This window comes from Pseudopipra pipra, chromosome 3 (assembly GCF_036250125.1).
Source record: "Pseudopipra pipra isolate bDixPip1 chromosome 3, bDixPip1.hap1, whole genome shotgun sequence".
NCBI lineage: Eukaryota > Metazoa > Chordata > Aves > Passeriformes > Pipridae > Pseudopipra > Pseudopipra pipra.
In genome coordinates, this window is record NC_087551.1 from 82,141,091 (window position 1) to 82,285,269 (window position 144,179).

General features: G+C 39.0%; 2 protein-coding genes and 1 long non-coding RNA gene across 7 annotated transcripts in view; 1 reads left to right on the plus strand and 2 right to left on the minus strand.

Annotated features, from left to right (window-relative positions):
• TPBG (trophoblast glycoprotein) overlaps positions 1 to 3,941 on the minus strand; it is a 5,197-nt gene extending 1,256 nt beyond the window's left edge. Inside the window, exons 1-2 of one of the 2 annotated variants that reach the window (XM_064650059.1) lie at positions 3,842 to 3,941; positions 1 to 3,075 (exon numbers count right to left, since the gene is read on the minus strand). The exon at positions 1 to 3,075 is cut by the window's left edge and continues 1,256 nt beyond it. In XM_064650059.1, coding sequence (XP_064506129.1) covers positions 1,803 to 3,075; positions 3,842 to 3,867 — 1,299 coding nt within the window. In that variant the 5' untranslated portion in view covers positions 3,868 to 3,941 and the 3' untranslated portion in view covers positions 1 to 1,802. Of the gene's footprint in view, positions 3,076 to 3,501; positions 3,636 to 3,841 lie in introns of those variants that run through there. The other variant, XM_064650058.1, reaches the window with a different exon arrangement.
• A 17,957-nt stretch (positions 3,942 to 21,898) lies between these two features.
• LOC135411903 (uncharacterized) lies at positions 21,899 to 28,229 on the minus strand. Its single transcript, XR_010429377.1, has 2 exons — positions 27,018 to 28,229; positions 21,899 to 26,439 (listed from the first exon to the last, which is right to left on the minus strand). It is a non-coding gene; the product is annotated as an uncharacterized LOC135411903 (long non-coding RNA).
• Positions 28,230 to 28,472: 243 nt separating this feature from the next.
• IBTK (inhibitor of Bruton tyrosine kinase) lies at positions 28,473 to 84,122 on the plus strand. 4 transcript variants are annotated; one of them, XM_064650061.1, is made up of 29 exons: positions 28,473 to 28,722; positions 36,061 to 36,728; positions 40,232 to 40,328; positions 41,573 to 41,697; positions 42,232 to 42,342; positions 43,574 to 43,744; positions 44,894 to 45,011; positions 46,794 to 46,974; positions 48,218 to 48,341; positions 50,069 to 50,246; positions 51,920 to 52,094; positions 52,908 to 53,501; positions 54,857 to 54,943; positions 55,857 to 55,939; positions 56,041 to 56,078; positions 57,836 to 57,932; positions 58,300 to 58,401; positions 59,305 to 59,422; positions 61,018 to 61,078; positions 61,801 to 61,928; positions 63,083 to 63,195; positions 63,827 to 63,975; positions 64,170 to 64,333; positions 65,722 to 65,814; positions 66,938 to 67,096; positions 73,454 to 73,606; positions 80,069 to 80,137; positions 80,238 to 80,370; positions 82,739 to 84,122. In XM_064650061.1, the coding sequence occupies exons 2-29, from the start codon at positions 36,405 to 36,407 to the stop codon at positions 82,862 to 82,864; spliced, it is 4,071 nt and encodes a 1,356-aa protein (XP_064506131.1). In that variant the 5' UTR covers positions 28,473 to 28,722; positions 36,061 to 36,404; the 3' UTR covers positions 82,865 to 84,122. The 4 variants fall into 4 exon arrangements, with proteins under 4 accessions (XP_064506131.1, XP_064506133.1, XP_064506130.1 ...); XM_064650063.1 differs by having other exon boundaries at positions 28,488 to 28,722; positions 66,941 to 67,096; positions 82,739 to 83,854; XM_064650060.1 differs by having other exon boundaries at positions 28,488 to 28,722; positions 51,917 to 52,094; positions 82,739 to 82,983.
• Positions 84,123 to 144,179: the final 60,057 nt, after the last annotated feature.

Sequence of the window (144,179 nt, forward strand, 5' to 3'; positions counted from 1 at the left end):
GAACCAACTTGTGCTATTTGCCTTGTCTGAAGTTGCAGAGATGAAAAATATTTTTGAATAATACTGATAGCCTAAAGAGATTATATTTCTTCTGATGCTTTAAGGGCTATTTTATATTTATGAGTTCTTACCAAAAGCATACATCTGAGAAAATTGTCACTTTTGAAAGCAAAAGGAATTAGCCAGTAATTCATAAAATTTGAGAGATGCTCAAGAGCTTCAAGTAACAGTGACCATGGAAAAAGCTCCACAGATAAACTGATATATATCAAGTCACATCACTTTTACAGCTGGTGTATTTTTTTTTCATTAAGAAACTATAAATAGATCAGAAAAGTGCATTGATTATTGGCAGCCATTGGAAGATTCTTGCCAACCTTTTTATATGCCATCAGAGTTGCATATTAAATTTTGCATTTTTAAGGGTTTTTTTGCATGCCTTATCTATTTACAAGAAAATGCATTCCCGAGCAAGTAAGAAGCATGAGTACCATACCATACTGAAATGCACCTGTTAAATGCTTTAAGATAAAGTTCCATCAAGTTATTAGACGTAGATCACAACAGAACTTCACGAGAACAGAGACCTTAAAAAGGAACCAGTTAGCAATCTAATAAATGCTGCAGTGATTTATAAGCCTAAAGCTTGCCAACTGTACAACTGAGCTGCATTTAATTTACTTCAGGGCACCTAAGTATGGTTTTTTATAATAAATAATTCAATTCAGGTAAAATTTTCTCTAGCTAACAAACTCCACAACTTATTTTGATTATTTTTTTTAAATCTGGAGAATACCTTTTGAAAATTCTATTAGCTTGTACCTTCCCAGCAAGGTGGACCCTAGCATCTGTCTCAACGTTTTGCAGTTGCTTTGAGAGCAGACTGTGGGGTTTGTGCCAAACGAAACTGCTCCCATCATTGATCAGTGTAATTCTTCTAGCATATATCACAAAACTGCCAAACATTTATGTCTTTAAGCTACACATTCGTATAAAATTTTATTCATACTACTGTAAAGCTATTACTTCTTAGACTATAGCACTATTCACATTCCTAGATGTCCATACATTTCTCATTGAATAGCAAACACAACAGTTCTTGTAAGACCGTTTATTGAATTTAACAGTTCAGAAGGAAATGAGATGCAGTTTAGTTGCAGTTTGTATAAAAAAATCTCTCGATTCAGGTAAACTGCAATCAAAAATATCTACAAAATAGTAAGAGACTTACTGAGATCATAAATTTTCTAACATGTAAAACTATACAGTGTTTGTGCATGCTCACTATTTGATTTCCTCCTATGTAAATGAGGAGCTTTTAAAAGGAGTTATTTTCTTAAAATCTCAAGGTAGTCTATGAAATGTAATCATCGCATCATGATTCGGATATACAAGACCAAAACTGGCACAGAGGGACATAACATCTTTTTCCAAAAATGTTGAGGCAGCTTTTGTTGAACAACATCTGTGTTGGTAAATGTTTTATAAACTCTGGTGGCTTTGGAGCATCAGAGAAAGTTCTTTCGTTTCTTCTGACATCTTGAAAAAAATTTCCCACAAGTACAGACAGGCAAGGTGGAAAATAGGTAGCAGCTTGTTTCCTACGTACAGCTGAATGTTATGGTCAGCTGTCCAGCTTCTCAAAACAAAAATGAACTTGAAATCACAAGGAGGCATATCCCCCCCAGGTTACAAGCATGTCTGAGACTTCTCAGAAGAGAGGGAAGCAAGCATGAGGGTAAAGCATAAGTCTACTTTTCATGCATAGGTACTGTGCTCTGCCCTGCATCTGGGGCACTTTGTCAGACATCTGAGTTGGAGCTGAGGTTTGTCAGCCTGGGGTCTGCGTTGATCTCGTATCTGTAGTGATAGCCCTCCATGTGATCCCTACAGGCATCTCTGATGTTGTGCATCCACTTTTTGATTCCTTTTCGGTTTAAGTACAAAACCAGGAGGAATATGGCCCCAATGAGAGCCAAGACTATCCCCAGGAAGACGTACGAAGTCTGGAGCTGGGAAGGCAGGTCTATGGGCACAGAGCAGTTCAGGTCTAAGCTGTTGATCTTCAGCAGGGCTTTACCCAACATCTTGTCAGGATATGCACAAGTCAGAGCTTCTTTGCTCTCCACCTGGTCACTCTCCTTGAGCCAGGCCACCAGGTCCTCAACGGGGCAGTCGCAGACCCAGGTGTTGTGGTCCAGGTTGATGTGCCGGAGGGTCGGCAGGCTGCGGAACTGGGCCAGGGTGCTGTTCCACAGCACAGCCAGGGAGTTGTTGCTGAGGTTGAGGCTCTGCAGCTGGCCTAGCCCCTGGAAGGAGACGTTCTGCAGGCCCACCAGGGAGTTGTTGCTGAGGTCCAGCTGCCGCAGGGCGGGCAGGGCGGTGAACATGCCGGCGGGCAGCACCAGCAGTCCGTTGTCGGCCAGGTCCAGGCGGCTGAGGTTGCGCAGGGCCCCGGACTGCAGCAAGGCGGCCAGGCTGAAGAGGACGCCGTGGTCGCGCAGGGCCCCGCGGAGGGCCAGTTCCTCCAGGGGGCTGCCGCCCTCCCCGAAGGCCTGCGGGCTGAGCGAGACCAGCGCGTTGCCGCTGAGGTCCAGCTGCCGCAGGGCGGGCAGGGCGAGGGCGCCGGCCTCCACGGCCTGCAGGTGGTTGCCGCTGAGGTTGAGGGCGCTGAGGTCGGGCAGGCGCTGGGCGGAGAAGGCGCCGGCAGGCAGGTGGGTCAGGGGGTTGCCGGTGATGAAGAGGCTGCGGACGTAGGGCGGCAGGTCGAGGGGCACCGCCGTCAGGTTCCTATTCACGCACTTCACCGTCCTGGCCGGCTCCGAGCACTCGCAGAGGTCCGGGCAGCCGCCGGGCTGCTGCGCCGAGACGCAGCCCAGCAGGACGGGCAGCAGCAGCCCCAGGCAGAGCGCGCCGCGCCCCGGCATCGCGCCCGGCCCGGCCCCCCGCGCAACTTTCGCCCCCGGGCGCCTCCGGCTCCGGGCGGTGCGGCGAGGCGAGGGACGGCTTCGGGCAGCCCCTTCTTCGGGCGCGTCCCCTCCGGGACTGGCTCCGCTCCGCTTCCCGCAGCGAGACCTGTGGCAGGGGAGGAAAGCGAGACGGCAGCGGCGGGGCGGTGCGGCTCCGCTTGCCTGCGCCCACCCGCCTTTCCCCGGCCCGCGCCTCGCCCCCAAAACGCGGCTCGCCCGAGCGGCACCGACCCCGCGGCAGGGCGGGGGAACCCGCCAAGGAACAAGTTTTCGCCCACTTCCAGCTCACGCCGCCGCCTTCTCAGCCGGCCGTCGACTCCGCCGGCGTAGCACGGGAGGGAAGTGAACGGAGGGGAGGGAAAGACCTAACCCGCCGCCACCCATCGTGTCCCATGGCTCCCCACCTGCCGTCCCTACCCCGGGGCTCTTCCCCGCTGCTCCGCGCCACGACCGCTGCAAACTCCCGCCCACAAACCCTCCGCGGAGCACAGCGGAGCCAAGCCCAGTCCCGGTCCCGGACCCCGTCCCTCACCTCCCGCCTGGCCTGCGGAACAAACTCCGCCGGAGCACTCCGCCGCCACAAACTGCCCCCGGCCCCGCCGCCAACTCCGCGCCCACCCTCGCCGCGCCTGGCCCTGCCTCCGCTGCCAGGAGAAACCAAGCACCGCCGGCCCAGGGGGAGCTGCCGCCCGCGCCTGCCCGAGGGGCGGCCCCGCCGCCGTCCGCGCCCCGCCCGGCTCCCGCCCGCCGCCCCCGCGCTCCGGCTCTGCCGCCGCTGCCGGGAGGCCTTGTCTGGGAGCCCGTCGGGAGGATTTGCTCGGCCCCCCGTTCCTCTCGCCCCCCCGGCCCAGGTGGTGCTGCCGGAGACTCACCTTGCCGCCGAGCGGAGCCGCGGCATGTGGAGCCGCACCGTGCGGTGGTTCAGCCGCGGAGCGGCTCCCGGCCGCCGTGCGAAGGGAGAGCCGGCGGCGGTGAGCGCTGCCAGAGCCCCGCGCTCCGCTCCCCACCCTGGCAGCGCCGTACCTGTGCTTGTCCCGACGCGGCGGAGCCTGAATGCTGGGCGCCGCTTCCCGCGGATTCCACGATGAGCGCGCTCAGGCCGGCGGCAGGATGGGGAATCCCGAGGGGTTTCCAGGGCGGGGGCGCTGCGCCGCTGCTCGAGGCGCGGGACCGCGAGGCCGGCCGCTGCCCCCGCGCGTCTGTCCAGGGATCGCCTTTCGGGGGAGGGAGTACAGCAGCGGCCGTGAAATACACCAACCGAACTCCAAAACTAAAGCAAAAAAACCACAAAAAACCCAACCTGGAATTTTTAGAAGTCCTAAAATAAACAATAATAATTTTTAAAAAAGAAAAGGACCCGCATTGACAGCCCAAGCCTGAGATTTAAACTTTATTATGGTGAGGAAAAGCCTAAATACCTACGTGTATGTAAAATATTTACCAGTTTCATCCACTGACTGTCCCTGAACAATCCAGGTGGTACAAATATTGACTAACTCGGGATATTTGAGGAAAACATGAATGGTGTGAGCTATCGTGGGGGCTATATTGAGCCACTGGTCCTTAGGAAGTGATTGAGATCATTAAATAACATCTAATTAACACAGAAGACCTACCAGTGTATTCAAATAACCAGTTTCAGCAACGTGAAACAGAATGAGAGTCGGTAACTCTTTGCTGATAAACTAGGTTCCTTTTTTTGGTAAAGTCAGCAGGAATCTCAGAGCTGCCAAAAGCCATAGGGGAACAGATAAATCCAGAATGAAGACTTGATAAAATCGGCCCCAGAATCTGGAGAATAATGAGCTAAAACACTTGTTTCTGTAGGATTGTTCTCCTCCCTCTAGCCTGACAGTGGTATTACAGTGCAGAAAAGTCTGGGGTTGGGGTGACAGGCGAGGGCTGCCCAGCTGATAGACCAGTGTGCTCTTTACATGAAGATTATGGAGGAAAGGAAATAAGGGGTGGCTGAAGTAACAGTGATACAAGTGAGATCTTGGATTTGCCAGCTGTTCCAGATGTTGAGTTTAAAAAACGGTGGCACTACACTGCAGAAGATTTTAGTTTGTTAAAAGGTATATTTACAAAAATAAATAATGGAAAAAATTCTTAATCAGCATACCCATAACTATCATTTATAAAATGTTTAGATACAATGTCATTTTTAATTAAATAATACAATTAAGAGCAATTATGCTGGTCTGCTCATTAGCTGACCATAGTTTTCCTAGAAGTTCCTGACTCTTTATGGTTGACTGGATGGGATTGTGCCTCTTGCCCTGCACAGCAGGTTAGCTCTTTGGGCAGGGAATGTGTTTATGTTCCATGTCTATGGAGTGCTCACTGACAGGTGCTTGAATGTGCTGCAGTAATGCAAATAATGGATAACAAGTATTTTCCTATTCTCTCCTATTATTCCAGTGGTAAATTGTACCTGCTACACCTGCTTAAGCTTGCAAGAGGAAAAAAACCACTGCTCTCTTCTCTTCTTGTTTAAATAAAACATCTTTTCTCAGAGGCACACTCCAAAAAAACAAATGTTACTTTCTGGTGAATACACTTATACCGAGTGTATTTCTGTGTATGTTGAGTGATTTCCTAGATGTGTTTGTAATCTGCACTAGGAAAATGAAGAAAAAAACCCTGATATGTTTTCTGGTCAGTTTTGGCTATTACAATTGGTTGATTTGTGAATTTGCATTGCAAAGCCCATAGAATCTAATCTCATAGTTTTCTGCATAAAGGTTATGCAAAACTCCTGCCTGAGTTAAAGTATAGGATTTGAACATATATTGTCTTGGCTAAGGGGCTCCAACTGGAAGTTAATTTACCATAAGGAAACTGTTCCTGCTCCTGTGGCTGATATTCCTAGACATTAAATGAGAAGCTCATTTTCAGGGATAGGGGTGGTTGAGGTAATGCTTCAGTTTCTCAGTGGTTCTGCGGCTCCAGGCTGAGGCTGGATGATATGCTGGTCATCTGCAATCATGAAGTAAACCTCTGACCATCCTCCTCTAGACAGTTAAAGCTTGCTTCATGTGATAGTGATGAGAACTGCTTGCTTTTGAAAATCAGTACTCCAGTAATTCAGCTTCCACAGCGTGAAATTGTGACAACTACCTAAGGGGACTGCAGAGGGTCATAGACACAAATTGTGACAACTATACTGCTCAACCATTTCCGAGTTGCTATTCCTCTTTTAATCTTCTCACCTTACAAAGGAATAAAGTGGCATTTGTAGATGCTTATGCCTCTCCACTCTCCTTAGGAAAATCTGGAAGATTATTTTAGACACTCAAATTTAAGGCTGTTAATTAAGTTAATCGAGATGGATCCCATCCTAAATAATCTCAATGCCCCTTCGACAGATAGCAAACAATGCTGGATGCCCCTTTTGAGTGGCCTAATTGCAGCTGATGTCCAAGGAGTTGGAAGAATTTGGGGAAGAACTACATGCAATAGCAATTATATTTTTTTTATATTTTATTTTCTTTACCGACAGGGAAATTTATGTTTCTTCAGTGAAGTGTTTCTTCATTGCTTTAATATTGCATGAAGATGCTCAATACTTCTAGGAAGTGACCTTGGAAGGGCATTTATGATGCTCTAAAGATCATACACCAAGTGAGCAATTGCTCAGGCACCAGAAATCTTTTCTTTTACCAAAAATGTCTTCCCACAAAAGTGGAAGAACAAGCTGCAAGTTCCGTCTGCTACCTCACATAGAGAGATCCAGCAGGTCCTCCGACAGACACCTGTTTTTCTTGGGACTTGGCTTCCTTTGAAGAAACACCATCAGAATCCTTAAGATGGTGCCATAAAAATACTTAGGCAACCAAATGTTGCCTCGTATTCTTGTTTGAATTTTATTCAGCATTCACATGTTCACACCCATAAGCATTCAGGTTCCAGTTTTCTTTTAGGTGCCTTTAAACTTGCATAATAGTTTTTATTGAAGCAATATAGATGGCAATCTTCGAGGAATCTGTGTTTACATTTTCATGTATGTTATCCATTTTCATATTGAAATAATAAAAGTTAATCTACCACAGAGAATATTGATTTTTAATACTGTGAAAACATATTAAACTTTGCCAGAACTAACAGAAAAAATATTTTAACCAAAAGTAACATTTTGGGAGGGGAGTCTTTAAAATATGTTAACTTGGTGTCTGTATTAGGGCACTGTTGTAACTTCTGGAGTCTCCTGCATGCCTTAGGAGGGGATAGAAGGGATGACAGGAAATAAAGCACCTCCACCTAAATGTAAGCAACACTGAAAACTGGTGAAACTGTGAAGACAGACTCTACCTGCTCCCCATGTTTCCCTGTAATGTTTTATTGTTAAAAATAATAAAACAATGCGTGACTCAAATAAGAAGGAAACAATGGTGACTTCCTCCAGCAAAACTGGCTACCAGGGCTGGAGTCAAGAATACACTAGGAAAAAAGACTTGGGAAGAGGACTTGCTGTATTCTAGGTGCTGCCACCGTGTGCATATCCCTCTGTCTATACACCAGCTCTGCATGCTCTGACATGTAGAGTATCTGCAACAGGGACCAAGCTGAATAACCTCTTACAAGTTCATCACAAAATAACTGAGAACTTAACATGCTTAAACAGGTCAGGCTAAACTTTCAATCATGCTTTTATTCTTTCTTTGCTCAGGAAAAATGCATGTCCTACTTTCAAGCTATCTTTGATAGATTATTATGTGGATTTTAAAATGGTGATTCTTTTTTTATTATTCTAATTTTAATAATGCAAATTTGGTTCTATAACCTAGGCTATGTTCTATGTACTCAGAGTAAATCACTACAGCCAGTAAAACTCTTCCTTCCACAAAATAAGCCTTCTGATCTTAGTCCTTCTTGAAGGACCAAAATGACCTGCCTTCTGCTTACTCCTTATTACTCTGATTTGCACCACAGGGTGGATAATATGAGCTGGAAAGCTTGTATGTTGTTCATGTTCACTTGGGATGTCCTGTCAAGGAGCAGCAATCTAGAAATCTAATGGCGATGCTGGAAAATGGGCTGAGTGGATTATTTTTTGGATTAGTGTTGCTCTGTGCCATGGCAACCTGCCTTGCTGCACACAGTGCCTTCTAGCTGACACTGAACTCAAAATCCTGTTTTATGGGCCAACTTGCAATTTTGTTTTCATTACAGTGTGTGAAGAAGGCACCAGGTTGGACTGAGGTGCTGGGTTCCAGTTCACATTTGCCCATGGTTTGAGGGGACTCTTAAAAGATGGCATAGGCTAGGGCAATCACCTACCTGCAGTGAGGAAAAGAAGGGAGAGCTGAAATACGTTGCTTTCTCTCTTGGCTCTGAAAAGCAGAAACCCAGATCTGCAGGGAATTTGGGCCAATGTGTTCCTCACACTTCTGTCGACAGTCCCACTCGTTCCTCACTCTGCAGGCTGTGCTGTGCCGAGGTTTCGCAGCCGTTCACAGTGCCAAGGGTGTTTCCCGGTTTGCCCTGCTTCCCCAGCAAGTAAGGGTGGCTGATTTCAGCACACAGGGCTGCAGGAGCTCTAACAACAGAGGACTGCAACTCGGGAGTATTTCCATGTAAAGCCTTTTTCATGAAAACATGTTCATCTGTTGAAACTGAAAGTCTTCATAGGGGAGAGTTGACTTTGATGAATTCCCCATTAAAAAAAGAAAAAAGGCATATAAAAGGCTCAGCAGATTTGAGAACATATGGGGTTTGATTCTCCACTGTCTTACACGTTGTGCTGTTGTTTACAATCTGACAAAGCAGACGTAAAATGCAACTCACTGCCTGGTTAAGATTTGCCTCCACAAGTATGATTGAACACACAAGATTAAAAACCTTGGTGAATCAGTGTCCCGCATCTTTTCCTTCATGATCGATGATCATTTGTTACCCACTTTTGACTACCATGTCACATATTTGTTTATATAGTCCTCCTCTACTGAAAACTTCCTGTCTTGCTTTGCCTTCCCATCCTTCTGCTTTTATCCCAAGTCTTTGCATCTTTCTGGGTTACTACATCTGAAGTGTGTTGAAAGGAATGCATTCTTAGAGGTTGAAAGAGGGTGGGAGAAACAAAGGAAACGGTGATTTTTTTATGAGGGTCACACATTCTGTCAGCAAAGGTGGAAGATGATACATTCCCTCCTCTTTAGCACTGGTGACTACACCTGAAATACTGCATTCCATTCTGGCATCCTATGACTGGAAAAAAATTACAAGAAAGAAAGAAGAAAGAAAGAAAAGAGCAATAAAAGTGATTTGGAGGCTAGATGTACAAGGACTTAGTGGAAAGACTAAATTAACTTTTAAAAGTTTGAGCAAAGGCTTGCCCAAGCAAAAGGCTACAGGAAATACTTCTGTTTCAAAACAGACTGTAAAACTGAGTGAAGAGGTGAGCTAGTTATAGTACTTCCAGGTGGATAGGGATGATTGGATGAAATGCAGAAAAGAAAAATGTATCCTTGCTATGAGATATAAACTTGCCTATGCTATAGAACTGTGTCCTTAGTACACTGTATTAGTGGTATTTTATTGTACTTAGTTAAAGACAGTACTTCAGAATTCATAGTAGGTTCTCTGTCCTGTAGTCAGCTGAATGAGCTAGTGAACACATGACTCTAATAAATACTTATATTTCTGCTAGGCCTGAAAAGAGTCTCAAAGACTGCAATGGCAGGTGGGTGTATGTAAATCTGTACGTATGAAGGGCAAATCTTCATTTTTTCTTGACTTCTTGCAGCTTTGGAATTCTTGTTCCTTAGTTCATGGTTGTGAACACTTACAGGTTTTTGTAAAATTTCTCACTACTGCAGTAGTCCAAGAACCTCTAAGGTCCAATCTTTGTATCCCTTTGAAGTCCACTATCTATACGTAAGGCCACTATGGTGACAGACAAAAAGCTAAAGGGAACCGATGTAGTAATTGAGTGGTTTTAAGGAATACATGTCCTTAATTTTTTATTTCTCTGTTTCTGTGATGTCATGGCCAAGAATCACAGGGTCCTCTGCAAGTATATGTGGAACAAGTGTCTGTTCTGGTAGTCTCTTTCAAAAAAAAAAATAAAGTCAGGATCAAAATGCCACAGTGCTCTCTGTCCAACTTTGCATGCTAAAAATATGGTAGTTTTAAGGATTTAATGCAATAGTGAAGCATGATGTGTGTCATCACCAGCTAACCATTGAAAATTAATCTTAGTGGGCTTACTGAAATGTTTTGATATCTTTTATGGGTAATAGATGCATTTTACATTATAAAGACTAATTATCAGCTCGATGTTGTAAATGATTTGAGGTCTGCCCATTAGGTTTATTATTTCTGAATATAAACTGGGGAGAACTTCAGCACCAGAAAAAGGAAACAAAGTCTTGTTATGGCATTGGAGAAAAATCTGCCTAGTCCAGCATTTTGTCTCTTATGAGGGCCAACAGAGGTTGCTGAAGAAAGACATTAAATTCTATTCAAATACAGACTCCTCAATATTTTTTCCCAACCTCCATTGATTTGTAGCTGAGGCACTTCTTAAGTCAGAGGTCAAAAATCTTCAGTACTATGAACATGAGCACTGACATTGGCACTGGCTAATATTTTCACTTAAAAGATTTTACCATCAGAAGATTCTTCCTTTGGTGAAATATGCTTCTCTGTTAATCTGAAGTTTGAAAAATTAAGAATCCTTAATATCTTGAATGTTTTAAAAACAAAATAAAACTGTTACAAACTCACATCACCTCTTTTAACTTTCTAGCTCTAAAAAATTTCAGTTATAGAAGGAAAAAAGAATGGAAAAAATGGAAGTGAAGCAGAGGACCTGATTAATTCAGTTACATTCCTTGGCCAAACAGAGGTGGAGAGATGAAAATAAAGGGGACAAAATTCTAAAATTTGTAGTTTTTGAATATAAAGAGAAACAGAAAACATTTGATTTTTTTTTAGATCTATTTTTGATCTATCTTTCCCTACAATATAACTAACAGATGACATGAAAAAGTATTTGAACATTTTTCTGGGAGAAATTCAATTTTCAAGCAATTGTAGTTATGAATTTCTGTGATCGTCTGAATATATTTATTCACAAATATTTATTAAGGGATTAAAATATTTATTAAGGGATTCAAAACTTCCTGCCTTTAAAAATTAACAGTTGATCTAATGCTAACCACATTAATTCTGGATTTCTGTATGTTTGTAATACACTTCAGAACTATCATTTATGCTTGATGTTGTTGAATAAACTGTTAGAAAGACACTTGCAGAATATATGTCTTGCAAAGTCCCATAGAGAAAGTTGTTGGATTGTTTCTTTGTTTCATTGTGGCCTCCTTGTGCCATATTTACAGAGTAAAAATGCCTTGAAGTAGCTAAAATGGATTTCTGAAGCTCTTTCTCTTCTCTGTGTGCAGGTCTCTACAAAAATGCAGTATTGAAGTGACATTTTGAAGGGTCATGCTAGTTTCAGAACAAACCATATATACCTGCAATTTATTTAATGAGGACAGCAGAAACTACCTGAGACTGCTCTAGATCACATTTGGGACAGAACAGTCACAGCCTACAACACAGACTGACTCTGAGTGCCCATATCATTTTTCCTACAATTCCTACCCCCAAAACCACAAAAGCAAAAACAAGGTTAAAGAAGTAACTGAAAAAAAAGGCTTCCAGTTGTGGATAACCTCAATGCAATACAAACACAGAGATATAGAGGTTCCTCTAAGTGGAAGAGATGTATTGCTTGAAACATGGCAGAGTGGGCAAAGATGGCACCGTCGCAGCCTGTGATGGAGGTGATGCAAGGTAACATAACAAAGGTGTTCTTGCTGAGACTTTCCTGCTTGAAGAGATTCATGACATGAAATTAGATCCAGTCTGGAAAGATTGTTTCTTTTACAGCTAGGTTAAAATATTCTGAAGTTTGAGATGCTAATACTGAGTAAATAAACATGACACTTCAAAATTAATGTGGTGCTGGGGAAAATGTCCAGAAAGCAGTTGTTAAGATGGTTAAATCATCTAGGTCAAACTGGAAAAAAAAAAAATACCGCTGAAGTTTTCAGTGCTGGGTATGTTTTATTGCTTCTCACATATATTTGCTGCTGGTACTTATAATCATAACTGGATACTGATCACACTGGGCGTGGAGGTCTTGGCTGCATTTAAGTTCTAAATTATACTAGTCTGTGAGTCCTTCCTTGAGGGTAAATCAGTTTCAGTATTTAATAGTAATTTTAATGTGAAAAAGTCAATTTTTAGTAATTGCAAAAATACTAGGACATGCCCTGTTGCATTTATAGATTCCTATTCAAATGAGCAGAAACTGCATAGTATCTTGGAATTGTTGAGGCTGCAAGTAAAATTATTATTTTTTTTAATTTTATGATTCTACAGTGACAGAAGAGTAGTTTTCTCTCTTTTTTTGCACTGTTAGTATTCTATTTATTATTTCTTTCAGTCAACATGTTCTTTATCACATGCTTAGACAAACTGCAAATGCATGTACCTCTACAGAACTGCTGCAAGCCAGGAAGCAGAACCAGGCAAGATGATAGGAGAGAAAAAAAGGGTCAGGATGCATTCATTTGCTCTTCACTGTGTTTTCAACTGAAACTCAACAAGTATTAAAAAGGTAATAGTTTATTGCTTTACATAAAGTAGAGGTAGCTTTTCTATATGCCATGACAACTAAATCTCCAGTCAGCTGCCATTTTGTCCATGATTTAGTATCAGTTTGAGAAATGCATTCACTTTGCCAATCTTACGTGGCCAAGTCACAGTTCAGAGTCGCGTGAGAAGGCAAACTCAATAGCTGGAAAAATACAAGAGAAAAAAGACTGGCCTTGGACAAGATTTCATTTAATGCTGCTAGGAGATCTAGTGCTGGCTAGATCTGTTTCAAAACCCTGTATTTTTATGATCTTCCTTCAGGAAATAATATGTTACTGTACGTAATGCACACACTGCCAGCTGCTGTTCTTCATAGCTGTGGCTAGAGCTACAGGCATCTCAGTTAAGCTGCTCTGAGATAATTCAGGTATCTCTAGCCTTACAGTGAAACCTGCAGCAAAGATAAAAGCTCTTCTAAGTTTTATCTTCAGAAATGACTGATTTTATGGAGCCCAGGTTTCCCAGTTTCTAACCCTTTTTGATGTTTTTGAAAGTTGGACCAATATTCTAGCAAATGAACCAAAAAGCATTCCCGTTAGTTGGTATGTAATCTTTACAGAAGATATTGGCACTTGGGACCATTATGCACATGTTAACATTAGCAGACATTCTTAAATGCTCTGTCCCCTCTCTGGTCCTTACTTTTTGAGGGCAAACGTGATTGAAAGTTGATAAATTGCTTCAGAAGGTAAATGATGGGCTGATTTTTAGCTGATCTTTAAGCATGCATACAAGATATATGCTTTGGAAAATACTTAATATGCAATCATACACTGATACTTTGTAAGCACATCCATCACTCTCATGGGACATATCTTTCCAAAACTCTCCTTCATGAATATGTCTCTATGATTTTGCAGATACTTAACATTATTCAAAAAAATTCTTTCTTCTACTTAAAGTTAATAAAGGGCTTCAGAAGCAGACAGGAAATCAAACTTGGGTCTTCTGGAATCAATGATGTTAACATCTCTCATGATCAACAGAGCTAAATACCTTTCTTCTTTACAGCAAAGAGAAAAAAATGTTGACTGTGTCATCATGGACAATTCTGGCCAAGTCTTGTCTTAGTGATTTTGTGACAGTGATCAAATAGAGCTTGCAACCCTTTGTCAGCTCTGTTTACTAACTCTGAGGTTTCACATATTGCCTGAGAAGCAAGCAGCTCCTTGAGCAATTTGACAACTATAATGTGGCATCCATCACTTGCATCCTCCTAAAGCACTGAGTGCCTCTCAGCTTTGCACCAGGATGTTCAATTCTTTTGCTCCTTCACAGACACCTGCATGGCCATAACTGACACCTTGTGTCATCTGCCCTGTGAACATTTCTCAGATCATAGCTTGACTTGTCTTTTATGCTCACATGAAGGTATACTTTAATTACTTTTATGTTTCAGGCTGAACAAGTGGTTTGTTATTTTCAAGAATGCTCTTAAAATCATGCTCCTTTTCAGTGACAGAACATTACTGCCTTTCAGGAGCACAGGATGACTGCCAGGGCTATGGCCACAGTTTCATGAGCTAAAGAATTTAGTGACTTGCTAGGCAGTGACAGTTTCCCAAAATCTGATGGATCACTTAATCTTGTTCTTTGCTTTAACTCTCAGCACTTCATTATGGGTCTCCTACATGTCTTTGAAAAAGCCAAATAAACCCTGACTGTATGGTGCCCACTGATGGAACATTACTTATTTACATACTTGCCCTGGATGGGGTGTGATTATTTTTAAAAAGTGTTGGCTGGTGTAGAAAATAAGCCTGTGTAAGCAGAGAGGGAAAATATATTTGAAAAACTCTCACAAAAGGCTAGGACTGGCATTTTAACCACGATGTGCACGAGACAGACGATAATGTAAAGTCTTAAAGCCACAGGTAATGTGACACTCTGCAGATGTTTTTAATGGGAGCAGAAGCTCTATAGAAATGTTTTCATCTGGTTACACAATTACTTATGTTGCAGGCTCCGAATTAAATCGTTTCCCAATTCAGATAGGATGAAATAATTCCCAGGTTTTATAGTTGCCATTTACACTGGTAGAGATACTGAATGTGAAAGCTAGAACAATCATTTTGCTATCTCAAATCTTTTTCAGCATTCTCAAAAGCATGTTAATTCTTCTCATTATTTCTTCCTTGGTTTAAGGCTTTGTTTATTTTCTTCAGGTTAATGCTAATAGGCTAAGGAATAATCCAACAGCATATGAATTCAGACAACCCCCCACACTTTAGCAAAATAGCAAATTTAGAAAATTTAGCACACTTTAACTAACCTTGTTTAATTCATTCATTGTAAGTAACTAAATTCTCAAGTCAGGGCACTTTGTAGGGCTTCTAACTATTTCCTTGTTACAGAGATGTTCTTGTGCCCAATACTCACAGTTGGTGTCTCTAGAAGGTAAATTTATACTGTTTGTACACTGCTGATGAATAGAACAGCACTACTCAAAAAAAGGAAGGTTCTATGTATAATATCAAAATATGTCCCTTGGGAATAGGGAGAAAATGCAATTAGCATTTCTTGTTATTGACTAAATTTTGCTATTCAGTCTATAAGGCAAAAATGAGATATAAATTAGGCTATGCTTATTAAATCTCATGTCTTACCTTGCCAAATGTAATCTTAAAGAAGGTTTATTAAGTGTTCAGGCAATGTCTTTAGTAGTGAAACATGAATGGGGAGAACGCATCTCATAATTACTTTTTCATGCCACTTCTTGGAAAAAAAAAAAGTGTTGCAATTGTTTAATCTAAAAATAAAGATAATTTGTAGAAAGCAATACTGAGTGTGTGAAAAGGTCAAATGTCGAGCTTCAGAATAAATGAGAGCTAAATTTGTCTAGGCATGTATTAATTGTGTGTACCAGAGGTCTTTAGTTGGATGGAGAAGAGAAACTAGTTTTTCATTCAATTAATTAAAAAAAATAACCTTACATCAAAGCTTGGAGTAGATTTGAACAAATCATCTTTTCTTCATTTCAATTATGTGTGCTAAAGGCTGGAACTTTTTTTATGCAGAAATGTCAAGTGAATTTTGATAGGAGTATTTTTAGTTTGTTAAGCCTACAATTTACTTTCTGTATCTCAGTGGCTGACTTGTTTACCTGCAGTAATAAAACAATTCTGGTTCTGGAAATCTAACCTGTCTTATATACACTCAGGTTTGCTTCTATTTTTGGATTAGTATAAAACCACTTTCTTACAGATCTACGCCACTCCTCTGCAAATGAGCGTGGGATCACGTATATAACTCCATCCTATGGGGAAGAGAGGTGATCCATAGGAGAAAGCCTTTGCATGTGGGTTTCTTAGGCTGGAACCTCAGCCATGACATGGATTCCTTTTTTTTTTGTACTAACCATTTCCTCACTGGCAGCGACATGTGCCTGTCTGAAACTGGTCATGATGTGTAACATGGAAATGTTATTTCCTATCCATAAGTTATGTTGGACTGTACCATGCCCTGTCAGACAGCACTGGCAATCAATGATGCATTCACACTCTGTAAATTTTAAGTCAACCAGAACTTTTCATTTTATTAAAAGTTCATCACTTACGTTGGCTCCTTTTGTTTCTTATACTGGTTGTTCCTTATCAACCTGCTGTAGCTATTTTCATTTCTTTTGTGTACCAGATTGCTTTGACTGTGTTAATATGCTATTTTTATAGGAGTGGAATATAATTTTTTCTTTTTTTTGATATAAGCATGTTATATATAAAACAGCTGGCAGCCCGAGAATTCCAGAGATGCATTACGTGTAGCCGAAGTAAAAAGCATGCTTTTGTTGCAACGGCTAGAAATTATTTCAGGTGCAATGTTAAATGCAAATTATAGAATATATTATTTTGCTTACAAGATGGTCTTTGTATAAACACAATAATACGAAAATAGGGAAAGCATTATTTTGGCAGCTTACATGACTTATTTACTGTTTCTTTTTGAAAAGTTAATATCCTTGAACATTTTCTGGTTTTGATGAGGCATGTTCATTTTTGCTAAAGTGACATTTCTCCAGCCTCAGATATGGCTCCTATTACAGCGACGATAGACTTAATTATAGAAAGGGAATAACTCCGCTGGGTCAGAATGAATGTAAAATTACAGAAGCAGCTTGACTAAATTTCAATGTTAATTCTACAAACAGCTCCATATGTTACATTTCTGCTCCTAGCTGAGTCCCAGGAAGTAAGCTGCACTCCAAACTGGGCACTGCCTATACAGAAACAGAAAGAAAATCAGCCCTGTACTAGCATTGTTATCAACTGAAATGTTTCTATTTGCCTGTTATTTAGTGTAAGAGTAACAGAAATCTAGATCCTTGGGATAATGCAGTGCTTATTTCTCATTCCATGGGAAAATTTTACTTTATAAAAACAGGTAATGAATAAGGAAGGATTACAGGTACTGTTTTTTTAAAGAAACTATCCTGTGCTGTTCCTCTGGAAGGCACTGATTTCCATTCAAGCAGAGTTAGGGCTGAGCTCTTTTAACCCCTTCCTCTCCCTTACTAGTTTCTCTCTTCCATTTCTGGACTTTTCTGGGAGCCCGATTAAAGCTATTCACCAGATTGCATTGCTTAGGGCACAGCATTTTATTACTGATGATGTGCCTTTTTGGTACTTTGGTATCTGAAACGCATCTACAACTTTCATGGCTCTCTGATACTCCCCTTCTGGACAAAGTAGCCTTTCAGCTGTTAAAAAGCTTCTGCAATAATGTGTAGAGCATCCTGGAGATGTTCCATGCTTTTCTTTGACTTACCATAAAGAGCAGCCTCTAGACAGTATAACAGATGTATTAACTCTTAATGTTTGAAAGGAATCATCCGATTTATGAACTCAGCTGAATCAGTTTTTGTTGTTATCTGCATTTCTCACAGGATAGCTTCAAAACTTACATTTTGAACAAGCTGACTACAACTGGTTATACCCTTGTGCAGTTTTTGGTTTCCTTTTTTCATTTTTGTCTAAATCCTTCATAAGGAGTATTAGGATTCACGTGTTTATCTTACTTTAGAGAATTAAAATGCTGATACCATTTGGCACGGGGCATATATATAAAGACAAACAAAAAAAGTATTCTGAGGTAAAATGGCTTGTGAAAGGGGTCATAGTTGTAAAATTACTCAAAAGTAATTTTAGAAGTACTTATTTTAAAGTAAAAGTACTCAGAGTAAACCCTATTTGCTTAGCTGCATATATAAACTGTATGTATGTATGTCTGAGTGATGCACAAACACTATAGATATACTGGTAAAAAAGACCAGTTTGACACATTACAGAGTCACTGACCTGAGCTTTTACCAGCAGCTGCAGTTTTACAAGGAGGTTGTCATGTCCCCCAGGAGGAAAAGGACACCAAAGGAATGCTTTCCTCTCTCCTTGTGCAAGTGGCACAGGCAGCTCATGATCGCCTGGCTTCCTCATTGAGAGGCATTAATCTTTTCAGTATTCCTCTTTGCAGCACGAGAGATGCACTGGGAGTATTCTCTCTTGTGTTGAGAGAAGAAATTACCTCCCTACCATTTTTCAGGTGCATGAGCCAGATGCCTAGCATTTCAGCTGTATTGTTATAGGCATTGCTGTGCTTGCTGCCCATAGGTAAATACCGATAAGTGTCATGTAACTGTGCTATAGAATGAATCACTGCTGTTTGTTAGAGTGATCAAGCACTCTGTTGAAGGTAACAGGGTGACGTTGGTTCATAGGTTTTCAGGCAAAATTCCTTAAAACATTTTAATGGACTTTCATTACATACCTACATTTTAGAATCTGAGAAAAGCAATCCTAGATGAAGTGTATGAGGTCACTCCAGAATTTTTTTTCTGCTTCCTTACCTGATGGGAGAATAATGGTTTTGTTTATCTTCTGCTGTCTTAGCAGCTGGTAATTCCCATTCTCCTTTTTTCTCTAGATTTTTACCTTCTGCAGGACAGATTGGAACAACAGACATAATCTTCTGTTACTTTATATCCGATGCAGCCACTTACAGGTATGTGTGTAGTGTCACCTTACCAAAATGGCAATGTTTTAAAGAGATATAAATTAGAAGGTACAAGCAGTGCAAGCAGTATAAAGAGCATAGCTAGGAGATAATCAAGTGCCAAGGAGAGAGAGAAGCCAGGTTTAAGTCTTATACCATCTGGACATGACTTTTTTTGAGTGCTTATGAGTTTAAAATATATGTAGGTGCTGAGGCATCTGAAGGTTCAGCGACACATGCCATTTTTATGTGATCAGTAGCTGAGTCCCAGATCAGAGATTTACTAGCTCTTAAAGGGAGATACTCCTTAAAAGACTGGAGCAGACAGATTAAGTTTCTTACTTTTCAGAAGCTGCTTTTATAAAAGAAGTTTTCTGTTATCTTCTTCCCCTCCAGCCTGTCTTTTGCATAAAGCTACATTAACTTTGGTGTTTGACTATGTGAGGACATGGAAAATGCTCTTGTGCAACGATATTGCCTGTGCTGGTAATACAGACCTCTTTGTTGGACAGAGTTGAGAAAAAGCTGGCAATAATCTGTTCAGGCTGCAAAAGACTGAATGCAAGGCTTTAAGTCATATAAAAGCAGGCTGCAAAAAGAAAAGGATGCTGAGGAGGGCTTGTAACAGCAATGTCCGACAGAGTAGAGAGCGAATCATTACACTGACTACATGATATCATTAAACCCCATCTATTTGGACCTGTTTATTACAGAAATTGTGTTTTGTGTCTCATTCCTTTCACCACTATGCAACACCAGTCACTTAAAAATTCCTTACGGATCTCTTATTTCAATATCACCTCTGAGTATCTGTTCCCCAGCCTTGTTTTTCCATGCTTTGGTGGGAGGATAGCATAATGCCACTTAGTATAAAATGTACCTGCACTGGTTAGAACATCACAAAGGTTTTGTTGTGCTGCCATAGAGCCGAGTCAAGACATAAGACAATGTTGAGGTGAGACACTGCTGTGAATTCTTTACTAAGGCAACTAAAAGATAGACAAAAATAATTTCTCACAGGTCAGCTCTTTAAGGATGCTACTGAGTTACAGGGGAAAACAGGATTCTGAGTTGTTTTTTCCTTTCCTTTTCTTTTTGCTTGGGAGCTGAACCAAGTTTGCTTAATGAGCTTTGGCATGAAAAATGCTCTCTATTTCTTCCGTTCTATTATTATCTGTAAAAATAGAGCTGAGAGAGCAAGGAAGAGTACCTGGCAAACAAATGGGTATATTCAGAGAGAAATGACCACTTTCCTCAAAATAAAGCAAATGTCAGGGCATAGTGGGGCTGGAAGATGGAGTGGCAGGGGCTCCCCCAGGGCAGGCAGGGTCTCAAAGCCAGGGATCCCATCACCACAGCAGAGCGGGCTCCTGGGGTTTTCTTAACCATGTCATTAGTTGGTGAACTGATGCCCAGCACTTATAGCTGAGTTGCCTCTTGTCCTCCTTCTTTTTAAAAAACATTTTAATCTGTGAATATTTTTTCACATAATCTTTTCCCATACTATTTTGCAAGAAAAGGAGTCTGTACCCTTGGCAGTCTCTATTCCATTTAGACTGTCATTATGTGAATGGCTGAAATAGGACTGTATGGTGAGCCAACCTGGAGCTTCCTGGCTGTCACAGTGATTTTGAAGTATTTTACCACTTATCTTGAAAATGTTACATGTCTCTGCTAAAACATCCATTTGCAGTCTGGGCAGTCTTATGCTAGTATTCCAGTTTTATTGCTGATAAGAAAGACATTAGAAGGGTGCTGTGAGCTGTGTAACAGACTGTGGTGTATTCCACATTTTCTTTTTCTCGCATAGTTGGCCCACGAAATTCCTGCCTCTCCATCCTATCCTCTGTCCTACACATTCATTCCCATGTCTGTGCTGCAGTTGTTCTGTTGTGCTCAGGCATGTTTGTGAGGCTCTGCTGAAAACAAGATCTAGTCTGATTTGTATTAAAAAGAGGAGTATTTCTGAAATCCACATGACTTAAGGATATATTGTAGATCTAGTAATGTGGGTCTACAGTATCTTCATTGACCTGAGAAAATACTTACTGGCTTAGTAAAAACTTAATCCAATCCTGTATGTAATCTGCCTTAACAGGTTTATTCTATTCAAAAAAAAAAAAAAAAAAAGAACCAAGAACCTTAAAAGCAGCAAGCTGATAAGGCTGTTTTTCAAGAAGTAGCAGCCACATGTTCTGCAATTTACTAGTGACCAAACTCTCAAGCTGCAACAGCTAGGGAAGACGTATGCATAGTAAAAATTACTTTTAAAAATGAAAAATGAATGAATGTCTTTGCATTTTTAACAACATTTTGAATTTCAAATACTACAGGTTTTGATTCACTTTTCAAAATACTAAACATTCACTGAATTGCCACTTATAGATTCTGAGCACAAGTCCTTTTATTTCATTTCCAAATGATACCAAATTAAAATAGTCTCACATTTGCTCAAAACAGCATCAGAATTACAGCAGTGTGTCACTGTTTCTCAGCTGGAACTTCAGGTCAGTCTCCCTGTTGTGCCAGCCTACCTGAGCCTGGAAACGGTCCCACTGCCTGCAGGTACCTTGGCAGGAGCTGAGCAATATTTAGCACAAGGATAGCTGTTCAGGTAACCACTAGACCAAAGAAATGTGGGAGCGTGCGGACACATTCTGCGACAGAAGGAGAACTTCTCATGATTAAGGGATTATTTCAGTTTCTAGGGTCTAGAAATAGGATTGTAAATTTGCTTTAGTCCCAGTCAAATAGCTGGATGGAGTCCTCCACAATATACCTTCAGGGTAATGGGATACTTCTTATTTTCTTCACTATTGGAAAAAAGGAAGTGGAAGAATGGCCCAGCTTACAGGTTCCTTTCTTTTTGTCCTGGCTGTTGGTTATCAGCTGTCTTTCATGTGAGAAAGAATAGACGTTTTGCAGCTGAGCAAGGAAGGCATATATTCCCAGATAAGAGGACTTCGGCAAAACTAGGGAAGAACTAGTATTTTTTCCTGGTCTAATTAAATAGAAATCTCACAGGCCACTTTCGCTCCCTAATTTTGATTCTATAATATTTAAGTAGGATTGTGATTGGTGAAAGGACTTTATTCTGTCTCTAAATGGTACTGTAAGTATTTAGACAACTAAATAAAAAATGAACTTACTTGGAGTAGTCTGAAAAGATATTTCCCTGGTTCTACTTCAGGAAACTATACCATATTCGCTAGAAATTTTAGCTTCTTTGATTGTGTTTTCCTGTCATGTTTTCAGAATAAGACCACCCAAAACGCTACAAATAAACATATCTTGCCATTCTTTTAATGTGATTTTCCTGAATACCTTTGGAGAAGCCACATCAAAGAACAAATGTGTCTCGACAGTGGCATCTAGTGGCGCCATGTGTGATGTTCTTGAGAGAACCGCAGCGGCTGAGCTGGGTGGGACAACCAGCCCGCCACCTTCTTCTACATCCTGATTAATGTTTGATCCACAGATTTGTACTTCTCTGAGAAGCCTCCCTGCAGGTGATTTGAAGACTTCTTCCATCCAGAACAGACGAGAGAGTATTTCTAGCAGTTTGCACAGGAGATGATATTTTGCGGGAAGAGGTCCACGCTTTTAGTTCAGTGGCTGAGAAAGACTTGCCTTTTGCACACCTGAAAATATTTCCCGTGTAATGAAATCATAAAGGGAGACTGGTATCTTCTGACAAAGTAGTGTTCCTTAAGCTAGTCTGAAACAGCGAGTCAAACAGTGAGCATAAGGACTATGAATTTGAGTTTTGTGGGGAAATGGAGAAGAATATCTCAGTTAGTAGAGCTAATAGGAACTATTATGGATGGAGCCCTTAGCAACCTCGTCTAGTGGAAGATGTCCCTGCCCATGGCAGGGTGTTGAAACAAGATGATGTTTAAGGTCCCTTTCAACCCAAACCTATGACTCACACTCAAATTCTATGACTCTATATATTTGTTTTAAAAATTTCAGAAAAAGGAGACCCTACTCACTTCTTTTATCACTTCACTTGCACCTTCATTTGCCATTTCATCACACACTAAAACTGAATCTCAAATTTTAGCTATTGAAATATTTACCATTTCTTTTTCAGCCTTTTATTCATAGGTTTCAATGTACTATAGGTAGCCCTATTAGCCACCTCCCTCCATTTCCCTTCAGTACCTGAAGGGAGCCAACAGGAAAGAATGAGAGAGATTATTTGCAAGAGCATGTAGTGACAGGACAAGAGAATGGCTTCAGACTGAAAGAGGGCATGTTTAGATTAGACAATAGGAAGACATTATTTACTGTGAGGATGTGAGGCACTGGAATAGGTTGCCCAGAGAAGCTGTGGATGCCTCATCCCTGGAAGTGTTTAAGGCCAGGTTGGATGAAGCTCTGAGCAAAGCCGTCTCGTGAAAGGTATCCCTGCCCATGGAACTAAATTATATTTAAGGTCCTTTCCAACCCAGGCCATTGTATGATTCTATTTTGCTGGGGAGTCAGTGATCAGAAACAGCCTCCTACAAGGGACAATTTAAAGCAAAATAGTTAAGTTCCTGTTTCCTACAGTTCCAGTGGAGGAGCTTATTCTTACTGTGCATGGAGACAGACTACGGTGGAAGTGAGGAAGGATGAATATTCTCCCCACTGCCTAAAGCAATATTCAGTGAGCCACTGGCAATGCTGAGACTAGATAAGAGATCTGCCTTGAGTCCTGAGCCCACATTCAACAAGCTCGGCTTGCAAAGAAAACTGCAGTACTATAGTTTTTGTTGCAGAATTGCTCTGCTAAGCCTGCAAGCTGCTAACCAAACAATACTGCGGTGTCATCTGAGTGTCAGAAGAGTTTTTCAACTGTAGATGGCACTGCATGGTAAGTGCAAAGGTGTGCCTAGTAGCTGTGGAGATTTTATTTCCTTGAGGTTTTTTATCTTCCAAACACTCTCCCATCAAGAGGTTTTTAACACATGAGAAGACCTAGAAAGAAGTAAGGTAAGGCCAGAGGAGAATTATCTGGAGGTGATGTAAAGGGAATGCCATGCTATCTTTGCCAACATACTATTTAATGCAGGGCTATCCCATTTTGGGAACCAATACCTCCCACAACAGCGGTAAGTCACTGCAGATCAATGTGCAGGAGTGGTGACTGCAGGTGCTCCTGGCATTCCTGGTCATGCAGCTGGAGTAAGATAACCCAGTCTCCAGGCATGACTTCAGGTGGGCTGTGAACTCCTGCAGAGGTCACACTGGTACACTCAGAGATAGGGTGCATCCCGCTGTGCCCAGTGCTGTGCAGTGCATCCTGGCCATGGCACTTTGTGTGGCACACTGTGTGGCAGTAGGTGGGCACCCTCTGCCACCCTGACTGAGCACAGTGGGACCATACTGGCAGCAGCAACCCCAAAGCCACTATATCTAGCGCACAGGGCCAGAGAAGGTATCAGATGACTTGTTCAGGGATAGCACCAATATGGCCCAAATAGCTGCATCTGGGCACGAAATGGCCAGAAAAATATCAGCTGTACTGTAAACAGGACATTTACCTAGTCTTTAAAAAAGTTTTGAAAAATAACAATCTCTTTTTCCCAATCATTGGAACAGGGCAAGAAAGACAGTTCCTCTCTGTTCCCACCAGTTCAGAAGCTATAAACAGATCCTCCATTTCTCCTAACCACCATGATCTTGCCTCTCCCCTGTCTGTGAGGCTGTCTCATGACCAGCAGTGTTATTTGCTGTGATTAAGGAGTCTGAGATTTGCACTGGAAAGTCCTTATGAAGCCCAAGAGAATGTCTTTGATTCTCGCACATTTCCGTCTATCCTCTTGTCTCCATAGGAGGCTGATGCTCTGAAATAGTCTGCAGCTTTGCTCCTTCTATTTCGGAAGATCAGGGTGAAAGATGTGCAGGAAAGACAGACCAAAAATTGAATTTTCATGCTGCACTCTTACAATAAACTTCCCACAGAATAAAAGCCCCACTTTGTTTAGAAATCATGCTCTTCTGCAAAATATTTCACATCACAACAGAAAACATCCACTTTAAACATACTGCAGTTTCTGATTGTATTGAAGATTATATACCAATCACTGAGAGTGACTGTCCCTTTGCCAGTTTCCACAAAACTTCTTTTACTACTTACAGTATGTAAATGCAATTTTTGTTTCATGTACATTTGGCCCTTTAGCACAATTTTTTACAATTCTTTTAATTTTTTTTATTTTTTTTTTTTAAATATGGGAATTCTGAACAAATGTGGGACAACGCATTCTCATTGCACACACCTCGTATCACTGGTATCTGGACTACTACAATAACAGAAAATCTACCTTGAGCATTGGAGATGCTCCCAAGGTCTAATGAGATATGTTGGAAATCCTGCAAGTTAAAGAAGAGACATCAGAGTACCTGCCATGACAGAGCTACATGGAAGTGTTCCCAGTCATGCAAGATGAAGACCCTGCTCTGTTGACCATGGTTTGATGGGTGGAAGCTCCTGGGTGCTCACTGCATCTTGGTTTCCTACTTCACCCTCATGGGGGAACTCTCAAGTAGATTGATCAGAATTCCGCGAGTCCTCATCCATCACCATCCTCCTTTCCATGCTGTTCGATCCCCAGACTTCTTCTCCAAACTATTCTTAAACAGTATTGTCATATGGAATTTAATAACCCTGTCTGTTTCAGTAGGAGGATAGGTTTTCTTAAAGCAAGATGCACATACTTTTAATAAATTTGGAGATACTTTTTTGCAAGTCTTCCCTGCTAGGAGGTGTTACATTGAATCTTCCTCTATTAGTTCTGTAATACAAATTTTCCAGTATTTTATAATATTTTTTTCCAAGTTCATAAAAGAGAAAGATCATAAGGAACTTATTTAGTATCAGCAGAAGTTAAGCCTGGAGCTGATTAATTTTTTCTTAATCAGAGTATTACTGCTACCAATAAGAATTATTACTCAAGGTTTCGGAGGACACTGGTAATAATTAGGCCACTTATGGACCATAAATAGATATGTGAAGGGGGAAATCTGTCACTTGACATTTAGCATAGCTGAAAAGAAAAAAATTAATTATTTTAATTTTTGATATATAGACTGAACTTTTTGATTATTGGCTGATAAAAATGATTACCATTTTTTTTCAACATTCAGGGTCAATTTCAGATAGCACAGAGTGCAGAGTTCATTTGTTCCTTATGTCATTTACATCTTCTCCTCTAATTCCTCCAAGTAGCCTAAGTCTGGTCCAGACTACACTGGATGGATTGATAAAATTAATAGGTCACCAGAAATCTGCCTACTGGGGTACTGTCCTCCCTATAGCCTAGATTTGTCTCCCCTAACCTTAAATGAGTATACACATTTGGAGCACAGGCAACCCATAACCCTTCAACAGTCAATGAACTGAGATGCAAAACTAAGACAAACATACCCTCTGTACACTGGTTAAGTCACTCAAAACTGATGTTCCTCCTCAAATTCTGAAGATGGCCAAGTATACCTGTTTTCCTTTTTAAGTGCTGCTTTTTCCATTTTACCTTTTTTTGTTACGGATTATTGACTTAAAAGTCTAGAGCTGCTACAAAAAGTAACAATGGTGGTCAGAGGCTTATTATTTTCTTATAATTACATGTTTATTTGTGATAATTCAGACCTTTTCATCACAGACTGAAAAAAGCCAGATGAACAGTTCCTTATTGTCAACCAAGTAGTACACAAATCTGGCTGTTGAACTTTAAAAAGGACTCTTCAGTGACTTGTTCCTGGCTTTTCATCTCCACAGCCTGTAATTTCTTCAGAAAGTCTTAAAATAGGATATTTTTCTGTAACAATGTTGTAGCTTTCCAGGAGTAGAAAAAGCCAAACCAAAGAAATAGTTTAAACAGAGGCTCAGGTTAACCTGTTTGAGCTACTTTTGTTTTACAATGTTACTTTATCACCTCAGCATAGCACTAGCAAATCAAATTACAGCACCTGTGTTCTGTGAAAGGTGTTTATTAGCTTGCTGCAGCTTATGCAGAGGCAGCACAAGATAGCAGGAATTTCTGTTACTGACCTATAAGATGGGGTCGATTACAAAAACCTGAACAATAAACAACAGGCAAAGTAGTTAATATCTTAATTTTCCATGAAAATATTAAAAGTCCTGTAAACAAGATAAAAATCTTGCATAGAAACTTATTGCTAAAAGCCTTTGGTTATTATGTCACGGTTTTGGCTGACTCGGACTCCATTAGGTCCTATTCATGACTTATTTTCCAACTTTTCTTTGTTCTTTGCTGTAGTTTTCTATTCCTTACAATAGTATTTTTTTAAAGACTTGAGGGGCCGTCCATGTTCTAGAAATTATTTTTCTCATATAGAATCTTGGGCCTTATTCTACTTAAACCCTCTTCATTTTTCCACCGAGCTCTTTACCTCTCCAAAGGATGCCTGCCCCAGCTATTCACTTGAACTTGTTATTGTGCAATAAAGCATTTTTTATGACTGACTTCAGCTGCATTTGGACTTCCTTATCTCCCCAGATGGTCATCATTGTTCTTAGGCCAACTGGCAGCATACTTGGAGCAAGGCCACCTCTGAAGTACATTTGTGACTGGAGCTCAAAGAAGCTATCACTAGGAAAATAATGCATAAATAAATTTCATGCAGCGTGTGGGGTTATTTATAATGGTGAATGACTGCTGGCAAACTAAGCTTTCATACAGAGAAAATCAGAAAGCAGACTGTACTATTCACATTTACTTTGTCAGATGGCACAGATAAAAAAGATTGAGATTCACCTATATACAACTTCTACTCAATCTTTCCCAAACTGAACTTCTGTTGAAGCACACACATAACTTCTCTTTCAACTGTTTTGTGGTTTAAAAAATAGTTAGGTTCTTTTAAGGTCTTAATGCTCACACCACATGGCATAATACTGTGGCTTTAAAGAAACATGTAGAAACTTTGGCCACTGGCATTAAGGCATCATTCATGTTTTTCTTGGAAAAAATATATCATTAACGATTTTTTTGGAAAAAAAAAAGTGATGTGTGGTTTTTTTTTACTCTGTATTTTACAGTAGGCACTGTTTGTCTTGGTTCCAGCTTCCCACCCTAAAATGCTACGCCCTAATCCTGTTCCAGATTAAACTGTAATATGTAGCACCCATTGCATCATCTGAGACGTTAATCAAGAACTGAACCGAGCCCTCAGGGAGTTTACTTGAAGCACACATGAAGTGAACCATAGGTAATTACAAGAGCAGTTTTGCAAATTCCGCCCACAAGCCAAGTTTGCTTGTGAGACTGCCCCCAGGTGGTGTCAAAAGCCTCATAAAAAATCAAGCTGTGTCTCATAAATTAGACCACTTGCTCTGTCAGAGAGACAAACTGCAGTAGCATAACGCAGCCTAAATCAGCACAGCCTTCTCGATTATTATTTTGAGGAGACCTGCAGGCTTTTGAGCCCTGCTGGAGGGAGGCGTTGCCTCGCCAGAAACCCATCCCCTCTCTTTGCAGACACGCTGCTTCTCCCGTGAAGTCTGCCAGCGGGAGGCACCTCAGCTCCCTGCCTTTCCTTAATCCCCTTGTTAATTCCAGCCCCCTCCCTCGCCCACCACAAGACACGTATTACCCTCGTCCCTCCTCACCCGCAGCCGCCATTTTGATTTAACGCCTGCGCACCTCCGACACCCCGCCCACGGAACCGGCCCCGCCCACCACTGTGGCTCCGCCACGCCCAGACCACGCCCACCGACCAGCCTTCTCCCCCTCGCCCCCTCCCGCCCCCGCCTGTCAGTCAATCCGGGCTCGGCCGGGAGGGGCAGAGCCGAGGCGGCAGTCGCAGCCAATCAGCGTGCGAGGTGCGGCGGCACCGCGGCCAATCGGCCGCTCGCTTGTTGGTGGGTCCGGCGGTGGTTGTCGGTGTTCCCTGTTGAGAGTGCTGGCCCCGTCTGGCGCTGCCGCCGCCGGTGTCATCGTCGGTGTCACTGGCACTGTCGCCGGCTGAGGTGTCGCGGTAGCTTCTGCAGACACAGCCACAGCCTGGCCCTGCCCCACAGTCATTGAGGATGAGCACCCGCGCTGCCCAGCGCGCGTCCCGCCCTGCCCGCCCGAGCCCATTCATCTAGCGACTGGTGAGGGGCGGGGGTGGCCGGCGGGGGGACCGGCCGGAGAGGTCGGGGCGGGGGCGGTGGGGGGCTGTGGAGAGGGGAAGAGGGAGAGCCCTGAACAGGGTAGCCGGGCAGGGTAAAGGGCAGCCGGCCACGTAGGATGGGAGGGGAGCGGCTTCGTGGCTCGGCCGCCGGTGTGGAGGAGTCTCTTGTGTCCCTCGTCGGTCCCCGGCTATGTGAACGTGTGTAGTGGGAGTCAGAACGGCCCTCTGTCCCCCTGCTTTCCTCTGGCCTCTCTCCCGGCTCTGAAACACTTCAGACCTTCCCCCTCTTGACACTGGCTGCAGCCTCTTGCCAGATTTCCTTAGCTGGAGATTCCCGGGAAGCCTGCCGTGATCCTTGTCTGTGGCGTTTGGTAGAAGCTCACAGGGCTGCTGCTCCATTTGAGCAGCAGCGTAAGCACTAGAGAGCTGAGGTCTCGTAGTTAGCTTAAAAGGATACTTTCGTCCAGTCTTCTTAGGGAAAATCAACTTTTTTTTTTTTTTTTTTTTTTTTGGTGACGTGGTTAGTGTAGTTGTCTGTCTTCATGGAAACTGATCACAATTTGTGGTTTACAAAAAACCAGCAATCGCCCAACATCTGGTGTGGGTAGTCTATAATAACACTGTACCAAAAGTTCAGAGTTCATTCAAAAAAGTCAGCTTTTCCTAAGATGGAAAAAATCCTTGATGGATTTATCAAATACGGTTTAAAGTGTGATGAAATTCTAGAGCACACTTGTGGTTTGTTGTGCTTGACTTCTCTTCAGCATTATCTGTTTCAATAAAAAATCTATAGCAAGGTCCCAGTGTATTGTGGAAATGCCTATAGCTGCACTCACTGTGCTTTTGTCCGTGTCACTTTCTGTATGTTTTAATTGTTTTGGACAGTATTAAGTTATTAAATGTAAGTAGTCTTGACTATTTCTAGATAAGCCAAGCGCAATATTTCAGTTTACTGTTTATGTACTATGATTCCTGACTAATAGATGTCCTCTGACGTGTTGTAGCTGAAATTAGCTACCAATGGTACTTTGGTCTTTTTTTGACAGACGTTTCTGCCTTTAATTGGTAGTGCTTGTTAGCTCAGTTAAGAACACCTGAATTAGAGTTGCTGGGTTGCTGAACGTTTTAATTCTGATAAGGATTATACTGCTGTCACTGTGAAGGAGGAAGTTATAGAAACTCTGGAGAGAGCCTCTAAAGGCCACTTGTGCCAGAGTGTACCTGTGCCAAGCGGTGGCACAGAGGCCCCAGCCCAGTAAATGAAGCAGCTGGGATCTGCCATGGCCCGAGGGACACAGCGGGCATGGTGGAACGTGGTGTTTTTTAAAGCAACTCGGTCCTCCTCCATAGCTTTACTTATAGGCAGGTCACATTTATTTATAACCTGAGCAGTTTGCTTGTCGTCCAGCCTGTTTTGAGAGTGTTATTTTCATTCAATTTGTCATCTGAAAATCCTTCCTGTCTGAATCCTTTCTGGAATTTGAACAAATGACTACTTATCCCACTGTCAGGGGTAAAACAGACTGGAGTTTTGATTTTTCTTCTTTATGTAACAGATGCTGCATTCAGAGGCTCTGGGTGCTCTGCTGAAGCCACAGCTGAAGGAAAAAAGAGATCCAATTTGCTCAGCCTGTACTCACGGGTTGTTTCATAAACATTCTGAGTCCCAGACTCTTTCCAATGTTTTCCTCTACTGACATGCTTCTCTTAAAACTTGATAGCTGAGCTAGATTTTTGCATTGAGAAGAGCAGAACACTTTTTTTAAAGGTCTCTATGTGGGAATTTCAGACTGCCAAACCACTCTGAGCTGGTTTTCCTTGTATAATCAATCACTTTTCTCTCCATAAAATATACTTTGTATTCATATAATACCGTTCAAGGGGTTGAAAAGCTTAGATTTTTTCCTAGACTTCGACAATTGTACAGAGAATTTTTAAACAGATTAAACTATCTGTGGATATGTAATTTCAGTAGAAATTAATAGTCTAACTGTTCTTTTAAACCTAGGACAATATGTTGCCTATACCCTAAAGGTGTGTTCGCTTTGTTTATCTAGGAATTCATCTGTGTTTCCTTAAGGATATGTTGCTTAATGCCAGTGCTAAGTTTATTATATTACTACCCAGCTTCAATTTTCTATTCACTTTTGTGAGATTCTAAACTATTACTTTAATATGTATTAGTGAAAGTTGCCTTTAGGTAAGAATATCAGTCAACAGAAAATCCTGAAAAATTAGTAGCATGATAGCAAATTCCTATGGCTTTAATTCTGTAAGCTTTAGATTTGCTTCTTTGATTAGCTTATTAGTCGAGTAGTTGGTGTGGTGAAGTTTGCTTTGGCAACAAATATTTTCAGGATTTTCATGCTGTTATGGTTACAGATCTTTTGTGATCTTATGAAACAAGTGCAAGTGGACCAACTTGGAGAACATTATGAAATGTCAGCATGTTTGTTTGAAAAACAACTCCCATTCCACAACGGAAATCTTTAGGATCTTTAGGATCCCTTATAAGGATGGACTTAGCCTTCCTGAAGTTTATGACGTTGCCAGTCATCCTTCACTTCATTTAGCAACTTATTATCAAAAGGAAAAGCAAGTGAATTTTACACCTTCAGAAAAGACATATTATTTACACTATTTTTGTAAAGGAAGGGTATTATGATTGACAAGGAAAGCTCTAGGCTTCTTTTATATGGAAAAGAGAAACCATTATTTAGTTCTGTTCTAGAAGAGTCAAATGCTAGGTAGGTTTTCACCAAGTGCATTTTAGATGCACATTTTAGTAAAATTAGTAACATCTTAAAAAACAAATAAAAAGTGAAGTGAATGGAAGGAAGTTATGCCAATTTTAAGGTCTTGAGAAATATCTTCTTAGTAAAGCAGCCTGAGGATGGATTTCAAGGCCATGTCACTCATTTGACAATTGAGTTACTTTAATGCAGTGGACGTGGAAGATGCAAACCCATCAATCTGTCTTCAAGTGGCACTGAATTCTGAGTAGTTGAATCTCTTCTGTATTCTCTTTCACTTCCATGTGAAACCATTGTCTATATTAAGATGAAAAAAGCTACAACAGCTACTAGCCACTGCCTTGGTACTGGTATCCACATTCATGTTAGTCAGATTTTGCTGGATCTAATACCTCAGTGTAGGCTTTCATCAGGAAGAAGTGGAAGGACCACAGATATGAGTTCCAGTATCAAATATGTGCCTCCCAGACTGGCTGCCAGAAACATACGCTGAAGCTGCCAACCATGAGGTGAGGGTTGGTTGTTCCCTTGTACCTTTGAGCCAAGAGCAGACAACCTCTGTGGAAATGCTTTCTAGGAAAAGAGAAAATTGGGGATGTGTTGATAGATAATGTGATACACAGATTTCTGGAACTTCACAGTAGAAAGCTTCTGCAATTCTGTTCATTTTGCTCAAATGTTGAGATTTCATGTCCACTGTCTGCTGTTTTCAGGAAATGAAATCTGCCACCATCATCCTTAGTCATGAAGTTATTTGTTAGTTTGGTCTTACAAATGTGTAGAATCTTTGTTCATTTCATACTCAAGAGAGGTGTGACAGCTGTGATTTTTGTAGTGACTTTTTCAAAGAAACAACCACAATAGGTAGAGAGCTACTTTTTTGACTGCAAGTGTTCTGACTCCATAAGGTCAGATGACACATCTGACACACACCTCCTTGGAGGGTGTCTGACATCTGTGGTGCTTTGCCTTATCTGAAGGGGAGAGCTGAGTGAGACAGCTCTACTTAATTCCAGGAGGCAACATACTAAAAACACTTTCTTAGTTCTAAGGAATTTCTTCCAAGTTGGTTGTAATCTTTTAAATTTTCCTTGACTTGAACATGTATAATAAGTAGCTCATGTCTCTAGGGCAAAAATTTAGAAACCCACTTGCTGCAGAAATAAAACATCTTTGTTATCCTCTGAATACTGCTCCAATTCCTCCATTTTTTGATGACTTTTTTCTATAATAAAATGTAATTAGGAATTTGTTTTTAAAAATACTTTGAATTCCAAATGATACTTATTTTATCATAAAAATGTTGAAAATGTTATAATCTTATTTATTTATGTCTTCTAATAATTACAGCGTTAGGAAGACACTGGTATTACAGCATGAATATGACTAGTGCTGAGAAGCCTACAGAAATATCTGCAAATAAAAGTAGAGACACGTAATCAAAAGGGCACTGTGTTCTAGACATTTCAATTCAGAGTTTGAAAAATGCTGTTGCTTTTCCTATTTTGTGCTTATTTTAGATGCTGATCATTCATTTGGGACTCCCTGTACTAGAAGTAAGCATTTGAACAGCAGAAAGGCTTTTACACAGACCTGAGCTTCAACTCACAATTTGAAAGTTTTAAGGTTTCACTTAAGGACTTCCTTTGTGTAACAGTCAGATCTGATTATTAACTTTTTTCAGATGCAGTATTAACATGATAATGTCTGTTACTGGTGTGCCAGTCTATTGTGGAGGGGTGAAAACTTGATCTACATCCTTCTGTCTTGAAACTCAAGGTGTATGTATGAATATACTATTATAGTATCTAGTTTTGTAATGTTTGGAGTAAAGGAGGGATGGGTTGGAATGACTTATAAAGAAATAATCCAGCAGAGTCAGGTTTCACATAGCTGTGGTAAATGTCACCATGATGGAGTTAGTGTGACCTAGGAGAAGACTTTTTATTCTTTTAGTGTTTGATTTGTTGTTCACATTTTGGTGTTTGGTGAGGCTAGACCTCAGGTGCCTTAAATAGGTTTTTCTTTGGCCTCTCTCTTCCTTTCTTGCAATGACACATGTTTCTTTGAAACTAGGATTTGATTTCTTCTGAATCATTTTCTCATGCAATTCAGTGTCTTAAATAGGTGTGTATCTATCTGCACAAGGGAAGGTATGGCACATGGCACAGCAGGACTGCTTTCTTGGGCAGTGGTGTCATTTCATACCAGTTTACCTAAGAGATTAGTCTACTTTGTTTTATGACTCTGAGTAATTTTTCTTGATGTTGTTTTTAGTTTTATTCTTTGTAGCACTAATAATAATGTCTAAACAATGAGCTATATTTAAGATGTGCTTTAAAAGGCATATGTAAAATTCATCCTTCTTCCACAGCATAATTTTTTTGCCTAGTGGCATATTGATGAAATCTGAAAAATTGACTTGAGGATAATGGCACTTCTGATGTTCTTCCTGTAGATCTCCAGATATTTTTTTTCAATTATTAGTGTTTAGAAAGGTGTTTGCACTGACAATCTGAGTCTGCTGATAGTCGCCTATCACACTTTGATTCCTTGGAGCAGCAAGTCAGGCTGCGTTCTTGAAATTAGAGCTTTTTTTTCAAGCCTGTGACAGTGATTCACTTCTCTTTATAGTCTCAGGCTTAGGCTTGAGAAGGTCAGAGGAGAAAAGTCAATGCACACGTATGTTTAATTTTTTGTGTTACTGCAGAAGTTTGTAAGTTGGTTGGAAAATGATCTGTAGGGTGACCTGAAGCTTGTTTTGCAAATAAAAGTTTTGGTCAATTCTGGTCTCGTAAAGCTTTCTGATTGTTACTCCTGGTCAGGGATGAGGGACTAAATTGTAGTAAATAAAGACTACTTTTTTTTTTTTCTTCTTCATTTGCCTCTCTGTGAAATTGTTTTGAAGGTACACACTGAAACAACTTCTGATCCGTATATTTGCATTCCGAGTATTTAATCCCTTGTGAATGAGGTGGAAAAATAATTGTTGAAGACTTTGTTGTGAAATGTTTAAAGGAATACTCTTGGATTAGACCTTTGTTTTCTTGGAAGTTTACATTCCATTACTAGTGTTTGCTCTAAACTGATTGCTTGCAGCTTTATGGAAATCTTGATGATAATTCTTGAAACAGGAGGAGGACTGGGATTTCTGTTTTCCGAACAAAATAAGTTTTTTTGTGACGTGTCTTTGCAGAGAGAGATGTTAACAAAATATGGTTATGCACTCAGTGCCTGAAAAGCAATGAAAGCTAAGCTCAACAGGCTTTTTGGACGGGGTGGGGGTCAAGGAGTAGGACCTGAACTTGCTAATGACTGCTGAGCTGGAAGTAGTAGTGTGTGTGTGTGTGGGTGTTTACTGTGTTGTGTCTTGTCCTATTTCACTCAGTTTGAAACTAAACTTATGCTTGGAAGATTGAAGCATATTGTTTTTTGGGGGCTTAATAGCAGTTCACAATTAATTCAGCAGTGTATCAGTGATGTCTGTAGTTTCTCTGTTTTCTGGGTTTGTCTGTGATTTTTATACTGCTGTGTGCACTTTGTGAATTGCGACGCTTTTGACTTTAACTGTACATGTTTCATATGCAAGGTGAGTGCTTCTGTCAGGCCTTTACTTTTGAGAAAGAGGATGCCAGAGAAAGATGGATGTGCTAAAGATAAGTATGCCAAGCTAAGCAGAAATGCTGTATGCCCCAGATTGTGAATATATTTTCATGAAGAAAAATTTGTATCTTTGGTTCCTTTTCCTTCTTTTTCCTCCCTTACCTCATCCAACCTAGACCTTCACTTCTTCCTGCCTGTTTCAGGAGCTTTAGACCTTAGCCCTGCCTGAATTCATGTCTCTTGTACAAGCTACTTTTATTTGCTCTGATACCATCCTTTCTCCCACCTGTGTTAGCAGCTATGGGAGTGGTGGAGAGGAACCTTCCTGTTGGTTCTGTGGAATAGAATTAGTAGGGACATGAGTATGCATTCAGGGCAGGGAAGAGAAAGTGGGGCATAATCCTATTTTTTGCAGTGGCTATGGAAACTGTGGTGGTCCCTCCCTCCCCCTGGGTGTTACTGACAAGTCTTCTGTTAGCCAAAGTGTGCTCAACAGCTGGGGGGGTTTTTTGGTGCGTTTGTTTTTGGTTTTGTTTGTATTTTGGTTTTTTTTCTTTCTTTCTCTCCCCCCCACCCCCAGTCAACCTTCTAGTTAAGTTCTTGCTTTCTGATAACAAAGTAACGATACAGTTAGACAATAAACAGTCAGGATACTGAGGACCCTAAGGTTGGGAAAGCATACTTTTTTTTTCTTCAGGTGACTTTTTTGGATCCAGTTCACGTTGTAGGCTACAAGATTTATGTCAAAGAAAGGTGGTTGGGGTGGGGAAGGGAGTAATGTTTTTTTTAAACTGAGTGAATACCTGAATATAAGCTCGGATGGCATGGGGCAGGTCAGTTAACCCTTGCACATTGTCTTGTCCTGTACTTGAAAGTGCTAGTTTGGTATGTGGTTAAATCAGTACAGTTGCTGGGGAAAAGAGTTTTTGATTGCTAATCTGTTCTGGTTTGTTCTCTTTCAGGTCTCCCTTGCAATTATGGAGTTGTAGAAGAATAAGGTTGTGTGGAGGGGGAATCCCCCTCTGCACACTAGAGGTAGTTCACTTTTGGAATTTTCTATGGACAAGAATATTTGTTATATAAGATGGTGAAATAAGACTTCTAAAAATATATATTTATAAATATTTATTTGAATCAAGTGCCAAACGTAATAGAACAAAGTTTTCTAATGGCAGCTCAATAAAACTGGATTTACATCCTTGGAATTACAATTTTTCTAGGGCACTGTGTTGTGTACTGAATTAGAGTGCCTTGATACACTTAAGGGTTGTTCCCCTTAAGGAGAGGAGCAGCTTTAGAAGTGAAGATGAGTTCTCACATGCCAGAGTGCACTTCAAAGTGTCGATCTCTACAGCATGCTTTGGATGTTATTTCTGTAGTAACCAGAGGAAGTGAAGGCCAGATCAAGGCCTTTCTCTCTTCTTACTGCTACAATGCTGCAACTATAAAGGACGCCTTTGGCAGAAATGTTATACATCTCGCTTCGTCCTGTGGCAAAAAAGGTGTGCTAGACTGGTTGGCTGAGACCAAAGGAGTAGATCTCTTGGCGAAAGACAAAGAGTCTGGATGGACGGCTTTGCACAGAAGTATATTTTATGGATACATTGATTGTGTTTTGTCATTACTGAAGGTGAGTAATTTGCAGCTGTAGTTTTCCTCAGCATCTACAATTTTTAGAGTTGTATTGGTTATGTAAAAGTGTGTTTTTAAATTTGACTGAAAGCCTCTTGAGGGTTTTCTCAATATATGTCTTAATAATGTTGTATTTAGATCGCAGAGCATTGATTTACTTGAAGGTTGTCTCTGTATTCATGAAAAATGACTGTCTGCCCATGCAGAAATCAGCACTGAGTAAAGATCCCTGATTAAGTGTGGACTTCCTTAAGTCCACAAGTTCTTGTTTGTGTGGGTGATATCAGGGTCAGGATCTTAAAGTGGAGAGTGATCAGACTAAAGATACTCTAAAAAAGGACTCTTCAGTAATTGTACCAATTGGTTTAATAGAACATAAAATAATGAAAGACTAAATGGCATTATAATTAGAAATGAATCTTATATTTGAGAGAGAGAGGTACTTCAAGATATGGCATATTTTATTAAGTGGCTTTTGCTCAGTCCCCCTTATTCCTTTCTTACAATTGCTGTTTCTTCCCATCCACTTAGCGAGTTGTATGTATTTTTAATTGATCTTCCTTGTGTTCCTCCTGTCCCAAGTACAGCAAAGGGAAGAGCTACATTTGTTTGAGGTGTTCCGATATCCTTTTAACCATGTGAGAAAAGGAAATTTTTGTGGTTCAGGGTTGCTTAAAAACCTCTTAAGGCAGAGAATTTTCCATTTTGAGTTCAGCCTTTTTAGATTAGAGTGGCTAGCCATTTGTAGACATAGAACTCTCTGCTTTTAACAAGACTTGAAGCAAAAAGATTGTGGATCCAGTGTTTTATATTTCTTGAAGGTCTGATAATTGTTAAATATGTGCTGTACCCTTACATAGTGAGGAGATTTCCGTTAAACTTCACAAAAGTAGGTGTTTTTATAAGAATTGTACATGATTCTGTTCTCTAGAAAATTAGTAACTCTGTGCTTGATATATGAAAAAGTTTTCAATCCTCTAGTGTATGTGCGTATATCTGTATCTTTGATATTTGCTTACGGGAGGCCTCTACAGGTTTTCCCAGATGTATTTTACTTTTCTGTCAGTTGCATAAGCAAATGAGATTTTTGTGATAGCCAGCTCTGCTGATACTCTTCTAAGAAGCAGAAAAAACCAGCTCATGGAGAGTGTTCTGTCTCCCAGTTCCTTAACTGAATCCTCTGCTGTACCGTGTTATTTAAAGGATATGTTCTTAAGGTATTATAGCAACAACAGGAACAGATTATAGAATAGAATTACGAAATAGCTGAGCTAGAAGGATATCTCTAAAGGTTGTCTAGTCCAACCCTCATATTCAGGCAAGGTAACTAGACCAGATTGCCCAGGGCTGTGTCCAGCTGGATTTTGAACAGAGCATCAGACATCTCTGTTCCGATATTTTAATACCGGTGCAGTAAAAGTGGGGTTTAGATTTAAACAGAATTTCTTATATTTCAGTTTGTGCCTGTTGCCACTTTTTCTGTCACTGAGTATCGCTACGATCCCACCTCTCACCTCCAAGCAGTTGTTTATTATGCATATTGATAAAGCATGCTGTCTTTCTCCCCTGCCCCAAACCTTCTCTAGGCTAAGCATCCCAGCTCTCTCAGCTTCTCTTTGTATGTCAGATGCCTCAGTCATTGTTTTCATGGTCTTTTGCTGGACTTGATCCTGTATATCCATGTCTGGGAGTCCAGACCTGAAGCCAGCACTCCAGCTGTGGCTTGCCAGTGCTGAGTAATGCTTACTGGCAACGGTCCCACAGGCAGCCCTGGGTGCTTTCACCATTTCTAGCTGTGAGGACACATTGCTGGCTTACAGTCAACTGGTTGTCTATGAGAAGCCCCAAATCCTTTTCTACTGAGGTGCTTTCCAGCCATTTGGCCTCCAGCTGTATCGGTACGCTGGGTTGTTCCTCTCCAGGGCCAGGATTTGCATTTCCATTTGTTGAACTTCATGAGTTTCCTCTCGGACCATTGCTCCAGCCTGTCAAGGTCCTTCCTTCTGAATGTCAGCACAATCCTCTGAATTATCAGCCACTCCTCCTGGATCATCACCTTTGCTGAGGGAGCACTCTGGCCCGTTGTCTGAAGATATTAAGCAGTACTGTTTGCAACACCAGTATAGTTTGGTCAAAGAATATTTGGGTTTGAAGGGACCCACCAGGATCATTGAATCCAGCTCCTAAGTGAATGGGTTGTATGGGGATTGAACCTGTGACCTTGGCATTATTAGCGAGCACCATGCTCTAACCAACTTCCTGTACTGGCCCCAGAATCAGGCCCTGGTGCCCTAAAGTAATGGGGATGACAGAATTCTGCTGTGGGCTGGAGGCAGTCATGCCTGTTTCTCAGACTGTATCTTACTACAAGATTTGCCACTCAGCGATCGGGGTTTGTTTTCACAAATTCAGGCCATGTGAATATCACTGCAGCCTCTGTCTGCTTGTGAATGACTTAAATGACTTCCAAAGTGAAGAATATCCAACAACCAGTTAAGTCAAAGAAATAAGTCAGTCTTTCTGTCGTGAGTTAATACCAGCACTGTAGCTAATAGGGTTGCCTTTATAATTTGGAGAATGTATATTGTTGTTCTTCTAGCTAGTGGTTTTCCAAGGAAAATTATGGGTTAAGATCCCTATTTCAGATACAGCTGGCTGTCCTTCTGTCATGCTTGAAGGAATTGTGAACAGTGCTCCTTCCATTTTTGTATTTCATGTATTTATCTCTTAAGTGTGAGGTTCTATAAGGTTTTCCTTCGTGTTAGCAAGGTACAGCTGTTTTATCCATTAGGTTCTATTGGGAACATCTGCAGTTCTTCCCTTTAGGGAAGTGGCTGATGACACTTGACTTCCTTAAAACCAAGGCTGGTGTAGCAACACTCTTTTGTATTGAGCAAGTGGTATTTACAGAGATTGTCTATGTCTCTCTGAGTTCTAAAGGAATGAACTGTTCATGTTTTCTGCCTCTGAACCTTTCCCACTGTCTCTTGTCTGGCTGTTTGTGTCCTCTTGCCTTTTCTCAGTAGCTGTGAACCACTGTTCCTTGCTTGTTTTCAAAGTCATATTAGGTTTTTTTTATTTTTTACTTCTCTGGATTGTCAAAACTGATTCTATAAACATGCCAATTTAAGAAAATATGTTCTTCGAAGCTGGTAAATGCATTTTTGATGAATACTTGTCATTCTTAGATGTCAGTGCTTTATCTTCAAATCTGTTTACTTTGTATTTCACTGATTACATCCTATTACACAGTCAGCATTCAGACAATAAAATCCCAGTTAATAAGTCAACACGATGTATATGAGGCTGAACAGAATTGCACTGTTTATTTTTTTTAGATTTGCTCACAGTTTATTTGAATCTGAAGAGTTTCTTTTTTTTCAGTATTAAACTTCAATTAAAGATTTGTATAGATTCTTAAACATTTACCTGGTTTACTTCAAGCTGTGCAGTTAAAATGAACTTCAGTTCTTCTCTTCCCCTTCTCTCCTTCACTTTCAGCATGGCGTTAGTCTGTATGTTCAGGATAAAGAAGGCTTATCAGCCCTGGATCTCGTGATGAAAGATAGGCCTATCCATGTGGTGTTCAAGAAAACCGGTAGGAGATTAAATAGCTTAATTCCTGTTTTCTAAGAAGATATGTGTCACCAGTGTATTAATGTATGTACCAGTGTAGACAATATTTTGTGTTTTTAGTTAGGACTTTGTAAATTATGAGATACCTGAAGGTATGGGGTTGCTAATATCAGAAGAAAGCAAGAACAGAATCTTGGTGGTAGGCATAGGATGCACATATGTGCACAGGAATAATGACTGGCTCAGAGGTTAAAGAAATAAGAAAAAAGGCAAGTGATATAATAGGTAACCCAGAGAGGTTGTGCAGACTCCGTCCTTGGAAATACTCAAAACATGAGAGAAAATAGTCTTGGGCAACTTGCTCTGGATGACTCAGCTTCAGCACAGGCGTTGGACTAGATGATCTCCAGAGGTGTTTTTTGACCTCAGTTATTCTGCTGTTTTTCGCAGTTAAAATTATCGGAGATGGTTTGGATTGGAAAGGGTCTTAAAAGTCATCTAGTTCCAACCCCGCTGCTGTGTGCAGGGACACCTTCCACTACACCAGGTTGCTCAAAGTGCCATCCAACCTGGCCTTGAACACATCCGGGGATAAGGCATCCACAACTTCTCTGGGCAATCTGTTCCAGTGCCTCACCACCCTCACTGTAAATATTTTCTTCCTATTGTCTATCCTAAACGTACCCTCTTTCCATCTGAAACCATTCCCGCTTGTCTTATCAATACATGCCCTTATAAAAAAATCCCTCTCCAGCCTTCTTGATAGGTCCCCTTCAGGTACTGGAAGGCTGCTGTAAGGTCTCCCTGGACAGTGGTGCAGCTTGGCGAAATACACATTCATTTCAGTTTTTTACTCATCAGAAAATGGTGTTCAGATGTCACTGAAAGGTTATTTAAAAAATATAAATCTCATTTTTGGCCACCTCTGATTTGAATTTGGGAAAGGCTTTTTACTAAATTGAAGCAAAGCACATAGAACTTAAGGTGGTTAATAGTTGTCTTCTGAAAACGATGTGTAAATCTGCTGCTGCAGAATGTTTGCATTTTCTGCAAATATAACTAATGTTGATCATCTGCACAATATTGTTAAAATGTTTCGTCGTAGCACCTTACTTCTCATAGGATTAAATGTTTGTAAAGTTTAGTTTTAGGTAAGAAACAGCTTTCCTCTTCAAATTTTAGATAGAAACAGGAGTTGTTTTTTGGAGTCAGTATGCCCAAGACTGGTAAATTTAGAAGCTGCAGAGAGAATGTTTTTCATTACAGATCCCACAGAAGTCTACACCTGGGGAAACAATATAAATTTCACTTTGGGTCATGGTGGTCAACAGGGTAAACATCATCCTGAGCTGGTGGATCTTTTTCCTCGGAATGGCGTGTATATCAAACAGGTATTCTTAATGTATTACATAGGCACCTTTCTTGATGAACTTGGACGGGTGCGTGAGGGGGAAGAAGTATCAAAGAAGTTATCAATTATTGAGAACTCTAATAAGTTCTTGGGACTTCAGTTTGAGAATGTTTGGAAGTTTAAAGTAGAACATGAGCAAACATTCAGGGCATACAATCTGCTGCAGTCTTAGCATGTTTTCTTCAGCTATTCTGAGACAGTATTGTGGCCCTTAAAACTCAGTCTTTGAGCTTCTGTTAGCCTGGGGGCTATTAAAGTGAAACTGTCCATCTCTTCAAGTATGTTAAAGCAGTACATAATATACTTAAAGCAAATATTTTGTGTTCCTTGTACCTTGATTTGGCAGTCCTATGCTTTAATACTAATATCTTACTTTTATTTTCATGAACATATCTTTATTAAAGAAGAACTTCTTCACAAAGTACTTTTGACAGATGTTCTCAGATTATCCAGGAAAATTAATTTGCCCTGTATTGCCTCCTCCCCTCCCCTTTTTTGCCTTTGTTTTTTTCAGGTGGTACTCTGCAAATTCCACTCTGTATTCCTTTCCCACAAAGGTCAAGTTTATACATGTGGACATGGACAAGGAGGGCGCTTGGGTCATGGTGATGAACAAACGTGCCTGGTATGCTGCTTTGTGTTAATGTAGTCTAGCATAATGTTTCTTTTATTTCAAACAGCAAGTTTAAAAAGTGAATTGGAGTTTCTGTCAGTGTACTTTCAAAATGAATTTGCTGTTGATTTCAAACCAGCCCCCTTGCTCCCCACCAAATAACAAAAACCTCTCCAGTGCTAGTAGTGAGGTGACAGAGAGTAAAGGAATGTGCATTTAAATATAGTTTAATTTAAGATAGCTAGACAGAGCAGTCAGACTTTTGTGTTATGGCTGAGTTGTTTTAAAGGTTAGCTGATGCCAGATAAGTGGAAGCAAATGTCTTTTGTGTGGGCTGGCTTCTTAAGTAGGTTTGTGATGCCTTCTGATGTTTGCAAGGCTGTCACAAAGGAAACAGCAGTACTGTGGAGCTGTTGTGGCATGAAGAGCGATGGTAAGGTTGCTTCTTACTGGACTTACACAGCTATTAAGTGCAAACTCACTGATCACTTCCATTTGAATAGTACATTGTTGCAATATGAAAACTAAGATTCGACAAGACTAAGATATGATGACAATGCAATTCTTAGACTTAAACATCTTATCCTGTGCACATTACCTCGTAGTGTGCATCTAGCTTGCAGCACAGTCATTTTTAAAAATTTCTAATACCCAGTGTCTGGTAGAACTGGATATTCTGTTGGTGAATGCTATAGTGAAGACTGGAGCTCTTTGAAGAAGAGAACTTTTTAAAGCAATTCTATGAAATTAGAATTTTTTTTCCAAATTGCTCTTTCAAAATTAGGATGTTACCTAGTTGAATAAAGGAGAACTCATGTTAGAGGGCATGAATAGTCAAGGATACAGAACTGCTTCCTTATTCTGTGGAATTTTCTTAGAATTATCCTGTATTGGAGGGAGAAATCTTTACTGTTCATGGTAATTTAAAAAGAAAAACAAAAGACGTGATAGCTAATATCTCTTCAGCTGTTCTAAAGATATAGTTTCCAATCTAATTTTGGAACAGGTGGTTTAAAAGTCATCTCACTTCATAGCAGAGGATGCATTTCAAATGAAAGTAGTTCATCTTACTGCATTGGATGTGGTAATTATGTTAATGAGTGTATTGTGTGTCAAATGCATTTTTATCTGTATTTCAGTATTTGGTCATGACTTTCTCTTGGTGTTACTCTGGTGTCATAGATGGCCACCAGTTAATATCAAACCAGTATATTTTTATATCAGTATTTCTTTTCTTGTTCAGGTTCCAAGACTTGTGGAAGGCTTAGCTGGTCATCAGTGCTCCCAGATAGCTGCAGCTAAGGATCATACTGTTGTTTTAACAGAAGATGGATATGTTTACACATTTGGTTTGAATACTTTCCATCAATTGGGTATTCTTCCTCCTCCTCCTAACTGTAGTGTTCCTAGACAGGTAAAAATAACATCAGTCAAAGTTTAATTGTTTAGTTTTTGTTGGTTTTGGTTTTTTTAACAGAAAGTAAAATGTGAAGGTTATGGAAATAACTTTTAAACCTTTTCAGGACAACTAAGTTTAATGTGAGTTCAGATAAATCTTGTTTCTATCTTATACATCTCAGCTCTTAAATGCTTAACTCTGTCCTGAAAAATGTCTTAGTTTGTAACCTGAACACTACTAAAGTTTGTAGTGCGAAGTATGATACAGGGTACAATTGCCAAAACCCTTTTCTTCCTCAAATTGTTATGTAGCTGAAGTGATGTAACATTAATAGGTGTGTATTATTTGACATTCTTACTCCTTTTGAATCCTTGAATGATGGCTCTCAGGGTTTGATTGTTATATCCTTTGCTGGAAGCACTGTTGATTCTGGAGTTAGTGCTTTGGGAAGAACAATTACAGGGAAGAGAGGGTATAGGCATCAACAATTTAACTATGTTTCTATACTTAATCTCTTAAATTTTATTTTTTTGTAAGTAAAGAAGTGTTACATTACCTTTCATTGAAAGGAAGGTTCATCTGAAGTAGAGCAACGCTGCACTACCAGTGTTATAAAAGTAGAAAAGAATTATTGGCCAAAATGCAACAGGATAGTGTTTTGGGTTACCATGGGATGCTCTTCATTAGTGTAATGACAGCTCTGTATCCACAGGATTTGTTTTGAGTTTTTCATCTTAATCTGGAAAATCAAGTTAAATTTGAAGTGTGGAATTAGTAGTGTAGTGTTCTGCAGTATGTTTAGGGCATTAGGACTTACAAGTTGAAACTTTTAGCTGACATTTTGCAGCACCTGAGTCTTCTTTGGCTGTCTTATAACATGTTCTGTGCAGTCTTGTTCAAAATCTTACATTTGAAGACAGCGTAAAGAGACTTGATTCCATTTCTGATTAGATAATGAAAAAAGTTTATTTCTTTTTGTCACTAGTGCAATAGTGCCCCACCTGACAAACTTCTGAAATAATCCTGATTTATTAGACTGTATGTGGATTGATGTCAGTGCTTCATGCTTAACGACTTCAGGAGTTAAATGTTGTCACAAGTTTGTACGTGTGAAATTCACCTGTTGCTACTTGATATTAAGATGTACTTTGGATTTGTGCTTAGGTTCAGGCAAAAAACCTGAAAGGTAGAATGGTGATTGGAGTGGCTGCAGGCAGATTCCATACAGTGCTATGGACTAAGGAAGCAGTGTATACCATGGGGCTGAATGGCGGCCAACTAGGTAAGGTAGAAGTGTTCTGAAAGTAAAACCTAAAATCCAGCCCTTTAAAGATGTCGTTCATGCTTAACCTGTCATCTGCTTCTTAGAACAGAAGCCTGGTTGAAGCTTTCTTTTCCCTCTTTTTTTTTTTTTTTTTAAACCAATCTGGTGACATCATCCCTTCACACTTCTTTTGAAGAATATTTTTCATTACTACCAGTTTCACATTTTGAGATGATAGGAGCTAGTCAGACTTAACTGACTTACTTGAACTCTTTATAATTCTGCCTTACGTATTTCAAGTATGGTCCTGCTGCTGAATACTTTGGGGAAACAGAATGTTGCTGTTTGTGTTGGAAATTACCCCAAGGCATGCTTTTCTCCTTCCAACAGTCTGACTTGTACTGCCCTTAATAAATTATAAACCAGCCTTCAGCTCTCCTACCTATGTCCTTCTTTCATCATGCACTGTAAACATGATACTGATAACTTTTTCCATACTAACTTTTTAAAGTTAGATACTTGCCTATATCTAGATTTTTTCCAAGAATGCCATTACCAGAAGCTTCACTTAACTCTGTATTATTCTGAAGTCAAGAAAGAACCTACTAAAAACGTATTACCAATTGGTGAACTTCTTGATTTGTTGTATGAATGGTATATTTTAATTGCTTTTGTCTTTTTTGATATTGCAGTATTGGTTTGGATTTGCATTTTTGCAGTTCTGTGTCTCAGTGCAAACAAAACTGTTTAGCTAGCTCTGGTGCTTATAGTTAATCTGCATCAGCTCTGGCCTCAGGTTCCAACACTTTTTGTGTTTCTATTTAAGTTTGAAGAGGTATGTGCAAAAGCTTGTCTTTGTCAGAGAAGTATTTTACAGTGAATATCTCTTTGTTTTTGCCATTTTTTTTCATATGCACCCGTCATATAAGTTGTTTTTGTGGTTGCTTGTGTTGTTGGGATTATTCTGGTTAGCACACGTCCCAGTGCAGTACCATAGAGACACTAAGTGAATTGTAAACGGTAGAGTTGTGTCAGCTGGGCGCCATGATAGACCTGTGGTGGTAAACCTTGCCTGTTTAAAATGTTTGAGCATGGCCCTACACTGTCATAAGGCAGCGTTGCTTCCAGCTGTAGAGGTAGCTCTGCTGCCTGTTCCTGGATATCTGTACCCCGCTCTGTTCGGTGGTGCAGACCTAAGTGCCCTGCAATTATGCCCTGCACACAAAGCAGGGTTATATTATACATGAGATTCTTGTTGTTAGGTTTCTTGTCCCAGCAGAGCAGCAATGGCCTGTTTTTATTTTTATTTTTTAATGTTTTCAGAGATCTTGCATTACAGCTGCAACCTTCTCTATTTCATGTAACTGCTGCCTTCATGCTTATGTGCACTTACGGTAGTTTTCCTGACAAACTTTTTTGGTGTCTTCCAGTGGCTGAAATAAGCTGTAGTTTATGCCAGTGTTACAGTATTTTATTGTATTGAACTGTAATACGATCAAATAAATATTCTTTTTTTTGGAATCAAAGCAGTACAACCGCATTAAATAGCTTCCTAGTGGAATATCCCTTACTTCATTTTTATGAATCAAATCTTGAGTGTTTTCTGGTGTTTGTGGTGAACTAACAAGTATGTGTGGTGTGTTTCTTATCTGCCTTAATTATTTTGAAGATGAATTATCCAGCTACCTAAAAAATCTTTTAGAGTTTAAGGATTGTTCAAAGTAGTGTAGCAAAGTATCCTTTAAATGTACGATGTGTAGAATAGCAAATAATGTTTTTGGGGTGTGTTGTATTTTTTAGGTTATCTGCTGGATCCTAATGGAGAAAAATGTGTAACTGCACCTCGCCAAGTTTCTGCTCTACACCATAAAGACATCTCTGTGTCCTTGGTCTCTGCAAGTGATGGTGCTACAGTATGTGTTACTGAAAGAGGAGATATTTATTTACTTGCAGACTATCAGTGCAAAAAGATAGCTTCAAAGTATGTGTTACTTTTCTAATTTGCTGTGAAAAAGAATAGGTGAAGATTACACTGTAGTTGTATACTTAAAGGTCTTTAAAGATTTTTGTGCAGATAATACAATGGTCCCCCATGTTTTCTTCATTTGCAGTTCTTTTATATGAACTAGGGCTATCGTTTTTGTTTGTTTCTTTATTTGTATTTGTTGGGACATGAGGCTAAGGTGCCACTTGCTGTTTACCAAAGATATTTAAAGAAAACACACTAAGAGGAAATATTTTGTGCTGATTTAAAAACATTGAAACTGGTGGTTTTTTCTTCCTCTGTTAGCCTGGTTTTGTATAAGTGCATTTTGGTAGAGGCATCGAAGATCTGCTATTCTATTTATTTACGTTGTTATGATTTTGAATCAGTAATTTAGGGTCTGATGTTCATAACTAATGTGTAGATAAAGTATGTTATGAAGAGTAATTTAAATTGCAAGAGGGCCCTTGTAACATCATCTGGTCCATATGCTAAAACCTGTATGTAAAACCTGTTGAAGAAGTTGGATCCTTGACTCATAAATTTAGGAAATTATTTGATCCTGTTCTCTGTTACTTAGTTTGCAATAAGAGATCAGAATTTATTAGATTTGTTTAGATTAGATTTTGCCTAGTTGACTCCCAACTAGGTTTTCAGCTTCATTTCAAATTCTGACTGTATTTATTGACGTATTAAAGATTATTTTATACTTCATTTCTACGTGGCTGTAAGTGAAGATGCTGGCACTTGTAGAAACTTAATACAACATGCTGTGCTCTTATACTAAGAAACTGAGAAGGGATAAGGAATATGGTTTTGATCAGCTAAAAGCCAAAATGTACCAAATCCCTGAGAAATAACCTACTGGATAAGATAGGTCTTTTAATACAAACAACTAAGTGAATTTTTGTAATTCTGAAATCAAAGATGTATCATCTACTGGTTTTCACTAATGGAATTTTGTGAAGAACCTGTAGATACAATGTGCTTACTTAAAAACAAAACAAATATTTTAGTCTGCTAATAGTAGTAGTAGAATACTATTATAGTAGCAATAGAATACTACTAGCAGTTGTGCTAATAGTACCAGAGGGGCAAAATTAAACATAAGTAATTTTTCAGTGTCACTGCCTCAACTATATTTTTTTTACTGCTTCTATAAACAAAAAAATTAACTGTCATAGAAGTAACATAAATACACAATAAAGAAATACGAATTTAACCTTTTGTGTTCTTTTAGGCAGCTGAACCTTAAAAAAGTTCTTGTCAGTGGGGGATATTTGGAATATAAGGTAGATACCCAACATCTTAAGGAAAATGGGGGTCAGAAGATTTGCATTCTGGCACTGGATGAAGCTGGAAGAGTAAGTTATTTATAGTTAAATGTATACACTGTGTTGTCTTAAAACTGGAATACTGTGATGGATTTATTGTTTTCTTCCCATAATAAAGTCCCATTTTACAGGACCTTTCAGAATCTCGGCCTTCTCTAAGATCTGCTCATTGGGAGAGTTAAGCCTTCAGTGCCATCTAGTGGTGTTTACAAAAAATTTTTCTTACTGAAATACCTTCTTAAAGAATGTTAAAAACTGATCTTGTATATCAAAATAAGGGAGCTATGTGGGTATTTCCTTTTCTTTCCTTGCCCTTGACTGAATTATGTTTTGAGATGACCTTATCTGTTCATTAGGTTGGTGTAGTATTTGTGCATGTGAGTTTTAGCCTCTAGCATCTGTAGTATTGGTAGTGCCCTTTTAACATCTCTGGGACACTGCTTTAGCAGTTAGAAACTAATTTATCTTCCTGCATCAGTGGAACTATGTCGATGTACATTTCATACTGACAAGTGCTGGGATCTTTAGTGCTTCTGGGCATTATAAATTATTGAGTAAGGAAAGGGATGTGATCTTAATACTTCTCTTTCCTAAATCAGTGCTTCCTGGTCTGGCTTGGTTGTACTTCCCTTGAGGAAGTACTGTTTAACCTAGAAAAGAGAAGGCTCAAGGGGGATCTTACCAATGTGTACCTGAAGGGAGATGTAAAGAAGACAGAGACAGGCTCTTTTCAATGGTGCCCAGTGACAGAATGAGAGGCAGTGGGCACAAACTGAAATAAAGGAGGCTCTGTCTGAATATCGGGAAGCACTTTTCTCATTATGAGGGTGGTCCAGCACTATCATAGGTTGCCCATGAATGTTGTGAAATCACCATCCTTGGAAATACTCAAAAGCTGTCTAGATGTGTTCCTTGACAGCTAGCTCTGGGTAGTTCTGTTTGAACTAGATAACCTCCAGAGATCTCTTTCAACCTCAACCATTCTGTGATTCTGTAGGGCTCGAGGGACGGGGAAGGAAATAGGTTGCTTGGGTTCTTTTGTCCTCTCCTTATGTAGGTGTTAACAGACCTGTGCAAGCCCTTCAGTGGGAGAAGATGAAAGTCTGACTTTTAGTGCTGTTAATGCCGTGTCTGGGCTTTACCTTGCTTGCGACTATTTCTTTATGTTCGCTTCCTTGACTTGTACAGTTTACCTTGTTGGGGACTTGCTGTGCATGCAGTGTTTCACATTCCTGTTGAATATTTTGAATGTGTTTGGTCATGGTCTCCATTTCAAAACCTTGACTAGTATAGAGAAATCTAAGATTTTTGTCAAACAATTAACAGGAAATGGTTTAAATTTTTGGTGTGCTAGCTTTGAATTTTGTCTGATTTATAAGCAAACCAGTTGGGCAAATCTGTAAATTAAGAACTAGATGAAACATGTTTCTTGACTTGATGACACCTTTTGCTGTGCTTGTTGACGTGTCAGTAAAACCTGTACTGTATATTACTGCCTTGAAGATATTTGAATATTCAGAGAAACTTTTCAAATGCCCTTCAAATGGATCTTGATATCATAGTAGATTTTCCCTGTTTTACTTGTAGGTTCTTTGATGCTCATAACACTTTATTCTAAAATTTTCAAGAATATCTTTCTCCTTTTCTATGCAACTTAGAGGTGGTATATTCTTGTGTTTAGAAAAGTAGTGTGTGATATGTGACAGCTTTTATAGGATATGAAGATTTCCCCTTTCTCTAAAATATTTATATTGTAGGTGTTCTGCTGGAAGTCGTCTAACAACTCCATGAAGCAGTGCCGTTGGGTATATGGCCGGCAAGTCTTCATGTCTGATGTTGCTTTAAATGGGAACGAAATAATGTTTGTCACACAGGATGGTGAAGCCTTTACAGGGAAGTGGCTGGAAGAAGGGAAAAAAATCTCAGAAAAGAAAGGTTAGCCATGACTTCTTAATGGCTTTTAAGTGCTTTAAATCAATATAAAAGTTTAATCGAATCTTTACAGTCTAACCATATTATGTAGTGAGTTTGTTCTTCCCTCTGTGACTGATGGTTGTTAGTATTGACTCCTACTCTACACTTTCCTCAGTAATACTAAGACTTACTTATTTTGCAGCCTTCAGTTAAACTTTAAGTGGAGATTTCTGGGAGGAAAAGTACTTCTGAAGAGTAATAGGAGCACGAGGGTCTAGTGCAATGATCTTGTCACATATTAGATAATGAGTCCTAAGAGAATTGGCATTAACCTGAAGAAGGAGCATATTCTTGCTTGTTCTGCTAAGTGTGTGAAACCTTATCGTGTTTCCTAGACCCTTACCTGGGCAGAATACAGGGTCCGCCTTACTAACTTGGCTCATATTGCTGAGAGTAGGTCCTGTTGGTTTGTTTTGATGCAAGGAAAATACCTATCTACTACAGGACAAGATTTTAATTGAAACTGTCAGCTCTTTTTCAGGAATGTATTTGAACTTTATAACTGTATGTTGCAGTTCGACTTCCTTTGATACTGAGATCCGTCTTTACTTTTCAGTCCATTTTTGTATTCTTTCATAGTAAAAATCTCTCCTCTGTTTTTAATTCAGAGTTGCACACTCAATTACTACTTTCTTTTGTTCTACACAGCACATAGTACAGAAGCACCAAATGCATCTCCTTTTTGCTGTTTGTCCTGGTGCTGATATGTGTCTGTAGGCACTCTTTTTTATGCTTATTGCTATTCTTTTTTGTAGTTTTTAATGTCTTCAGGGAAACTTCAGAATCCACACCTGCTGACTAGGTGAATGCCTAGTTGATCACACACAATGACACATACACAGAATCCTCAAGGTTGGAAGAGACCTTCAGGATCATCTAGTGCAACCGTCAGCCTGGCACCACCATAATCATCTCTAAACCATATCCTCAGGTGCCTTTTGAATATTTCCAGAGAGGATGAGTCCACCAACTCCCTGGGCAACTTTTTCCGATGCCTAACCACGCTTTCAGTGAATTTTTTGTTCTAATGTCTAATCTGAACCTGCCCTGGTGCAACTTCAGGCCATTTCCTCTCATATAGATGAACATCTATGATATTCATCAGTGATTTGTAATGAATAAGGGCTTCTGGTTTTTTGCAAGGTTTTAATGAATGTTGTGAATGGTGTGCATGTATTCAGTTACCAGGTAATGGAAAATTCTAGAGATGCATTCAGAGATGTATTCTTGTTATTTCAATAGTATTTGGTTAGTTTGGGTATAATTTAAACAGATATGAAATCCAAAGGCAATTGTGTTATTTGTGTTATAATAATTTGACAGGAAAAGGGAACAGTCTTGCACGGCTGTACGCTGATGCACAGCTTGTTTCATTCTGCAAGAGGTTGCACTGAATGTTAGGTGGAGTGTTTTCCCTTACATAAGAAGTGGCAAAACACTTCCTCAGGAAGTTCTGGGTAAGTTCTCCTTCTACATATACTGTATATAAGCTAGCTGAAATCTTCAGCATGATTTAGTCTTATTCAATGACTCCATCAGTGGACATACAAAAGTCAGTCTTGCCTTTTTGTTTTATTTGTTGCATTTTAATTATCAGGATCTTTCTATGATTTGTATTCACTTTTTTTTAGCAGAACTTGTATCGAGCCTTCAGAATTCTTCATACGATGTGTCTTGTGAACATGATGCAAACAGTGTGTATGAAAGAATTCGACTTCAGAAGCTAACTTTTGTCCACCGAGCTGTTAGTATTGCCACTGACCCTAGTGGCTGCAATTTTGCTGTATTACAGTCAGATCCTAAAACCAGGTATATTTAAAACACCAATGGTAATGCTTTGTGTTTTTGTGTGTGATTGCAATTACATCATTCTTTTCCAAACTATTTTTTGGCTCATACAGAAGTCACAGTAAATATGGTTACCCATCCTGCTAGAGGATAGCACTTGTTAGTAACTATGTTGAAGTTACCCAAAAGCCTCAGCTAGCATATTTGCATAATTTGTATAGACAGTGTTGTTTTATCTGAGGTGTTTAAGGCAAGCATTTGCCCTGCATTTCCTAACACACTCTGAGTTCTAAATACTGTAGACATTCACCTCTTCAGTAATCACCAATAATCAGCTTTTAAATAGAAGTGAAAAGTGAACTTTTACTTGTTTGAAAAAAATGTATAAAGTAAAATAAATAAGTAGAATACTGAACCATGTTTCTTATACTCTCACAATAGTTTCCAGTATATCTGATAAATAGCTAAGCGTTATTGGTTTGGTTTGTAATATGAAATACAGCAAACATTTTTGTGTTTTCTTGTTGGAAAAATGAGATGAAGATAAGATAGTTCTGATAATAAATATTTATTGGGTATATTATAAAGACAAAATACCATATTTGATATTCTGAAGCTAGAGAGGTCTTACATGTGTGGTGTAATTGCCTAAATACCATATTATTAGTTATTTTTGTAAAGAATAGGATAAGAAATGTTGAGTAGTGCAGCAATGTAAGAAAAAACCCAAACAAATCAAATGGAAGCAACCTCATCCTCCTCATCAAACATACTATGTAAAGTTTTATGAAGCTTGTAGATTTTGGTTTTTTAATGTATTTCATTTTATTCTAGTCTCTATGAAATTCCAAGTGTGTCATTATCAAGTTTTGGAATGGATTTTGGCAAACTGTTAGATGAAACAGATGAAATGGACAGCATCCACGATGTGACTTTTCAGATTGGCACAAGAACGTACCCCGTGCACAAATACATCTTGGCTGTACGCTCTGACTTCTTCAGGAAGCTGTTTGTTTCCAGTGACAACCAGCCAGACACTCCAGACATCTACCGTAAAGATGAAGATGCTGTTGGATGTGATCTTTATGTAATAGAGAAAGTTCATCCAGATCTGTTTGCATACCTCCTGCAGTTCATATACACTGATACTTGTGATCTTTTGACTCATGGTTATAAACCAAAAATCCCATATAAAGAAAAATCAGAAGAATATCAAAATACTTTAATTTCTAATCTGAGCAAAATGAGTTTTGATGAAAATGTTAATGGAAAGTCTGCATTTGAGATTTATAGAAATAACCAAGTACAAGTTATGAATGAAAAACAGAAGAGCAAATCTAAAAAAGGCAAAGCTGGTGAAGAAGCTAACCTCATTAAAATGTTGCAAAGTGCAGCAAAGAAATTTGGACTCAGCAATTTAAGTGGAAGGTGGGTGAAAGGAAATTATATATTTATATTATATATATATTAAATTTATATTATAACAAACTCTTCATGGAGTGTTTTTATGTCAGCTGATTTAACTTTAGTTGTTATGACAATAATGTAAATAAAGACACTTATGTTAGAATAAAAATTGGGAGGAAGTGGTGGGGGGATGCTGCTTAGGAAGTGGGCATCGGTTGGCAGATGGTGAGCTATTGCATCGTGTGTCAGCTGTTTTGTATGTGCTAAGTCCTTGACCATTATAATTAATATTTCCCATTGCTTTTATGCTTTATTAAACTGTGTATCTCAACCCACAAATTTTACTGGTTTTTCCCTGGTTCTCTCCCCCATCCCACTGGTGGGTGGGTGGGGGAGAGTGAGTGAGCAGCTGTGGCGCTTACCTGCCAGTCAGGTTAAACTGTGGCAGTATCTTTTAAGGCATGGGCTCTATGGGATTTGATATCTGATACAAATCATGTGACTTTCCAGAATGGCTGTTTTAAAACATCAGTACTTGTTTTGTTAGAGACACTGATCTAATTGAGTTTTAGATTAATTTCTATACTGTGGTCCATAGTCTAGCAGTTTTTCCATAGACAACAAACATATTTTGTGTAAAACAACACAAAGCCAAATTGAATTCTTGTTTAACTGTTGTTAATTTTATGTTACATGGTGAAACGAATGGAATTGAGACCAAATATCTCTGTAGAACAGTATTACACAGTTGTCTAGGGCTTCTTTTCTGCATTTGTCCTTTCAAAAGAGGGAATGAGATTTTTCAGGACAGTTTTCTTTACTGTAGTCTTTGCACACACAGCAAAGATGTGAAACTGCTGCTAAAACTGTGTTCCTGAGTAAAATTTCCATGGTAAAGTGCTTTGCCTTTGGAAGTGTGTTACTTTGTAATCTGCCAGCAGTACTCCTGTGTCTTTACCATCCCATTCATAAGCCTCTCTGATGAATTAGGATGCTAAAAATGCCTGTGCTGAAACATGCATCTCTTCTAAACTGCTGTCTTTGTTCAGATAACTGACTGGTAGCAGTATATATTATTTGTACATTTTTGACCTTGTGGTGTGGGACTTTGGCCTTAACTATATAATATAGCTTTCAGGTAAGATAATAAATAAGACAGCTAAGATGTGGAAGGAATGTCAGTTATATTTTACATCTGCAGTGAAGACTTTGAAATAAGAACTGACCCTTTCTAGTTTTCTGTGATGAATCATTTTGATTTTTTTTCATATTCACAATATGAGGCCACTGAAGTACTGTTACTTGGTGGAACTGTTCTTAATGGTTTGAACTGTATACTAATTGTATTGCTTATTACTAATGTTAATGACTTGCAGGTTGGATGGAGTCAGGTTAGAAAATGGAAAAATTACTGTTGTCAACAAGAAGAATGGGAACAAACCAAAATTAAATCAGAAGAAATGGTAATTTTTTTTAAATCAAGCTTCTTCTACCCCCATTATCTTCCTTTAATGTCATCTCTTTCTCTATTAAATGCAAGCTAAGGTTGATCAGCAGCATTTTAACTTCTGGTGTACACTTGTCTCTTTCAGAGTAATTCATGTTTGGATGTTCTTTGTAGATGCTTATAGACTGATCTCTAAATTAGTAATCTGGGATAGATTTTGTGTGGTGTATTTTTGTTTCTTTTTACTGTACCTCAATGTGTTCTCTGGGTTAACTGTGTCATAGAATGCTAATGTCAGGAGAAGTGTTGTGGGTAATTCAGTCAAAAGCAATTTGACTTCTGTAAATGTGCTTGCTGTGACAATAAGACTACACAGATTGGAAATAAACAAATGGATAATATTTTTTCTAATTTGCTTTTAGCAAAGTGATATTGGTTTTTTAATTCCATTGATGTGATTGAGTTATTTATACCCAAAGTCTTGAATAGTCTTATTTACGTAGTAAAAACAACATTGCATAAAAGTAACTTTTTAACAGAATTTGGATTATTGCACTCCTAAAATGCATCATGTAAGCCTATAGTAGCTACTGATATAAAAGAAATCTGTAACTTAACATAGACCATTTAAGATTGACTAAAATTAGCCATAATTAATTTATTTGATCATAGCGGTAATTGATCTTGTTTTGAAGGAAATACTTCAAAATACTAGAATTTTGAGAGCTCAAGTTTGGAAAAAAAAATTCTCTCTGAAAACTATTGTGCTTGTACTTTTGGGTTCATTTTCTGTGATATTATTAAAGTTCAGGTGTGTTTTATTTCAAAGAATAAATCGTAACTTGCTAAAGTTAGCATTCATTTGTAGAGTTTACAGCTTGTAGATCTTCTGAATAGTCACAGTTTTGATCCTATTAAATATCTTCTAGTTCATACCTCTGCGATGTGACCCTGAAATCTTTAGATGGAAAGGAATTCCCGTGTCATAAGTGTGTACTTTGTGCAAGACTTGGTATGTGTGTGTATTTTTATATATATTTATATAACATAAGTCATATTGTCTCTTTAACTGTCATTTTCTTGCATCTTGAACTGAAATGCCTTTCTTTACAGATTATTTTCACAGCATGTTAAGCAGCTCATGGATTGAGGTAAGCTTACCAAACACGTGTGGTGGTATGTTTTTTTCGCATCAAATAAGTGAGAGATTTTCAGCTTTTTCTTATAGTAACATAACCTAAATAATGGGGAAAAGGAAAGGCTGGATTCTTGGGTCTTGTTTGCAAGAAAAAAACCCACAAACCACATTTTTGGTTACTCTACATTTGTGCTATTTACATTGTGTATTAAATGAGAATAATAAATGTAATACTGTATATCAGGGGAAATTACAGTATTGCTTTTGTTTTAGAGGTTTAGTTTGAGCTAGTTCATGGATTTATAAAAAGTACTGGACTTACGGGATGCTGCTTTGAATGAATTTTCATTTTCTTTCTGTAAAAGATCATACAATTTTAATAATATGCAGTTTGGAATAGCTTGTCCTGTAGTGAGTACAAGATACAGCAGGATCAAGAGTCAATGTATAGAACCTCCAGTTGACTTCTGCTGTTTAATGAAATAGAGGATATCAAGGACTATTCTACTTAGTCATCAACTGGTGCTTCAAAAGGTGTAGATCTTTAATTTGTCATGGTTCCTATTTGCTAGCTGTGTGTCAATGCCCTGGTTGTTCCTGGGCATTGTAATTTCACTAAATACCTCTGTTTAAGTATCTGAATACTATTGAAAATGTTTATGGAAAGAGAGGAGAGGTGTAAGTGGAGAAGCATTTTTCTGAGACTGAAAGCTTAAAGCAGTGGCCGGAGTTTTTTCAGTTTCATAGCTTTCTGGCAATATGTAAATCTAAGAACCTGGTAAAGTACTGACAGTTCTCTTCTGCTGTGAAACAGAACTTCACCTCTAAGTTACTGTGTTGCCTTTTCCTCAGTCAGCCCTGAGGAAACAAATTGAAACACTGTGAGACAAATGATGGATTTAAGGCCTTTTTTTTTAAAGCATTTAATGTCCATTTGTATCATTGATTTCTATATCAATTGTATGTAGTTCATAAGTTATCTATTATTTCATAAGTAAATCTAAATCAACCTAAATTAATAAGTAAATATTTTGTGAATCGAGTGCTCTAGATGTCGTATAAAATCTTAATGTCTGTAAGAGGTTTTAAACTTTAGATGGAAAATATGTCATTACCAGTAGCATGTTCTAAAGCAAAAGAAATATTTTAGTATGAAGCTTTACTTCAGTACCACTTGAAATAAACCAAAGTTGTTAAGCAGTGATGCTACATAAAAAGTGAATGGGGATACATGATTTACTGGCTAATGTTTGCTCATACAAAAACTTTAATGGTTAGGATGGTCCTTCAAATGGAGGGTTTGATGAGGACTTTGTTTTCAGAGAGATTAACAGTAATGACTACTTAAATTTTGTTTTTCCTTGGGAACTTGTGATTTCACTAGATCTTTTGACCTTGAAAGGAAAACAGTTCAGTAGTTGCATAGGGGATTCCTGTAGTTCTACTTTTAGACAATTGTGGGTAAAGTAATATAATCAAAGAGGATTGTTAGAGAAGATGATCAAAGTGATAAAACACTGAATTGTTTCATATATATTTATTCAGAAGTTTGGGCAGATTTTAATTGCTCCGCTTCAGTCAATTCTTAATTGAAGGACTTGAACAGATTTTGTACAAATGCTTAAATAAATGTTTAACTTTGAAAATATGACCCTCAGTTTGAGTCATTTGCTAAATATAATTGCTGTCTTAATGTTGTATTTTATTCCAAGTACTCAGCTTCTCTTACTCTTTTTTTCTTTTCTTTTTTTTTTTTTTAAATACTTTTAGGCTACCTGTTGTTCAGCTCTGGAAATGCCAATCCATTCTGACATACTACAGATAATTGTGGATTACCTGTATACAGATGAAGCTCTTGCCATAAAAGGTGCAATTAACATATTTTCAACTGTAGTTGTTGCAATTTTTGTATTTTTAAAATAGAAATTCAGTACTTAACATGCTTGTGCTGAAGTTATATGTAAAAAAAATCCCAATTTTTATGCCTTCTGCTTAAGAGCGTGAGGTGATAGCTGTACCCTAGGCCTCTTTTCTTTTGCAATTTTCCTTTTCCCTCCTATTGCTTAAAAAAGTTGACTGTCGGTGCTCTTCTAAGCTATTCCTTGGGCTGTGAAAATCCCACGGAAATTTGCAAAGCCATTATATTTGTCCCTTGGTAAAATCTCATTGAAGCTGTATGTGTGATAATTGCTTTTGATTTACTCACAGCATTTACATGATGCTTTGTTTTCCAGATTCTCAAAACGTGGAATTCATGTGTAATGTTCTGGTGGTAGCAGACCAACTTCTTATATCCAGACTCAAAGAAATCTGTGAAGTAGCCATTGCAGAAAAACGTGAGTTCTTTCACTTGTATTATAAAGGGTTAGAGAATAAAAAATAGGGTTTTTAGAGGTTCTTGCCTTTTTCAGCACAGAATTATTTGCTTATATTCCTTTGCACTGAATATGTTTTGCTGTTCCTTGCACAGCTAACAGTTGTATCTCTAGTCTGAACAATGTTCTAGGTTAGCATAATCTTTCATTCCTTGTGCATCATTGTCCTCATCTCATGCTCTTTAATAAAAGAAAAAAAAAAGCAAAAAAAAAAAAGGCAAAAAGCTAACCGCCCCCCAAACCCCCTTATTTCATTGAATTCAAATTTCTTCTCTTTAAAATACGACAAAATTAGTTATATGTTTTTGTTTCTATCCTTGTATTTAGTTCTACTAATTCTTCTGTTGTTTGTTTGATACAGTGCTGTTTCTATATGTCTATGAAGACCTGTCTCTTCTAGAAAACACTGTGTTGTTGCATAACTTGATATTTTTGCTTGGCTTTCCTACTGACTTTCATTTCACTCCTCTCTCCTGGCCCCGATCCCTACCTCTTTCTCTCCCCCTCACCCCCCCCCCCTTATTTTTTCTTTGTCCCTACTAAATTAGAACATTTGGAACTTTAAGAACTATTTATGCTACATGTGAAACTTGCTATTTTTAGCTTCCTTTTCCCCCTTTATTTTGGACTGCTGTTGAAACTGATCTGTTTGCAGGTAGGACTTCCTGTTTCTGTGAATAAGCCATTACATTCAAACTGCTGCAAAGTTACATGGGGCTTGCTATAGTTTATGACCATTTTGAGCATTAGCATTTTTTCTAGGAATGTTTCAATTACTAGATTATGCTGTACAATAAGTCTTGAAAACTACTGGTTGATAGTGCAGCAGATTATCTAATTTAGTTTGTTGTTTCTTCTCTGCAGTTACTTTAAAGAATGCTGCTGAGCTGTTGGAGTTCTCAGCCATGTATAATGCTGAACAGCTAAAATTGTCCTGCTTGCAGTTCATAGGACTCAATATGGCAGCTTTGCTTGAAGCAAGGTTAGTAGGAATGCCTTTGTGTTCACATATTAGCTGTTGAATTTAAACATCTCAAAAAGGCAAAAAGATTGGAAGACCTAACACAAGCAGTTAAATGTTAAAATGCAACTAAATGCTGCTAGTTTAAAGGTAGGCTCATTTTTGCCAGAGAGGGAGAGAAAAACTAGTTAAATATCTGTACATACTGTACCAGTTCTGTAGTACAAAACCATATGTTACTGTCTACCACGAAGAGCCTGAATTAAGTGGAAAAACCTCTCTTGAATTCAGTGGGCTTTGACATTATGCATAGTCATTTTTGGGTTTTTAGAAGTGTTTTTGAAGATGCAATAAACTACTGTGGTTTTTTTTTTTTTGTTCTCTGTTTGGGGGTTGGTTTTTTGGGGGGAAGGGAGTTGTGTGGTTTATTTGGTTGTTTGCTTTGTTTTAGGACTATTTGGGGGTTTTTTAAACATGATTGTTACTATACATATTTAATTTATTTTAAATAGGTTAATTATATAGCTGCTGCATTTTCCAAGGAGGATGGGCCTGCCATTTGGTAGTCTTTTCGCTTTAACTGTCTGCAGTGAGAGCTGAACAAATTAATTTATTATCCTTGCTTTCCACAGTGATTCTTCTAAAGTTCTAAGAAGTTGAAGGTGTGCTCTGGCCTTCCTTCTCTTGGACAGGTCTTCAGGTTGCTTCCTAAGTACATCTTTTCAGAGCAAATCTTATCAGCACTGATTGAACTTCTTTTCTAGCAAAAACTGGAAAAAAAACGCCAAAAAAACCCAGCCAAAGAAAAAATCCGTCTCTGTTGTTAGTCCTCACTGTCCTTTTTGTTAGACTTCTTTTCACTTAAAGAAATTTTTAGACATCTGAAACAGTTCAGAACGCCAGCACTTCCTTACCATGTCACATAGCTGCTCCACTTGCATCACAGGAGTTTATTCATATTAGCCATTTTCCTTGTCACATCTGTATAAAGTATAAACATTTTAACCTTTGATTTTGGAGAGAAAAATCTAATAAAATTGCTTTAAATATTACTCTGAATTCAGATTTGTTTCACCTTAGGCCTGAAGGACATGCAGCATTCTGACTATGATTAAGACTGCATCTGTATTTTAGTGAAAATCTGAAAATGTTAGTTTTGGGTAGAAAAACTTTTAATTTGATACTTAAGACAGGTAGAACTCAGTCCTGACAGCTTTGTGTGAGGAGAACTGTTCACATGGACAAGACAGTTCTCTTGAGTCCAGTTTGTTGCTATAGAATTATTTTTTGGCATAAATGTGTAAGGATGTTGGGTTGAGTTTTATAGGAGAATTTACATAGACTTGGGGTGTTTAGATACATGTCAGGAAAACTTGAAAATATGCAGAAATGGAGAGAGTAATGACCAGTTCATGGTTACTTAACTATGTAGGTCTGTATTGGCTCTGACCTTAAAGTAAGTGGAAAGGTTGTGTGTTTAATCCTGCCTTACAGCAAAGGCATTGATTAGTTTATATTCTGTGTAGGTGAGATTCATCCAAAATGTTAATTTGAATTTTTCATTACTGGGATTTTTTTTTTTTAATAAGCTGCTAAGATAATTTTTTTTTCTTTAGGACTCTGGATGTCTTAAGTGATGATGTTGTGAAGGATCTTTCTGTTTATTACAGGAAAATGGTAAGTTGTACAACTTGAGTGTAAGCTGATTAGGTTTAAAATGAGAATAGATGAGTAATAAATACATACCTGCAGGGTCTGTAGATGACAGGCTAAATGTGAAACATCTGACTCAACAGATGAGGTTGGCTGCTACAATTATCACTCTTAAGGAGCTCATATTTCATTATTCACTAGCTGCTGCTGCGACAGTATTGTGTCTTTAGAATTAATGAATTATACACATTAAATGTATTAATATTCTGTAATTAACAATTGTTGCATGAAAAAGTGTAAGCAAAACCTGTGGAAAAGAGCATCTGCTACTTGGAAGAAAGGAGAAGAAAGAAAATGATATATCTCCAGTGAAAAGTTCAGGGTGATTCTATAGGTCTTAAAATCAGTAAGAAGAATAATGTGAAAGTTGAGCTTTAATGCAAAGGTGAAAACCAAGACACATTATCCAGTATTTTTTAATTGTGAAAGATAATTGTTTGCAAAATCTTGAAGCATATTTTGTCAGGAGTTATAGACAGATGAAACAGACATTTTGAGTCTGTCAAAATAGTTCTCTTGTTTTGCTTAAAGACATAGCTTAACTTTGTAAGCTTGTTAAATAATTAATTACTTGATCTGTGAAAGTGTTTTAAATTACAGTCAGTTTTGGTCCTTTTACAAGAGACCATATATTTGCTAGCATACAGCTTAAGAGAAATTTAATGTAATGGCTTTTACAACTATAGATTCCAGCTATGGTCAGGAGAGTAATTACCCCATATCCAGATGGGCCTGACATAAGTTCTTTTGAGCCTGAAGATGGAGAGAATTATGTCTTTTTAAGGGAAGAAATGAACACAGAACAAAATTCTCAGTAAGTATCTGTTTTTTATCAATATTTTTAACTAGATGAACTATGTGTATTAAATCCTCATTTTCATGGTGCCTGACTCCCTTTAGATTCAGAATTGAAATATTAAGAAATGGAGATTTCAAAGAAAATCCCTTCAGTATTTGAAAATATAACAAACCTGCAGCAGAGCACTTCTTTCAATTTATAAGTAGCATGTGAGTGAAGGTTGTAAAACAAGCATTCACAGTAATGTTTGGGAGTTGTGCATGTGAGGAGAGTATCTGTGTATGTGTGAGACCAAATGTGGAGTTCATTGAACTTCACTGAATTAGGAGAAACCAAAAGAGAAAAAAACAGACTTTAACATACTATATAGATCTCTTTGGAAAATTGTGATAATCTACGTTTCTTAATATTTACAGAATTGTCAAGTGAAATATGAAGTTTTGTAGCTGATAGGCTTCCAAATAGCGAAATACAATATCACTGTGCAGATGAAACCTCACCTACATTATTGTGTACGGTTCTGAGCATTTGTGTCTGAAATTCTAGTAGTTTTTCTAAAATGAAAGATGCCTTTTGTTTGTTCCACTCTTCCTAATAGCATATACAGGAACACATGACATTTACGTAGCATGGCCCTAGACCTGCTTTATTGTAAAGTTAGTATTATTATGATGGGAATGTTTGTGTTGGGGAAAAATGAGGCCAACTGTGGAGTTTATTGAACTTCACTAATTTAGGAGAAATCAAGAGAGAAAAAAGTGGAGACTTGTATGTCATTTGCTTTATGTCCATTACTGTGCTGTGTAGCAGGTTTAATCTGACCTAGGTGGCAGTGCCAGTCTGTGCAGCAGCTGTATCTTCCACTGTCTCATCAGAAGTCTTTGTGCAGTGTAATAGTCTGGAGACTAGATCTAGATTGAAAAGAATTTTTTCTTTTCCTCCTGGATTCTTTTTGTCTCCTCAAATCATTTATGAAATAGTTGTGCCAGTGCATAAACAGAGCAGGAACAAGCAGCTATTGCCAGCGGGTGGGACCAGGTACTACTGCTTGAAGTATAATGGCTGTTGCTGACTGAAAAACTTGACATTGACAGCGGTAGTTCTGAGCCTCAATTTCTGTGGCTTAAGGCATTTGGTGGTTTTTTTGTTTGTTTGTTTGTTTTTAATAGGGAAGCCCTTTTCAAAAGAGCAAAAAATAAGGCAAAAAAGAAGCCACGAAAACGGTCTGACAGCTCTGGAGGATATAATCTCTCAGATATTATTCAGAGTCCAGCCTCTACAGGTCAGTGGAAAAGAGATTCCTTTCAGGTATAAAACCAGAACATAAAGTGTAATATGCAATGCAATTTCTGTACTTCAGGAAGGAAATCTTAGAAAGATTATTTCTTTTGTAGTGAACACCATAGTTGAATGTGAATAGTGAATTCTTAAGATTAAGTTTTTTTTGAGAGGACTTTTGTCATTTTAAGCTTGTGCCCAAAGTTCAGATAAAAGCACATATTTTATCAAATAAAGATAATGGGCACTTTCTCATGTGGTTTTAATAAGTGGAACATTTCTACTAATGTGTTGTGGGTTGTTTGGTTTTTTTCTGGAATAAAAGATAAATTAGTCACTTTTTTTTGAAAAGATGGTAGAAAACTTCATTTTCAAAGAAAAAGTGTCAGTGTTACTTCATAAGACTTTATATTGTGAGACAGCGGAAGAAAACTGGGACCGATATTATTCTGAAAAAAAATATTTAAGGTAGTCTAAAATTTGCTTATGCTTATTACAGCCTAGTATTCTGGACTAGGTAAACTTCTGGTTATTTTGTATTCATCATATGGAGTGAATAATTTTGGGATTTTTTTAAGCATTGTTTAGTCTGGCTCTTATGACTTAATAGTTCTACTATCTTTTCTTATTTCTAGGCTCAGTAAAACTGGATAAAACTAACTCTGTAGAATCACTTCCAGAACTCTTAACATCTGACTCTGAAGGTAGTTATGCAGGAGTGGGTAGTCCCAGAGACTTGCAGTCACCTGACTTCACAAAAGGATTTCATCCAGAGAGGACTGAGGTTGGATTAACAATATATTTGTTTGTTTTTATCTCGTTCATCAAAGGCAGAGTTTGTATTTTGGAGTCTTTCTGCAAAGTTTTTATACTTAAAATGGAGTAGACAACTTTAAGTAGTTATTGTTTGTTTGATTAAGCAAATAAAAATTAAAGTGTTTGTAGCATTTATTCAACAATTTTCTCCCTGGTTTTTAGATGAAAGACAAAGCATGTGCTCAGGGAATGAAAGCCTCTCAAGCTAATAAGGAGATGAAGTCATACAAGGGAGCATCAGCATTGAAACAGTCTGTTCCACAGTCCATTCCCAGTGCCAGACACAACTCTGCAAGCTCTCCCAATTGGGTAGCAACCACTTTCAGGTGGAGTAATACTTACAGTCACTATTCTACACTTGGTAGTGAATGCTAATAATATTCTCTTCAGATGGAGAAGCTGTCTGCTCTTCAAAACGGTCATATGTTACTTGAAATGTGAACTCAAGATTTTGGTAGTTTAATAAAAGTCGTACATTTTTTAATTATTCTTTGAAAAAAGCAGTGCCACTTTTCTAAAATGCTAATTTCTGACACTTTTCCCAGGCTTTGTGGGTTTGTGGCTGATGGGCTTTGTTAATACAGGTGATAAAGCTGTAGAAATTAAAGTTGCAACTCTGAAGTGTATCATGAGCAGGGTGAATCTATGTTTGTCTCACTATGTCTACTTAATGCAGAGAGGGAAACACACCCCTCAACCAACTCTTTGGTCTTCAGACTAGTTGGAAGAAGCTTGACCCTCATCTTCTATCTTAGGGTTCTTTGTGATCATTTTCTAGAGGGTTGTATGGAATGGGAGCAAATAAAACCATAAGACTTTGTTGTAATGTCACTGTGCCTTTATGTGTTTCTCTTGTGCTATTTCTTAACTTTTTGTAATATCGCTGGCATGATGTCAAGAGAAAAGCAGGCAGCACTGCTGCGTAGATTGTTTAAAGGGTTCATACTGTAGTGTATTTTGTTGAAATACTTTGGAGGAGCAGTGACCTTCCAGTGGTTAATACACTAGTTAGACTGTGGCAGTTGGGTTTACGTAGGGAGAGATGGAGAAAGTGCTGCTTATATTTCATTTCAAAGCCCGTCCTCAGATCTGGTTGTAACACATCTTGATTTATGGATGCTTTTAAGTACACGGGTCTCAATTTATAGTTTTATGTAAAACTTGAAATGTCTAGGTTTAATTCATGCTCATTTCTTTGGAAGTTGAAAATTAGGTCATTTATGAAAAAAAGACTGATTCCTAAAGATTGAGAATGTTACTGATGTTTGTACAGACCTCTGACTGCGAAGACTGTTCTGTTTATCATGTGAAAGAGTTTTAATCCTGTTCTTCAAAGAAAGATCAAATTCAGCCTTCATGAAAGAGCTGTGACCAGTGCCTCCCTATTACTTAGCATGAGCATTTGACTACTAAATAAGTATCTTGGATTTAGGTATCTAATTTTTTTAGAGTAATCATAGTTCACATCTTTTTGTTTCATAGTATAATGAGTGTTGAAAGTATTTTTATAGTGTGTTCTTAAATATGTATATATTTATAAAAGTTTTGTTAGAAACATTTTATTTGAGGTTTGCCATAATTGAGGAAACAGACATAAATTATACAACTGGTCACCAATCTCATGTATGATTTAGAGGATTTCAGTGAAGGTTGGAACTGTGGAATGTAAGTAAAAATCAGTGCCTTGTAAGGTAACTTTTTATTTTTCATTTAGCCCTGCCAGCCCTCCTGCTATGGATCTGAGAACCATCATGGAAATTGAAGAAAGTATGCAGAAATGTGGAACCATGCCAAAGGCAAATTCAGGGTTGGTAAAAAACCAAAATCTATAAAAAAAAAGTGTGATAGGCTGGGTTATTATGAATTTACTTAGTGGTTTAGGCAGTTCAAAGTTTAAAATAAGCAGGAGAAAAGCTTCCTATTTGGTTTTGAACAGCTTTGTTTACTTCAGTTCATTATGTTGTTTTTCTGTAGGCATGCAAAATTTATCCCTTTATTTTACTCTAGTCTTGTTTTGTCAGCTACTGCGAAAGAGCTAATAAACTAGTATCTTAAATAAGTGGCCTGCTCTGCTGAGCCTTTCTGTTTCCAACCAAAAAGAATTAATTCTTCTCCCTAGAACTTTGGAAATTACTTGTGGATGAGTACTATATTTGTTTCTTGTCTTTCATCCTCTGACCTCCTCCAGCACTCATGTCTTGATATTGACAGTTCTTCCTCAGACAGAAGCAATGGTAGTTCTTGCTTGGAGAAGCATCCAAAAAGATACAGGGAGATAAATGTACTTTTTTTTTACAAGGCAGTGTATTAAACCTAGTGTTTTTTAACTAGAAACATATGGAAGAGAACTGGAGATGACTCTTAGGATCTTTTGAGGTGTGGCATTCTTATAAAAGAGAGTTAGGACAGTAGTAATGGAGCCTGGTAAAGGGTTGCTTGCTAAGTAGATTCAGAAGCTGCAAACAAAACAGCCAAGACTGAAGAATCCAAATAACTTAGAAAATTATTACAAATAGAAAAAATGGCTATATGCTGTTATATACTTTTTTTTATCTCTGAATATTTTTGGTTTAAGGGAGCTAAGCTTAACAGTCTCTAAAAAAATCATAAAATTAGAAAATAGTATTTTTCATCTAGTGGTAGTCCATCTCTTTTGGGCACTTGATTCCTACTCTGCATGTTTTCGTTTACAGACATCTATGTGAAGAATAGTTTTATGATGCTTTTCTTTCTGTCACTCTTGATATTAATTGATCCTCCTTTTGCTTCCCAGCCTTCTGAGCCCCCCCTTCCTTGCCTCTTGGCACTCTAAACAAAGTATTTTGGTCCAGGAAAGAAGTATTTCTCAGTTTAATTTTGCAGGGTTAAAGGTGAGTCATCTCAAAGGACCTTGATCTTACGTCTTCTCTCCTTGCAATATCCATTCACAGCAGAATGGTGTCTCATGGAACCAAACTTTCTCAGAAGCAAAGGAAGATGATTGCCCTGGCAGCAAAAGATAATGGATCAATCAGTAGCAGCACGGAGCCTACCACTATAGTAACTACACCCCCCCCCCCTACAAAAGTTGCAAAACTAGGGAATGCATGGTATGTTATAAATCTATCAATTCTTTCTCTTTGGAGGGTTTTGATGTTGAAATAGCCCCTTAAAACCAGACTGAACTGTTTGTGTCTACATTTGGTAGTAATCTAGAAATTCAAAGTGGGTAGAGAAATGCAGTGGTTGCAGTTTAACAGTTCTTTGAAATACTTCTATATGAGTCAGAAGACTGCATCCCATCTGGTGCTTTCCTATGTATGATGTGGTATTCGCAGATGGTATCCAAGTAAAGCATAGATGAAGGCTGAGCACAAGCTCTGAAACTTAGGAAGGAAGGAGTTACTGAAAAACATTACGAATGGTGGTTTTTTTCTGTCAAAAACATAACGAAAAATGCTAGCCCTTCCTGGGGGAAAGGTCTGCAGTGACTTTGAAGTAGAGCAAAATCAACTGAAATTAGAGATAACAAAGTGATCCAGAGTCTTGGAGCTGGGGGGGGGTGTTGGATGCTTCTAAAAATTTTTATGGTGGAAGGATGCATAATGGGTTTAAAATGACTTTTAATGCTGATTGCACACAATTTAGGTGTTCAAGTTAATATCACAGAATATGAAGAATAGAAAAATAGTATATCATCTGTTCAATGACCGAGGTTTATAACTGTTGAGGTGCTAGCCCAACTCATGCTTTGTTCTTCCTATTTACTGTTGGTATTGGATAAAAGCACAAATGCAAAATGTAAAAGTTGCAAACTATGTAAATTTAATGTGTTTAATTCTTACAGGATAAATACCTATTTGCACCTTAGCTTGAAGTAAATGTTGGGCGGTTCTCCAGTTTTCCCTGTTCAAGAAGGTCTAGACTTTTATTGCAAGTTACTTCTGTTACCCTAGAAGAACTGTTATTCTCCTCTCTCTATAGCTTACTTTTTTGTAACTCAGTGGGAACAAAGGTAGCTGCATACCTCCCACAGTCACTCTTTTAAATGAAGTCTTTTTTTATACAATTTAGCCGTTTTAAATGCTATTATAGTAGTTTGTTTTTTTGTATTGGATGGATTTCAAAGTAAAATAGCATTCTGTCTTTTAAAGGGTATGTTTAGTTTCCACAGTCATCTCCCTCTTGTGTCTTTTGGCTCTCTTTCCTTTGATCTTTTATATGAATTGGGTGCTCCTTTCAGAAATAACAGTAGTAAGCATCTGCTGGACTCTTTGCCTTTCTGCTATGCTCCTGCAAGTTCAAAACAGACAAGTAACTTGTTAGCTATTTAATGATTGTATGAAGAGGAAAAAAAAAGTCACATGACTAGCTGGCTGAGGAAAAGGTAGGCTGCTTCTTGGTGATAGGTCCCTTCTTGAAAGGCGTTCTGTGTCAAAAGGTTTAGGGCAATATCTAGAACTGCTTGCTTCTCTGCTTCATTTCATGTTTCTGTTACCTCATTTCTCTATTTTGGGTGGATGCTAGTACAATCAGCACGTTGAGTCTTAAGTGCCTTTAGATTTATTTGAGATTCCACAGAGGTCTGTTGGTATGCTATTATCTTAAGACCATAGTAATAACAGTAATATCCTGGAAAACAACAACGGCAATGTAGAACTGGTGTTCAATATATTAGTCAGTACTGTATGGGAAAAATGTGATTCTAAAATGATATTCTGGTTATGACACCAGAACAAACTTTGCTTGTCTACTGGACAGTATGCAGTACATTCAGCCTTATGGTTAAAAGGCTTTAGTATCTTAAAGGATCTGTCAAGGAATCATGTCAGTCTGATCTGAAATGGACAGCTGTGTGGTAAATTCAAGGTAGTGTGGCATGATGTTTCCTTCAAGTAGTGATTCTGGTTGTGATGACAAGGATTCCTCCAAGAACCAGTGAAAACAGGGACAAGGAGTCTTCTCTGGCCATCTGTATGTCATGGATTGATTATAACTAAAAAAAAATAGTTATATCTATGTTTTTCTAGTGTCCAGCTTACAAGCTATAGAGGTATGTTACTACAGTAGCTACTTACAAAAATAAATTGCCTAAGATGACCTGGTTTTAAAAATACCTTGCACTCAGTATTTCAAGTGATTCTAAGAAAAGTTGAATTCGGGTGTTTTGATTTCTCCCAGGCAGCCAGCAGTAGGACAAGAGGGCACGATCTTAAGCTCTGCCAGGGGAAGTTTAGGTTGGATATTCGGAAGAAAGTTTTTATGGAGAGAGTAGTCAGGCATTGGAATGGGCTGCCCAGGAAGGTGGTGGATTCACCATGCCTGGAGGTTTTTAAGGTGAGACTGGATGTGGCACTTAGTGCCATGGTCTGGTAACCACGGCAGTGTTGGATCAAGGGTTGGACTTGATCTCAGAGGTCTTTTCCAACCCGGTTGATTCTATGATTTATACAAGCAAGACTTAGATATTTGTCTTCTCAATTTATTTTCATCCATGAATGCTTAATACTAAAATTTAGGGTTTCATTTGCTCCCTCGGTCCCCAAAAGTTATTCTGAAATAATATTGGTAAAAATCCACAGTTTTGTCTTAAGAGGAAAGAGAATGAGTTGCTTTGCACCTAACAATTCAGACTCTTCCTGATCTCTGAACAGTAATTGAAGACCTTCACAGTAGAAGAAACAAGGTTTGCAAGATTCATCTTCTGAAGTCTATTGAGCCAGATGAATTTTAGTCCTTAAAACTGGTCCTCTCAAATGCCCCGAAGAACAGGCTACCTGCTTTACACAGGTGATTCTGCAGATAAAGCAGCACCCTGGTTATTTGCCTTAGCTAATGGAGGTGTCACAGGGCAGTTATAGCTCTGAGGCTTAAAATGTACTTGGAGAAACTGACAATTGAACCACATGTTGATGAACACAGGGAGTACTGAGTTATTCAATCCTTTATTATATTAAAATAATAATACTTCATCTGCATTTTCAATCTTATTACTAATGTAGTTATGCTTAAAGGCAATGAAATATAAAAGTTCTAAAAAATAAATACAATAAAATTGTTTCTAGAAATAAAAGGAGGGGAAAGGAGAATCTCTATCCTTTATCAGATGCAGATGGGAACACAGTGACAAAGGACGAAGAAAAGTCTGAGATACTTAATGCTTTCTTTACCTCACTCTTTAATAGTAAGGTAAATTCTCCAGGTGCCCAACCCCCTGAGCTGGAAGATGGGCATGGGGGGAGCAGAATGAAGCTCCTCATAATCCAAGGGTAAATGGTCAGTGATGTGCTACACCGCTTAGACACACTCAAGTCCATGGGGCTGGATGGGGTCCAGCTGAGTGAGCTGATGGAGGTGATCACTGAGCCACTTCCCATCATTTACCAGCAGCCCTGACTAACCGGGGAGGTCCCAGACAACTGGAGTTTAGCCAATGTGACGCCCATCTACAAGAAGGGCGGAAGGAGAATGTGGGAAACTACAGGCCTGTCAGCCTGACTTCAGCTCCAGGGAAGGTCATGGAGCAGATCATCCTGGTTAATGAAGGGCAGTCCTGCCTGAATAGTTTGTTTTATTCATGCTGCCCATCTACTCTCTGACAGATAATTCTTTACGTATTCAGTGTTATTTAATTTTAAACTACCAACTGCCTATAAACTGTTCCTTGCATTTAAAAAGCAAATATGGACTGATTTTGGAATACCCATAGATAACTGTGTCCAAAAAATATATTGTGCTCTTAAGGTTCTGATTAAAGAGTTTTTGAAAAGAGCTGGGCTCTACTGTGTTACACAAACATCTTAAGTGGAAAGGCTAGGGTATATTTCAGGAGGATGGAATCCAATCTAATGCTCATGTGGTCTCCATGCATGATTCCGTACGTTCCTCTCCTGTGTTGCTCTGGCTGCTGTTCTGGAAAATGCCAATAGCTCAAGAATTCAAGCAAAGAACAGTGAGAGCTAGATGAATATTTAAAATTAGCTCTAGCTGCTGGAATAAACTTTAAGCTGCTTTAGGCGAGCAGTAAATTATTTGATTGCCCTTGCTAGTTTCTCAAAGTATTTTGTATGTATGAATAAGTGTTACTCATCTGCTCTAGTATTATATTTGCAAAGTTATAGTCTGTAAATTCACAGTGGATTATGAGAGTGCATTTGTCAATAGATTGAGCTTTCCACACATGCAATATAGTAAGAGCCATAGAACTTGTGTTCCAGTGAAATCAGATAATCTTGGATGTGCAGTGAGTGCACTTGCCAGAAGGGTGTGGGACCTTCTGGCTCTTTTTTGGTTGACTGAAAGTCAGAGTCTGTCATACACAATACCTTTTCCACCGAAAGAAACCTCCAGTTTCATAGTTTTTGTGGAAACTGAACCTATGTTTCTTCCCTTGAAGAAAAGTGAAAATTAGAAGGAAAAAAAAAATTAAAAAAATCAAATACTTTGAAAGAATCTCTAAAGTTAACTAGATGTTGACTTTATTAGTTCTCGAAACCTACTTTGATCGAGGGAGGGGCGGTATTACTTATTTGTTTTGGGGCTTTTTTAAGATCAAGAGAACCTGTGGCTTTTCGAGACTGGAGGCATAAAGAAATTTGAAGTCTCTCTTGAGAATTAACAATTGTATATTTTAATGTCTAGGTTGTCAGTTTGACAGTATTCCATCTTATACTGAAACATCAACAGCTGTTTTGAAACTTCATGCTTTGATGTTTTGCAGTTACAGCTTAGAGAAACTTAGTCATATTTCACTTTTTTAAAAAAAATGTATAAATTAGTTTTTCTAATTTTACAAAGTAGATTGAAATGACAATATATCAGACAGGACAGGCTGAAATTTAGAGTTGTGACTGTTAGAAAAGTTTTATACCAGTTTAAGACAAACCATTTTAAGCCAAGATTAATTGTTTTGGGTAGGTTCACAAACTGGAAATGACACTGTTGATTTGGGGGGGGGGGAAGATTGTTTTGATGTTTGTTTGGGGTTTTTTTGTTTGTTCTCTGTTGCAATACATTTCTGATTGCAGTACAGAATTTTTGTGAAAATGGGTAGGCTACTTAAAATGTTAGTAGCAAAAGAAACTTCTATGGAAGCAGATCATATGGACCATCTGCCAACTTGGTATAATGAGGTGGTATAATAGGTTTGGGGAAGTTCAAACACTTGCCTTGACCTCTGTATGCCAACTGGTGGTAGGAATAGAGGATGTGCAAAATGACTCTGAGCCCCTGCATCTGGAGATTCCCATTCTGATTTCTATGTCTTCTGAGCTGCTCATCCAATATTTAACTTAAAGAAAAAGAAAAACCAAGAAAAAAGAAAAAGACCCAAACTTAAGCCAGGGTGGTCTAACATCAGACATCATATATAGCTTTCAGGTGCTTTTGTTGTAAGATTTCAGATACAATGTTGCAATGTTTTAATTCCTTTGTATTTCTTATCTTAAATTGTATACCACCTAGATATAGTTTGAAAGTCTTTGACTTCAGATGCGTCCCTTCTTATGGCAGCTGCACAAACAACTGGCATTGTATAAAGAGCTTGTTTTACTTCAGTAGTGTTTATAATTAGTCCTTTGTTTCTTTGAGTAGATAATGAGCAGAGCTGTTCTTCCAGAATGTATTTGATGTATTTAACAATGAATGGGACTGCTATGCTTAAAAAAGTTAAGTCTTAAGCAAATGTATGAAGAATTAATTCCAAAGCCTTGATGGGTAAGGGAAGGACTAATGGTAATTGCCTTGAATTCTGTAAACAAAAAGGCTTTGGGATCAGGAAGAGTTCGTAATACCCAAGGTGCTAAATTGCTATATTTTCATAATGGTTTATTTTTGGAAGATAATATGCAGGCTCTAGTTCAGTAACTTATGCTTGGTCAAGTTAAAGAAAATCAAGGATATCAGTTGAGCTTCACTGTGGATAAAGTGGTTTATAGAGCATCTAAAAGGTACGAGTAACTCATTCAATATCTCAGGGAAAAAAGATCAGCTATACTTGACTTTCATGGTAGTAAACTGCCAGTATTAGATCAACAGTACTAGGGCATCATGTGGTTTGTGAAAATAATTTTCATGGTCTGGTACTGTTAGACAGCTTGTCTAAGACAAGCTGTCTGTGGAAAAAAAAATGATTTTTAAGAGGATGTGTTAGGGGGAATAGAAGGAGGGATGGGTTTTTCGTTTGATTTCTTTATTTTTAATTCTAATGAAATTTCAAAACTACTGGCTTGTTCTGTTCTCATAGATATTTATTTCCTGTTCTTTACCTATTTGACCCAAAATGACTTATTTTAGCAAATGGGGTCTATCAGGATAATGATGAAATAGAAAAACTGAGTAATATTATATTTTTATTTTTAGCAAGTGAAAAGGTTCTCTTTAACATCTGAATCATGGAACAATATGGAGTTTTGGAAAGTGCAAATATAAAGTGAGTTGGTTTTTGTTTGGTTTTTGTTTTTAAAAAGGTCGTCTTCATTACATTCTGCCTTGCCCAAGTCATTCCGTGATCTTGTAATGGAAGAAGAAAAAAGTATGAGTGTGAATAGTTCATCTGGTACTGGTATCAGAAGATGTGGATATAAAGGATCTGAGGATTCATTAGTCCAAAACACCTTAAGGTAAGAATGTAGTCTTTTCTAATTGATCAATCATTATACAGGAATCACAGTGACCTTGTTTAGATTCTGTTGAAAAAAGAAATAATAAAATTGTAATTTGAAAAAAGAATCCCATCTAATGATTCTATTAATAGGATTTATGAACAGAATACTCTTTTGAATAGGAAGCACAAAGACTAAAGCAGTTTAATGCCACTGCTAATACTTTGTTTCAAGGTCAAAGCGTTTGTGTCTGTATAGATGGAGATATATATATATATATATATATATATATATATATATATATATATATATACAAACACTTCAGCCTCCAAACAAAATATGTGTGTGTGTTTGTTTGTGTATGTATGTATAAAATGATAATCCTATATTTTCTAACTTCTGTAGAAATTATGTATTCATTAGTATTCAGATTGGCATGCATGAAAACGTTTGCTTAGGGGTATTTCTGTGTAACCACTGACTGCATAAAATCAGTTTATTCGAACACAGTTCTGGCATTTCCTAATACGAGTTTTCTTATAAACTGACTTAATTGTTTAAGAGGAATTTTTCATGGATTAGGAGGGCTTACAGAAATATTGATGCATTGGTTATGTCTGTGTATTATAACTACTGCAGGACTACAGTTCTAAGGTACTGCTAAGGTGCTTCTAAGCTGCCCACTCACCTGCATCTCTTCCCCCTGTCATCAGTAACTTTCAATGATAGGCATTTCAGATATATTCACAAGACAGAGAGCCTGAAAATCTTAGATTTTCCCACCTCCTATCTGGAAGTAATGCAGGCCAGCTGACCCACAGTGGTGCAGAAGCTGAGATGACAGCAGGACTGGCTGGGCAGTGGCCTTCGTGGCAAGCGCAGAGCCGCAGTGTGCCAGAGTGAGGTGAGCAGGGCAGACTGCATGACAGAAACCAGGATGAACCACAGAGAATTCCATTGTGATGAGGCAGGGTTGAGGTCAAACCTGCAAGTCCTGTTGTGCTCAGGAACAGCAAGGCTGGGCTTGGGCATAGCTGCAGCATGGCTCAAGAACGACTGAGGGACTGAGCTTAAATGCAGCTCCTGAGTAAAAAGCAGTAGCCTCTGTAATCCTTCAACTCTTCCTTACAGCCCAGCTCTCTTCACAGCAGCTTGACTCAAGTTTACACAACTGCATTGAGGGAGAAGAGTTTGCAGAGCCCATTGATGCATAGAGAGTCCTGAAACTCATTATCTACTAGTTTTTCTTATGAACTCCTGTTCTGTTCTCCTCCAGTAACTGACTCCTCTTTAAGGAAAAGTGTATTCTACTGGGCCTCACTTTTGGTTGCTCATCTTGTATAAAAACTGGTGTTTCCTTAGGACAGAAGTAGTACATGTCTTATTGGTAGATAAAGAACAAAATGAGGGTAGAAATATAGGAACACTGTGTGTGGGACGGTGTCTGAGCAGAGATGTAGGAGAGATTTGGAGAGTGTGTGTGATGAGTACACATTCTTCAGGAACAGAGGGATAAAGCTGAAGTTGCTGTAGTGAGTGGACATGTAGGGACATGAAACACAAATCCACACAAAACCAGGTATTCATTTTGTTGCTTGCACGATAATAAAACTTTTCATCATAGAGGAGATGGCAAGAGCTGGTGCACTGGATGCTATTATTAGCTTTGTCACAACAGCTTTGTAATCTTCATGAAGTCATTTCTTTTCCTTTCACATTGCTCTGTCTAGTCTGTGCACTCTGGGCAGTCTGCATGCTCTTAAAGTGGATTATTTGAGCTGAATCCAGGTCTAATATGTTAACTGTCTGAAAATGTTACATTAAGCCAGTGGAAACCTAGTAGATGGCTAAATTGACTGTCATCAGTTTGAAAAGAAGGTACTTCTAGAGCTATTTCAGGATGGTTTTGAGTTGTGTCTGAAGACACTTATTTCTCTCTATTAGGTATAAAGAGCCTCAGTGACTCGTTCCTCCATCTGAAACTTATGAGTTGAGTTTCTAGTTTAAGGTAATTTTCTTCTTTGACTGTACAGTTCCTGTCACAGTAGGCTCTGATTTTTCCCTGTGGCATTCAAGGACTATTTCTGTGAAGATTAATTATCCATACCCTTACCTCTTCCTTTTTCAGGGAAGGAAATTACACACGTGTAGAGCATAAGTAATCCTCACCTGTTGATGTCAGATTTGTTGATGGAACACTGAAAATACTTGCATGACTAATGTTCCTGCTTTTACTTTTTCTTTGGATAAAATGTGTGGTAATTAAACTGACATTTTTTTTATGTCTGTGGATTTTGGATGGTTGCATAAACACTCTTCTATGCCACCTTCAAATTTATGCAACCCAGAAATTTTCTGTATGTAAGCCATGTCATTTATTGTGGTGATGTGGACTGGATTTTGTCCAGACGCAGATCATCCCAAAAGCTGGGGTGTGTGGATGTGGCTGCATTGTTTCCAGGGGCACCTCACCTTGGGAGTTATGCTGTGCAGCTGTGCATGTGTAGCTCATAGTCCAAGCTAAAAACACAGGCCTGGCGTGACTTAACTTTGTTGTGGCAGCCTGAGTTGTCTTCACTGTTTTACTCCAGGGAGCAGTGAAGAGTCTTAGTGGAAACAAGTATTTGTGGCTTTGTGTGGGAACGACCTAGTTCTGTCACGGCTAATAATGAGCTAATAAGTAGTACATGACTCAAATGGTACAGCAAAACCCAAGAGGTTCTGCAGGAGACCAGGTTTTGTGTTCTTTTTCTGAGAGCAGTTATTAGATCAGGGAGGCACTGGACCTGACCTGGCTTCAAATGAACAAATCCTAAAGAAACACTGGGGAGCTGAGTGCTGGGACATTTTAGTGGCTGTGCAGGAATCATGGCAAGTTCAGCCAACTGAGTTAATCAGATTGGTTCAGTACTGATGATATTTGGCTAGTTTGTTACCATGCAGAACCACTTATATGTCTGCATCAGTCTTTAATTTCCAGGACTTCCAGGTTTCCAAGTTCTGTATTTTTGAGCCTTTTTTTTCCATTTTCCTGTATATGCTAGCTTCACGTTTCCTGTCTATTCCATTTCTCCTAGTTATTTTGATGCCAGCTGAAGAATTAATCTAGTATGTTGAAATATCTGCAGTTGATTTAATATCTGGACTGAATATCTTGCTAGCAAGAAGCACAGATGTATATATGGACAAACAGCTTCAAAATACCTCGACTGCTTCCTACATTTTAAAGCCACATTTAAATTGAGGGAGATGACACAAGTATTTACTTGTCTTTTAACTGATTGCTAGAGTATGCTGTGATGCTGGAACTAGTAATTCCGGTTTTTGGAAATTCCTGTTGAGGTGGGTTTTTTGGCTGTTTAGGTTTTTTGGTTTGTTTGTATAGAAATCTTACTTTGGAAAGAACTTTTAGTCTGTATTGAGGCAACTTTGTCAAGTACAACATTCTACTTGGGGTCATTTATAGTAGTGCTGTGAGTTCTTTGGGTTGGGAGTGGGAAGAAGAGTGTAGCTGTCAAATTGTTTACTGTCAAACGTGCAGGAAGGTGAGTATTACTAAAGCAGGTGGAAAAAGAGATAAAGCTGAGAGATAACACGAGTATAAAAGTGCAAAAAGCTGCCTTCATCTCCTCTTCTTCTTCCCTCCTCTGGTTCTTTCGTGCTTTTAATATGTTGTTATCTTAAAGTGCTATAAAACCTGGATGCTAATTTATCATGGAATCATAGAATGGTTTGGGTTGGAAGAGACGTTAAGGATCATCTGGTTTCATCTCCCCTGCCATGTGCAGGGACATGTTTTCCTAGATGAGGTTGCTTAGAGCTCCATCCAGCCTGGCCTTGAACACATTCAGGGATGGGGCATCCACAACCTGTTCCAGTGCCTCACCAACCTCACAGCAAAGTTCCTCATAATATCTAATCTAAACCTACTTTCTTTCAGCTGGAAGCCATTCCCCCTTGTCCTTTCACTACACACTCTTGTAAAATGTCCCTATCTGTCTTTCCTGTATGCTCCCTTCGAGTACTGGAAGGCCACAATTTGGTCACCCTGAAGCCTTCTCTTTTCCAGGCTGAACAAACCCAATTCTCTCAGCCTTTCCTCGTACAAGAGCTGGTGCTCCATCCCTCTGATCATCTTGGTATCCCTCCTCTGGACTCGCTCCAAGGTCTATGTTTTTTTGTGCTGAGGATCCCAAAGCTGGATGCAGATAAAAAGTAGTGCCCTACTGTTGAAATCATAGAATAATTTAGATTCTGTAGTTCAGACTCCCACTCTAAGTAAGTCAAACTAGATCATTTTGCTCAGAACCTGGTCTAGTTGAGTTGTGACTGCTTCCGAGTGTGAAGATACCCCAAACTTTTTGGGCAGCATGTTTCAGTGTATAATCATCTCCATATGGGATTTTTATTTTTTTTTATATCTGTCTGGGATTTTCTATTTTGCCTCTTGCGTATGTTGCTTCTTATTGTGCCCCTCTAAGAAGATTCTTGCTGCATCTTTTCTCTACTCTCCCGTGAGGTTGTTGAAGACAACAGCAGTGAGATCTGCCCTTTGCTGACTCCCTTTGGGATTAACACCTAATCTTGGTGACTCTCTGCTGGATTTGTTCCAACCTGACAGCATCCTTCTTGAACTGAGGAGCACAAAAGTGAGAACGATACTCTGTTTATAGACTAATAGATACAGGGTATCTATTCTTCATTTATATGAAGAATGAATTCCTCTGACTGCCTTGCTATACTTTTTGTATTATAGCCCAGGATGCAGTTGGCTGCCTTTGCTGCCAAGGCACAGGCTGATGACATCTTCAACTTCTTGCCAACCAGGACTCTGCAGGTTCTGCTTTCTCTCTGCAGAGCTGCTTTCTTGCGAGTCAGCCCCTGGCTTGTACCGCTTTGTGGGGCTGTTCTCTTCCAAATACAGGACTTTGTACTTGCTGTTGAAATTCATTGGTTCTCAGCTGCACATTTCTCTGGCCTCTTGAGGACTTCTGAGTGGCAGCGTGGTATCCAGAATGTGCACTGTCCACATCCTTTCTCCATCCATCTGTGGCCTGCTGAGGGTGTGTTTTCTTGTACCAGAGATGCTTGAAAGGATTGGTTCCAGTATCAGTCCTTGAGAACCACCACAAGTACTTGGTTTCCATTTGGACTTTGTACAGCTAATCCATTTCCAACCTATTTTACGCCCATCTTGTAGTCCATTTACTCAGTCCATGTTTTTCAGACTGAGTACAAGGATACATGTCCTGGCAATGTGCACTGTTTGTTTGGTGGGCAAATTATATTTTTTGACAAAGAGGTCAACACAGTTCATTTAAATGTCATTTTTGATGATGGATGTTGGATTCCAGATTTTTTGAGATCTTGCCCTCATTGCTTAGCGGTAGGAATCATGGTTTTTGTTGTCTTTGGAATTGTGTTCTGGGGAAAATATTCCATACAGAGAACTTAGTAGTTACTGGAATTCTCTTAGCGTTCTATAGGGGTTTTTTTGTGTCATTTTCAAGAGTTTGTGGTCACTTACAAAGGATTACCAAAACCTTAAAGAAAGTTGAGACTGATTTATTGTGATAGCAACACCCTTAGAGTTATTTGCAATACCACAGAATAATTCAAAAAAGTCTGCCAGCATTTCATAGTATGCTGTAACACTTTTTTTAGAGTTCTGGAAATTGCAGAAGTTGTCAAAGAGAGGTATTAAATCATGAGAATAGTGTCCTCTCTTCCTACTGGTGTAGGATTTTTCTTACAAAAATCCTCATCTCTTAAGGAATACAATATACCAAATGTGACTTATTTTACTAAGAGGTTAACATTTTGCAACTGCATAAAATATCATCCTGTTGGGAACTCTATAAATATTTCAAGATTTTTTTTTTCTATTCTGTTAATTCTGGTTTTATGCTATTCTTATGAATGTGGGGGGGGTGGTTACAGGATGAGTACTGAAAGTCCATAATTTTTGGGCTTACACTTGAGGAAGTAATTTCCTCTAGTTCTATTGTAGCACTGGTTCTTTTATATGAAATGCTTAATTTGAATGCGGGACAGTTGGATTTTTATCTTGAAGCCATATTCTTTTCATATTAGTTGCAAAGTTTTATAGTCAGTGCTGTTAGTGCATAACTCAGTTGGCTAATTCACATGTAAAAAAGGAAAAAAACCTTTTTTTTCTTAATAAACAACCAAAACCAAAAATGATGCACTTTTGTTTAAATGCTCAAATGTTAGGAAATGCCAGAATTAATGCCCAAACTGAAGTTCCATTAAGTTCTAGTAGTTAGAAATGAGCATCAGTGTCTCCTTTAGTCACAGTATCACACTTAAAAACAAATTCACCATTGCATTGTAATGCCTTTCTTCTGGAAAAACCATACACATTTGTTCAAATTGCCTACTGGAAGTTTGTACTTCACAATGTGATGTAGGAGAATGCTCTGTCTGTGACTTTCAGTCTCCTTTTCTCCCTTTTTCCAGGTGCACCAGTAGAAGTAGCCCAGGTCTGGAAGACCATGTTGTGGATTCTCCTCAGCTGGAGAATCATAAGTAAGTTTGACAGTGGCTTAGATTCTGGAGCTTGTTTTCTGTGTGTTGTGCTGACTTTGCTCTTGATGTTGCCTCTTAATGTTTTTTGTGTTTTTTGCAGTCCTTGGTCAGCAGCGTCACCAGCCAGCTCTCCTGTGATGGCACCTGTCATGTTTTCAGCTATTGTAGAGGAAGAGCTCCAGCAAGAGGCTGCTCTTATTAGGAGCAGAGAAAAACCTTTGGCTTTGATCCAGGTAAAGTGCCAAGTTACTGCTGCTGTAAAGTAACACAGTGTGTTTCCAATGGCTGTTTCAGAGATCAGTTATTAGTATTAATTATGTATTAGTACATACATTTATATGATAATGTTAAATATAATTTAATAATAACTTTACATTGCTCCTTGATAAGGTAGGCCTGTATTAAAGTCAGATTGACTACTGAGTCCATGATAAATATATTCACAGTATCAGAGAATGGTTGAAGTTGAAAGGAACCTCTGGAAATGTCTAATCCAAATCCCTGCTCAGAGCAGGGCCAGTCAGATCAGGTTTCTTCAAAGTTGCCATGCAAGGATGGAGACTAATAGCCTCTCTGGGAAACCTATTCCAGGGACCACTCTCACAATAAAAGACTTTTAAATGCAATTTTCTGTTTTTCAATCTGTGCCCTTTGCCTCTTCTCCTATCTTTGGGCACCACTGAGAAGAGCATGGCTCAGTTGTATTTATTGTCACCTGTCAGATATTTATACACTTTGATAAGATCTCCCAAAGCCTTCTTTTCTCCATGCTAAACAACTGCAGTGTGCTCAGCATCTCTTCAGTGTCAGATGCATCAAGCTCTTAATCATTTTTTGCCTCTTCAATGGACTATCTCCAGTATATCCGTGTGTCTCTTGTGCTGAGGAATCCAGCAGTGGACCCAGTGCTCCAAATGTGTCTCACCACTGCTGAGTAGAGGGAAAGGGTCATCTATCTCATTTTGATGGGAATGCTGTCCCTCACACAGCACAGAAGGCTGTCATACTTCTTTGCCATATGCACACGTTGCTGGCTAAAAGTCAGCTTTGTCCACCAGAACTCCAGCTGCTTTTATGCTGGGCTGCTTACCAGCTTGTCGACTCCCAGTGTGTACTGGTGCCTGGGATTATTCTTCCCAGGAGCTGGACTTTGTGTTTTCCTTTCTTGAACTTCATGAGGTTCCTTGTAGCTCATTTCTCCCGTGTGTCTGGGTCTCCCTGAGTGGCAGCACAGCTGTCTGGTATATCAGCCACCCCTGCAGCCTTGATGAGGGTACACTGTGTTCTATCATGTGGGTTATTGATGAAGATGTTAAACAGTGCTGACCCTAGTCTCAGTATTGGTGCTAATACCTGGCATCTAGCTGGACTTTTTGCCACTGGACACAACCCTTTGAGATCACAAGTTCAGCCAGTTTTCAGTCTCTCACATGCCATTTATATGGTCTGTTCTTAGGCTTGTCCACTTAAGCTCTTAGTCCCTACTTAAGCTGTAACACTTTCCTAGGGATCAAGATGAGGGTTGCTGATAAGTAGTCACCCTATTGCGGTTTTTGAATGTAGCACTGACATTTTGATTCCTTCAAGTTCTCAGGAACCAATCTTTCAAAGATTTTTTTTTTGAGAGTGAGGCTTGCAGATATATTAGCCAGCTCTTATCTCAGGGGCTTGAGATTGCTGAAGACTGATCTTGCCACTAAAGACCTAGATGAAGACGACTGTTGGGTCCCTAGCCTTTTCCGTGCCTTTGTCATTCAGCAGTTGTCTTTTTTTGCTACTGTAGAAGCTTTTTTTGTTGCCCTTCAAGTTCCTTGACAGATTCCGCTACAAATGGGCACTGACTTTCTTAATTCTGTTCTTGTGTGCTTACAGTGTCTGTGTTTTCCTTCTGTGTCACCTTTCTCTGCTTCTACCTCTTATATGCTTCCTTTTTGTTTGAGTTTTGTCAGGAGCTCTTTTTATGTCCATGCAGTCCTCTTGCCACTCTTGATGGGCTAAGAAGCTCATTGGCATGAACCATTTCTGAGCTTGGAGGAGATGATCCTTAAAATCAACCAGCTGACCTGGACCCCTCTGCTTTCTGAGACCATAACTCTTGAATTTTTTCCAAGCAGACCCCTTCAGATCATAGTCTTCTCTTCTGACGTCCCAGGTTGTTATTTGCTATTTGTCTTGTTCCCAACTCTCAAGATCCTGAGCTCCAGCATCTCATTGTCATTGCAGCCAAGGCTGCCCTCAACCTTCTTATCCCTGACGAGTCCTTTTTTTGCAAGTATGAGATCCAGCAGAGTGTCTCCCTTGATCAGCTCCTTGATCATCTGTGTTAAGAAGTTTTCACCAATGCAAACCTCCTGGACTGCTTGTGCCCTGCTGTGTTGCCTTTACAGCAGATACTATGGTGGTTCAGTTTCCCATGAGGATCAGGGCCTGAAAACATGAGGTTTCTTCAAGTTGCCTGAAGAAAATCTCACCTACTACTCCTTCCTGATTGGAGGTCTGTAACAGCCATTCATTCAGGACCAGTAAAGCCAGTTCATAACTATGCCAGTGTTGTAAATGTAGATCTGACACTGACATACATGTTCTTTTTTTTTCTTCCAGATCGAGGAGTGTGCAATTCAAGATTTATTAATCCACTATGAAGCTTTTGACAACCCTGATGAATTTGTGACTGTTGAAAGGGCTTCACAGGGACCTATAGCTGCACCTATGTGGAACAAGCACTAATGTGTACTCTTCAAAGTCCTCCCTTACACAGTCTTCACAGTTGTATGTGCACTTTTGAAGTTTTAATTCTTGCTACAAGTAAAACAGGACTGGAAGAATAAGAATCATGAAACTTTTAACATCAGCATTAAAACACTGCCCATAATCACTAGGTATTTGTTAGAGAGAATGAAATAATATGTTCACTGTGTCCTTTTCCCACAGTATCTATTGTATGTATGTTTTGAGAGAATTTCTTTAACAAGACATACTATTAGTAATGTTACATGAAGCTGTAGATTGGGAATGCATTTGCTAATCTTAAATTGTAAGGGTTTTTTGTTAAATTTTCAGGTGGCTGGAAAGTGAGTGCTTATTTTGTGATTTAATGTGGAATTGAATGTGCAGAATTACACACTTGAAAAGTTTGGGGGATAGTATGTCCTTTAGAGCTTTCTGACCAATTGGGAATATTGGAAAAAAGTTTGTGCTTGAACTTTGTGTAAAGGTACAGTTTGATGATGCAGTTTTCCTTAAGTTCCGTGTGCCAGTACTGGTTCTCTGGTTGCTGTGGCCAGTACATTTCATTGTTGTGCCCCAGGCTGTTCCCAAGTGCCCGGCCTTTGCCTTCTCCTGGCTCAATTGTATATGTTTTCCACTGTTGTGAGATCAGCCTTTGAGCAGTGAGCTCTGTCATGAAGTAAAGCACACAGTTGGCTAGAACGTGGCGGCACTTAATTAGCCCATCTATAGTCTTATTCTGGTAAATATGGTACAGTTTTAGAACCACTGTGTTTGAGGAACAATTCACTTGAAATGCTGAAGGAAATAAATCTGAGCATGCATTATTAAAGCTATAGAGATAAGTGCTTGACTGGGAATTTGCAAACACCTAACCTTCAAAGATTATCATAGATGGCTTTCAATAGTGTGTTCCAAAGTTCTCTGTGCCTGGTTGAAACAAATTTGTATATAAAAAAAAAGAAAAAAAAAAGGTAGCCTTATCTGCAATATTCTGTCTAGTTTGTCTTGTTTGTGTAGGTGTGTTTGAACTTGTACTTTCTCAGTAGTGTTAGTACTTGCAAACTCTGGAAAACTGGAATTGAGAGAGCTATAGAAAATGAATGTAGAGAATTGATCACTGTGTGATAAAAGAATCTTGAAAAAACCTACGTAGATATGTCTTAATGATTTCAGGTCAAGCTACACCAAAAAAATTCCCCACAAAAATTGTAAACAAACGCAATAAACCATAAAATCTTGATTTACACAAAGTTAATATACTTCTATGTGCTGTCTATATATAATCAATGATTTAGGTAACTGCAGAGTGATCTAAAAGTATTTCTTTTCTGTATGAAACAAGAACTGTAGGCATTTTGAAGCTGCACAGGCGAAAAAAGATGTAACTCTTAATTCTGTTTTAAATTCTACTGGTGATTCATTCACTATACTGATGATACTGCTTGCAGTAAGGGCTTTACTTGATGCACTGCAGGGCTTTAGGGCCTGCTGAAACTATACTTCTGATTTAAAAGGAAGCTTATGTACTGTGAGAAACAGCTATAAAAGGAAGTGGACCTTTCCAGGTGTGAACCCAATTTGTTATCAAATGTAAAATTATTGTAAAGTTCTTAATTTGTGGGGGTTTTTTTCTTTTCAAAATATGCTGTTTAAAATCTCATTCTCCTGATATTGTAAGAGGATTGATGCTTCCACTGTGCCAGGGAGCTTGACTGCTTTAAGTTCTGGGTTTATTGTCACAGTTTGTTTAGGCATCATCACTTATATGTAATACTCCTAAACAAAAATAAGGAATGATCAGTGTGCCACTCTTCTTGAGCTGAGAACGTTTTTAAACTGTTGTGGTAGAATAGCTTAAAGTTAAGGCTAAACTGTGACACAGAAGGTTGGCATTTTCTAAGTCAGATGCCCAAGTTTGTGACCTTTCTCATAATGCTAAAAATGAATTCCGTCTTTGTTCACTCAGCTCTAATAATGGCTTGTCATTTCTGGGCTTATTAATTCCTTTAACTTGCACCAAAAGAGGGTGGAATTCCCAGGTTCCTACAAACATAAAGCAACACCTCAGAGTTTGCAGTAAAAACCAATATTTAGCATACAGATATATAGTTTCCAGGAAATGTATTATGGCTAATTAGTGTAAGAAATGCAAAGTTATCAAAAGGATTCTAGTGAAATATTTGTTATATCTCAAACCAACCAACCCCTAAAACAGGTTTCTTGAACAACAGTAAGCATTTTGTCTTTTCTTCATCGTTCATTATCCCCAACCTCAGTCACTTCTTAAAAAATGGAAGGATAAGTAAAACTTGCAAATGTTTTCACATTAAAATGGAGAAAAAAATACATCTAAAATTCTAATAGTACTGCACTGCCTTCAGCATGTGCTATTATAGTCGTGTCAAGAAATTTGAGGAATGTATAACTTTTCTGCATTGTATATTGAAATGAAAATGGAAGTAAAGTAGGAGACTTCAGTCAATTGGAGAACCTTAACTGCTTTTGTTCCTCAAGAGGAGAGGTTTTTTTTTAGTGAATAATCTGACAGTAGAGTATCGTTGAATGGAATCTCCATATAAGGACTGATTATACAATCTTTCACAGAAGAGCATTGACAAAAAAATTACTAAATTTCCTAATTTGACTTGTATAAATCTTGATGATACCTTCCTACCATATGTTTTTTAACTGAATTCCCCATTCCCTGCCCCTTGTGATTGGTGTCATTTATAGGTGGCAACAGGACCTTTTAAAAAGCTACGTATTCTAAAATGAAAGCATTCACGAAGGCTCTACTGCAATAGTCAAGTTGTGGAACTGAACTTCTTTAAAAGCCTTTGGACTTTGAATGATTTTGGTGTCCGTTTGTGTCCCCATGTCCTCCCATCCCCCTCTTTTCTTTTTTTGTAAATAATACAGCGAGAGACTCTTTGAGCTCTTTTGAAAGTGCTCAACTTGAAGTTCATTGATTGTTCTGCTATTGTAATCACATTTTGCAGCCCCTTTGCAATCTGAACTCTTTCTTACCCAAAGAATTGCTTACTCTAATGTGAAGACAACACAAGTCAGAGTAGAACACTGGATTCTTAGATCTCACTCTAAATATAAAGGTAAAAGATTTACACTGGAATTAAGTAACTTAAACTCTTAAGCCTTGACTTGCATGATGTCATCAGAGAATGTTCCTTTCCAGTAACAGGAACTGGTCAATTAAAGTATTAAAAGATTTCAGAATGGATTCCATCCATTTTACTCCAAAGAAAGTTTGTAAAGCTCCACCAAAGAGCCTGTTAGTTAAACCAAAGGGAAAGTTTTTCTCTCTTTAACATGTGATGTTCTGTAGCCTGGTCAAGTGAGATGTTAAGGCATCCAAAAGGCAAATCCCTCATGTCAAGACTAGAGCTGTGGCAGACCTCATAAGTGCCAAGAGGGCAGAGACTGTATTTGTAGAATTTTAGGTGTCTATCCTTGAAAAAGAACTTATTAATTGTAGAAGGCCAACAAATTCACACACATACAATACATGTATGGAAAGGCTTTTAGCAATGGTGCAGCAAAGGTATTTGAGTTCAGAGAGTTCCCTTAATGTTTGTGAGAGATTTTTCTTGGATGAGAGAGTTGCATCTGACACAAACTCTACCTAGAAAGTTTTTACTTTTCAGGAAACTTTCCTGAACTATGATTTATATCATGGCACCAAAAAAATACCAATTTTGTAGCAGCTTTCAGATGGATAAGACCTACGTGGACTTATGTTACAGTAGTGCTTCAGCACTAGGAGCCTTGAAGGCCTTTTCTGGAGGAAGGCAGTTGGATGTAAAGAAACAAGCATCTTCTGGAGATGAAGATACTCCTCAGGTGAGCTATCTTTATTGTTCCAGCAGCAGTTCTGCCTTCTTTCCCCCTTTCCCTTCCTTTCCCCCCTTTTTTATTCTCCCTTTCCCCCCTTTTCTCTTTTATTCTCCCTTTTGCCTTTTCTTTTGCTTTTATTTCTCATACAGAATGCTATTTCTTTAGCATGGCCTTTTCCCCCTTTTTTTCTCTCTTAGCACTTGAATAAAATGAGAAAAGAAATTGAGCAAACTTGCAATGGCTTCAGATAAGGATTGGCAGGAACTAATACTAACATATTATACTAATAAAAGTTGAAACTCTGCTCTGTAGGTCAGCCTTGAAGAGTGTACTGAAGTTTATCAAAGTGTTGCTTAAACCATGTTGTATTTCCTGTAATTCGAGTGACTGAAATGCCAGCAGTCTTCTGTTCGGATGTGATGTGTATGGGTATCAGGGCCTGAAAGCGGGCCTTGAGGTAGGAGTTATGTGACTAAGCTGCTGTTGCAGACAGTAAAGAGGTCGGCAGTTGAGTCAAGGGAGTGTGAAGATCCAGGAGTGGGCTTCTGAGGGCTGCTCAGTGGAGTTCTCTCCAGGCTCTGGTGCCTGCCTTGGATGGGTCTTCTCCAGCTCCATTCAGACCACATGAAGGTACTTGAATTTGCATGTCTCAGCCTTTCCAAAGAAGGAAAAGAACTTTTTGGTTCATCTTTTTACAGGAACAGCATGAGTTTGTCAAAAGCATGAGGCTTTGTGCAAGTGCATTTTCTTTGGGTAGCCCTTCTTGGAGGATGCTTTTAATACCCAGTCAAAACCTTCTATAGGATTAATAATTTCACAGTGGGATAACAATATTCTCATTCAACTGCATTTTTTTGAGAAGAAACTGATCCAGAAAGTTCACAAGGTCTGAGTTAAGGGATGGTTTAGAACAGATAATCACACTCCCCTTGATCCTGATTTTTAGAGTTGCTTTAAAATACGTTCTTTTAATGTTTGGGGTCAATTCTTCCAAATTGTGCATAAACTGTTCAGATAATGAAGGGAGTAAAACTGTTAAAAGCCTGGGTATGTTTTATTGGTTTTTTTCTTCTGATTTCATTTGCATAAAGGATATGGCATGCATGAGAACCAGATAAGTAAGCAAACAAACAAAAGGCAAATTTACCTTAGAGCAGACTGAAACAGATCCACTGTGTTTTCTCTCAAGTACTAATGTACAGCTGGGGGAAAGCCGAGAGTCAGTTCTCTCCCTTCTCCTAATAAAAAATAATCATAATTTTCATGTATCATTCTCAAATAAGAAAGTAGGCAGGAAATATGGGCCCAAAAGTTTTTTTTTATCATTCTCAATACTTCCAGATTTCTTCACCTCCCCCCCTTCCATATTCTTTAAAAGTTTTTTCAGGAAGATAAGGAGAATGCAACTCCTGAGTCTGTGTTCTTAACTAATTTCTCACAGCACTAAAAATATTTACAGGTCTCTGTCTCCTCGAATTGAAGTGCCATTAAAGAAAAAGATGAGTCTTCTTCATCTAGTCATTTCACTGTTCTGTAATTCTGTGGGAATATGTCACGTACGTTTGTCAGGCACTGGACCCTGACTACAGGAAAATAGCTGCCTGTGCTATAGGTTACATTGTTGGGAGGGTGCCAGGTGCCCTTTGCTTTAAGCACAGCAGCTGTACCTGCATGAGCCTGGCTGCTGTCCCTATACAGGAGGTGAAGAGGTCATGAGAGCTGCACAGGGAATACAAGCTACTTGCTCCTGCTCAGCTCTCTCCAGTCATCCTGATTCATCAGCTGTGACTGCCTTCAGTGTGACTGGGCTTCTGTGGGTATTTTTGATCTTCTGCTACAGGTTTTTTTCTGAAGGGAACCCTACCACTTCAGCACTTCCTGGTGAGAACTGTGCTCATGCCATTTGGTGACAGAATACTGGGAGCAACTGCTGATACATTAGCATAAACCAAAAAGATATAAAGGATGTATTAAGCGTAAAGCTGTTTTTTGTTTTCCTTATACGCACATACAGATATTTTTGCTTACCCTGCCTTCTATATGCTGCCTTTATTGCAATAGAAGGGAAAAATATGCAGAATATAAGTCTTTTTTCCCCACTGTATTTTAAGATGTTTACAAGACACACTGTCCACGTTCATGGATACTGCAAAGATGGAATGAGCTGTGAGTGCAGCGGGGTTTCCGGGATCGCATCTTTGTGTTACACATACAGCTCGTAGCAAATGGGCTGAAGGAGAATGTGTGTGCATGCACGTCTGCATAGCCATATTTGCTTGTCTTTGTAGAATTAGAATATATTGCACCACTTCAACAAATACAGCTAATGTGTTATCTCTTCCCTCCATCTGTGTGTACTGAGTGGTAGTGAACCTTTTCATCTGAACTTTATCTCTATGCTTTGCAAATGTTAACAATTACGTCTCACTGTATTTGTGAGGTACACTAACTGTGGACTGTTACCCAGCTTCCAGGTGGTGGCTGTCAGCACACAAGTAGGAATTTGGTTAGTCTAAGGTTAAATGTACTCATTTATGGTCATGTCCTGAAGGAGAGTCTGTAAGTTTTTTTGTTCCAGTCCCATGTGGAGACTGTAGCTTTTCTGGGATCAGCTATTAGAAATTCCTTTCAACCAAAACTTGTTCTTCTCTTTTTCTGACCATCTTTATAAAGCAAGTGCATCTGCTGCCAGAACATGCTCCTCTGGGCTCCCAGCTGTTTGGTTATATCTGTTCATTACTGTTCTGAAGGGGCTGTAAGCCCTTCACAAGCTGATCAGGTCATATTTCTCTTTTGTTTTGTTTCCATGTTCATGAGCAATTTCTAGTCTTGTAAACTAATGTTTTTGTAAAAAGTGCTTGACCTGTTATTGACAAGTCTATGATGGTTGTGATTACAAGTTTTAGTGTGATGATGTCACTTTAAATAGGGAAGCTTAACTAGTTGAACTGGTAATGATGAATTTCTTGAGGGAAAGCACACAAACCTATGGCAGGAACTGCACAAAATAATAAGTACCACTTAGGTGGAGAAGTGATGGGCTGACTGTAAGGTGTCTGAAAGTGAACTGCAAAGAGAAGAAAATTGAGTTTATGTCCTCTGTGGTTTCTTGTTCATGTCGTAGAAGTAGTTTTACAGTACATCTTTTACATATTTCTGCACATCATTTTTTTTTGCATCACAAGTTCAGTCCATCTCTATGTTAAAGATATTGTATTATCTTAGTACTATCAGGACAAGAAAGAAGCAAAGAGAAGGTGAAGATTTTAATCATAACGTGTATTCATCTCAACACAGATATTCTCTTTGAGGTGTTTAACAGGTAACATCTTTCATCTAACCTGTAAGAACAGGCAGTAAACAACTTCTGAGTCTCTAAAATGTCCTCTTGTAAATCTAGGAAAGTTTTGACCTGAAATTCCTGTTATTTGAAGCAATAAAATTAAAATTATTCCCAGTACTTAAGCTGGGGGCAGGGGGAGTGGGAGTGGCAGAAGAGAGACAAGGAAATGGTTAAACATTACAATAAAATAAAATAAAAAAAAAGGCATGAGCATAACTTGATTGTTTGAGGGGAAAAGAGGAATATATTTAGATTTCAAAGCATGTGGTATTATTTGATACGTGTAAGATTTCAGGGCTGGACAGCAGTGCAAGCAGAGGTGGAAGTTGCACTCCCAAGGGCACCCTCTCTTCTGTCTGGAATTCTGAAAACTCATTGTAAGTTGCAAGCTGCAATTGTTTATGCTGCCCTTTATTCACTTTCATCTTACAATTTCCAACCTCTTCTTTCCTAGAAACAATAAATTCAGGTTTTATTCAGGCCTTTTCCCCCTGTTCCTTTGAAGCTTCAGAAGGAGCAGCAATAACTGAGGGTCTAGTGTTGAAAACCATTGCAAAATGAAGGTAACTACTGACCTGGTGCAAACTTTTGTTAGAACATGAAATCACTTTTTGCAACATCTTTGTCTTGTCCTGTTTTGCAGAGGTCAGCATAAGGTTGTCTTCCGTTACCTTTCTGTCGCACAATGTTGGAAATCACAATGGTTACATCTGTAGTCGGGGGTTCCCTCTTGGTAAGCTAGTTCTCTCACCAAGGGAAAAATTAAATGCCCGTGCTTTTGGAATGTCTAGGAATGTTTAAGGGACAGGCTTTCCAGTTGGAGTGTTCAGAGGCTGCATTCAAACAGCTGGATCTTTGAAGGGGAATGGCCCTAAATTTGGGAGGAAACACAAGTAGAACAGGTAATGCCTAAAGACTAATGCCATCAGTCTTAGTACATCTGTCTCCTTTTCATTTTATGAGGAGAGTGTTCCCATTTCCCTCCACTTTGGATGAGACAGCACTGATGGATCAAAGAAATCTTTACTGGTGTATTCATCTTAGGCCTCACAACCTACTTGTGTCCATGTTTCTGTGTTAGTAAGATTCTAGGGGGAAAGCCGTCAGAGTTTGCTTACTGACAGTGTACTGTTTACTTGTTTCAATTGTTTCATGAATGGGAAAGGAGCTCTCTCTGTTCACCACCTCCCTTCACATCCGCATTTATATGTCCTTCTCAGCTTTACTTAAAGGAGTTGTTGATAGGGAATGTCTGCATGGTCAGAATTAACTTTAAACAAGAGTTTAAAACAGATTACCATGTCATTCATTGTATAACATTATAATATATATATTGCTATTACTGTGGTTCTGTTGGGGTGAGGTCTTGACCAGATTCTCAGAAACCTTACTGCAGGGACAGAAATATGAAAGTCCAGCAAGCTCTTAAAGCTTTGTTAGCACAAAATGTGTTGTATGTTAAATAGGAAAGGAAATTAATTTATGAACTATTGAAGACGATCTACTTTGGGTAGGACTTCTTATCTGTACTATGGTAAGATGGGTATATTGGAGAAAAGGAACTCTGAAAAGAGAATTTCTGCATCAGTTCTTTTTAGGCAAGGAAAGCACAGGAACTTAATCTCCCTGTGAAGGTAATGCAAGGAAGTTTATGCCTTTTAAAGGAGCAATGTAATGGACTGAAAATCAATGCTTTGCCTTATCACATTTATACTTATCACTGTTCCTTTGTTTTCATCTTAGTCGAACTGGGTTATCCTGAAGGACTGTAAAGCTGTTTACTTTAGTAATCTCTGGCTACAAAGCTGAGGAATATTTTGAAAAATCAAATGTTTTGGCAAGATAGTTCTCTGTAAACCTATCTGCTTTAGGCTACTGCTTCACAAGTTTTTTGCTTGGGAGAATCATGGCCAGCCCCAACTTAGGTAGTGGGCATGTGGCTATGTGGAAATAACAAACTTACACATTCTGCTCTTTAATATGGTCCTGTAAACAACTGTACACTGCATATCATGGCTAGATATTCACTAAACTATGATGTGTGGATCAGGACTTTTGTTTGTTTGTTTTGTTTGTTTCATGATCTGTTCTTCGGGGTAGGTTTTTTTGGTTTGCTTTTTTTGGTAAATGTCACCACTCCATCCAGCCACACCTCCCCCCCCCAGGTGAAGCTACAGATGAGAAATGAGAAGTATAGAGACACTGGCTCTGGTTAGGGATTGTGGACTAGCATATGAAGAGTCTCCTCCCACTTAAGTCCAAGGAAAATTTAGGTTGAATCAAGTGGGAGTAGTTATGCCTTGCATTATTATTTGGACACTTATTTTCAGCAAGGATGATGGGTCAGGTAAAAACTGTTGGAAATGTCACTTTGTTTCATTTTTGTCAGTTCTGGCATTTGGGAAGAAACAGGAACAGTTCCATGTTTTCATTCTGGAAATATTAGTAATAGCTCATAGTGGCTGGAGGAGATGCAGTGGGTAGAACAGGAAAGTACAAACACATGACAATTGAAAGATTTATCATAGAATAAAAGTTGATCTTTTATTTATTGAGAACATTAATCAATGTCCGTTCTGGAAGAAGGAAGATTTTATGAATAGGAATTTAATATTTCTTTAATTAACATATTAAAAGTGACATCTGTAAGTTCAGGGTTGGATGTTCGTAATGCTTCTTTGGACTCTGAAGCAATATACTGACATCCAGCAGATTCAAGAGCTGGTTTATGGACTCTTACTATTGTCTAGATATTTCTCTCATTTTTAATAACATCTCTTTTGGATTCTACTGCTGACAGCATAATGATGATTAATTTCACATACTGGATGTTGAATTCCAGTTCATGGGAAGAGAAACTAAAGCCTAAGTGAAAGTGTGAAACAGAGATGAAAAATGAATTCACAGAGTTCTATGTCCTGTCGAGCTGTACATACAGAGTATTTCTCTTGCAGTTTCTCAGATTTTAATCAGATGCTAGTTTTTCAGCCCTGTTTCCCCCCAAAGTATCTGTACCTTGAATATCTGCTAAAAGTATGGCTGCTTCTTCATGTACTCTCCTGTGGTGGTGCAGCTGTGGTACAGTTCAGCTGTTGTAGATGCAATGTATCGAACTTGAGCCTTTGCAATATTTCTGGCATTCTTCTATTGGTTTGCCATTTTGGATCAGGCTGAAAGGGAGAAAAAGAAATTCAGTTGCATTTATTTTAATGTCTTATGCATTGAACTGACTGAAACGCTGCCTTGCAGTAATAACATTATGAAGGTCTGGGTTAAGGTTCTATCATGGTATTTTGATGGTAAGTACTAATTATACAGTACAGAAAGCTTGCTTGAGTAGAAAAGACAAAAAAGCAAAAATTATTTTCTCATTAAACCATTTCATGCTCTTGACCTGTGACATGGAGGTTATGGTAACTCCTAGACAGTGGTATGGAGGTATAGGCAGCTAAGCAGCAAAGAGGAGGATGGAGAGCAGACTGAAATCAGGAACCAGTTTCATTCTCATGCACCCTCACATAGTCACATCCATGGCAGGAAATGCTTCCAAATGAGCAGAGAAAATTTCAGGCAAAATTGACCTGGTCCCCTGTGGCTAAAAGTATTTCAAGCATATAAATTATCACAGAGACTCTTTTGGTTCCCTCCTGTTCTGTGTGAGACAGGAGTGAGACAAGAATTCATTGTCCTGGTTCTGTTTCTTCTTGCACATGTGCTGTCTTCACCAAGTAAAAAGTCCTGAAAGTTGTTTTCAGTTTTTTTACATAAGATCATAGCTCCCTATTCAGGGAGACTGCATCACTTGTGCTTCTGTCACATTAGTTTGAGACAGTAAATTTAAAATCAAATCATGTTGTCTTAGGGTAGATTAGATGACTTCTTTATATGTTTGTGTCATGGTTTAGTCCCAGCCACCAACTCAGCCCCACACAGCTGCTTCCTCACCCCTGACCAGTGGGATGGGGGAAAGAATTGGAAGGGTAGACGTGAGAAAACTTATGTGTTGAGATAAAGACAGTTTAGTAGGTAAAGCAAAAACTGCACATAAAAGCAAAGCAAAACAAGGCATTCATTCCCCACTTCCCATGGGCCAGCAGGTGTTCAGCATTTCCCAGGAAAACAGGGCCCCATCACTGGTAATGGTGACTTGGGAAGACAAATGCCATTACTGTGAACATCCCCTGCTTCCTTCTTCTTTCCTAGCTTTATGTGCTGAGCATGATGCCATATGGAATGGAATGTTGCTTTGGTCAGCTGAGGTCAGCTGTCCTGGCTGTGTCCCCTTCCAGCTCCTTGTGCCCTTCTCAAAAATATGAAAACATCCCTGTATTATCAATACTGTTTTCAGCACAAATCCAAAACACAGCCCCATGCAAGTTAATATGGAAAAAAATTGACTCTATCCCAGCCAAAAGCAGCACAATTTGTCAATACAAAATTATCTCTAACCTGAGCAAACACAGTGTTCTCCATACTAACAGTGATTCACTGAAGTGCTCAGTCCTACACTGAAGGAAATTTGTAAGTAAGTTCTTTCGTGTATGTAGCAATATCTCCCAGGGAGAAAGATTGATGCTTACAGAGCTTTTGTATTTCTAGCAGATCTGGGCTTCTTGGACACTTCGTAATCATCTTTCTTCTGAATGATCAGTCCTACTTTTGTTTCTGTCTGTGGACATGCTAGAGCCAGTGACCTCCATAGATGTTTAGGTTGAAATATTTCAGCATTGATGTTGTCAAGGAAGAGGGTTTTTTTCAATTAAAAAAGGTATTCTTTGGGATTTTAATAGAAGATTTGGTTTTCCTCCATATGTGACAGTGATATGGTGGTAATGTTATATACACATATTTCTACAAACTAACTGCAAGAAAACAACCATACTCTTCCACTGAAATACTATGGGTCTTTTTTCTTCCTTTTTTTCCCTTTTTTTTTCTTTCCTTTTTTTGTGTTTTCTCCATTTTTTCCATTTTGTTTTTTTCTTTTTTTTTTTTTAAATTTTTAAATTTTTTCCTTAGTTTTTGATGTTTAAGTTTTTTCCCTTCTTTTTGGTTTTTTTTAACCCTGTAAAGATTAGTCTGTAGCTAACAATACTCTAAAATATAAAAGCTGCTGCCACTGCTATGAGCTCTCATTATCTCTTTGCCACTTAAATTGACTTCTGCAAGTATCATGACCACTTAACCCAGCGTCCTGGGCAGAATTTGGCAAATCTGACTTTTCAGAAATAGCCTTCCCTCTCATAGTGGCTCTGACTTTTTACAACCCTTTTGTTCTTGATGATCCACTCATCTTTTAAGCAATGCTTTCAGTCTGATTCTGCATGTGACTCTTGTCTCTGTAGTTCTTTCCTTTGTGGGCACAGAGAAGAATTCTTCCTCCAGGTGCAGGTGGGGACAGGGGCAGCCTGACAGAATAAGGAATATATGCACTTGGGTACTTCTGCTTTATTTTCCTGTTTCCTTCTAGTGTCTGCATTAAAACTCTCAACTAGTTGGGGTGGTTGATGCTTTCTGTTTCATTGTGAGGTCAAAGTTCTTGTTCAGTTGATGTGTTTTCTCATAGCAAGGCCACTCTGCCTCAGCAGTTAGCTCTCTACCTCTTAGTCACTTTAGTGAAGTACCTGTTTTGATTGTGATATTTTTTGTTAAAAACCAAACAGAACAAAAAAACACACCCCAGAACTCCCACAACCCAGTAATCAACTAAGTGGGAAAAGAAAAAAAAAAGCCTCTCCTTACTGGCTAATATCCTCTCATATCCTTTGCCACTAGTTTTTACCTACTCTTAAAAATTCTTTTGTCAAGCAGACATTTATTTTAAGATGTTGTTTCCAAGTATTTCTCGACCATCTGTTGATAATGAAGCTGATGTGCAATCCAGCAGCTCAGTGCCTTTTGCTGGAGTGGTACTTCTGCTCTGCCTGGCTGATCTCATGCTGTATGCTGATTGCCTCTTCATTCACCACTTTATTTTTCAGGATGTGGTAGCTGGCTTCCAGCTCCTATCAACATTTAAGCTGCAGTGTGCTGAGATAGTATCCTGTAGAAGCTTACTCTATTTGTTGTCTCAGATGGTGAAAGTACTTGCAAGTTTTTGAGAAAATACCAGATAGTTTTAAATCCTAATGGTTATTGCACTGATAATGCTAAGGATGGATATCTGCAGTAGCATTTTTACTTCTTCAGCGTCAGTGATAAATAATATGTTACTTATGTACTATGACTGACTCATAACTATCCTGTTTTTATCAAATTTTACTTTTTTTTTGCTGTGTATCTTAGGTTTAGTGTATCTGAGGTTTTAGTTGCTATATGCATTTTTTTTATTTGGAACCTGTGACTTTTCCTCCCTATGAGAAATTTCAATCTTTACCCCTTTTCATGTGACTAACTGTTGTTCATAATAAAGATCCCAGACTCATCCTATTGTACAGTTTTAATTTGCACTATTTAGTATAGAGTTTCTCATGGAAAAAAAAGATGTTGATTTTCTCTCTTTGGTTTCTGTTTTCCTGTTCACTCACTGCTGTCTTATTTTTTTTTTTTTGGGGGGGGGGAGAATGACTTACCTTTTTACTTTTTGTGTTTTATTAATGTCACCTGTGAGAAATCTCAAAGTTACTGGCAAGGAAATTTGTTCCTGAAACCCTTGACATGATGATTCTATGTACAAGGTTTTTCTGTTAAATTTTCTACATGACATCACCATCTGTCTTTTATTTTTTTTGCATCTTGTACATTTGCTATTGACTGAATGCAGGTTTCTTTTCCATGTCGCTTGCCTCTTTCTTCTCAATGTCTTGTCTCTGCCACTGTGTGACTTGTGTCTGCCACTGTGTGACTTGTGTTTGCATATAAGCTTGTTTATCAGGTTTATGCAAGTCTCTACTGTTTGCTAGGGCTTGTGTCTTTATGTGCTTTCATTTCAGGTATGGCCTTTCCCTTTTCTGTTACTAGTGCCATCTGTTCATCTCTGGAAACTGGGTAGTTATGCAAGTCTGTCTTTTTTTGTAGCTTGGTGGAATATTATTGTGGGATTCCTTCAACTTCTTGATAACACTGTTCAAAAATATCTTTCACACATGCCATTTTTGTATGGCTTTAAACTGCTTTTGGAGAATTCTCAGGATTCCTCTCTCTCACCCCCCAAAGTATTCTGTTTTATTTAAATGCCCTGGCATTGTGTAGCAGCAGTTTTTAATTGCTGCTTATTGGTCTGCTGTGCCTGGCTTCCTCTTTCCCAAGTTTTTTCTCTCCTATTTCATAATCTCTCTCATTATCTAGGGAAACACTACTTATTATACATCCTCCCTGTAAAGTTCATCTACTTGGAAATCAGAATCTATTCTACTCACAGATTCACACTGGTTATATTTTATTTATACATTCCTTTGCAATATTCATAATATCTGATTTCATGTCTGTTGCTGCAATGTTTCCAGCTTTGCTTCACCATGGAGCCACAATCACTCTCCAGTTTTTTTCTAGCGTTTTTATTAGATCCAGATTTTTTTTAGCCCATATTAAGGGTTTTTTAATACAATTTAGAAATGGAATTGATGTTTACTCTCTTTTCTGTGCTTCTACAGGGGCCTATAAACTGTAGTCAGACACATCTCTGGTAGCAGTTTTCTGTTCCCACAGTGTTTTGCTAATTGTTAGCCAGCACATTGGACAGCCAAAACCCTTTCATACCCACCTGGGATTCCTCCTTATCTGATACACTTTAGTGTACTATCTCACATGTAACTTTTCAACACTCAGTGCTTGTGTTTTAAGTAGCGTAATTACATATCTGTGAAATCAAATTCAGAGAAGTCAATGAGACTTGAGTAAGATAAGGTAAATCAACAGAGGAAGTCTGCCAGTCTGGGAAAATAGGTCTTTCAGCTACTTCTAGCTGAAAATTGCCAGTACCAAGCATGTCTCCTTCATCCTGACTTGTGTAAACTCTCATCATTTTGGTGAAGAGGGATGCAGACTTTTGTGAGAAGCATGTGTAGAGCTTGCTGTGGGAAGCTCAACAGTGTGTTTCTGTCTCAGGAATGGTATCTGGCCATGCCATGTGCAAACACGCACAATGCAGGGGAAAGTCTGCTGAGTTCTCTCTCCTTGTGGGCTTTACTACAAGACTGTGACATTGGAAGAAGCTTTCTCATACACTGTGTGATGCTTCAGAGGAGGTCAGAAATTCTGCTTTGCGTAGTCTGTCAGCATACTGTTCTGGTCTGAGAAGAAATAGGGAAGCACAGAGGACTGAAACAGGTGAATGAAGAAGCAGCAATGAAGCTTTCCTGGTGGTCAGCAAGATTCATGTTTGAGTTTGTTTGTGCTGTAGATGGGGGCTGAAGGCAAATCCTAGAATGCTTTTGTTTCCTCCTATCCCTAGTTTTTAAAGTATTCTCTACTTATTCAGTAATTTTGCATTTGAAAAAAATCCTATTTTTCTTGTGCTGAAAAAGAGCTTCTGAAAGGGAAAATGTCAGTGGCTCTTCCAATATAAAACTTCATATTCTTACCTTCCTTTTCTATTCTGAACAAAGAAAACTACTTTATATTAAAAGTAAAGACTGACAATAACGTAGTGAATTAAGAATTTAAAAACTCAGCAAGTTTTGAAATTGCAACATTAACCTAATCATATCTTGATGTAATGCAACTCTTTTACATTTAATGCACACAGTCTTTTTGAAAGACAACTATCTATAGGTCTACTGGAATACTCTGAGCAGTTTTGTCTTCTACAGTAGCGGGTTGACTTTGAATCTTATTTCCTTAGCTTCAGCTTCCAATCATTTGCTTTGTGTGCAATGTATTTATAATATATATATATTTATAATATATATGTATTTTTAATCCCAGAGTATGTAACCGAGTAACAGCTCTTGCTGGAAACTTTCTGGATTTTTTATTCTTTTCTTCTTGAAGTCCTCTTTGAAATGTGAATATTTGGGTTCCACGATCCGATACAGCACTCCACTGAAGTCATAGTATAACCAGATTATGAGATATATAAAGTTTCCCTGCTTTTCTCATCTGACTTGTTGACACACACAAAAATCCTGGTAACCCTTTCACCTCATACTCGGTGTTTATGTTCATCTTATTATCCCTACTTTTCCATCATCACTGTTTTCTTGAGTAATCTCTCATACTAACAAGTGGCATTCATTTTTGACTCTATAGGTATGGTTTCACATTAATGTAAAATTAATGTTATGTATTAGGAGTTATGTATTAGTTGCGTACATGTCTGTTGCACTCAGAGGTCACAGTGGCCTTTTCGAGCACCTTCTGCTATATCTGTGCAGTAAAATGATACCTGTGAAAGTGAGCTGGGCTTGCTTTCCTGTTCAGCTTTCTGGCTGAAGTAGATGCATTTTCTCCCAGGAGTCATTTCAGGTGTAGTAAATATCACCACTGAGGAAGGACTAGAAAAACTGAAGTTGTTTAGTCTCAAGAAAAGAATAGAAATGGATCTTTCAAAGCAATGGGAACATACTGCACAGCTGGACCATTGAGGACTTGGCTTAAACATTGTGATAACACCTAAGGTGAAGCCTTGCCATGACTTTCCTAGGCAGTCTTAATCACTGAAGTCTTTAAAATTAGGCTGGATGAAGGTAGGTGTAAATAATCCCAACTCAGGATAAGGTGAACTAGGTCCCCATCCAAGCCATTTCTTCTGTTTCTCATGTAGATAGCCTCCTGCTTAGTAGTTCACCTGAAATCATGATCAACATCCTCCTAAAATGGGACCACTTTCTGCCCCTGCTCATATCTGTAGGAAAGTGACCTTTGTATAAAGACAGTTGTTATGTGAAAGGTTCTGCATTAAAAGTTGTTATTATTACAAGGAACTTTTAGTATTTTTAGTGAGGAGTTGTTATTAACGGTTGATATTCATGAGTCATGCAGCTAAGCATTCAGACTTGCCACTTATTAAGAGCACTGGCAATTTTTTCAGGACAAATTATTTTAGAGTAATTAATAACAACCCTAGAGAGCTACCAAATCTCCACAAATGAATGCTTGGAGGGAAAAAAATTACAGAACTAATAGACATCAAAGCATATATCTCATGTGCCGTGGCTGAATAACAAGATTTCACTGATTATCAATTTTTACTGCTTGGAAATTACTTTTCTTTAAGCATAATCAGAAATTATTTTAATTATTTCAGTTTATTTCAGCAAGTGGCTTTTAATATGCATCTGTGCACTTACAGGGTCATTCAGAGCAAGTAGAGCTTGGTGTCATCTCAATGAAAATAGCGTACTAACACTACTATGCTTGTGTGACTTTGCGTAAAATGTCCATTTTTAAAACCCCATTATGCTCTTAAAAAAGAGTGACTGCGATTTGGAAAATCCAGTACCTGAAGCAAGAGCCAGGTGCTTTTATCTGGGCAATCAGAAGGATAAGTATAGCGCATAACTGCCTGGCTTTTAGTGGAGAAGTACAATAGCAGTCTGGATGTGCCAGTGTGTATGAAAAAGAAAAGCAAGTTGACGCAAGTGCCTGATTGCTTCCTCTTCATTTTACATAGTTTATAGTAACTGCATAGTCTCTTTAGCCCTGGTCTTCTTCATATAGTGTCCCCGAGCCCCTCAGTTGCTGAAAATTAATTATTGGACACCTTCTGAGCACCTTCTTTTGTGTTGAATCATCTACGGAAGCAGAAATTAAACCATTCTGTGAAAAGAGTTCCGCAGTGTTGAACCTCTAAATTAGGTATAGTAACTGTGGGTTTCAGTTTAAATTAGTTTCCCTCAAGTAAAACAAAGGGCATGAGACTGTCTTGATAAGAAATCACAAGATCATTTAGAGTTTATACATAACAGTTGGCTTTCTAGTAACCTTTGCTTGAAAACAAACACTAAAAGATAAACTTTTGGTTAAAACACAGTGATCAAGACTCAGTCAAACTGTATTACAATATTTTTAGTTTAAGTGCATTTCTTGTGGTGATGGTTTCCCAAAGTTTTTTGTACTCATTTATAGTTATAGTTAGCTCAGTCAAAGTAACTGTAGCCTGGCTGATTTAGTTTTAATTTTTTTCCCCCACTTTTGGATGTCATTAAGGAGGTTCACAAATTAAGTCTAAGTGAAAGAAATAAATTGACATTTCTCGAGAAAAGGAAGAGCAAGGCTGAGTAGGGCACTGGAGAAATGCAATGTTTCAGTTTAAGATTGCTTGGGCTAGATACCACTGCGAGAGAGAGAGTATGTAGCATAGAAATTTAGTGCCATGGGCTCAGTTCTCACAATATATACCATTAGAATTAGCCCAGAATTATGCAATCTACCTGTGGTTGATCTCAAAGTGGATGGGGGGTCACTCACTTTGCAGTAAGGAGAGGACATCTAGAAGCCTTACAGGGCAGTGGAATGTTGGGTTGGTCTATGAACAAGGCAAGTTAAACAATGTGCACAAAGCAAATCTGTTTCGAATAAGAAGTGAAATCTACTGTAAAAACATCCTCTCTACCTTGAGGAAAACTTTCTTTCTGCCTTCAGACCTCTTGCCCTCTCACCCCATTTACCTCCAGTACACTTGAACTTGCAACTTTCCACTAAGAGCATCTCCTGTGTCTGCACTCTATAGATCTGTTGTTTCCCTCCTCCACTGCACTCCCCCCAACACCCCCATCCTTATTTGAAAGAGTTATACCCATTGACAACTCTGGAAATATTTATTTATTTCCTGGTTTAGATGATGAAGGTATTTGTGAAGAGTGGTTACCAGATGTGATTTCCCATGGTGTCCCATCATAACTTTTGTGCCTCCTGTTATTGTGAGGAGATTTAGTGGACCTTTGAATCAGCAGCCTCTACTGGTGAATCTTAGTTGTTAATTTGGAGGTAAAGAAGAATCTGGAGCTGAGGCCAGAGCAGGGGTCTGTGAAGGGTCTGAGTCTCTCTGTGCCAGACCCTCTGCACCGCTGACACACACCAGTAGGACTGAGAAGTCAGAATTTTTTTTAGGAGACCATTTTTCTTGGACTTTTTCAAACCAGCAAGTGGATCACGCTTCTTGGCCTCCCAGTTCACAGCTCCATAGGACTTTTTCTCTGCTAATCATGACTACATAACATGTTTCTTGAAGCCACACCACTTGCTGACACAGGGCAGGAATGTGAAAAACAAGAAGGCTAGACATCTCAGAAATGCCAAAGGTGAAAATCCCTGCATAACATAGCTGCTTTTTATGGCAATTTAGCAAGTGGAAATGAGGAGGAGAGCCAAAAAGCCTTTAACAAGTTAGGTTTCCACAGACCAGGAACAAACAGTGTGTTCTTGGTCTGGAAACTGTAATAGAAACTGACTCAGACAAGGCAGTCCAGAGCAAGATCTTGTTGCTGTGCTTTCCCCTCATTATTCCTCCCCATTTCCCACACACATACACACACACACCCCCACGCAAGTCACCACAACAGTTAACATCTGACCATTGATAAAAAGTGCAACCTTAATTCAAAGCCATAGCCTCTAAATCAGCAAAGGAAAAGTTTCAGACCCAGTGGTTAAGATGTGGGTAGCTGTTCAAGTCTTGTACAGGGATAAGACTATGTGTACTGGCATTAGAAACTGCTGGAAAGAAAGCTAGCATAGTTTTGATCGTTGTGGGTGAACATGGTCTGAACACATTTTGAACCTGGCCTGACCATGAATATTTCCTCTGAAATTAAAACTTCTCCCAGTTGATTGCAGTGTGAGTTATTACTGTATTTCCTCATTTTTCTTCCTGTTAAATTTTTTCCTGTCACCTTCCTATATGATGCCTTTTCTCTTACAATTTCTTGTTATCTCATCGTTACATGAAATATTTCTTCCTTGTTTTGTTTTCAGAAACGTGTTTTAGAGACAAAACATCCTGTAATTTTCAAAGGTCCCTCCTTTCTGCTTTCCTGCTTGCTGCATCTCATCTCTAGCATCTCCAGTCTCCCAGCAGGTATGCTTAAGATCTTCACATTTCTTTAGTATGACCAAGTGTTTTTACTAAGTCTGAGTCAGTCATTTAAAACAGTGAAGATTACAGCAATTTTGTGGTGTACAGGCACTGATGGTGGTTGCTCTGGAAAAACCCTTACTCTCCACTGAGTGCCTAAGGGTATTATTTCACAGAATGTACACCTACTCCAGAAATGTCAGGCTGTAGGGGAGCAGCTGGAAACCATAGCGTGTTATGACTTTCCCTGCTCAGCTACTCTCCAGCTGGTGTATAGCTGGAAGTTTGCAGCCACTTAGCTTACCACAAAGAGCATATGGATCAGTTTGAATGTCTGGGGGAGGAATGTTCCTTCCCAGCTTTTACTGCCAAATGGAGTGACAATATCTTCTGATTATGTTTGTGCCAATTAGTCCCCAGTTGTGGACTCAAGGTGGACAGCAATCTCTCTGCATCTGCTGATGACTCTGTTACTCAGAATTGTGGAGTGGGCAGGGAAGTTTCCAGGAAAGAATGGTCTTGCCTTTGGTACATTTCAGGCATGATGTACCTCGTGCCCTCATCAGTAGCTCTGAGCAGGAATGACCAAGTTTGGGTCTGAAGATACAGCCAAATTTCTGGAATGTTGCATGGCCTGTTGAATTAAACAAAACCAAACTCTGATTCTGAAAAGTGCAGAATAAGAAAATATCCCACAGAAAGGGGTGGATCTGAAGGCATGGTTGGCTACCCTGGGCTGCTAAGATGGGATGTGCAGCTTGGAGCTCATCTATTACCTCTATCATGTCAGGATCTATTAGCTAGTTTACCAGTCTAGCTATTCTATTTATATCAACAAGGCAATGTCCTATCAGTCACTTCTGTAGGCTTTTATAAAATGTGCATTTGTGAAAAAATCAAAATACAGAACCATGCCCACTTATGGCAGTTGTGTTCATAAACTGTATATTTTTATTTCTTCTTTTCAGTGCTTTATCAATTGACTGATGAAAGGCTAATGTTCAAGCAAGCTACGCAGCATAACTTTATTTCCTCAGTACAAAACTGTGCAAATGAGTACCAAAACAGCATTGCCTACTTTGGAGTCAGATTAATCTGCTGAAGCTCATGCAGTAGCAAGCTATCAAACAAAATCTCTGTAGGAAATCTACTGCTTAAAGAGATAAGCCAGAAGAAGAGTTTTGCATTTTATGAGGAAGACTGGATGAATGATAAGCATGCTTTGAGAACATTTCTGTCTTATGGATATTAGCCTTACTGAAACATGAAAGGTAAGAACACTTCAGGGCATGTATTTGCAACCATTAACTCAGTTAATTGCCTGTTCAAATTGCAGCATTTAAGGATATTCCTCATTTTGTAATTAGAGATATTAATCTGTTCTTTTACTTTTCATGCACAACACATGGCTCCTAGATTACTTTGAACTTTCTTCCCAAGGTCTGTCACACAATTTAAGTATGTCTTTTATTTCCTTTTCAGATTTGGTACTGTGTGGGGAAGTCTCTGTGTGTACATGGAGTGGGTGTTTTGCTGTTGGGTTAATGTGTGCAATGATTAATTACAGATCAACACTACTGTTGATAACATTAGTAAGGAAAAATAATCTTTCCATGTAAAAGCTAGTAGAGCCTGGGGAAAGGTGAGCAATTAGCAGGCATGTATAGAGAACATCTGCTAATCTTCCTATGCTGATTATAGTGTTCAATGCTTGGTAGTGTCACATGAAACTGGAGATTTCTTTACATTCTTCTTTCTCCATCAAAGGTATTTTTTCAGGCTTTTTCTTCCATCAAAGATGTCTTAAACTTGATTGTTTGATTCTTTTCTCACAATCCTGGATTTCTCTAATGTCTCATATTAAGTTGCCACCAAGAAGCAGTTATTTTTATTGCATTTAAAAGGTCTTATTGACTGTCAGTATTATTAAGTAAAAAACACTGTGAAATGAGTATCTTTCAGTAATGACCTTACTGTTGTTTTGATGTTTTGCCATTATCTGCAGAAGTTCTCATTTATTCTACATTATTCACTAGCGTGTATCAGTGGTGACTGATGCAACATGACAAGATGACAGTCAAGGCTTTGCCCCCTACCAGTCAGCTCTACCACTTGTGAATGCCAATAACAGCAATGAGAAGTAACTTCTGGAAGAAGGGTTGGTGTAGTGCCTGCATTGCTGCAGGCATCTTTAAAGTTACCATTTTTATGAGATTGCTGAGGAAGTGATGAATTTCAGATGCAAAAGCTGTTTTACAGGGCATTGCTACTAAAGTGTGCTGTGAGATACTTGTGACTTTTTTGATTGCCTTAGGGCTATGTCTAATATCATGAGTCACTAACTCAAGTGCAGAATGTTCTAATGGCATATTAACATTAATGAGAAAATACTGGGAAATCTGAAGACATTCTGAGCACACCAGTAATTCTTCTACTTGTAATTTTGATGAAGTAATGGCTAACTGGGCATTGAAAGAGTTAGCACCAATGAGACAGTAAAATTCTCTTTCAAGGAGTAAATGGTTTGATTTATTGGACTCTTTCTCCAATTTAAATTTTTTTTTTTTTACTAAGTAGATCCTATTTATTTAGTCTTGTGGTTTAAAAAGTATCCTCATTTTTTGTTCTGAATACTTCTGTATTCTTTTAACATGTTTAGTAAGTCTCTGCAGCAAAATAAAGAACATTTAAAACCCTGGAGCTCATTATTAGAAAATTACTTAAACACAATTACTGGAGTTGTTACAAGCTCTTTGTCATAGAAGATAAATTAGTGGAGTTGTTACAAGCTCTTTGTCATAGAAGATATTCAAACTTTCACCTGAGACTCCAAACCTGGAAGACTCATGCTGGTTTTGTTCTTAAATTAGATCATGCTGCCGTTCAATGCAACTGTGGTATGCAGCATCTCATAGAGTTTACAACTCAGTTGTGTTCACTGATTAGTACATTCTTTCTCATTTATGTGAACTTTCTTTTGATGATGATGTTTTCAAGATTATTTCAATATTCTACATATAATATCTTCTAAAATTTTTACCTAGATCTATTTCTGTTTTAAATAGTCTCTTTAATAAATGGGGAGTTCTTTAAAATGTTTTTCAAATAAGGGGATAGGTTTTCTTCAACCACCTGGCCTTCCTGTCAGCACCCAAGACCTAAAGCCTGTCCATCTGAAGACATACCAGCTTGTTGGGATTTAATATGTACAATTGTAGTATGGGAAAATGCTGTACGAAGAACCCATTTGAACAGAAATAAATTTCTGTTTAAAAACAGTGCAGCCATTCATTCAAAAGAAAAGTTCTAATGGTCTCATGGTCTCATTAGAAAATATTTCTCTCCAACCAGAATGCTGAACTCATCAAATGTAAACATAGTTTATGATTACAAAAGAACATTTTGCTGGCAGAAATTCGTGGCATTGCATGTATACACTAAGGAAGTACTGAAGTACTTTCCCCCTCATGATATAACTGAAAAGCTATTGTCACTCAAGAAAGAAATAGATCATCCCACTCACACCCTGCAGTACAAAACTGGTAAAAATTTCTAGTGCAGACCCGGGATGATGCAGTTAAAGGAAAACAGCTCCACAGAATAAAAGCAGATGGATTAGTAATAAAAATACTCTTTTGCCTTTATAAGCCATAAAAAACCCTCTTTTTCCAGCTTTAAAGACATACAGGTGATGCCTAAAGGAGCTGAGGAAAAAAAATCTCCAAAGCAATTTAATTGGAGATGAGATAAGAAAAGGATTTAATTCAGTAACAAGACGTGCGCATGTACCCCCGTGTCTCAGATGTTACCATTTATAATATTACCTGTCCAATCCGAGGTTTTCCCACCCTGTGGTTTTGCCTGATCTGCCCCTGGGGAATTCAGGTGGGTGTCTTTTCAGGACCCTCTCTTCATCAATCTTCATCTTCTTCAGAGCACAAAGGGTACACGGTGGCCCAGTTTCTGACCGTGTTCTGCGGTTTAAGCTAAGATACAAGCATTCTCTGAACAGAACAGGCCTATCTTAGAGTGAGACTAAACATGTTCCAATGGAATCTAGGGGTAAAATTGATATGGGGAGCATAGAATGGGGTTGGAGGGTTGGTAATCTATGTAGCTTCTGTGTTAAGGGTAAAGGAATGAAATGCTGCTGCTTCTAAACCTACTTCTGCTATATAACTCCTTATAAAACTTATAAAAATTAGAAAAATCAAAAAAATAAAAGAACCTTAGGGCATCACAGGGAAGAAAAAAGACTCCTTAATTTTGGTTTTTTTTAAGCTGTATCTAAGCAAGTTTGATCTGTAGCTAATTCTTTGAAAGCACATACAAAGATGTTTTTGTTGGAAGATATTTGGAACACCATTACTTGACTGGGATTAGTGAACCAGAGAAAGCTTTTCAGCATGTTCTGGTCAGGGTCAACCTGAGATCATTAAGGAATCTTTCTGTGCACTTACCACCACAGTTACCCATAAACCAAAGCATAATGAGGTGAAATGTTTGTCTCTCTATATTTACTTACCGGTGTTGGATGGTTCTAAGAAAGGCCCAAATAATGTTTTTCCCAGTCTAAGAGGTAGCTGTATTGTCCTCTATTGGAAAGTTGATGTTGGTTCAGGAAGCAGGATTTGGACTTCATTTTGTTAGAAAAACATGTTTTATTGCATCTGAGTAATTTCCGTTGATGAAAATTATGCTCTTGAAAGAAGGGTAAATAATGCTGTGTGGAGCTTCAGCACCTCTCATGGGAAACCTATCTCTTTTCATTAACTTATGAAAACATAAAGCTAGGAAATGTGGCTCTTGTTTATGTGTGAATTGTTGAATTATTCAGAGTACAGATGTTGGCTGTGCCTCTTAAAACCTATCAGCTTATCTCCATTGATTTATATTGGTACCCCACCACACTTCGGTGACTGAAGCACTGAGAAGGGGTTTGAAGTGAACTACTACTCTGTGTCAAAAAAGGAATCAGAAGACTAAAGAGAGAGTAAATCCAGAAGGGAGAAGATTGAGCAATGCAGTCTGTGAGAGGCTCTGCTGGTGCTCCCGGAGCTCTCTGACTCCCATAAAAAAAGAAATGGGAGCAGAGAGGACAAATCAGCCTGTAGTGGGATAACATTTTCACATGAGTTGTAGGTGCATTGTTTTCACATGTTTAGCACTGGTATCACTGTTTGTACTACTCATCTTGCATTTACTATCGCATACATCTCATAGTTCTATGTAAGCATAAGGTTGTTTGTGCTGCTCTGAGGATTCCCATTCCTCTATGGAAGGAAACAAATTAGAGATGAAATGATTGTTGAAATGTTTAACAAAGCCATGTGTCAGGAATAATTGTGAGATGGTCCATCCTTGGAAGTGTCTAAGGCCAGTTTGGATGGTGCTTTGATGAACCCTGATCTAATGGAAGGTGTCTCTGCCCATGGCAGATGATAGATGATCTTTAAGGTCCCTTCCAACCCCAACCATTCTATGATTCTATATATATGTCTGGGCCTTGACACTAAACATAACCTGTACACCATGGAAAATATTTGTTTATTCAAAAGCAGGAATTGGCAGAAAGTTACAAGCACCAAAACCCAAGGCTTTGGGTTTTAGATAGGTTAGCTGCTGTGAAGCATTAATGGCAGATGATGATTTTCATTCCTGGACTACTATACTCTTTTAAAGTCAGTCAGCGAGACTGACAAGGGAATAGTAGTTTCTTCCTTAATAGAAAGTGTGTAAGTTTAGGAGATTATTCTTTATGCGGTGTTGAGCTATTTGGAAAATCATATCTGTTTGATGCTTCAGGCATCATAATTTTGAGTGGATTTTTTTCTTGTGGTGGATGATGATGGTTACTCCAGTGGAAAAATTTAATGTGATATTTGCCTATGCCTTCTGCACTGTAGGGATATTGTCTTTTTTTGCTTGACCACAAATGAACCAATATATGGTTGCAGCTATCTGTTGAGTTTTGTACTCATGTATGCATGCTTTCAAATAAATCGATGAACAAGGAACAATGGCTCTTCGAAACTGTGTTTTCCTTGGCTACTCAACCAGTGTCTGGAACACAGTTGAAGCCAAATATCCGTAGGGATGTCCCTGAATGCAAAATATGGCCTACCCGACATGGACTCTTGCTGTTGTGTCTGCTCATCTGCTGCCAGATAAGCCATCTGCATGCTTTTTGCATACTAATGTCTAATTGGCTGGCAGAATTGTGGTTTATTAGCAAGTGCACCATTACATGTTTTTAGAGATTTTTGACTCTTAAGATGCAACAGTGCCTTGCCCAGCACAGATACAAATGTAGGAGCCTCACTAGATTCTGAAATTGAATCTGTGACACTAAAAATTGTTATACAGGGAATAAGAAAGAAAAGAACAAAAAAAAATGGTCACTAAGGAGCTACATGCTGAAGGGTTTCTCTTGGACTTGATGAACCTGGTGTGCTCACTTGAAACTCCTGTCATGCTATGTGAGACTTTTTTGAAAAGTCCTTCTATCCCTACCTGTTAAAATGGATGTAGCACTGAAGGTATTTGTCAGTTATCACAGGCATCACAGGAAGGGAGGGCAGGGAGATAGATGGCACCGTTACATACATTCTGGGAGATCTCTCCTCTGCCAGTGCACTGGCATAACAAGTTAACTGTGAGCTCATTCAAATGAGTTCTATAAACTCACGGCATGCATAAGGTAATACTGTGTATCTAATGAGTTTTTTAATATAACTTGCATGGATTTCTTCTGGACTCAAGAAGATCCCTGGGTATGCAATAACACAAATTGTGTGTCTCATACACAGTCTTTTTTGGGGGGAAAGAAAAAGTAGGTAAGTAACGAAACAAAAGCATCTACTCAGTACTACTGGCACGGACCAGACCAGCAGTGCAAAGGACAGCATTCCAAGTCTGCAGAAATTGCCAGGTGTAATTCTTGCGAACACAGATGGCATCTTTACAGAACTGACTTCACCGGGACCTTTGGTGATTGCAACACATCGAGATTTCACTGTTTTTTCTTGCTGTGGCCCACACCCACTTGAAAGTAAAAAATATAAACATTCAAATGAACCCGCTCGTTTCAACAGCTCTATCCATGTGTGTAACTATAGGTGTGTGCTGAGCTGGGACTGCCTCTCCCATAGCACCCCCTGTGCTGCACAGTTTGCCACTGATCTGCATAAAATATTCTTGTTTACAGGCTTATGGAATGTCAGTGCAGATGTTCAAATGACTGTTCAGTTGAAATAATTTCATCTAAAGCCAAAAAGAGCTGTTACTGACAGTATTATGAATGATCCCACAATTCACTTCTGAGGCTGAAGACTGTCTTATCTTCACGAAAGAGTTATCTTAGTTTAAATCTATTGAGAAAGTTTATTTAGTCAAATATATTCCATCTACTGTGTGGATACTACAAATAAAATGAAGGACTTTCGTAGCAGATTTTGTAGTATAATCAAACCAGTTTTTAAACTCAAGGAAACAAGACAGGTTGGCCTGATGGTTGGGGAGCTACCCTGAGACTGGATGCCGTACTTTACTCTCTGGCTTCCTATAGCAATCTGAGGTATGCTTCAAACCTGGCTATTTAACTTTTACCCAAGATGAGGACTGCATTGCTGTGGCTCCTCTGGAACTAGAAACAAACTCCATTTACCCTCAGCATTGTTGGTGCTTATGCTTATTTTTTTCAGAATGGGGATAACAGCACTTCCTAGCTCTCAGGGATCTCGTAAGGGAACATGGATTACCAGTAGCAAGTAGCTCTGATATTACAAAAATAATTACCATACAAATTTTGAAGACAGTAAGATTCATGCATTCAGCTCAGATGAACAAAATCACTGTGTGGCAAGAAGAGCTCTGAGTTAAGGAAAAGGCCTGATGGACAGCCTTTACTGTTGCCCTTTCTTTTCAGTTAACCGTTTCAGGGGGAAAACTGCCCAGTGTTTGTCTATCAGAAGTTTTGTTTTTCACATTTTACTCTTGTGAACTCCTACAATCCTAGTCATCTGTTCATGCACAATTCAAGCCCTGATGAATGAATTGTTTGAGCATGATGGTGGAGTTACAGAAAAGTCAAGACTCAGACCAATGTTCAGGGGAGCTTTTGTTTCCAAAACTGTTGGACATATTTCTGTAAGAAAGAGCAGAATCTCTACCAACTCAAAATTACTCTAGGAAATATGCAGAAGAAATACAGGGGGAAATGATTAAGTGTAAGCAAATTGAAAGAGCTGGGATGAGGTTCATCTTCATAATGGGAAAGTTTTGATTTGTTTCCAGCTTGCTTATGAGATTTTTTTGTGATTTTATTATCACATGCATTCAGCACCTCAAAAAAAAAAATGGAGATAAGGAGTTTGACAGAGCTCCTCTATGGTCATTAGCACTAGGTCTTGTTTGTCTGCAGAAAAGGAAGTCTGTCAAGAGTTGTTTAATCAAAGGACAAAACCCCAAGTTTATCTGTTAATCCATATTATCTCACTCTGTTCATACTGCCAATAGGAAGGGAGGCTGTGTTAGCTATAGAATAAAGAGTTGTGTTGGTAAAGGAAATTCCTAATTATCCTCTCTGTTATGCTTTGAGATTCTGTTTCTGAGGTGAACTCCAGAGAGATTTCTTGGAATTTTATGGGCTCTTGGAATAGAGCAAACTGATGGCTTGAGATTTCCACCACTTGAATGAGAACATATGGGTCTGTATGTCAAATGAAAGACCTGTTTCTTATCTGCTGTGCTGGAGAGGATTTCTTGCCTTGGGAAAATGAGGTACTTTCTATCCAGTTCTGTTAAAATAATGGGATTCCTAAGCTTGCTTGTTGGTACCAGCCAAGAGAATGCCAGGAAACTTGTAACGTTCTTAGAGGCACAAAGTTTTTGCTTTGAATTTCCTGTGGAAATTATTTTAAAGAACACCCTCCCTGTGATTTAAGAGTCTGAACATTTAACTTTGTGTAACAGGTTGGGGATTGTCAAATAGATGATTAAAAAAAAACCTTGCTGTTTTTGAGGTGCAGTTATTTTTTAGTATTTCTATTAAACTAGGGCTCATATATAACTACGAATGTTATAAAGAGTGAATAATTTCAGAGCAGCATTTTTCAGCTGTTTTCTTTACTCTGAAATATGGTTCTTCTACATCTTGAAGGCCTGTGTCCAGCTTGTGAAAATATATGAATTTTGATAAACCATGTCTGTCATTGTTCCATATGCTGTACTTCCATCCAATCAATGAGAGAACTTAAAAAGCTTGGAACAGGATATTGCCAAGGATATGGTTCCAAGATATACAATAAAGTGCAAATGTTTTTTTTGCATAACCAAAAAAATGCCTTTTTCTCACAGTCTCACAGTTGCATTAATCTTTATATTCATATGTAAATGATCAAGAAATGTGTGTTGTGAAATGTTGGAGTGATAGGAATTTCTGGTTTTTCAGTGTTTTTTTTTTTTTTTTTTAATGTACATTTTTTTTTTAAGGACAAAAAACCCTTTCTGAAGAGGCTTTTAGCACTTCATCTTTCCCACACTCTATTCTTTCCTTTTGCTCCTGGGATGCTGACAGGAAAAAACTGAACTATAAAATGCATTTTCACTTTGAATTTCATTGTTTAGTGGAGTTATAGTGCTATGTGTTCCAGTTTTGGAAGCTTTTCATGTCTGCATCTAAGTCTAAGCATACATGTGCCCTCATACTGCTGTGTTGCAATGCTCTTAGCTGTCTTGCTGAATTACAGTCAGAATGCTCAGAAATGAACCCTTGAATATATGTAACCCACTCCTAGACCTTCCTCCCCCAAAGCTTGGCCCACTTCTCTCAGTGAATATTTTGAATAATCTTGAGCAAATTGTGTAAACTATATGAGAAATGAAAAATGACAGTGACTTCAAATCTACAAGTCTTCAATGTTTTGATGTCCCTAAAGAGGCACAAGTTTGTTAGCCACCCGTTATTTAGAGGAATACTTAAATGGCAAGAACAGGATGCTGATGATTAGATCAATAGAAGCCTGGATTAACTTACTTCCCTGCAACCCATAAAACTTTTATAAAATTAAGTAATTTGCTTCTCCTAGTGTGGTATCTGGCTATGGCTGGAAAAAAGAAGTCAAGAAAAAGTACAAACTGTGATGTTTGCATTTAAGTTTTCTGCAGAAGCATCTTTTGAACACGTATATGACAGTATCTGTCTCTCCAGCTATGAGCATAGATGAAGGGGCATATCACTAATGTGAGTTCAAAGCTGAACAACCTCTATTTTTGCTGCTTGGTGACCTGGACTAGAGAGTGTGTCAGTTTTTCAAAATGTATGAAGAATATCTAGCGTGAAAAACAATGAAAAATGCAAACAGAGAACATTCAGAATTCTTCCCCAAAAGCTGTGAAGCCTTGTGTGGGCACCTTTAAAGGGCTGGGGAGTGATGAGAGATGAGGATGTGTCAGTAGCTTCCCCCGGTTCCACAGAGAGCTGCCTAGGACTGTCAGCCTCTCATCCTCACATGAGCTGCCCCGCAGGTATGTCCATGTCCCCATCTGACCCTGACCCACTGATGGGACTTCCTGGCCTGACCATGGATGGCCCTATGGCTACGGACTGGCCTGTGGCAGTGAGGTCTGGGCTGAGCCCATTACAGCCCCATCCTGCTCCTGTGGGTTAGTAGTGGGTCTGCTCTTGCACTTCCTGATGGGGATGTGACTGGGATCTACAGTTTCTTTCTTGAATGATCTGTCTTGTGCTGCCTGGATAAGGAGCTTTTCAACACGTGGTTATTCTGGTGTAAGAGGTTGAAACTGGTCATGGCAATTTCTCCTTTTGAAAGGAGACTTTTGACATTGTTTAACATCTAGCATTTGTTCCCTGATTAAATGAGATTGTGTTACAAAATGCAGGTGTGTGCATATGAGTGTGTTCTCTGGTGCTCATGCCAAAATCCTTGGTAGTAAGTTGTACGAGTTACTTGTGGCTAGACTGGCCACTGAGTCACCTTGGGAACCCTCCAAACCAAGGGGCTCAGGAACTGGCAGGCCTATACTGATTTACTTCAATTCCTCTACAGAGCTCAGAATGGGAAATATTGAGGTACTCTCAGATGATTTTTTGATTTTTGGTTTTAGTTGATTTTTTTGTTTTAGTTATTGGTAAGGCTCAGATGAGTGATGTACTGGGTTTACAAAGTAGATTGCTATTCCCCTTCCCCAAGAGAAAAATCATGATATTTCCATTGGTTGTATTGTGTAATTTAGGGGGATTCCAGCTATAACTAAGAGAGCAGAGATGATCTGAGCTTCAGGAGCGAAAAAACCCACTTTTCTGAAGGCATCAACTGTGAGCTGCCTTGTAGCCAACAGGGAGAGAAAAGCATTCTTGGCAGGCAAAACGGGAAAAGACAGCCAGCAAGAGAGGAAAGAAAAGAGGGACATCTTTCCAGTATTACTGAAGTCCAAATTTCTCTCCCTTCTATCCTACCAGGCTGTTTTTAATTAATAATTTTTTGGGAAATATTGCATTCCCATAGACCCTGTGTCAGTGTCATCCTTGTCCCTTGTTTTCTAATAGCTACCTGTGACAGGTTTTGTTTTTCCTTTAATTCATAGATGAGAAAGCTGCAACCTGAAACAGTAAATCTTTCTCTTTTCCTCTGTGCTACTGTTGCTCAGCTGTATGAGGCTGCTTTCCTCCTAATGGGCCTTGCTGATGGCATTTGTCATCCCCAAGGAAGTGCTGCCCAGCCCTGTGCCTCCTAACAGATTTTGGGGAAAAAATAAACTTCAATAAAAAGCTCAGGAAGGAGCAGCTGCAGCAGGCTGATAGCCAGCTGTGATAAAAGATCAAACACAGCTGAACAAATGCAAGCATCCAAGCAGTGTGGAAGCAGCAGATCATGGCAAGTCATGTACAGTAGCAGAGACTCCTTCTGTCCTGAAAGTTTTCTATATCTTGACACTAGTCTTTAATTCTTGTCCCAAAACTGTTAAGTTTCAGGTCTATAATTTTCTATAACAAACATGCACTTTTCAGAGCTGATTCCAAGGAACAGAAAGGTAAAATTATTATGTCAGGAGGCAGCTCTAGAATCATATGGAGGAAAAACCAAACCAACAAGCAGAGAACCTCCAAACTGATTGTTCAAGTGAAAACCAGCTCTAAGTTGTGCCAAAGTTTAGTGTAGAGTCCTAAATCTCAAATATACCTTGAGATCTCCTTGCTTCCTCTGCTTGGAACATGGCCACTGCATTTGCTTTGAAAGCTTTCCTTTCCTTTCGAAACTGTTTGCAAAAAGTCACCATATGGAATGACAGCATTTATAAAGTGTTATGGAAATGGAAACTGCGGTGCTGTTTTGTCTTCACAATGCTTCTTTCCTTTTTATTCCCACAGAAATACTAAAAGCCAAAAATTCAAACCAGAACTTACTGTTGTAAGATAATGTATACAATTTCTAGTGGTATGCTATCTGTGTTTTCCCTCAAATATCTCAAACAGCTGGTTAAAGACTGGCCAGCAAGCTTAGACCTGTGGATGTAATCACACTGTTCCTGGCTGCATGGTTTCTTAGAAGCTGGAGCCCAGGCTTAATCTATGTCTCCAGAGTCTTTTGACCAAGTACATGTTTTTGACATGGTTTTTCTTTACCGGGTACGTGATAATTGATTGGTATTTTATTTATTTATTGAAATTTTTAAGGTGTGAACACAGTTTTGTTTTAATAATCTCATTCCACATTAACACAGCTTCTGAATGAATGAGCTGGAGCCTCAAGCCAAAGCCAACATGAAACCTGAAGCCTCCAGAAGAGCAGACAGCAGTACAGTTTGACACTTAATGGTGGGAAGGAGTACTATAGCTGGTTCCACAATGCTTTTTTTTTTCCCTATTTTTTTCTACTTATTTCTATATGATCAGGTCAGAGGAGGACTGAGGCACAGGTTAGAACATTGTCTTTTGATAATTTAATTGCCTAGCATGCTCTCAGGCATGATTTTGGTCACTGGCAACTAGCATGTGCCTTGATAGTGCTGTGGTACAGTTCAGGCACAGCATAGCCTAGAATTATTCCTGATAAACAGTTTGGACAGGGACACTCTTTTGTGGGAGAAAAGAGAAGCAGTGGGGCATGGGAGAGGGATGCAAACCATGGTATAAAATCTGAGCCAGAAAATGCAGTTTCTGTTGTAACCTTTAATTATCAGGTTTATGTAAAAGCATCTTATTGGCTTTAGTGAGGGATGGATCAGACTGTTAGTTGTGTCTTTGCTTAAAGAGACTTCATCAAGTCATCATTATTTGCAACCACTTCCCTTTACTTTCTTCTCTTCTTTTTTAGAGTTGTAGTTTCTTTCCGTGACCTCCTTTCCTGAACTGTTATGCAGCATTTTCCTTCATGTCCTTGACCGTAACTGCATCACTAAACATCAATAAACTGGTTTACAAAATTTACCAGGACCTTCAGTGCGGGCTGGTCCCCTTCTCAACAGCCATGGCAAACTGTTAACATCAGCGACAGTTTATTGGTCAAGACTTGCCAAAAAGGAAACTGGACTGTTTCTTAAAACCAGTTTAACCACAGAGACCAAGAAGTTTCACCATCTCTTGACTTAGGATGTGATGGTCAGTTTCTGTTGACATCATTGGAAAGATTCTTCTTTTTGAAAGAACCACTGAATCGGACCATTACTCAGAAGGAAAGGTCGCAGTTATTAAGTCACCCACACCTCTTATGTTTTCTTTGGAAATCTGAACTGTCAGACCTTCTGAAAACAGATCATGTCTTAAGATGATGGACAGACACAGTGTAACTCAGTGACTGGTTGTTTGGTACACCCGTCATCTGCTGCTGGTGTTGCTAAATTCTAGACTGTATTGATGAATTCATGACAGAGCAGTACTGTTTGGACTTGGGGCACTATGCAGATGTAATTTGGAGATAGTTATAAAATCACTATTTTTTTTCCAAAGATGAAATTTCTTCTGAGGTGGCAACTGTAATCTGCTGCCCACCTACCTTTCTAGCAACTAGTTTTCAAGTGCTAATCTGTTTTGCTGGATGCCATTCAAGCATGACAGTTGTGGTGAGAACTGAGTCAGAATCTCTGGTGGTTCTGAAATTTGTCATCAGATGTGTCAGAGCTATACCACAGTATCCCTCCCTTCTCAGAATAAGCTTCTGATGGTCTCTATCAGGGTCACATCCCTGTTTGAATCTCAGCAGTCAGGCCTCCACACCATATTTATGTAACTTTAGATCTCATGCTAGATTTCCATTATTTTCCCACCAGTATAGCGGGAGGAAGGAATGAGAAACTAAGAACTCTTTTGTTGAAATGTTTTGTGTTTTAGTTGTGTGAAATTCCATGAGATTTACTGAGATATAGCAAAGGCAATTGGTGAAAACTATTAAAATGCAAAGATAAAGACAAACTGTAACCCTGTATGAAGTACTGAGCAGCAGGGTCAATGGCAGAGCTCTGTTTTTTCAGCCAGTTTAATTAGAAAACATAAACTACCATGGCTCACTCACTTCACTGCAGAGCCTTTGCTATAAAATCAGACAGCCGAGGCTTCCCAGAAGCAGAATTCTCCCTTTTACCAGCACTGTGTGAAATAAAAGACCATAACAGAAGAGATTTTTACTGAAGAAGGAAGAAAGAAGAAATGCTACAGTGCTATTTGGAAAGCCTGACTAACCTGTGCACTACCCTTTTCCACTCAGCTAGAATGTGCTGTCCTTCTCTAAGGGCTGAGGTGTTGTGCTGGAGTAGTCAGTTGTTACTCTTTGTCCCGAAATGAGCCCCACTTGGAGTCTGTTGGCTGCCACAGAGGATTTTGATAGGTAAGAAGGGATGAGAGTTTCTGGACCTCTACATCTGGACCTCTACAATGACAAGAGTCATTGTCCTCCACTGGGGAAAAAGGACCCTGCGAGTTATTCATGAACTGACGTTGCATAGGAAGAGATGAAGAGAGACTCTTGCTTGCACAGCTCTTTTTACCGGGCTGTGCTGGCCCTCAGCATGCAGTGTATTTAGTGGGCTTCAACTCCTTTGGATGAAATGGAATAGTAAGTGGGATCTGCAGAGTCTGTCACAGAAAGGATGCTCCCTAAACAGGTTTCTTTTTTCCTTAACAAAAAAAAAAAATATTTCTTTTTCACAACTTTGATCAAGTTGGCACCTACCCTTTGGGCATTCAGTGTATTTGAGTTTCCAGTGGTTGCCTTTATATTTTTATTAACTTCACAGCTCCATCCTTTCCTTCAAACTTTAAGTAACCCGGATCTCCTCCTAAGGCAGTGATTGCAGGGGGTTTTGAACTTGAAAAGGCAAAGATCCATGATGAATCACTCCAGTCTTACAGTCTTTAGAAAATGAGACATCAGTGGGAGCTTTTGATTTTGGCAAGTTTGCAAAATTAGACACTTTTTCATCAGTAACCCAGCTGTTACCATTAATCTAACTGCTCTGGGATGTTCTGTGCACCAGTCCCTGCTATCTGAGAACCAGGATTGAGGATTTTTTTATAGCAAACACTCTCCCAAGGGCCTATGTCATGAGAACATTTTGCAATTGTAATTGAAATTAATGTAAGAACAGAATTTCTTTTGAGCATGCTTTTACATTGGATGGAGGGTATCCTCACTGTATTGCCTTAATTTACTAGTGACAATCAAAGTCAGGCTCTTTATTTTAAAATATATATCTGAATTTGTTTAGTGGAGTGTTCAGTTACTTTGATAGTACCTTCACCAGCTTTTAAAACTAGATAAGTATTTCTGTACAATGACAAATTATAGCAGTGTAATAATAATTTAAACATCTACAACTCCCTTGCTACAACAGGTGTCCAGTAGGAAGAAGATCGTTAAAAAATCCTATGGAGATTGTTACTGGTAGGTATTTGGAATCAGGTAGAATCCATTTTATTGCCAGATTTTGTTTAGCAGTAGCAGCTAAAATCAAAAGAATCGAGACGTGGCTGTTGAAGGTGTTCCAGTGGAAGAGTGGTGGGATGGATGCTTGATGCAATGGATATGGGAAAATCCATGGCAATTAATTTGAATTAGATCTAAGTCACCTTTTCCCCTGTACCATGGCAGTATTGATGACAACATCGATCAATAATTCAAAGAGCTCCTTTCTCTTTTTATTTTGTTAGTGATACTAGTAACAAGAAACAATATGCAGGACACATATGAACTAGAGACTATGTGTGTATACAGAAACACAAATACAGAAGTTGAAGTGACATTGCTTATCAACTCTATGGCAAATGTAGGTCAATGTCCAAAAGCCCTGATCTGTAAGTTGCCCTGAGAGAATATTCTGTTCTGAATCACCAGCAAGGCCTTTTGCTTCAGCAGGGTTTGTCATCTCTCTCAGCTGTTACTCTGTGTCAGGTCTTGATCATCTGCTTGCCATAACATGGGTGGAAGTGCCAGAAGGAACAGATTAACTCCTCAGAAGCAAGTGTTCTATTTTTATATTTGCAATAAAGGGAAAGAAGGAGAAAATGCAACAAAACTGTTATACAGTATCAGAAAAACTTTTCCTAAATAGAATGTTTTTATGAGCAGTCAGCAGATTGCTGAGGCTCTGATATTAGTTTAGTGACTGTATAACAAATTATAGTCATAATCAGTTCACTTTCACCATCTTGTGCTTATTTTAATGGCAAATAAAGACCTTGTAGTTTTTGGGGAGGTTGTTTGTTTGTTTGTTTTTGGTTGTTTGTTTTTTCCTTGTTTAGAGTTTGCTTTTTTTCAGTGAAGATTCATATTCCCTTTTTCTGGCATTTAGAAGACTCTAACTTAAGTCAACAACAAAGGGCCTCACAAAGACCTTATTATCTTCTTCTGATTTATTGGCGTGACTTTGCCCTCTCTCTACACAAATAAGTCTCTTAAATCTCTGCAGGCTATTGTGTTTAGACTATTCTAGGGCAACAGCTTAGTTAATTTAACATGTAGCTAACCTAAATTTTACAATAAATAACCTTTTAGGATTCTTTTCTTATTAGCCAGTGTAAATTTTGGGCTCTGTGGATGTGTGTAATAGTCTCAACTAATCAATTCAAAAAGTGAGGGTTGTGCATGAGGTCCAATGAATTTCCTGTTGTTCAATTCATGCCAAAGCAAGTTAGTTGAAAAACTTCCGTGGCACCCAGCAGAATTAGATTACAGATATGGGAAGAAAAATTGAACACGACCCGACTACGTGCACTTGCAGCCCAGAAAGTCGAACCATTTCTGGACTGTGTAAAGAGAATCATCACCAGCAGGATGAGAGGGGTGATTTTCCAACCCCTACTCCACTCTTGTGAGGTGCCACATGAAGCACTGCTGCCCAGGTCTGCTGCCCAGTACAAGACAGAGCAAATCCAAAGGAGGGCCACAAAAATGATCAGAAGGTTCGAGCACCTGAGAGAGTTTGGGTTGTTAAGCCTGGACAAGAGAAGGGCCTGGGGAGGCCTTATGGCATCCTTTCAGTTCCTAGAGGGAGCTTACAAGCAAAACAGAGACTTTTTATAAGGGCCTGTAGTGACAGCACAAGGGACGACGGTTTTAAACTGAAGGAGGGTAGGTTTAGATTTGATACAAGGAAGATTTTTCTACAGTGAGGCACTAGCACAGGTTGCCCGGAGAAGTTGTGCATGCCCCATGACTGGAATGTTTAAGCTCTTGTTGGACATGACTTTGAGAAACCTGACCTAGTGAATGATGTCCCTGCCATGGCAGAGAGGTTGCACTAGATGATATCTAATGGTCTCTTCCAACCCAAACCATTCTATGATTCCAAGTTTTTCAAGTTCATGTTGCGGAAGTACAGGAAAGTGAAGTAAGTGACTGGGTTTTTTTTTTGTGATCTCCACATTCTGGTCACACCTCAAAAAGCATTGATGTTAGAACAGTTGGAGAGCATCCATCTTCTTTTGCAAGACTGCATTTCATCTGTAACATCTGGTGTAAATAACTAAATTCCTTTTAGATGCTGAATTCTTGTTCTTTTGAAATACTTTGCATATTTTCCAGTTCTGTGTTATTTTCCTTGCTTGTGGCTTATGTTTGACTGCAGTTAATGAATATTGTGTGTTTGGGATAGAAGTACTCTCCTGTTTCACCTGAATTACTCCTAGGTGTGTGCCTTTTCAACATGAGGTGATTTATAACTAAACAGCCTATTTCCATAAAGTCTCTTATTAACAGTTTTCTTATTTTTCTTTAATTATAAAACCCTGGAGAACACCTCCAGATATATTTAAATAGCTTTCAATATTTAGGTGGATGGATGAGAGCTGCTCTGCTCCCTCCTGAGCCCAGGCATTGTCCACCTTGCAACTGTCTGGGGCAGTTCTCCAATTTCAAGCCCTGTTCCTTATATTTGTGTGCTCACAGGCTTTACTGCCTTGTTTGTTCAGTGGAACAGAGAATCCTATGATACATACAAATATTTGCACTCTGTTAGAAGTTTGCAACATGAGGAGAATTTAGGGTGAGGGCATTAGGATGCATTCTCAGCAGGTGAAAACTGGCAGGTCTTAGATGAAGGGAAAGGTGTTTAGCTCTGCAGCAGCTGTGGATTTGCCGCTGTATGTCCACTAGGATATTGAACGTTCAATAAAATCTTGGAGTAAAAGTGAGGGCAAGGTTTTAGGGAGACCTATCATCTTATCTCTCTTTGTTACTAGTGATAGATTTGGGGAAAACATGAACTTGTAGGACGCATTCAGAGAAATGTTTTTGTGCTTGAAAACTTATCTATTATGCAGTTGCTACAGTGAGTCCAGTAAAAGACTACTTCTTCTTTAGAGAGCTTGCTTGCTCTTTATATGCTAAAGCAAGTCAAGCAATGTTTGTGCTAAAAAAATTGCACTGAGCACCAAAGGTGAATTATCACATGCATTTCCTGCTTTTATTTTGTATGTTGAAACAAACTTGCAGGCAATATTATCCCTAAGTTAAATGAAATGTAAACTGACAGGTGCAGATCAGGACTGTATAATTTGATGCTCATTGGAGAATTCTTTTCACATGAATTTGTATGAAAACAGGTTTGGGAGCCTCAGTTAGGATTTATAATCAAGAATGAATTGCAAGTGATATTTGCTCAATTAGACAGAAATCATATTATTGGTTGTCTGGCGAAGGCTGTTTGCCTTGGTTAAGTGAAGTGTGTAGGGTAAATTACTGGTTGCACAGTGCACAAAAATAGTCAGCATTTGGATCCATAATCAATGTTTCTACTTCTGTTTTAGTTTGATCTGATCCTGTGAGATATTGAGCACGTGCTGTCAATGATTACTGGTTGCCCAGCAGACAGAAGTACATCACATCAGTAGGCTGAGGATTGTATATTGGGGGTTTTTTTAAGTGTTATTGAGAACAACTTTCACCTTCTTTGACAGCTTTTTAGGTCTTTGATGTTCCAGCTGGTGTTGAATGGTAGCGATGAGCCAGGATTCTTCTGCCTTCAACAATAAGCTGAACATGCCTGGAGAAAATGAAAAAGTATCAACTGCTGGGCTCAGCTGTGCCCTGCATTGGGTTCACTGGAGCTGGCTGGAACCCTCTGCAACTCCCACTGCCAGCTCCTCACCATTTATACCCAATGCATCTTCCTGCCTTCCTTGTTTTTAGATTGTGATTATTTTTTTTTTCAAGGTCTGTTTTACAGAAATATTTATCTGTACAGAATGTGTACTAAACAAACTTGTCACCCCAGCAGGGGACGTTAATTTAGTAACAGTTCATATCCTGTCTATTTAGATTCTGTTTAGGGCTTTGAGACCTACCCCCCTTTGAGAAATCAAAAGCAATTTTTATCTTTCCTAACACTCCTGAAGTATAAATTTTGTCAAAAGCATCAAGAAGTGGAGGTCAGCATGGCTAGAGTTTGTCTGTCACTTTGCCTTTCTCAGTAGAGGGAGCTGCTCCCTGCTCTTCTCCAGCACCCCAGAAGAATTATCTGCAGTTTGCCAGGTAGTTCTGGGATATGCAGTGAAGACCAGGGTTGAGGCAGGGCAGATCTGCTGTCCTTCAGCATAGCAAGTGCCAGAATTTGGTTTGTATGCTGTGTTTTCAGCAGATGGAAGAATAGATTTGAAAGGGCTACGGCTGCAAACAAAAATTAAAACCAGTGTTTTCAAACATGGCCCTTGCATGCCCATGTGCTTACGGCAGATTTTTGGAAGCATTCCACATTTCATGCTCTCCAAAGGGAGAAATACTTACTGAATGAAACCACTATTTTTTAGCAGTTTTGTTCTGTAGCAGAAGTTGTAGCTTTTGTGCCTGTATTTGTAAAGGCTGGAGTATAGGTCTATCTGCACTAAATTCTGTAAAGTTTTCCCATGTAGAAGTTAAAGCCAGAGAAGGGTGCCAAACAAGGGACCCTCCTTGATTCACATACCTTCACCTCAAGGAGTTTGGAATCCAGACATCTACCAGATTTGTAGCAGCAACAAATCTAAAAACTTGTAAAAGCATTTGACCTAGGTTTGAACAAGATAGGAAGACATGTTAGTAGAAGTTATATAAATGTGAGATGCAAAGGAAAAGTGTATGTGAACTGCATGATTTTCTGACAGGCTGAAGCTGTTGCTAAGAACACAACAGGAATTTAAAGCCAACTCAAGGATCATATTACAACCTGAAATTCTTATTATTAATGCAATAGTAGATGTTAGTTTAGAAAACTAACTTATCAAATGAAAATATCTGCAAAAACATCCTCAGGTTACTGAAATGGAAGTTTCTTTCCCAGATAAGTTTGATTTGGTTCACAGTAAATATGAACGTTAATCAGTGAACTAAAAGATATCTGCTTGGAAGATTTGTTTTTACTTTGTAACTGAACCTTTTCATAAAATAAGAAAAAAGGGAGCAGGGGGAGAGATCTCTAAGCAAGGAACTTGAAGATCATTCTAACACAAAATCTGCATGGTTTTACATAACCTGCAGCATCTGAATATCTTCCAGAACTTGTAGCTGCTTTTTATTTTAAATAATTTCCCACATTCTATGATACAACTTTCTCTTATATCCTTTTTTAGCATCAGTGTGCAGTAAATATAAATCCAATACATGTTATATTTAGTTGTGTAATGTCAGTTAAGAGGCTGTCCAAGGTGGAAGTTGAGACTCTGGCCCTGGCAACAGTTTTCTGCTGAGCTCTAAATGCAACATTATGGCAAAGGTGATAACAATGATCCTGGTTTTGGGTACATAGGTAATTTCTCAATCAGGCAACTTAAGCCAATCTCTTGATTGCTTTGCATATTAGGACCTGATCTTAAACTAAACTTTGATTCCTGTGAAGGGGTTGTGGAGAGAAGAGCCCTGGGAAATTGCATCCAGGTTGACCTGAGCTTTCCAGATGACCTGGTTCATTTCTGCTCTAAACCTTTCAAAAGTTTTTTTTTTCAGTAAGCTAATGAAATCTGTTTCTGGAGGTATTCTGGGCATACACTACTAGAATTAATTCCAGACTCATATATGCACATTAATGGTGGATACTCTTCATCTGAAGTTCTGCCTACTGCTTTCTAGTGACTTCAGTTTGACGTCTGAGAACAAAGCATACAGGGAGTCTTTTGTTTCCCCATTGTCATGTAATGGATAGCAAGTAAGCTTTCAGTGTAGCATATATTACTTGGGGGGAAATCTTGTATTTAAAGATCAGGGGTCAGTAGGGGATCTTGGTGATGTTCCCTTTCTGAAAAAGCTATTGTATCAGTTTATCTTACAAATCTTATTTATAAACTATCTGTGCACTATGGAAACAACCCTCAGGACTGCTATGCTCCAGACACTGCTCATTCTTCTTATAACCCACAGTGAACATACTTTTAGGAAGGCTCAGAAAAATGGTGTTTTAATTTTTCTATTTGTCCTGTAATGTTAGTGTAACTACTCCTAACATTTTTGCAATTGTAGCTGGAATAACAATCCTTCTCTTCTTTCACCTACCCTACCAACTACCCAAAGTCACACAAACTCATCAAGTGTCTGTGATTCTCATCACAGTCATTCAAAACTGTATGCAATTTGTCTAGCAAGGTCACCAAATTAATTTGGTACTATAATCAAAGCTTTTATGACTGTCCTTTTAATATACAGCACTTTTTGAAAGAAAAGAGCTTCCAACTGAAAAAGTTTTCATCCACATGAATATATCTGAATCTAAGAGAGCACTCCTCTTATTTTTTTCTTGTACAGTAGACCAACATGTGCTACAACTTCTGGGAAGCCTTTATCATGTGAGGCTTCACTAACCAGATGCATTTGCAATCTCAGAGTCAAATTTCCCTCTTGTGAAAATGGGTAAAGGTTTATTTAAATCAGTACAGAAACACCTAATTGCACCATTTCATTATCTAATTGTGAGGACCTGACAGAATCAGCATTTCACTTGTCTTAAATACTAGCTGGATTCCTTAGTCACATATGAAGCCTTCCTTCCTGCAGGTTGTTTATTTCTGAAATTTTGTTTTATCAGTTGTTTTATTTCTGGTACTACTTCCAGAAAAAATGTAAGAAAGACATTAAACCACTAGAACTGCATCAGCCAAATTAAGTGCACGAGCAAATGCAAAGACCATAATGACCTTTAAATGATGCCTCATAGTGAGAAACTGAACTACCATCCTTGATAAATACAAGTTTTCATCATTTGTTGTTTTAGAAGTAATAAATGGAGTAAAAATGAGACAGAAAGTAAGGTTCAACAATATTTCTCCAGAAAATTGAAACAAAACCTTGCAGTACCTGGAGTAATAACATGTCTGGCCCTGAAAAGGGAAATAAGAGACTATCCAAATGCAGATAGTTTTCAATAAAGTATGGCATTATTCGTCATCTCAAAGGAATAATCTAGTACTTGATTTTTCAACATTTACTTTTCTTGGCTTGCTGTGTCCATTGGTATCAAGAGTTTTCATAGAGATACGTATGTGCAAAACCTGCACTTCAGGATGCTGTTCCTTCTGGGGCAGACCATTAATATCCTTAGTGGAGGTAAATGAATTTGTTATAGGGAAAGTTCTAACATGGCAGAATTTCTTGATGAAGATTCTGTTCCTTTATAAGTGCGGATGCTTACTTGCAGCTGAAAGACAACAAATATTCATTATTTTAAAAATCTTGCTGATGTTTTTTTGCCTGCAGTAGCTGAACATGATAGAAATAATAAATTGAACATAAAAACTCTGTGAAGTTATCTTGATGTTTAGAAGAATGAAGAATCTGAATGTTTAACTTTGAGCAAGACACCAAAAACATTGAAAACGTTAGTGTTACGCTCAACATCACAAACACAGTGGCAAAATCTGAAATCAAAACCTAATCTGGGTTAATTGTCTGTGCTAAAACTCCACTACCCTCTCCTAGAGAGTAGACAGAAAAGGTTTGCAAACTTCCTGGATATTCAAAATGAGCCCCAAGTTGCCAAGTTCACATCCCCAGAAATGTTCATGTGTGAGTCTTCTGCCTTGCAATATGAAGAAAGAACGAATTGCTATCTGTATGAACAGAAATTATTTTGGTGTAGGGTCTGTCTGTTCCTCTGCTGGACTATAAATGGCAATTACTTTTCTGTAATCCATATTTCAGTGCCCTACTGACAAGTAAAAGGATGCACAAGTAGTGAAGTTTGTTGCCAGTTACAAATGAGCAGCTGCAGAGAAATTATTTATTACACCCTGCCACAGCTCAAACACAGAGTTAATTCAGTTCAGATGCCGAACAAATGGTTTGAATTTTGTTCCAAAGGATTATGTTAGTGACATAACTGCTGCCTCTGCAGGAGTGAATATTGCTTGAGCAAAAGGCTAAGTTCAGACTGATGGGGTTTTGCCTTTTTTGATCCAGTTCATTAACAAGGGACCTAGGCAAGGGAATCCCATGTGGCTGGTCATAGAATCAGAGAGTTAATAGAATATCCTGAGTTAGAAGGGACCCACAAGGATCATCAAGTCCAACTCCTGGCCTTGCACAGAATACCCCATGAATCACACCATGTCCCTAAGAGCATTGTCCAAATGCTTCGTGAACTGAAACAGGCTTGGTGCTGTGACCACTTCCCCGGGGAGCCTGTTCCAGTGCCCAGTCACCCTCTGGGTGAAAAATGTTTTCTTGATATCCAACCTAAACCTCCCCTGTCTCAGTTTCATGCCATTTTCTCCACTCCTGCTACTAGTCATGAAAATGAAGAGATCAGTACCTGCCTCTCCACTTCCCCTCATGAGGAAGTGGTAGACTGCAATGAGGTCTCCCCTCAATCTCTTCTTCTCCAGGCTGAACAGACCAAGTGACCTCAGCTGCTTCTCATACAGCTGCCCCTTAAGGCCCTTCGTCATCCTCATGGCTCTGCTTTGGATGTTCTTCAATAGCTTAATATCTTTTTTATATTCTGGCACCTTAAACTGCACAATACTCAAGGTGAGGCTGCACCAGTGCAGAGTAGAGCAGGTGCCATTGCTTGTATCCTCTAACTACCAAAACTCGAAAGATAAAGAGGCAATAGCTCTTGTTCAGTATTATGTGCAGTGCTATTTATCCTAGAGAACTTCTTTGGTATTGTCATCCTGAGTTAAAATCTTCATCAAGACATATTTTAAGTTATTGCCATAATGTCCGTTGGCTTTGAAATACTCAAAAGGATTTGTGATGGTAATACATTGCTGTCAAATCTTTGTTCAAGTCTAGTTTTCACAATAATCAGGTATATAATCAGGCTGTATATTATAAAACCAGAAGAAAAATATTATACTGTTGCCAAAAGCAGCAGTTTTACAGAGTTTTGGAAATAAATCTTTTCCTTACACTCTCACATGATCAAATTAGACTGCAAAATTAATTTTAAAAATATCACGATGAAAATTTTTGTTGGACAAAGCATATTAGAGTGAGATAAATGGAAACTAGGAAAACAACTGGGGAGGAATCAGACCAGAAAACTTTCTCAGCATCTTCTAGACTGGACAAGTTCATTCTATGACATTCAGGGCGGAGCTGTGGTGAGAGAGATAAAAATGGAGAAATCATAGCTGTGACAAATGTTCTCCTGACAGAGCCAGGATTTCACTTGGCATAACCAAAACTTTTTCATCCAATAGGGTCATGGAAAGCATCTGTCATGCTGAAAAAAGAAATTGCCTTCCATAGTATGTCTCCCCTTTGTGTAGTGGCCTATGAAATATCTTATGCTACCTCAGGAGCACTGCAACTTGCAAAGCCTCTACTTCATTAGTGTAAATATATGCAACATACAAACCAGAAAAGGAATGTAATGGGAGAAACAAAATAGTTACAGCTTTTAAGAGATATGAACATTAGAAACAGCTAATTGAAAACTGACAGGAGCTAATACGATCATGAAAAAGGAAAGAATAAGTGAATTAAATGGAAACGTCAGGGTAAAATAGAGAAAATATTCCAGAAGAAACCTACAGGTATAAATAAATATATCAAAAGGACACTTATTGCTTCTCATTAGAAACATGTTCTGGAGTAAAACTGAGCTAGTGATGCTTTTAATTCTTTCTAGGGCTTTGAAAATTCTGTGGGATGAAGAGACATGGTGATCTTTTGTGGAAATGCTACTTAATGTTTATCCTGAGTTGACTCAAAAGAAGCCATCCAAGCTTCAAGGAAGAGACTGCTCATCACTGGAAGTTTTAAGTGGCCATGTGTATTTTCATCTCATGTGAAGAGATAAGTGTGCCCTGTGCTTCTGTATGATGCATGGCCAAGAGTAATTCTTATTGTCATAGCAAGCAAACTTCCGCTATGATTGCTATGGTGATCTGGCATTTTAAGAGCAACTAAAGGAGTAACTGGCTCAAGACCCATTCCTGGAACATAAATAGGCAAATACCTGTCATGATAGGTTATTTTTTCCCTCATTTTATCAGCCTCTGGAGACTAAACTCCTGAAAGGGCTGTTGGTCAAACTGGGAGACAAGGGGGCCAATGGTTTTCAACCATGGTAGCTGGTGGGATCCAAATGAGGAGATGATGATGGCATGGTGATGGTTTCCAGCTCTGTGAAGGAAAACTCCTGCTGATTTAGAAGTTCTCTTTGATGAACACCACATGTCTATACTGAACTTTCTCTTCTATTTATTTTAAATTTCCTATAAAAACCATTTCTATGCGAAGGGATAAAGAAGCTACGTGCTTAAAAAGAAAATCAAACTGCAATGCTTAGAAGTATGTTTATTCAACTGTGAAGTTCACTGTTGAAATAGGGATTGACAGACGTTAGCCATATTTTATCACTACTCTCATGAATGCCAGGACTAGAAGTACTCAGAAGCAACTCATGCCAACAATAATCTGAGCCATCAGCCCTCAGTTGAACATGTACTAAGAAGATTTATTCTTCCCTTTTTTGGCCTTTTTTTTTCATTGTTCTTATTCCAGACTTCCCACAGCAGATCTTAATGAAAAATATTCCAAATTTCAGTGACAGTTCCAAGTAACTGACAGATGGAACAAAGTGCACTGAGAACTTGATTCAAGGAAGAGGACACTTGAGATAGAAGAGATGTAGGTGCTTACTTTTGATATTGCACTTTTCAAGACATCCTGTCAGCTGCAGCCTAATACTGGACAAGTTTAAAATGTGTTGGCATCCTAGTCTTTGACTTTCTAAGCAGCCAAATTTTGACTTCTCCCCTGTCCAAAACAATCTTTGTGGTAATGGTAATCACGTAGCAACCATCCCATGCCTAAAACTTCAGAGGATGCCAATCTTGAGCAGCCTTCTTCTGTCTCCCTTGCTTGAAGGTGTGAATGCAGTAGGTGATGGGAAAAGGGCACGCTTCCTCCAGGATGGTCTCATGCACAACATGCAGCAGCAATGGCCTTTGCCCTCAGTCTGGCACTGTGTCCCTTCAATGCAACAGTCCCATCCATGCATTGCTCAGTTTGCTTGTCAGATATTTTTTCTGATGAGGGTGAAAACTGCAAGGGAAATCTATTTTTGGGACAGGAGAAAGCTTCCCCTCAGTTACTATGTCCCATTGCCTAAAAATAATTTGAGACTCATTTTAGCGTGTGAGCTGTAAAATGCTCTTTAATGTCAACAGAGGAGGATTAGCTAAACATCGTACTAGCTCACATATGCCTCATGGCTTGTACAGTGCAGTCATGATAAAGAAAAGATTCAGGACTGGTTCTTGACAGAAAGGATTTTTCAGTTTTATGTCTCTTCCTGACCTACCTCTGACATCTTCTCACACGCACACGCACATACACACACACATATTTGATTAATACTCTTGAAAAATCTTGAGAAAAGCAGAAAGGCTTCAAGATTCACTCCAGGTCAATGCTGCGTTCAGCTGCATAGTCTGTTCATATTCTCATCACATAATGTTCTGCCTCCGAAAAAGGAATAGACACAAATCATCTGATTGATTAATGGGATGCTGTTACACACAGTATCATTATAAATGTGTACAGTGAACTAGTGACAAACAGCATAATATCCAAGCATTTTTTGTTAAAGGATTTACAAATAACTTCTGCTAAAGTATTTGAAAAAAGTATTTCATAACTTCTCTGTCAAGGATTTGTAGGCTGCAAGTGCAGGAAAAACTCTTTGAAATAGTGATTTATTGCAATTACTTAATTTGCTTTCAAATATATTTATATGCATATGCAGAGAGTGTGTGGGATTTTATGAAGGAGGGAGAAATAATTAATTTATTTTTTTTCTGTACAAACAAATCCCTATGCAAGCTTTGGAGGCAGAGAGAAAAGAGGAAAAAAGAGCAGAACTTTTAAGTTTTCCAGAAGTTTCTTGATATATCAGTCCTGACTTACTGTACCTCCAAGAACTTAGAGGGGAGGTTAGAGATATTTTTTCCCACTGGGGAAACCTGAATGGGATTGCTGTGGAGGACTGCTTCAACAGTATGCAGGAGAGTGATGTCCACCACAGCTTTTTGAGAGATGCTGCTTCTGCTTGAGAGGTAAGGCTACATGCTTCTCCACCTGTCTGAGAATCTTTCAGCTCTGGAACACTAGCTTTGATCCAGAAATTATGAAAATCTGTTTAATAGCAGTGCAGAGAATGAGTTGTAGAGCCATTTATAACAGCCAAAATAATTCAGTTGTGACCTCTTCATGTTCCCATAAAACTGTTTTTCCCTTGGCATCAGGAGATGAGTCAGCAGTAGTGATAACAAGAGTTAGAGAAATACTGGAAAAAACAAGTGTCCCAAGTACTTTGGCAGGGAAAAATTAAGCTTCGAAGTGATTTCTTCATGGAACATTTTTTCTCTCTCCAGGACCCCAAATTGACTGACTATATTAAAAAATGAAGAAAAAAGGAGTGGGGGGGGGGGGGGGCGCGAGAGAAAACAGGACTTGGATAATATTTCTCAGTTTCTGCCAATATCTAATATGCTTTTGGAAAAGTTGCGTAACACAACCTACCAAGGGAGCCCTGTTTGAATAGAGGTTATAATCCTTTCTATTCGGTGCTGTGTTTGTGGTTTTGCAGAACTGACCCATAGGGCCTCATTTTTTGACTGGTATAACAGGCTGTATTGTTTCTTAAGCCTATAGGGATGACGAAGTTGTCCTCTGAATGCAGCCTGACAGATCACATGCCTGACCAGAATTTACCATCAGTTTACCATCAGCTCAAATATTTTTCCTGTAGGACACTTTGAGTGATGGGAAACCTTGAATGTCCTCTTTGATGAAGGAGAATCTTTGCCTCCAGTGATCAAATATACAAGTAGAATGTCAAGGAACTTGCAATATGAGTGTTATGTTTGAAATAATTTAGACGAAGACTGTTGCAAATATTATTTTCTGGTTTGCAATGTTTTCAATCTAATTTCTTCAGATATTTTAATCTACTCTGCACGACAAATTAAAAGTGGTGTTGCAAAAAGTGTTTCGCTACAGATAAGAGTCAGCAATTTAAATTTTCAAATGATGGAAAATTAATTCTAATATTTAGCTAGGTTTTTTTTCATGGCCTTTGGACAATGGCTATGAAGAAAAAGACAAGGAAAATTGTTGTAAAATAATTTTTTGGCCCTTCTTCATGACAATGAAGGACAAAACTGAAGAGGCACATTCCTATGTGTGAGGTAGTTTATGTCCAGGGACCTCTTCAAGGCTGACACCAACACTGAAAACTGCAGCCTGAGTCTGAAATAGGCAATTTGCCTTGTGAATAACAGTTTGGCATGGGTGGAACATCATCTCTTTCCAGAGGTTTGTGGCCTACCTGTCATCCAAAGCTACTGTCTTTGCAGTTTCACTCATATAATGGACCCACCAGAGTCCCGTCGCACAGACACAGGTTGTTCATGGTCACACCACACCACCGACAAAAATCTTGTCAAGTTGGGTCTTTTGCTGGCTGGGCTATGCCTGTTTGATGCTGGAGGACTATGCATCCAGCTGCTCCAGGAGCAGATCGAGCAGAGGGTGACAAAGATGAGGAGCATCTCTCCTAAGAGGAAAGGATGAAGGAACTGGGCCTGTTCAGCCTTGAGAAGAGACGACTGAGAGGGGACCTCATCAGTGCCTATAAGTATCTGAAGGGAGAGTCCCAAGAGGATGGAGCCCGGCTCTTCTCAGTGGTGTCAAGCAATAGGACAAGAGGCAACAATCAGAAACTAATGCACAGGAAGCTCCACCTGAATATGGAGAAGAACTTCTTTACTGTGTGGGTGACAGTGCACTGGAACAGATTGCCCAGAGGGGCTGTGGAGTCTCCCTCACTGGAGATGTTTAAGAACTTTCTGAACACAATCCTGTGCAATGTTCTCTAGGATGACCCTGCTTGAGGAGGAAGGTTGGACCAAATGAGCCACGGTGGTCCCTTCCAATATTATCCATTCTGTTATTCTGTAATCTATCCCCTCATATCTAGTGCAGAATTTTCCTATGCTTGTGCTCTGTGTATCTGGGACAAAGGGAACTCTGTTCCACCTATCTACAAAAATGTAACTATCCACGGGACTTCTGATAAACAAAGAAGGGCCTTTGGGCATTCTTGAAGGTAGGTAGCAGCTGAACTGGAGTGTTGAGATTTTGAGACTGCTTCTGAGGGTGAAAAATTGCCTGTTTTTAACATTCTGCAGAAAATGTTTGTTGCTGTGACTCTAAAATTATGTTTATTGTAATAGTGAGTCTAAAAGAAGGTAAGTGTTTCATAAGGTATTCCCCAAGAACTTTGCCCTCAACATCTGCTACTTTTTTTTTTAAAAAAAAAGACCATTGCTATCTTGTTTTATTGTTCTGCCTGGCACTGTCCTGTGCAGAATGTTTGAGAATCTGACTGCATAGCAACAAAATTTTTGCCTTGATCCTCTCTCCTCATAGTCATGAGGATGTTTATCAAATTAGCTGGGATTTGGATGAAACCTGCTGAGAGGACTATAATGTTCCAGCTTTTTTCAACCTAGAGCTGTGAGAAATATTCACCACAAAACCTAAAAGTTTTCATAGGAGCTTAGGCTGAATATCAAATGCAGTGAGGGATTTACTGTTGGGTGGGAATCGTGTAAAACTCTACTTTTGACATACGTTTGACCTGAAACCTGACAATGCTCAGATATTTCCACTGAAGTGACTTTGAGGCTACAAAGCCAAAAGTTAAAGAAAAACTCAGAAACTGCAAAGGTGGCATGAAGAGCTCAAACTTTACCCAAATCTACTTCAGATTTCATGCTGAATTGAGCTAGGTGCTCCTTAGCCTCTCTGCTTCCAAGTAAACAACAGGCGTACTATTAAAGCATTGCAATCTATTGCAGGCACAAACACAGACTAGTATATTGTCAAGCCTGAAAATAATAAAATCAAAATTTTCTTGTCAGAAAAAAAGTCAAGAATTATGAGGAGTGTTATTGGTGATTTTCCTTAAGATTTGCTCTAGGTCATTGTTTAGAATCCTAGCTGAGACAGAGCTTTCCTGAATATCTAATCGGACTTGTTCATTGTTTGGTGTTGTCTTAGGACTGTCCAGCTGTCTCAGCCTTTGATGATGAGCAGCAACTTGGAAATAATCTTGTGCAGTGTATTTGTGTTTTCCCCTATTTAAAAAAAAAAAAAATTCTCATCTTGTATTGCATTAGAAATGACTACAAAAAATCAACACTCAGCAGCAAGTAGAAATAACAGCAGGATTTACTTAGGTATTTTGCCCAGACTGAATTTAGTGGAAAACCACTATCAGATGGAGAAGAGGCTGTATTATGTTTGCAGATGAGAATATTCTTGGGACAAAAAAGCTTTTCTCCATAAAAGTGTTGCTGCAGAGGATCAGACAAACATTTCCAGCTCTCTGAATAGTCCAACTTCTGAGATCTGTTGTTCCAACAGACTCAAGGAAAGTCATGCACGTATATATGAATTCTCTCATATGAATAAAAGCATTTTGCGTTGCCGAATCCTACCTTTTTTGTCAGAAAGGAATTTTGTGTCTGGAGACAAAGAACATCTTATTCTCTCCCTTGCTTGCCTCCCTAATTGGAAGCTGCAATATAGATGTGCAAAAAAGGATATGCTTTGAGCATACCTCAAGGGTGAGCTGTCTAACCAAGGAAACAGTTTCATTCTTCTGTTGTGAAAAGAGCCTGGCTTGACAGAACACCTATTTCATTGCTCAGCAGGGCAAAAGACAGCAAGGAGAAAAGACTCTGACAGCTGAAACTGCAATACATTAATATTCATATTTTTTTGTGTGCAGCATTTTGTAGTCTGCTATAGAATTGTTTATTTTCATTTATTTTAATAAAAATGAATTATTATTTATTATTTATTTTAAGTTAACTTTATTAAAGTTCCAGAATTCTGCTTTTGTCACTGCTTCAGACAAAACTATAATTGAATCACTGAAGAAAGAAAACATAAAATTCCTGGACCTGTTGCTTGCTGCAGAGTGGGCTAGGCTTTCAAATGGTTTCCATCATACACCTTGCATTTGGCACTCACAGGTGCACAAATGGAATTAACAGCTTTCAAAGGCAAGACTGACAGTCTAGCAGTGCTCTCTGCAGGGGGACCATGAAGTGTGGTCTGTCCTACCTGTGTGTAGGTGACACCTTTGGGTTAAGTCATTGTATTAAATCTTGAATGTCATGGTGCTTCCAGAAAAGTATGTCTAAACTAAAAAATTGTTAAGTCTGTTTCATTGCCAGAAATGCCACAGCTCTACCAGTGCCAAATTACTATCACAAATGAGACACAGCTTCAATAAGTATGATGGTCTTCATTCAGCAAATTTTAATGATTCAAATATCCCAGCTAAAACCTGTGGAGTTATTCAAGTGTTTAAGATTAAGCATATGCATATCTTCTATGTAGTATTTTGGAATGATAGAAGTATAACTGAACCAAGCTTCAGATGCCCTGTTTTCTCGCTGACATTGTTTGTAAGTTGAGAGTAATATTTGTCATCAAAGACAAACAAACAGAGGATGACTCAGTCTCACCCCACTCAGAGGGGAAGAATCCAAAGGGAATTGGATTTCCCTGTTTAGAGAAATCTCCACAAAAAAGGGAAGGGAACTCACATTTTCCTGAAACTGTGAAATGCAATCCTGTTAAAAACTCTTTTTCTGCAGCTATTAATATTAATTTAAGTCTGAGGTTAAACACAGCTGAATTCTCTCTTACAAAGAAAAGCTGAAGGAAAGCCTTGATATTATGGTGAACTTCTGTTTCTTAAGGAAACACACAGTGATTCTAGTCTCACATGTGTTCCTTCTCAGAGCAGCGAGAAGTACTTTTCAGTACTTTTCAGCAGCACCTCATCAATGTAAAGTCCACAGTGAATTCAGTGCAGATAAAACAACTTATTAGACCCCCCTCCTCCTATCAAGATCACTGGTGTTAAACTGACAGCTTATTTTTCTTATGTTCTTGATGTCTTGGGTTTTTTTACAGATAGTTAAACTTGTGGAAAAACAATACACTAAGCAAAATTATTAAAATTGGAAGATCACATTAAATATTCCTCTGGGTAAATAAATGCAAGTTGAAAGGTTTAAGTACTGAGTTCATCAGAGTGTCTCAGAAATATAGTTCATTATTTTTTTATTAACTATCTCACCTTCCCTGGTTAGAATCCTGTTCATTTTGTTGAGTATGCATGAACAAAGCTTGATGGATGGTGAAAAACTAGCCATAAAGAACCTCATAAGTAGCAAAGCTCCATTTATCTGGCAGAGTCTGAACTTTACTTGCAGCATGATGAGTGGTAGAAATTAGCTGTAATTAAAATAAAAGATCTTTTGAGCATTGTCAAATAAATATTAGAAGGTATAGCTCTGAAGAGCTCATGACACAGAAACACCACCTTTCCTGAGACATGTCAGCACTGAGCCTGTACTGTGTTATTCACAGAGTTTCCCTGAGCAGAGAAAGAAGTGCTGCTGCTAGTTCTCAGTACAAGATTTCACCAGGAGGGGAACATAGTTGGATTGGGGAATTAAATACTGAAGAGATTAAGAGAAATGTGGGGATGATCCTCATTAACTTCCGGCCAGCAAGGGAGAGGGAAGGAGGGCAATACTTTAAAGAAAACTTTTGAGTCACATTTTCTGAACTGCACATCTGCATGTAGTTTGTGGAAGGATAAGATTTAGCTGCAGAAAACTTCAGTATGAAACAAGTCTGGATCGGGGGGGCCAGCAAGATAAGTACAGTGGCCCCTTTAGTCAGCAAACCCTCATGGTGGGCTCCTATTGTCAGTGGAAAAGTTTGCTGAGAGACATTCTTCATAAGCAGTGCATAGGGATATTCAAAGAAAAGTTAAACAATTCAAAATGAATCTAAGCAAAATGTACTTCAGTTAAATAACATATTTGAAATATATTGGACTCTTATTTGTGATTTTCCTCAGGGCAGTATAAGCACAATAAGAAAACAGATGAGGCGGAATGCTTGATTTAAAAAGGTTGTGTCTTCAAGGGCAGATTTACTGTCCAGCGAGGCTCTTCAGGCTAGTCTTCCCAGGCACAGCAGTTCCCAGGTTTGGAATGCTGAGGCAAGAGCCTTGGAGCGTAAAGCAGTCCAACTGCGGCTGAACATAAGGTCACAACCAGGAACATATGAGATGAATAAATCTTTATTGGGCAAGGCTGCAAAACATTAGGTAATGGGGTTAGTGGCAAAAAAAGAACTTCATCTGAATCATGCTCCAGAATGTGCACAAGAACAGAAGTCCAGGCCTCTTGCAAGGGGCAAAATTCGTGTTTCTGATGCTGATAGGCAAAAAGAAAAATCCAGAAAGAGGTTTCTTCTGCTTGTGTAAGTACATGCATTGTGCACATCTACAATGTTTCAGTTTGCAAAAGGTCATGGTGTTTTCCATAGTTCAGACTGGATGCAAGTGCTAACAAAATCCTTTTTACTTCTTTTCCAGCTTCCATCACCACATTTGTCTTCTGCCTTCTTCTCACCTTCTTTCTCACCTACAGATGGAGAAATCAAGCTCAGAAAAACAGAACAAAAAACCTAAACAAACTTTCTATTTCTGGGGAAAAGTTTCAGTGCTCATCTCCACCCTGAACTGTGGTTGATAGTTAAGAAATCCCTTCTGCCTCTTCCTAGGGGAAATAAAGTACTGAGAACTCTTTGCTTGCAACGAATTAAACACTTAGTTGTGAATCATGTTGGAATTAATTTTTCTGTTGAATTGGACTGTGCCTAAAGGAGATGATTACATGATTGAGTGGCTTGCTGGGGGAGACCTGAGCTGTCCGTCTATTCAGGTCAGATACCCAAGAGCCTGTGGCCTAGAAGTTTGGGGTCCTTCTTCATTTATTGAAATATACACCCTGAGCTATTTCCTCAGAACAAGGACTGATCTCCTGTAAGGGAGAAGAGCTTCTAAGAGGTAGTGAGACCTTGAAGAGAAGGCAAAAATGTCAGAAGGAATCAATCCCGCAAAGTGGATCCAGATCATAGCTCCCCATTTGATCCATTTTAATGATCTGTGCTGTGACTGCTGCTCTGAGCAGGATAGGGACTCATCCAGAAAGAATCTACCTGCTGTGCTGAGAGGCCTGTGGCCACCTCTGGGATGCTTTGGTCCCTGCTTACTCATGTCTGTTCATGGGCCACCTTGTTCCAGAAGTCTGCTCTGTATCTGAGCAGCACTGCCTCTCTCTCTATGTCAAGTGTGGCCTCATCTGCTTTGGGTATGCAGCACTTCTCATCTCAGAAACATTCTGAACTAAATAATGAACTTTTCAGGTCAGGGCTGACCGGGCTCTTTTTTTCCTCTCTTTTACAAACAACACCATGAGGGATGTGCAGTACAATACAGACAAGCAACAATGGAATTGTACAGGGTGTGCAAAACTCATAAATAAACTCTTTCTGAGAAAAAAAACACACTTCAGAGAGGAATCTGAAGAAGAAAACAGGTATTCAGTCAACCACAGCTAAGGCATACTTCCAGTTTAGTGGGCTGTCTAATGGTTTGTTGCCAGAGAGAAGGGATAAGAAACAGGAACTAACACATTTTTCTGCACTTCTTGCTGCAAGAAGAATAAGTAACTTGTGCATTAAATTGAGACTCTTCATAAAACTGAATATTGCTGAAATTGAGATGATGCAGTTTGTATGGAGTGGAATTGCACTTGAGATGTGAAGTTCCATTCTTCCTTTTTCAATTTCTATTCCTGTTTTTATTTCTATGACTGTGCCTACGAGATGACTTCTGGTGTATTCAACCAAGTCTGTAATGCTTTAAAAGGCTTTAAAAACTGGTATTGTGAAAATAATACTCTAAAGCACAAAACTGTGTATAAAGAGACACGTCATGTTCTGTGGATTTACATCAGACAGGGAAACAAAGAAATGTGAACTTAAAAAGAATGTAGCAAACGCAAAGGAAATCTCTTTCTGATAAATTAGAAATCTTCCTGATTAATTAGAAATTAGTTACAGAAGTAACACTTATGTCTGCTCCCCACTGCTAAAGCTGGGCTGCCTCTGACAGAAAATGTTGTCCAGTGTTGTCTTAATTGCTTTGGGCAGCGTTGTTACTGTTTACCTCTCTAGGAAATGGTTCTAGTTTTAAGAAGCTTGAAGAAATAATCACTAAAAAATGAGCTGAAATATCTTTTTCATAGTTTTGCATAGTTCAAGTGACCACATGGACTGAGTTTTGTTCAGTAGTTCACATTTTGTCTTTGAGCACCATCCCACCTCTTCTGAATAGCCTTTCTCATTTGCTTTCTACACTTCAGATGTGGGGGGAAAGTGTGCTGGAATTGACTCACCAATATAAATAATGCTGCTGCTTTGCTCTGATTTGGGTTTTCCTGAGGTAATTACTCAGTGCTAGACCAAGGCACTCCACAAAAATCTCCTTTCTCTCTCATGCTGTCCTATTATGTGTGGAATTGATTTTCTAACTCAAAGTCAGCACCCGCGTCTTGTATATTGTCACTCTGAAGGTTCACCATTTATATCATGTGTGAGGAAAACTGACTGTCATGTTTTTTAGTGAGTAATATAATTGTATAGTACTTGCTTGTGTGGAGAGAGTGGAGTCAATGCCAGGAGACCAGTGGAGGAAATACAGGGAAGATAGACTGCAGGCCTATAACTCTGTGTTCAATGAATAACTTTCTGTGCTGAGATGTCATTGTGTAGAAATATATTATAATTTATATTAATATTAAAATCTCAAAGGGGCTTTTTTCCTCTGACGAAGTCAGGTTGGTTGGAGTAAAACTTCATTTCAATACATGGATTGAGTTACTGAATGCACTCAGAAAAACACAGCCTGACTACTCTGCCTTCCTTGGCAATATTTCTTATCCCAGTTGTCTCCACCTGAAATCTCATGCACATACCTAGAAAAGAGACTGGTACCCCTCCAGTCTTCACAGGCAGCTGCCCAAGAGGTGTTCCAGTGCTAGGCTGGGCTGTAGACTGGCATTAATTCATAGTACATGCACAGTTGCTTGGGCAATGGGTAAAAGTTTGTTGGTCCAGAAGTGGGAATCCTTCTTCACTGGCTGTAATAGCCAAAAATATCGTTTCATATTCAAGAAAGCAAACTACTGAAATTCATCTATTTTCTTCATGATTATAGCCCTCAAGTATTTACAGGCAAAATGATGATCATGCCTTTTTCATAATTTAATCCATTCTTAGTCAGAGAAGTGTGTTGTATTCATTTTATAAAACTTCTCTTTGTACAGTTAGTCAGTCTCTGGAGTCCTTTAATCATGTGTGTTGCTCTAATCTGAAATCCCCTCTCACTTGTCCATGAGGTAGGTCTCTGCTTTTTGCATGAGGTTCTAAGAAAGATTTGCATTTTATGTGAAAAGAAAAAGGAAAAAGAAAGAACTTTGTGGGGTGAAAACAGCGAGCACCCATTAGATGGAATTCACTTCTGTTCGTAGACTGGTCCATTTAGTGACCACTGGAATTATCAGTCTCTTCATTTGAGGACTCATGTGTGGGATTTAGTTTAAAGATGGTTAGGATGTTATTTTATGTAAGTAGGCTGCCTCTAAACCCCCTTTCTGTAGAGGGGAAAAGGGAAAAAGGGGAAAGATTTCTGAAAACAGGCTAAAAGTGACAGATGCTTTGCAAGCCATGGACCTCTGGCTACTTCTAAGGAATTCCCAAAATGTAGCTAACAAAAGTACAAATTCAAATTTACTGTAGAAGGATCTGTAACTCCGTTGAATAGCTTTGAACATATCTGAGCATTGAAAAAGGCTGATCAAATACTGTAGAGAATAATAAGAGAAATGCATTTTTTAGAAAAATAAAGCTAGAATATTGCAAGCCTCGAACAGGTTTCACATATTACTAATAAAGGAATTTAATTTAGTGCACAAAAAATTTATGGGATTCAAAGACTGGCTGATGGGATGGATACCCCTGCATGGGGATTGTTGTCTTTCACTTAGTTGCCAAGTCTGAACGACATTTTACATGAAGAGCTGTCACTGTGAAAACATTTATGCGCCAAGAAGTAAATTTTGTACTATTTGACTTCTATTTAGCAGCAATTCAGGATGTCTAAATTACATTAATGATTGGAAATTCAGGTCTTGAGGAAAGGATTGTGGACTGTAATGATATTAATCCAAGACAACAAGATAAGAGATATGAACTGATGTACATAACCTGAGAACTGAGATTTACTTGCAATCTGTTCTACATATTTTACTATGTATTATTGCCATATAAACTACTGTGTTTGGATCAAACTAAACAGAAGCTCCCATTTATTTTAATGTGACTTTTATTTGTGCAGCTTCACTTTTATTTTTCTATAACAAATTATGGTAATATGACTGACAAGAATATCCACACACATATCTGAACTTGATGTAGATTTAACGTTAAACTAAGGAAAGGATCATCGAGATGAGCTGGAGAAGATCCTTCAGGGCAAAAAAAGGAGACTCATGTACAGCAGGCTGGTGCTTTAAGTGCCTGTTTTTGAAATGATGGAGAACAATGAAATACTCTTATCCAACTTGATGCCTAAACTCTTCTCCACCGCTAAGATTTTGTCCACGGTTCCTTTTACTGGTAATTAACCACTTAGACAGCTTGTGTAGCTCCCCTGCACAATAATTTCAGTCTCTGGAATATTTTATTTTAGCTTGGCCAAGACTAACTCAGCTTTCTGTGAAGTTAGCTGTAGTTCAAGGAACAATCATGCATACACTTGTGATATGCTCTTTTCTGTACAAGATGACCTCGAATATCTTCACTGGAAATATTCCTATGCTGGGAAGCAGAAGCAAGTTCCTGTCAAGTAGCACCATATCAGTTAGTGGATGCATCCTGATTTCTGTGCACGTTGGCTGGGTGTGTAATGTTCTCCTCTGGCATGCACTTTGTACATTAAAATCTCTTAGTATCAAGATAGTGAACTCCTTCTCAGGAGGAGGGAACATGCTAAAGAGTTGCTGGATTTCATAACTTGGCCAATGCATTATTGCTGCTGGAATCTGGGGGACTAACCCTTTATTCCCAGGCACGAGAAGTGAGTTTAAAAAAGGCACCGAAGGCTCCCAGGGCAGACCGGAGGAATGAGGGAGAAAGCTGTCTGCCTCCTGGCATGCTGCAGTGCAAGCAGATGAGAGCAGGGAAAAGACAAACTTATGGCAAAGAGCCTGCTTTCCTATTAGGTAGTTCCACTGAGGTTCTGCTCTGTGGATCACTACAGACAAAAGAAGTACTGGACGTCTCTCAGTTGTAGCCCTGAGTCACTTACCACAGGCAAAACACTCCCATTTTTAATATTCAGGAGCCATTAAGCAGGCTGGCTCTGCAACCTTTTAAGTGAAAGAACTATAATTGAAGGTTGAATGTTAAGTCCATTATCAACTAACACACCATCCCCTTTGGATATCTAACATCAAAATGGGCAGGACAACATACCATCTGTACAGGGACTGTGATGCCAAGCAAATTTACCAGCAAACTCCTACAGGAGCTTTGTGACAAGAGAATTCTCAAGGGAAGAGCTATTAAAGTGGTAACAGAGAGATCACATTTAAACTGAAACAGCACAATTTAAATACTTCTGTTCATATGTTACTCCAGTGTGTTTCGTCAGCAAAATGTTAATGCAAGCTAGGGGTCTAGGAGTGCAGAGGTAGAGTTTTTTTAAACTGGTTTGGAAAAACTTTAAAGAACCAACCCTGGTTTTTATTTCACAGAATCACAGAAGATGCCGAGTTGGAAGGGACCCACAAAGATCATTGAGTCCAACTCCTGGCCCTGCACAGGACCATCCCCAAGGGTCACACCATGTGCCTCAGAGTATCATCCAAATGCTTCTTGAATCCTGTCGGGCTTGGTGCCATGACCACTTCCCTGGGGAGCCTGTTCCAGTACCCAGCCACTCTCTGGGTGAAGAACCTTTTTCTAATATCCAATCTAAACCTCCCCTGACACAACTTCAGGCCATTCTGTCAGGTCCTGTCACCGGTCACCTGACATAGAGAATAGATCAGTGTCTGGCCCTCCTCTTCCCCTCACGAGGAAATTGTAACTGCAATGAGGTCTCCCCTCAGTCTCCTCTTCTCCAGGCTGAACAGACCAAGTCACTTCAGCTGCTCCTCATACAACTTCCCCTCAAGGCTCTTCCTCATCTTCATTGCCTTCCTTTGGATGTTCTCTAAGAGCTTAATATCTTTCTTATATTGTGGTGCCCAAAAGTGCACACAATATTCAAGGTGTGGCCCCACCAGTGCAGAGCAGAGTGGGAGAATCCCCTTCCTTGACCAACTGGTGATGCTTTGCCTGATGCCCCCGAGGTCGTGGTTGGCCCTCCTGGCTGCCAGGGCACTGCTGACTCATATTCAACTTGCCATCAGCCAGGACTGCTTTCCAGCCTCTCATTCCCCAGTCTGTCTGTACATCTTGGATTGCCCCATCCCAGGTGCATCCACCACTTCACCTTGTTGAACTTCATATGGTTGATGATTGCCCAGTCCTCTAATTTGTTGAGGTCTCTCTGCGGGGCCTCCCTGCTTTCAATGGAGCCAACGGCTCCTCCCAGTTTTGCATCATCTGCACACTTGCTTAGTATCCCCTCCAGTCCTGCGTCCAAGTCATTTAGGAAGATGTTGAAGAGCACAGGGCCAAATAAGCCTGTTTATATCTCTCTATAAAAATAGATTTCCCCTGCGTATAAAGCAAAGCAAATAATTGCTCATCTGCATAAATTCTAAAAAAAAGCAGCCAATGTCTTACAATTTTGCTCCTTATTTTAGAAGAAAGCACAACCCTGCATTCCTATCTCTAGGAAGTGCAGCATGAATCACAGAATTTTCAAGGTTGGAACGGACCCGTGGAGATCATCTACTGCAACACCCCTGCCAAATCAGCATAAACTAAAGCAGGTTACACAGGAATTTTTCCAGGTGGGTTTTGTCTCCAGAGACTCCACGACCTCCCTGGGCAGCCTGTTTCAGTGCTCTGCCACCCTCAACATAAAAAAATTCTTCCTCATGTTGAGGTGAAACTTTATGTGTTTTACTTTATGCCCATTGCTCCTCATCCTGTGGCCGGGCATCACTGAAAAGAGTCTGGCACCATCCTCTTGACACCTGCCTTTGAGATATTTATATGCATTAATGAGATCCCTCTCAGTCTTCTCTTCTCTAGACTAAACAGGTCCAG

Excerpts from the sequence above, each read along its gene's own strand:
- IBTK (XM_064650060.1), top strand. The coding sequence starts at position 36,405 with ATGAGTTCTCACATGCCAGAGTGCACTTCAAAGTGTCGATCTCTACAG. Across the intron at positions 48,342-50,068 it reads CACTGGATGAAGCTGGAAGA|GTGTTCTGCTGGAAGTCGTC; the intron begins GTAAGTTATTTA and ends TTTATATTGTAG. Across the intron at positions 67,097-73,453 it reads GCAAAACTAGGGAATGCATG|GTCGTCTTCATTACATTCTG; the intron begins GTATGTTATAAA and ends GTTTTTAAAAAG.